General features: G+C 48.4%; 2 pseudogenes; one reads left to right on the forward strand and one right to left on the reverse strand.

Annotated features, from left to right (window-relative positions):
* Window positions 1-13,309: 13,309 nt before the first annotated feature.
* On the forward strand, window positions 13,310-13,930 carry LOC147117589 (uncharacterized; annotated as a pseudogene).
* Window positions 13,931-13,977: 47 nt separating this feature from the next.
* LOC147117590 (uncharacterized) lies at window positions 13,978-86,096 on the reverse strand (annotated as a pseudogene).
* Between the last annotated feature and the right edge of the window lie 51,893 nt (window positions 86,097-137,989).

Consider the following 137,989-nt stretch of genomic DNA (forward strand, 5'->3'; position numbering starts at 1 on the left):
CCTTTACCATTTTTTATGTGCAGAAGGCAGTGCAGCTTTAAGAGCTGAAGAGTGCATTTTTGAATTATTTTTAATGTTTATTTTTTTCAGAAGGCAGTTGAGCTCTAAGGGCTAAAGACTGCCTATTTTTAAATGATTTTTTTTTCATTTTAGAAGGCAATTCCCCTTTAAGAGATCGACACCTCTTTCTAAAATGATAGGCTAGCTTTAAGAGAACGTTGCCTCGCTCCAGGAACGGTATGGCCACGCTACATTGGGCCTCCTGCTGAGACTACCGCCCGTAACAGTTTATTACACGATAGGTTTTGCGCTGTGCTAATTTAAATCAGCAGCAGCACCAAAATACCTGCCTGCACTCTTTTTGCCAGTGGCCATTAACTTCAGCACGCAGTGGCACCGGGCGTTTCCCAGCCTAATTGAATTTCTAGGCCAATTTTGCTTGTAAAGTAGGCAGAAAGCATACACTTTGAAACTAGTTTTCACTGTATAGTTTAAAAAGTGACAATGGGGGGAATTTCAACATGGAAGAGCACGGTGGTTTAGGTGCGGGTGGGGGGGGGTGGATTAAAGTCGGCGAAAATGTGATTGTGCTGACTTCCGGGTTTAACTCAGGCGCATTCAGCTGCGTGTGCATGGCCCCCTTCGGAGAAGCAGTTTATCGATTTGAATATTTAAATCAGGAACTACAGCGATATTTTAACCGGCATTTAAATTTAACGGTGCTTGCATGAGTTTCCCAGGCTTCCTGAAACTCGCCATTGAAACCAAAGTGAAATGAGAATGGCAATTCATGGAGCTCATTAAAAGTCAGGCAAAAACTGCAATAAATACTCAGTGCTCACAGCTTCTTTCTTACCTCCCACTGGGAAAGGATTTGTTGCGAATACTTGTGGTGAGAGGCTAATTTGTGCACTTTGGAGATATTGAAACTCAAGATCAGGATGGGCAGCGCCCTGGCTGCCTTAGATTGGACCTTGGATGAGGAGCAAGGTGACCATCAGCAGCAGTGAAGAGACCTGCAGGTGGTCAGCAGAGAAGGGGGCAGCAGAGTGGGTGAGCTCGCAGGAGGCACTACCCATGTAACAGGCTCAGCAGCCTTGACCTCATGGAAGAGCAGTGCTTCCGGAGGCTGAGGCTGTCATGTCAGGTGCTGGCAGACATCTGCAGCCCTCTAGAAGAAGACCAGCTCCCTGCTGGACCTCGTGGCCACACATTATCAGTGGCTGTGAAAGTGACCACTGCCCTCAACATTTTGGGCTCCAGATCCATCCAGGGCGTGACCTGATACATATCCAGGCTGCAGATAAATGCATAAGGAAGGTCACTTATGGGTTGTTTGCCAGGGATTCCCTTATAGCTGTAAGGTTCAGTTAGTTAGCACCACTAGACCGATGTAACAATCACGTCCAACCGTCACTCTCCTCCCCCCCCGCAGCCCCAATCCCACTGACACAAAACAGTCCTATAACCAACCAACCACCCATTGCACATCCCCCCATTGGCCCCCGTCAATTCCCGTCTTCCCATTCATCAACAAGCAACTGAAAAGGCGAGTTGCCACCCAGCAACCAAGAATGGGCAACAGGATAAAGTGGTGCAAATTAATACATTTTATGTGATTTTACTAAAGAACGGAAACTTCACAACATAACATTTTCTCAAACATACATGTGCATATCCTTGTGCAACTACAAAGCTTTACTCTTCCTTTTCCTACTGCTCCTACGTGATGCTTGAGCAGAGGTAGAGGCTGGCTGCTCAGATCCCTGCTCTGCTTGTTGAGCTGCTCTTAGTTGATGACCTTTGAGTGTTGGAGCCCATGAGGGCCCCACTAAAGACTGCTCCACCTGCAACTGTGCAGGGCAGACCAGGCCATTGGTAGAAGAGGCAGCGGCCTAGAAATTGGATATGACTCAAAAACGGGTGATGTCACGGGCCAGTGCTATTTGCCTGCATTCATTCAAAGTGGTGCAGGCAGCATGTAAAATATGTGCTGCCTGCTCATTATAATGATTGGAGCGCTGATCTCAGTGTTAAATATACTGCTGATCAGCTTCGCGTTGAACGGGTATGCCAACGGGGTTGTGGGAGGAGATTGCTGACTCCGTCACGGCCACCAGTGTGGTCCCAAGGTCCTGGATCCAGTGCCAAAAAATGTTTAATGACCTCACACGGCAGGTCAAGGTGAGTGAAGGCTTCAGCAAATGCCATATCCCACCATCTGCACAACTAGCCTCACACACTGCTCAACATAAGAACATAAGAACATAAGAAATAGGAGCAGGAGTAGGCCATACGGCCCCTCAGGCCTGCTCCGCCATTCAATAGGATCATGGCTGATCTGAATCTAGACTCACGTCCACTTCCCTGCCCTCTCCCCGTAACCCCTAATTCCCTTATCTGCTAGGAAAATGTCTATCTCCATTTTAAATTTATTTAATGTTGCAGCTTCGACAGCTCTCTGGGGTAGCAAATTCCATAGATTTACTACCCTCTGAGTGAAGAAGTTTCTCCTCATCTCAGTTTTGAAAGGGCAGCCCCTTATTCTAAGATTATGCCCCCTAGTTCTAGTCTCACCCATCAGTGGAAACATCCTCACCGCATCCACCCGATCAAGCCCCCTCACAATCTTATATGTTTCGATAAGATCGCCTCTCATTCTTCTGAACTCCAATGAGTAGAGTCCCAACCTACTCAACCTTTCCTCATACGTCAACCCCCTCATCTCTGGAATCAACCGAGTGAACCTTCTCTGAACCGCCTCGAGAGCAAGTATATCTTTTCTTAAATATGGAAACCAAAACTGCACGCAGTATTCCAGGTGTGGCCTCACCAATACCCTGTATAACTGCAGCAAGACTTCCCTGTTTTTATACTCCAACCCCTTGCAATAAAAGCCAAGATTCCATTGGCCTTCCTGATCACCTGCTGCACCTGCATACTAACTTTTTGTGTTTCATGCACCAGGACCCCCAGATCCCTTTGTACTGTAGCACTTTGCAGTTTCTCTCCATTTAGATAATAACTTGCTCTTTGATTTTTTCTGCCAAAGTGCATAACATCACACTTTCCAACATTATATTGCATATGCCAAATCTCTGCCCATTCACTTAGCCTGTCTATGTCCTTTTGCAGGTTTTTTATGTCCTCCTCACTCACTGCTTTCCCTCCCATCTTTGTATCATCGGCAAACTTGGATATGTTGCACTCGATCCCTTCCTCCAAATCGTCAATATAGATTGTAAAAAGTTGGGGTCCCAGCACTGACCCCTGCGGAACACCACTAGTTACTGATTGCCAGCCCAAGAACGAACCATTTATCCCAACTCTTTGTTTTCTGTTAGATAGCCAATCTTCCACCCATGTCAGTATATTACCCCCAATCCCGTGATTTTTTATCTTGCTCAGTAATCTTTTGTGTGGAACCTTGTCAAATGCCTTTTGGAAGTCCAAATACACTACATCCACTGGTTCCCCTTTATCCACCCTGTATGTTACGTCCTCAAAGAATTCGAGCAAATTTGTCAAACATGACTTCCCCTTCGTAAAACCATGCTGACTCTGTCCTATTAAATTATGTTTCTCCAAATGCTCTGTTACTGTTTCCTTAATAATGGACTCCAACATTTTGCCAACCACAGATGTTAGGCTAACTGGTCTATAGTTTCCAGCTTTTTGTCTACTTCCCTTCTTAAATAAGGGTTTAACCGACCTGTATGGCTTATGAGGGTAGCCGCTGTTTTACGAGCTCGTCCACAACTTTCCAGTTTATTTATTATTTTATTGTTATTATTAAACAATTTTGTAAGCACTGTTTCTTCACTTATCTGCTACGACTGTCAATCACTTCTGGACATAAGATCGTCCGGAGATATAGGACCTACCCCCGATTTTTTGAACTGGGATTCTGCTGCTGCTACCATCTACCCTCCCACCTGCTTACCTGACTTCATTCCTGTGATCAGGAAGCGACGATGGCACAAGCGGGGCAGACGAGCAGGTGCATTAGTGAAGTTGAGGCGATGTGAACACCACCCCCCCCCTTCCGAGTATTCTCCTGGCGAATGTGCAGTCACTGGACAATAAGCTGGACGAACTCAGAGGGAGGCTCACCTTCCAGCGAGACATTAAGAACTGCAATGTCTTGATTTTTACTGAGACTTGGTTTGATCCATCGACACCAGCTTTGGCCATTCAACCAGAGGGATTCAACATTCACCAGCTAGACCGAACAAAGGACCCGGGGAAAAATAGAGGGGGTGGAGTATGCTTTATGATCAACAATTCTTGGTGTTCCGACGTGGAACTACTTACATCTTCTTGTTCACCTGATCTTGAACACCTGATGATCAAATGCCGACCCTTCTACCTCCCGAGAGAGTTCTCATCCGTGATCATTACAGCGGTGTATATTCCACCACAGGCCGACGCAAATAGGGCACTAAACGAGCTGTATGGGATCATTAGCAGGCTTGAAACTTCCCATCCAGAGGCTGCACTCATCGTGGCTGGCGATTTCAACAAAGCCAATCTGAAGAAAGTACTGCCTAAATACCATCAGCATATCACCTGCCCAACGCGAGCCAAGAACACACTAGATCACGTTTACACTCCATTCCGGGATGGATACAAGGCCCTCCCCCGCCCTCCCTTCGGCAAATCAGATCACAACTCCATCCTGCTGCTACCCACCTATAGGCAGAAACTGAAACAGGAAAAGCCTGTGATGAGATCTCTACAACGCTGGTCGGATCAATCAGACGCTATGTTACAAGACTGTTTTGATTCCACTGACTGGGATATGTTTCGGAATGCCTCGGACAATGACATCAACACATATACAGATTCAGTCATTAGTTTCATAAACAAGTGCATAGACGACGTTGTTCCGCGGATTGTTGTACGAACATTTCCCAACCAGAAATCATGGGTAAATGGCAATATCCGTGCTATGCTAAACGCACGGTCCATCGCATTCAACTCTGGGGACATGGATGAGTACAAGAAATCAAGGTACGACCTCAGAAAAACCATCAAAAATGCAAAAAGACAATACACAGACAAAGTGGAGTCACACTATCATAGCTCAGATTCGCGAAGGATGTGGAGTGGACTACAATCTATTACAGACTACAAAGGGAAACCCAACTGTGTCATGCCCAGCAATGCCTCTCTCCCGGATGAGCTTAACACTTTTTACGCCCAGTTTGAGGCCAACAACAACTGGCCTGTTACAAGGGCACCCGCGGCTCAGGATGACTGGGTCTTCTCAATCTCCGTGGCTGACGTGAGCAAGACCTTTAAGAGAGTGAACACCCACAAAGCACCCGGTCCAGATGGAATCCCTGGGCGTGTCCTTAGAGCATGCGCTGACCAGCTGGCAGCCGTGTTTACGGATATATTCAACTGTTCACTGTACCAGTCTGTAGTCCCCACCCGCTTCAAGATGACATCGGTTATTCCAGTCCCCAAAAAAACAAAAGTAACCTGTTTAAACGACTACCGCCCCATAGCACTCACTTCTGTCATCATGAAGTGCTTTGAGAGGCTGGTCAAAACCCACATCAACTCGTTACTACCTGACACACTGGACCCACTCCAATTTGCCTACTGCCCAAACAGATCTAGGGATGATGCCATCACCACTGTACTGCACACTGCCTTATCACACCTGGATAAGAGGAACACCTATGTGAGAATGTTGTTCATTGATTATAGTTCAGCATTCAATACCATTATCCCCTCCAAGCTTGTCAACAAGCTCAGTGAGCTAGGACTTAACACCTCCCTATGCAACTGGATCCTGGACTTCCTGACGGGGAGACCCCAGGTGGTGAAAATAGGCAGAAACACCTCCTCCACACTGATCCTGAACACGGGAGCTCCCCAGGGTTGTGTGCTCAGCCCCCTTCTGTACTCCCTGTTTACTCACGACTGCGTGGCCACGCACAACTTCAACTCCATCATCAAGTTTGCTGATGACACTACCGTTGTAGGCCTGATCACAGATGGCGACGAGACAGGCTACAGGGAGGAGGTAAGAGCCCTAGGAGAATGGTGCAAGTACAACAACCTCTCCCTCAACATCAGCAAAACAAAGGAGATGATCGTGGATTACAGGAAGCGGCAGGGGGAGGGACACACCCCAATCTACATCGAAGGGGCTGAGGTGGAGAGGGTCAGCAGCTTCAAATTCCTGGGTGTATTCATTACGGAGGACTTAACGTGGTCCCATCACATCGACGTTGTAACCAAGAAGGCATGCCAACATCTGTTCTTCCTCAGGAGACTGAAGAAATTTGGAATGGCCCCCCAGATTCTCACCAACTTCTACCGGTGCACCATCGAGAGTATCCTGTCCGGCTGCATCACTACCTGGTATGGCAACTGCACTGCCACAGACCGCAAGGCTCTACAGATGGTAGTGAAAGCTGCACAACACACTATAGGAATTAAACTAACTGCTGTGCAGGATATCTACCCCGAGAGGTGCCGGGGGAAGGCCCTGAGAATCATTAAAGACGCGAGTCATCCCAGCCACAACCTCTTCACCCTGCTCCCGTCCGGTAAGAGATACCGAAGCATACGGTCTCGTACCAACAGGTTTCGAAACAGCTTCTACCCCCAGGCCATAAGACTCATGAACGATTAATTTATTATTATTTATTACTGTTGTTTTATTTATTATTACTGTCTTTCTATTAGTATTTCTATTAGTATTTTTATCATTGTTATGCCATATTTATTCCAATGTTGGGAGGACTCATAAAAATCAACATTTCATTGTGCAGTACACACGTCTGCTGCATATATGACAAATAAAATTGAATTGAATTAAGGGTGTTACATTAGCAGTTTTCCAATCTGCCGGGACCTTTCCTGAGTCTACACAATGCACCACACCCCCAGCACTCACCTACCAACAATCTCTACCTATCACCACTCAGACCTCACAATCATAGCTTCACTTCACCCTCACAACCTTACCACTGCTGCAAGACACACACCCACATCTCACACCTTGCACACACTGACAGCTATTCAACTTGGGCAGGCACATCACCCAAACACATTGCACTACACTCACTGATACACTTCCTTTTCTCTTGCAGGCAAAGGTGGCTCATAACGGGAGAGAGCAACAGCAGATAGCAGGTGGCCTGGCCGCAATACAGAACCTCAGCGACCTGGAGGAATCAATGCTTGAAATTATTGGAGGGGCAGTGACGGAGCCCGTGGCCGGCGGAGAAGTTGAAGCCATTGCTGATGATGATGTTATGATCATATCTAACCCTTCTTCTCACATCCCACTTCCCCCTCATCCCACAATCTCTTCTCACTTACAAGTTACTGATGGTGTATGCATGGCTCTCTTGCTTTCCCCACCCCCTCTCACCACAACCCGACCCTTGTGCCTTTCTGCTTTCAGACACCCAGGCTGGCCCTTATGTTGAGAAAACTGAAGAAGGAGACAAACAAGAAGAAGAGACACCAGCGCTGCATTTGATACTCGCAGACACCAGCTCAGAAAATGGCACTGTGTGGAATTTAGAGGGTAGTATAGAGGGGGGATCTACATATGGTGAGTGACCGGGCACAAGTGGGCTGTAGCCAGGCCAGAGGGAAAGGTTAGCTCGGGGGCCAGCTCCCCGGAGGATGAGGCCATGCACAAGTTCTGCTGCACAGGACTCAGATGATGGCCTCGATGGGGCAGCCTATTGAAGAAGGGTGATGGGCATGCACATGGAAATGCTAGGTGACATGCCAAGCCTGCCAGAGAGCCTCTTGTCAGTGTCCAGGAGCATGGAGGAGTCCGGCTCCAACATTGGATGGGGCTTTGCACAGAGCTTGGAGCCCATGATTTCCAGGATGGAAATGATGGACAACTCCAGGAGAGACATTGTGGACACAGCCATGATGCTGCGTGTGATGTCGCAGCTTCCATTGCAGCACAGGCGGAAGCGACCCAACGTCTCAGTGCTGCAATGGAAGTGCAGACTACTCTCCTGCAGACTCAGCTTGCTGCCACGCAAGCTCAGTCTGCTGCCATCGTCACCGGGTTTACGAATCTCAAAAGGGGCTTGCAGTCTGTCGCAGCAGACCAACAATCTGTCCTCTAGCATATTGCTAGGAATGCTGAGGTGTCGCCTGTGGGAGTGGCAGTGGGTCTGTGGAGCAAGAATCAGCTGTCCTCTCTCGGGATGACAGTATTCCTACTCCCACCACTGTCACTCCAGCATTGCCCTTGTGGCTGCCAATCAGCCAGCCAGCCTAGACTGGTGCTGCCCAGCCGAGGTGGTGCAGTCTACAGCCGGGCCTTCTAGGTCCACAGCTGGTCAAGGTCGTTGTGCAAGGCCATCTGTTGTTTCCTCCACTGAAAGTCAGCAGCCTTCCACCAGCCATGCTGCTGCCACTGAGGGAGCACTGCGTAGGAGCACTAGAGTAGGTAAAGGCACACGAACGGCAGACACTAAGGGAATACACACAGGTTAATAGTTGATACTGTCATTTTGATTGCATTCGGATAAATTTATGATTTTTCTTTGGAATGTGTGGTTTGTGGTGGCTCTCATTTCAGCTTTGTGCCCAAGAGGATGCTGTGATGTTCCGTGACAGAGGGATGGTATGAGGGGAAAGTGGTGAGCAACGGGGATCTGGGGTTTCTTTCACTGGAATCAGAGTCTGATGAGGCCTTCACGAACAGCCCATCCGTAAAGGGGATTTGCTTCCTGCCTCCTCCCTCCTCTTCCTCTTCCTCCTTGTCCTCTTACTCTTCCTCTTCCTCCTCTCCCTCTTCCCCCTCCTGAGGTGGTCCCGTAATCCCTAGTGGCAAGAGCTGCGCCCTCATGATGGCCAATTTCTGGAAGGTGCGACAGACCACCACAAAATGGGACACCCGCTCCGACGAGAACTGGAGGGCTCCTCCCAAGGCAGTGGAACTGTTGCTTGAGCACCCCGATGGTCTGCTCGACGATGTTCCTGGTGGCAGCATGGCTGTCATTTTATGAGTGCTGGCCACGAGTGGTGGGGTTGCGGAGGGGAGTCATCAGCCAGATGCATAGAGGATAGTCCTTGTCTCCGACCAACCACCCTTGGGTTTGACGTGGTGGCTGGAAGATTGCTGGCATATCCGACTGTCGCAGGATGAAGGCATCATGACTGTTGCCAGGATAGCAGGCATTCACCATCATGACCCGCTGGGCGTGGTCACACAACAACTGCACATTAAGTGAGTGGCAGCCTTTGCGCTCATCCTGCTTCCCTTTGTTCAGAGAGAAGACAATGAAGTCCTTCTCCTGGAGTACAAGTGGGTAGAAGCGAGTCGGCTGCCAATTTTTCATCAAAACGGGCCTTAACGGCTGGCGCTAAACCCCCGAATTTCTAGGCCAGCATGTCGAATACTGACTGAGGGGCGGTGGGGGAGGACAATGGTTGAGAAGTGGGAGCGCTTTGAGTGGAGTTCCCACTTCAATATCCCCTTTTGCCATCATCCCTCTCATGGGCCAGCGCCACATCACTCTACCACCATCCTACTTAATGCACCAGACATATTGGCATCGAGTCTGCATGGCCGTGGTCAAGGCCGACATGGACTCATTTGATTGTTGTGATTCATGTTCCACAGAGGTGGCCACTCTATCCATGGAAGAAGACATCTTCGCAATGCCCTGTGACATCAACCCACTCCTGCTTGAGGTGGACTCCTCCATTCTCCCTGAAATCATGTACAGTGTGTGTGGAAGGCCTGCCAGTATGTTGCAGATTTTCTGCTGCCCCTCAATGGTTATCCTTTTCATCATTGGCCTCATGGGGTACCACATCTGTGTCCAGCTGAGCAGAGCTTGGAGAGGGCTGCTCCCTCCGACACGGACTCTCCACACCTGTCCCTGCCACCACTCTCTGCTTATGCTCACTTGTGAGTCAACAGGTGAAAACCCAACTATCTGTTTAACTGGACCCAACAAAGTGTGAGTATCTGAGCTGGTGCCTGGTAAGCATGAGTCCTGTGATGATGCACCCTCAGAAGAAATCAGCTCCTCTGAGGATTCGTCTTCCGCAAGGTTCACCGACTGCTGCTGTACATGTGAAGGCCCTGGCGGAGAGAAAAAATATGAATTAGTACTGGCAAAGTAAGAATGTTGCAACTTATCATTATGAAGATGATCATATTTCACTCGCTGCTGAAATCATGCCAACAAAACTGAGTGTTGTATGACATGTGGATTGCTGATATTTAATTCCGTCACCAGGTAGCTGGGAGGTCCCAATCTCCCCATATCCGCTGCTCAGCGACGTCAAAACACCACTGATCTTTAGCACTACCTCCTCTGCAGTTGTTAACTGGGAATTATGTGGAGGACCACCTCTGGTTCTCTCCTTCTCCCTTGTGTTCTGCGCTCTCTTCTGCAACGAGGGAAAGAACAGACCTCTGAGTGAATGTAACGGCATTTGTTCACCCGATGGATGCAGTGCATTTGCTGAGGGTTACTATCTGGGAGAGGCATCAAATTGCATAAGGATCAGGGTGAGTGGCAGTGGTGGATGGATAGATGGGGATGTAAGGAAATGCATAGAAGGAGAACGATGGGTACGCCTTTTTTTTATCATTCACGGGATGTAGACGTCGCTGACAAGACCAGCATTCATTGTCCATCCCTAATTGCGCTTGGGAAGGTGGTGGTTAGCCGCCTTCTTGAACTGCTGCAGTCCGTGTGGTGAAGGTACAAAGACAGTGCTGTTAGGTAGTGATTTCCAGGATTTTGACTCAGCGACGATGAAGGAACGGTGATATATTTCCACATCAGGATGGATTGTGACTTGGAGGGGATCTTGGAGGTTCCCATGTGCCTGCTGCCCTTGTCCTTTTAGGTGGTAGCGATTGTGGGTTTGGGAGGTGCTGCAAGGTAAGTAGGTGTGAAGAGTGATGTGATGGAGTAGGCTTTGAAAAGACAGAGTGAGGTGTTGGGGGGGGGGTAATGTTCACAACAGGAGGTAAATGAATCTGCAACTAAATTGAGACGCAGCTGTGGAGCGTCCTGAATCCATTCTGAGACTCCTAACTCCTCCAAATTCCATCTTTGGATTGGCCCTTTAAATACTCCAGTTGAGCATCATCATGCGGGTCCACATCACTCCCGCTGCCATGCATTCGACACCAAACCAGGGAGTTCTACTCTAATGAGGTGGCTGTGTTAAAATGCCACAGACGTGCTAAAAGTTCTTATGGGTTTCCCTGGAAGCACTGGAAATAACTGGGACAGCAAGAGCTAGCAGCATTGGAGGCGGTGAGGCTGGCAGCTTCTCTGAGCATGGTGACTGCTTCTTACTTGTATCCCTTCATGTAGCATAAGCAATTGAACCTTCACCCAACCTCAAAACCTCAACCAATATCGTCAAGCCTTTCATGTGCTACTGTCCAGCCACTTATTGCCACCCTAACTCTTTTCCCTTTCCTCTTTTCTCCTGGTCCTTCTCAGCAGCAAGAACCTCCTAAAGAAGACAACTTGAAGGAGGACAGCCCTCCTGAGGAAGCACCATCAGGCGCTCCATCCCACCCAAGCACCAGAGCAGAGATTGGCACCTTGGGTGGGATAGACAGAGAGCTAGAGGGGCCTGCACCTGGTGAAACACATAGGGCTGAATTTTAATGGGGAAGGTGGGTTGGGGCGGGGTCCTCCGAGGCGGGCGGAAAACCCGGGAGAACGGGTTTCCCGCCGTCCTGCCGACTTTAACGTCAGAGCTTGATTTGCATGCGAGGCCTCTGTTTCCCACCTGGAGGCAGCCAGATTTAGAGGCTGGCTGGCTCCGGGCAGGTAGGCCCGTGGCACTTACCTCCTGGATGCAGCAGTCCTTGCCTAGCAATAACTGCCGGGTTTTACAAGGTGTGTACCAGCTACAGTTAAACACCATGGCAGTGATTTTATCAATGGAGACAGGTTGAGTGCGGGTCAGCTGGTTTCCGGCTTCCAGTCCCGTCCCCAGCTGCTTCCGCTCCACAGTTGTGATTTTGCCTTTATTGACCTTGTTAAGCCCGCCCTGCGGGCTTGCCGGCCAAGTAACAGAAAGCAGGTCAGATGACGTCATTTGATGACGCGTCATCTGCCGGTTTCCTTAAAGGGACCACACACAATTTTATTATGACAGATGATTTCTCAGTGTTTGACAGCATTGAGGTGCTGAAAACACTGACAATCACTGCACAAAGGTGAACTCTTGCACCCAGGCTCTCCAATGACTCCCTCCATAGGTTGGAATAGATGGCAGCTGCAGTTGAGGTGACAGAAGCGATCTGTCACTAGTGAGAGAGGTTCTCCCAATGAGGTGGCATTGGACATGGATTAAAAAACTTGTAAGCTAAAGAAATCTGTAAATGTATTAAAAATGCAGTACCCAACATTTTGTTTCCTCTGAGACTCACCGTGTGCAACATTGGATCCTTCACACCACTTCTGCAGCTGTCATCAATCCAGAAACATTACAGCAGACTCACAACGTGCCACACTTACCTGGTGTGGTGTCTGGACATCGGGAACCCTGAGCCAGAAGTGGCAAAATCCAAAAATTGGCTAACAACTACTGGCAAGTACCTGTTAATAGGCAGGTAATTGCCTTTAATCCGCTTCCCACCGCTAGGTGTCAGGTCTATTCGCAGATCGGGGACCCGACACTTGGGAAAGCTGTTTGGAGGCGGGTTGATAGCGGGATTGGAATCCACCATCAATCAAAATGAATTTAACCTACGACCTGCCTCCAAATCTGCCCTCTGAGCGCCGGCAAAATCGCAGCCAAAATGTAGGTTCAAGAAGCTTCCAGCCCTATTGTAATATTTAAATTGACATCCCGTGTCCTGGCAGCAGGTTGGCTGCCGACCTCCATCTCGCCTCCGTTAAAACCGGAAGTGGGTGGGTCAGAGGCGGGTTTAGGTCGTGATTCCAATTTTAACACGTTACCTACTCCCCCTGTCCCCACTCCGAACCCACCCGTTTTTTTTAGGTTAAAATTCCCCCCATAGTACAGGTGAGCAGGAGCAGGTTATACAAACATAGAAACATAGAAGATAGGAGCAGGAGTAGGCCATTCGGCCCCTTGAGCCTGCTCCGCCATTCAATGAGATCATGGCTGATCATCCAAATTCAGTACCCTGTCCCTGCCTTCTCCCCATATCCCTTGATCCCTTTAGCCTTAAGAGATATATCCAACTCCTTCTTGAATATATTTAATGAACTGGCCTCCACCGCCATCTGTGGCAGAGAATTCCACAGGTTCACCACTCTCTGGGTGGCAGGGACAGACCAGGGGATGACTTTTGATGTCCATTCCAAGCTCTGCTGAGTGGAAAAGAGATGCAGACCTCCAGGGTCCAGCCATGAAAAGAAAAATGCTTGAGGCAGACCAGCGATTATATGAGGTATTGAGAGACTATGAACATCATATCTGAAAGTAAGTCTACTTCCAGCATGTGTGGAGTTCTGACACATGGCATTTCCACACTACAATCTACCTTGGAGCCTGTGGCTACAAGGGGCACTGCAGCTGGGGCCTCGCAGCGTGCATCACCACCTTTTGCTGCTTTGATGGAAGCTCAGACAGCTGCCAACCAGACTCTGGGCTCCAATGTCTGCTCCACCTTGGAGGGACGAGTGTACCAGATGGATAGACTGGTGGACTGCATGAGCAGTGACTTTCAAGGCATAACTTATCTCCTACAGTCTGGTCTCCCTCAGATCAGTGGAAGTAATGAGCTCCGTCCTCATGGAAGTGACAGTGGTGCTGTGGAACAGGCAAGCCTTGACCTCTCTCAGAATGACAGCATGTCTGCTCCCTCACCACCCCCTCAACCAATACCTGCCATGGTGCCTGAAAGCCAGCTGGGTCAGACTGCCCTGGAGCACCTGAGGAGCTACAGTCTGCAGCCGTACCCTTACTCTAAGAGGTCATCAGCCACGATGACCCTGGAGGTCCGCATCTCTTTTCCACTCAGCAGAGCTTGGAATGGACATCAAAAGTAATCTCCTGGACTGTCCCAAAGTGCATAACCTCCTGTGAAAAAAGGAATGAAGTTCATAATTTATTTTGGAATAATCTGCTATTTATTGTTACAGTCCATTAAGGATATTTTAATGAGCTTTTAGAGAAAGACTCAACAGTTTTCCACTGTGAGAAATGAAAATGACCAGGTAAAAGAACACCCGCCTAGCTGGAAATAATTCAATAAAACAGTAGCTAAACTTTTTTGGCAGAGTATCTGTTTGACATGAATTTTGTTGTGATTATAACATTACTGGATCAGTATTGTTGTTGGTGGTATAGAGCTGCCTGGGAGTGCAGGTTCCACCAGAGAATATTTATCCATTTTGCCAACTACCTTGGGCTTTTAAACAGTTTTCTGTGCTTGCTATATTTTAATCAAATGAGCAGTAAACTGCTTTAAAACCCAGTACATTGCTCAGCCATGCATTTCATACTCACTCATGGGAATTGAAAATTTCAAAGTTTGTTTTCAATAAAGCAATACAGTTCCAAATAAAACTAGAACTAACCAAGAAATTAATTTAAATAATTTTTTTTGATACAAACTAAACAAGCATATAATGTACATACTTTGATTCAGCCACGAAATTCACCCCTGTAGCGTTAGTAGTTCTTTTTTTTTTAAATGGCGTCCACCCACTTCCGGCGCACCATCTTGGTGAGGGCAATAGCATGAGCGATTCGCGCGTGCGCCGGCAGTAGGCAGATCGTGACGCTGGTTTGACGCACGACCACTGTTCCCTTTAAGCTGAGCAGCCGCACAGTGCACTGCAGCTCCCGCGCAGCCGGCTCACCAGCTTTTAAATAGGAAAAACCACGCATGCGCAGTATTTTGAATGGGCCGCGCAGCCCCTTAAAGGGGTGACATACCCAAAAAAACTTTAAAGGGAACATTGCGCACAACCTGCCATTTTCGACGTCACCACTCCATTCAACGCCCTTTCCTAAACACGCACAGCTGAATGTGCATTCAGCTGTATGAGGGACGCTCCCACCAGCGCTCTTAAAGGGATACATCCAACTTGCAGGAAAGTTGCTTATTGCTTTTATACTAGCTCTTGCAGAGTTTGTAGGAGTACTGGGTTGCTGTAAGAGATTTCAAAAGTAGTTAAAGTGTGCAGAGAGTGCTGCTGAACGTTGGGAAGGCGTTGGCTGCTCCTGGAAGGCCTCTGAGTTCACCACTTGCTCACAGTCATGGGGCTGTACTTGCAGTCCCCCTTGCGCTGCAGCATGACAGGGAGATGGAGCAGAGCCAGCAAAGAAGACAAACTGCTTGCAGAGGGAGGGGGAGGGGGGCTCTCAGCAGGAGGCCTTGCCCACCTAGGGTTTTCAGGGAGCACTTCTCCTACCTGCCACTCAGCCAGGAGCAATGAGTTTGTTGGCTCCGCTTCACCAAGCAGATGGTCACAGAACTCTGCCACCTCTTGGAACCAGACCTGCAGCCTCAGAGCAGGGTGACCACGGCTCTCCCAGTGGCCCTTAATGTGACTGTGGCCCTGAATGTTTTGCCAGTGGACCTTCCAGGCTGGAACAGTTGGCATAGCAAACATCTTGCAGTTCGTCGTCCATCGCTGCATCCGGGAGGTCACAGTGGCTTTGTATGCTAGGGGAGGGGACTTCATTGTCTTCTCTCTAAACAGAGAGAAGCAGGAGGACTGCAAATGTAGCTTTGCCAGGATATTGGGCTTCCCCATAGTGCAGGGTGCCATCAACTGCACACACGTGGCTTTGCGAGCGCCACATCTCAATGGTGAGATGTTCCATTACTGCAAAGGCTTTCACTCACTTAATGTACAGTTAGTATGCAACCACGCCTAGCACATCATGCTGGTGAATGCCCACTAACCTGGCAGCAGTCATGATGCCTTCATCCTGCACCAGTGCGCTATGCCAGTAATCTTACAGCCACCACATTAAACACAAGGGTGGCTACTCAGTAATAAGGGCTATCCGCTCTACACCTGGCTGATGACTCCCCTTCGCAACCCCACCACTCGTGGCCAGCACTCATATAATGAGAGCCATGCTGCCACGAGAAACATCATCAAGCAGACCATTGTGGTACTGAAGCAACAGTTCCGCTCCCTTGACCGCTCGGGAGGAGCCCTCCAGTACTTGCCAGATTGGGTGTCCCAATTTGTGGTGGTCAGCCGCATCCTGCACAATTTGGCCATCATGAGGGCCCAGCCCTTGCCATCATGGGTTCCGCAATCACCTCCGGAGGAGGAGAAGGAGGAAGAGGAGGAGGAAGAGGAAAGGTAGAGGCAGCCTGCACATCTACGATCCAGATGCTCTGTCCGTGAGCGCATCATCATACTCCGGTTCCCCTGAATGGAACCTCTGATCTCCAATGCTCAACATTTCCCCACCTTATCATCCCTCTGTCACGGAACATCACAGTGTACTCTTGGCCACAATGCTGAAATGAAAGCCACCACGAAACAAACATTCAAAACCACATTTATAAATCAATCAATCCAATACGACATAACAAAGTCAATTAATCACCCTTGTGCATTCCCTTAGTGCCTGTCTTTCATGTACCTTTGCCTGTCCTAGTGCTCCTATGAAGTGCTACCCCAGTGGCTGCAGCATGGCTAGTGGAAGGCTCCTGACATTCAGTGGGGGAGACTGCAGATGGCCTTGGAGGACAACTTCGAGCAGCTCTGGGCCTAGAAGGCTCAGCTGTAGACTGCACCACTTCAGCATAGAGTGGCAGCAGTCTGGACTGGCTGGCTGACAGGCAATAGCAAGGGCACTGGCAGAGTGGCAGTGGTGGGAGTAGGAATGCTGCCATTCTGAGAGAGTACAGCAGGTTCGTGCTCCACGGAGCCACTGTCACTCCCCCGGGGTGGTGCCTCAGCAATCCTAGTCATCTGTTAGAGGACAGATTGCTGGACTGCTGTGACACTCTGCAAGCCCCTTTGGACACTGGTATCTGCAGCCATGATGGCAGCAGTCCGAGCTTGCATGGCAGCAAGCTGAGACATCGGCCATCAGACCCTGCATCATGGTTGGGTCCACAAATGCGTGAATGGAGTTGCCCATCATTTCCATCCTGGCAATCATGGGCTCCAAGCTCTGTGCAAAGTCCTGTGCAAAGTTGGTGCCAGACTCCTCCATGCTCCTTGACAGTGTCAACAGGCTCTCTGGCCTGCCACTGCACCAAGCATTTCTGTGTGCATGCCCACCACCCTTCTTCTGTAGGCTGCCCCATTGATGCCCTCATCTAAGTCCTCTGCAGAGAACACATGTGTGACCTTGCCCTCCGGGGAGCTGGCACCTGCACTACCCTTTTCCCCTACCCTGGCTGCAGGCCACTCGTGCCCGGTGTCTCATCACGTGCGGATCCTGCCTCTATACTACCCTCGAAAGTACACGCAATGCCAGTTTCTGAGCTGGTGTCCGCGAGTGTCAGATCGAGTGATGGTGTCTCTTTTTCTCCATCACTCTCCGCTTGCTCTTCTTGCACTGGCTGGCCAAGTTGGAGTTCTTGTATATCTGAAAGGAGAAAGGCACAAAGGAAGGGTTGTGGTGAGGAGATGGGAAGAAAGCAAGATGTGCATGCTTACATCATCAGCAGCTTGTAAATGTGAAGAGATTGTGGGATGAGGGGGAAGTGGCATGAAAAAAGGAGGATTAGTTATGTGGATACCCTCATCTTCAATCCCTTCAGCGCCACCAGTGGCCACGGCCTCAGCAATGGCCCCTCCCATAATGGCCACCACTGTCTCCACCATGGCGGTTAAAACATGCAGACGCGCCTCACCCCCCCCTATTAATTCCTGCTGCCTTCTGTTGTGTGCCACCTTCTCCTGCAAGAAAAAGGGAAGTGTGTCAGTGAGTGTTGTGCAATGTGTTTGGGTGATGGGCCTATCATGATTGAATAGCTGGCAGTGTGTACAAGCTGTGAGATGTGGGTGTGAGATTTGCAGCAGTGGCAAGTCTGTGAAGATGAGGTGAAGCTATGAATATAAGGTATGAACCGTGATTGATAGAGATTGTTGGTAGGTGAGTGATGGGGGTGTGGTGCAATAAGCAGTGTGTGAGGCTCGTGGTGCAGTTGGTGGGAGACAGCTTTTGAAGCTGCATTCACTGACCTTGTCTGCGCGTTGTGAGGTCATTGAACTTCTTTCAGCACTGGATCCAGGTCCTCGGCGCAAGACTGCTGGCAGTGACTGCTTCAGCTATCTGCTCCCACTGCCTTCTGACTGTGTGTCCAGAGGGCCTCCAGGCCCCCTGCGGGTAGAGGACCTGTCTCATCCTTTGCTTGTTTCTCACTCTCCAGTTCTAGTTTTTTGACTAGTTAGGTGGCTCCAAGGCTATTTGAGAGGCACACAATGATCAATATTGCAGGTGAATCCTGATTGGCTAGGTTTCTGATCTAAGGCTAATGAATACTATTCAATGAGCCCACCCCTGGACTGTTTAATTATTTAACATTTTTGCCCATTCCCATTAATTATTTTAAAAAAGTGACTAATCCTCTCCCCCGCCACCCCCAACCTCCACCTACCACCGCCCCCCCCCCACCGCACTTCTGAAAGCAGAAAATATAGTCCAGATTAATAACTACAGGCATAAAAAATGTGATCTTGACATTCGATTAGATGAAGAAGTAACAGGATATTTGTATAATGCCATTTGTTGTGTTACAGTAACTGTCACACAATAATGTGCTACTTACTTGTTAACTGTGCTATTTTGCTGTGTGGAAGATAATTGTAGTGTTTGCCAACATAACAACAATGACTGCACTTCAAAATAATTTGTTGTATGTGAAACGCTTTAGTATTCTTCAGAGGGTCATAATAAGGCATTACATAAATACCAGGGCCCCAATATATACTAGAATGGGTTTTTTGAGTGGGGAGGAAGAGTTTTGGTCGACAATGTGCAGTTTTAATATCACAGCGTGCGTCTTTTTCCAGCTGGTTCCCCACCCGGAAGCCAGCCTGGTTGAAAGACTTGGCTCCCTATCGCAGGCCAGGAGCAGGTAGGAAGCCTGCTGCTGGGTTAATGTTTAATGGGGGGGTTTGGGATCTTGGTGGGGGTGGGCAGGAGGAGGTGGTCACTGATCCTGGAGGGGGTCCAATCTCCAATCCCGGGGTGGGGTTGAAATCTGACCTCCGATCCTGGGGTGGGGGCGTGTCGGATAGCAGACAGGGAAGAAGCTAAACTTGGTGGGCTGGGAGGAAGCATCCTGGTCCACAAGCAGTGCTGTAAAGGCACTTAACATTTCCACAAAACTGTCTTCGCCTCCCTTTAGCTTCCGGGTTTCCTGAGGCCCAGAAAACCCGGCCGACCAGGGTTCAACCTGGAAGATAGGTTAAATCTGAGGCACGCAACCACATTATAATATTTAAATGACCAGCCCGCCTCCTGGAAGCAGGTTGCTTGCCCGCACCCCCACCCCCGCCCCACCGTCGTTAAAACTGGAAGTGGGCAGGTTGGAGGTGGGTTTGAGCTTTTTAAAATTTTCACATCTCACATGACCCAAATCCACCCGTTTTTGGGGGTTAAAATTCCCCACAAGGTCTTTTTCTTTCTTTAACTGGTTAAAAAAATGAACCGTTTTTGTAAGGATACCATTTCGCTCCTTGTATTTAATGACAAAAGAGGATGGCTAGTACGGAACTGTATAAGAATATTTTTATCTGAGAACAAATAATTAATACAACAGCAGCTTGAGGATTTTGGAATTTACTTACCAAATGTACAAATTGAGCTTTGCAGATATTGTTAGCAATTTAAGTGCTGAAACTGACACTATAAGGGTTTGTTCAATTTTGTACTGAATTTTCAGCTGCTCCAGATTAAATAAGTGAAAGTTGGGAGCAAAAGCTATTCTGAGATGCATGAGATAAACTGTACTATACAGCCAGGCAGAGAACCAGAAGTGATTCAAACACCATGTACTGAGTAAATGGTGGGGATTTGTTTGCTGTACTCATACTGTGGAGTAAAAAATGTATACCTCCTGCTGCTAGTTCTAAATTGGTTCCAAATCAACATGATTTCCCATTGGTTTGTATGTATAGCGATGCTTGAATCATTTTTTTTTCGCTGCTCTGCTTTACTGTACAGCACAGCCTAGGAACATGCATTTCACGTTAACTTTAAAACTTTTTTATTGACAAACAAGCATGAAGGGCCTAGGTCCAGATTGGAGAACACCAACACTAAGGTTTAAAAGTAGGAAAGAAGATAAGACAAATAAGTATTAGTTAAATTATACCAAATTTGGCTTTCAAAGCCTGAAGACTGTAGCAGAAAGGAAAGACGAAGAAAGATATATTTTGGCCAAAGGGTGAAAACAGACACTAAATGGGTGCAGTGCTAATAAGTCTAGCCTGTTTGAAAGTCTGGATTTAGCACAGAATTTTGGTCCTAATTGCTGATTATCATAATTTGAACTTGCCTGGAGGTGCTGACCAGAAACCTGCAGGTTTAGCACTCAAGTTCTGATTAGACACAATTTTCATGGAGCAGTAGTTGTGGGCTCCTCACACCCATTTCCACTGAAGGTGTGGAGTGCGCTGGCTGGCACACAGTGGCACGTTGCAGAATGGCTCAGGGACTGAGATGAGAGGGCGCACAAGTTTTCGGATACGGTACTGGAGGTCCTGGTGGAGGAGGTCCAAAGGAGGAGGGATTTCCTGTAACCGGGTGGGAGTCGGGTGCGGGGAAGAACTCCACCTTGCTCTCCTGTCCCTCTCTCCTGCAGTAGCTGGTGCTGCTCTGCCTGGCATCATGTCCTCTTCCTATTCCTTCTCCAGGCCAAGGGGGACCCCTAGCAAGATGCCCATGACCAAGCACTCCCTTTCTCCTGTTCTCATATAAGTTGTCCAATAAGATGGAGTAGCACAGCACTTAGGCCACAAAATTTGTGTCCGAAGCGCCCGTTCTTTAGGTGCTATGAGTGCTGTTTAGGTTCCAAAATGGTGTCCGCGTTGCGCACACACACTTCTGGTGTGGCATCTTGGTGAGGGCATTAGCACGTGTGCTGGGAGTGTCCACCGGAACATAAGAACATAAGAACATAAGAAATAGGAGCAGGAGTAGGCCATTCGACCCCTCGAGCTTGCTCTGCCATTCAATAAGATCATGGCTGATCTGATCTTGGTCTCAACTTCACTTCCCTGCCCACTCCCCATAACCCTTGATTCTCCTGTTTTCCAAAAATCTGACTTTCTCCGCCTTGAATATATTCAATGACCCAGCCTCCACCGCTCTCTGGGGTAGAGAATTCCAAAGATTCACGATTCTCTGAGAGAAGAAATTCCTCCTCATCTCCATTTTAAATGGGTGCCCCCTTATTCTGAAACTATGCCCCCAAGTTCTAGAAACCCCCACGAAGGGAAACATCCTCTCTGCATCTACCCTGTAAACCCCCCTCAGAATCTTATGGGCTAAAAATTGAGTAGCGCCCCAATTGAGGCGCTAACTTCGCCGGGCCGGAAAAATTAGCGCCCCCGTGCCGGAAATTGAGTGGTTGCGCCCCAAGAGGGAAGCAGGGCGCTACTGGAAGCGCCCCGCCTCCCTCTTGGGGTGCTGCGAGTGAATATCGTGGCGCTATGTGCCGCAGCACCACATGCTGCGGCACGTCGCACCGCGGTATTGCAGGCCTTCCTCCCCTTCTTAAAGGGGAGGGGCCTTGTGCAGCGTGACCTGAGGGCCCAGCTGGGCCCCTGGGGATCGGGAGTGCAGGCAAAAGAGCCCGGCACCCAAGAGAAGTGCCAGGCTCTTGGAGTGCAGCCGGCACTCCGCGGGGGGGGGGCGGGTGGTTCAGGAGGCCGGGGACGGGAGCGCAGGCACGTGCTGGCAGGCGACCAGCAACAAAAATGGCTGCCCCGCACCTCGCCTTTAAATTGCGCCTCCCCGGCCGCAGGTACGCCCCCCCTGACCCTGTCGGACATAGCATCCGGCGGTAAATCAGGGGGCGCTCCCGAAGATCGTGGCCGGGGCATGAGCGGGGCGCTGCGCACACCAATGACGTCAGTGCAACCACTAACCTGCCGCTGAATTTTGCGGGAGGCATGGGCAGTGCCGCGCCCGGGCGCTAGTTGGTTTGCGCCCCACTTAGTGCCCTCTTAAGGCGCTAATGGGTGGTGCTACCAACTGAATTTTCCCCCCTGTATGTTTCAATAAGATCACCTCTCATTCTTCTAAACTCCAATGAGTATAGGCCCAACCTGCTCAACCTTTCCTCATAAGACAACCCCTTCAACTCAGGAATCAACCAAGTGAACCTTCTCTGAACTGCCTCGAATGCAAGTATATCCTTCCTTAAATAAGGAGACCAAAACTGTACGCAGTACTCCAGGTGTGGTCTCACCAATGCCCTGTACAGTTGTAGCAAGACTTCCCTACTTTTATACTCCATCCCCCTTGCAATTAAAGCCAATATTCTATTTGCCTTCCTAATTGCTCGCTGTACCTGCATGCTAACATTTTGTGTTTCATGTACGAGGACACCCAGATCCCTCTGTACCGCAGCATTCTGTAGTCTCTCTCCATTTAAATAATATTTTGCTTTTTTATTCTTCCTGCCAAAGTGGATAACCTCACATTTTCCCACATTATACTCCATCTGCCAAATTTTGCCCATCTATATCATGCCCATCACTTAACCTATCTATATCCCTTTGCAGACTCTGTGTCCTCCTCACAACTTGCTTTCCCACCTATCTTTGTATCATAAGCAAATTTGGCTACAGTACGCTCGATTCCTTCATCCAAGTCATTAATACTGATTGTAAATAGTTGAAGCCCCAGCACTGATCCCTGTGGCACCCCACTAGTTACAGTTTGCCAACCTGAAAATGACGCATTTATTCCGACTCTCTGTTTTCTGTCAGTTAGCCAATCCTCTATCCAGTCTAATATATTACCCCTAACACTGTAAGCTCTTATCTTGTGCAGTAATCTTTTATGCGTCACCTTATCGATTGCCTTCTGGAAATCCAAATACACTACATCTACTGGTTCTCCCTTATCCACCCTGCTCGTTACATCCTCAAAGAACTCTAGTAAATTTGTCAAACATGATTTCCCTTTCATAAAACCATGTTGAGATTGTATTATGATTTTCTAAATGTCCTGCTATTACTTCCTTAATAATGGATTCCAGCATTTTCCCAATGACAGATGTTAGGCTAACTGGCCTATAGTTTCCTGCTTTCTGTCTCCCCCCTTTCTTGAATAGGGGAGTTACATTTGCGGTTTTCCAATCCGTTGGGACCTCACCAGAATCCAGGGAATTTTGGTAGATTACAACCAACGCATCCACTATCTCTGCAGCCACTTCTTTTAAAACTCTAGGATGCAAGCCATCAGGTCCAGGGGACTTGTCAGTCTTTAGTCCCATTAGTTTGCCAAGTACTTTTTCTCTAGTGATAGTGATTGTTTTAAGTTCCTCCCTCCCTATAGTCCTTTGATTATTAATTATTATTGGAATGCTTTTAGTGTCTTCTACCGTGAAGACTGATACAATATTGGCCCAGAAATTCGGGTCTCCACGGGTGAGTACACATGGGGTACTCACCCATCGGGCCAACGGAAGTGCCGGTTTCGTGCATGTACTGTGCATGTGCGGGAAACCGGAACTTCTGTTCCCTTAAAGGAAGGGGTTCACAGGTCGAACGCGTACGCCGGAGAGGCAGTGCGTGCGCATGGAACTTACGCTTTTTTTGCAGGTTTCTCCGGGAAGGTGAGTCTCCAGGAATTACACATGTAAAAAGCAGGTGCAAGGCCTGCTTTTAACAAGGTAAGTGGTGAATTAATTAAAATTAAAACATTTTTTCCACAGGTTTATTATTTTTAAATACTTTAAAAAAAGGTAAGTTCATTTTTAGCCCCGTTAGAAAATGTAATTAATTTTTTCAAAAATTTAAATTATTGTTTAAAATAGTTATTTTATGTAATATATTGTTATTTTAAAAATGTGATTTAAAAAAAAAATTATTTGAAGTTTTAGTGATGTTTTGGGGCTTATAGTATTTATAGTTTTGACAGCTCTTCCTGTCAATTTTATGAATGGGCATTTCCCTGCTCTCCATGGCCCACGTGATCTCAGGGGACGCTTCGAACTAACTGCGCCCCTGGGATACGCAAACACTGCGCGCCGGCAGTTGGAGGAGGCCCATGATCGGAATCCCACGCGGGCCCACAGCTCAATGGCCGGCGCGCTAGGTAAGTGCAGGTCGGAGGCTTGCACCTGCGGGAAGCCTCCGACCCGAATTTCTGGGCCAATGGGCCAGAAATTCGCGGCCAGAAGCGTGAGTACGGTCGGGGTACTCACACATCTGGCCGTTGGAAATGCCGGCGTTCAGCAGGAACAGCGCATGCGGGGAACGCCGGCATTTCCAGACCCGAGGTCTATTCACAGCGTGTGCGACTGCACAGGCAGTGCTTGCGCAGTGAACTTTGTGGATTTCAATGATGGATTCAGTGAGGGTAAGTCCTTAGAAGTTACACTTGAAAAAAGCAAGTGTAAAGTTGTTCATTGGCTGCGGAGGAAGATATATTTTATCGTGGAGCTTCTGAAATGCAATATTTTTGTTTGGGAAAGGGAGGGAAGTTATTTTAAGAAATTTTAAGTAAGTTTTAAAGTTAAAAGTTTTTTTTTTTTAAAAAGGGTTTTCAGAACGGTAGGTAGAAGGAGCAATTGTGGCTGTGTGAATGGAATGTGAGAATGAGTTATGTATGTATGTCCACATATATTCCTTTACGTATATGTATGTATGTTTTATATTCCTTTACTAATGTGTATGAATGTATGTTTTTAATTATGATTTTCCAATAAGTTACTTTCTCTGAAAGTCATAATTAAATAATACATTCATACACATAAGTAAAGGAATATATACATAACACGCAAAGGAATATATACAGACATACATACTTTCAGAAGCTCCACGATAATAAATATCTTCCTCCGCAGCCTCTGGAGCAACTGTACCCATGCTTTTTTCATGTGTAAGTTGTAATGACTTGACCTCACTGAAAGCATTAATGAAAGCGGCGAATTATACTGCGCACGCGCTGCCTGTGCAGTCGCACGCGTTCTGCCTCTGAACCCCTTTGTTCAGAGGACAGGAAATGCCGGTTTTCCCCACATGCACTGTGCATGCTGAAAACCGGCATTTCATCCAGCCAGATGCGTAAGTACCCCAACCGTACTCGCACATTTGGAAGGGAATTACTGGGCCAACATTTTACATGTCAATAAAATGAAAAATTTAACAATTGCACGACTTGCCCCCTCGCATCTGCGACTGAGGGTCCAAGGAGGTGCATTGCGCAAGAGGTCATCATCGTACGTATCCTCACACTGTTCCCTTTGGGGAACTGTATGAAGTGGTGGAAGGATTTATGGCCGTGATTAACGCTCATTCCATGACCGTAACCATCTTTGAACCAGCCATTAGGGTGGTTAGTCCTATGGCGGGAGGGTTTTACGGGCTCCCACAACCCATCTGAGGGGGGGGGGGGGGCCACCAACACCCACGGACGCAAGTATCCCGCTGGATGTCCACCCAGAATTTAAAGTTGGAGCTCCGACTCCACTTGCCGGGACTGTCTGGAGTGGGGTTCAAAACCCTACTCCTTCTGGCCCAGCGGCGGGGATGCTTACTGCTACGCAAAAGGCCCACTCCGCACAAAAGGTGACACCCATACGTTTCCTGCGCCTTTTCCCTCCCCGTGACTGGAGCCCTATGCTGCCATTTCACGTTGCTAATCGGATTGGGCCTTTGTCATAGCGGTAGGATCCCTGCCGCTGGGCCAGATTAGGGTAGGGTTTCGAACCCCGCTCCAGACAGTCCCGGCAAGTGGAGTCGGAGCTCCGGCTCTAAATTCTGGGTTGACATCCAGTGGGATATTTGCGTCCGTGGGTGTGGGTGGCCCCCCCTCCTTGTATAGCTTGTGGGAGCCCGTAAAACCCTCCCGCCATAGGACTAACCGCCCTAATGGCTGGTTCAAAGATGGTTACGGTCACGGAATGAGCATTAATCATGGCCATAAATCCTTCCACCACTTCATACAGTTCCCCAAAGAGAACAGTGTGAAGACACGTATGACGACGACATTGCTAAATAAATAAATGGAATTTAAAAAATTCTTTTAGGGCTTTTAAAAGTCTTTAAATTGCTTTAATTCTCTTTAAAACTACTTCAGATTACTCAAAATAATGTAAACATTTTAAAAAGTTTATAAAAGTTACCAAAATCTTCAAAAAACTTCCAAAAACCTATTTAAACTGCTGCTTTGCATGTAAAAATGCTTAGCAGCTTGACAGAAACATTGGGGGCGTGTCCAGTGAAACTGAGACCTCAAGGGGCGTGTCTCACTTGCACTGCACGCTCCTGGCTTCGCGCTGGCTGCACTCCTGGGCGGCGTGACGTCATACGCTGCCCGGGATTCTTCTTTCTGTTTCAGCAAGTGCAGGCGTCCCTGGAGCTGATCGGCAGTAGCACGGGGTAAGTGCAAAAACGGGGCTGCAAGCCCCGTTCAGCAATTTCTGGCCCATTATATTTGTTCAAAGTCTCTGCCATTTCCCTGTTTCCCATTATTAATTCCCCAGTCTCATCCTCGAAGGGACCAACGTTTACTTTAGCTACTCTCTTCCTTTTTATAGACTTGTAGAAGCTCTTACTGTCTGTTTTTATATTTTTAGCTAGTTTAGGATTCGCAAAATTGGACTTTATATTAAAAAGGGTCAAATGGCAGAAGAGGCCATGATTTTAAAGACTGTTTTAAAAGAAGCCCAGAAAAAGGGGCATACAAAATGGCCACCATACCATGTGACCAGCTTATTGGGACACTTTAAAATGGTTTCTGCGCAACCTCAGACAGCTTTGTGGATTCAACCTACAGCAAGTTCTGGAAGCCGTTTCTGAGAGAATGAAACCAGACCCACACGTATGCATATGGATTAGATGCAGATCTAGTCGAGATCGGCCTGGAGACAGAGGCCATCAAAATGTTGACCCAGACAAAAGGGGGCAATTTCATATTCATGAGAACAGCACCCAGGACTAGATAACGAGATCAGCAGGACATTAAAAACAATGAAGGTAATTCCAGACCAGAGATGGGCCTTTACCAGCCGTTTAAGACATTTAAAAATATAATGACTACCCCACTGTGCTCCCAGCCCGCCAAAATTAAAACAAAGACTAACCTGATTTTGGGCAGGAGACGGAAGTTTCTGGAAGAAAAGTATATCTGGAAGACTTTTCGGCAGTTGGGGCAAGCTTGGAGGAAGCTAGAGCTGGCAAGCTTGCAGCTTGAGCTCAGATGGAAGAGACACTCAGAAGAAGAAGCAGGCACTCGCAGGAGGAAGAAGAAAGCCATCATCGAGAAGGCCGTCTCGAAGCCGGCGCCCCGCCCTGGGGAAACACATCGGGAGATCATCAACCATCCTCGGCTGTTGCCGGAACGAGAGGCCATCGACCCAACTTGGGAGAAGAGACAAAAAAATAAAGGTCCCAAGAGAAGAAACCTTCCAGCCACCCCGGCTCGGGAGAAGAGAGAAAAGAAAACTGAAGAAGCGATGGGAGCCAGCCCAAGGCTCCTCTAACCAGGGTCGAGCCGACGATCCTCGACCCCGCCGACATCCAGGCCCGCCGGTGTCCAGCCGCCCCCGACCCCCACCTCAGGAGAGAGGTGTGGCACGGCTCGCAGGGGCTCCACGATCCACGTGGAGACGAAACGCCTGAAAGGACCAAACACAGACTCGATTTCAAAACCTTGCACTTCCTAGTGGGATTGGTGAGCATGTTTCTGGCCCTTCACAATCAGATCTAGATAGGTTTAATAAGGGGGTGGATTTAAGGGTACAATTAACATGAGTTGTCCCTCGATGTTCCGTGTGTTTCCTTATTTCATGATGATCTTTGTAGAGTATAAGATGCCTGTATTTGCCTCAGTTAGTACTGTGTCGTTATGATTTGTTTGTGTGTTTTTCCCTCCCATGTACTCCCTTATCTGCTTGCATTTGATTTGATATTTTTCCTTATGCAATAAAATTTCATTTTGTTTCATCAAACTTGGTCTACAAGAGTTTTCTCTACATTGTAGTTCCTGCGCCTAAGTCCAGAGTATAGAATCTAAGGGGCGAGTGGGTCGAACCACTCAAGGTTTTACTGTGCAAGAGAGAGAGGCCTCTAGAGAGAGAAACCTCAGGGACATCTCTCGAGGAAAACCCCTTACACTAGTTTACTCTCATAATCTATCTTCTCCCTCTTTATTATTTTTTTAGTCATCCTTTGCTGGTTTCTAAAAATTTCCCAATCCTCTGGCCTACCACTAACCTTTGCAACATTGTATGCCTTTCCTTCAATTTGATACCATCCTTAACTTCTTTAGCTAACCACTGATGGTTCATGCCAGGGGGCCATTAACTGCACCCACGTTGATTTGCGGGCACTGCATATCAACTCTGAGATGTACCGCAACCGAGAGGGATTTCACTCCCTCAATGTTCAGCTGGTGTGTGACCATACATAGCATATCATGTAGGTTAATGCTCAGTATCCTGGCAGCAGTCATCATGATGCCTTCATTCTGCAGCAGTCAACTGTGCCATCTGCATTTAAGCCACCACGACAAACCGAAGAGTGGCTATTGGGTGACAAGGGTTACCACTGCCGACATGGCTCATGACTCCGGTGCGCAACCCATGTTCACATGGGTAGCATGCATACAATGTAAGTGATGCTGCCACACAAAATGTGATCAAGCAGAGCATTGGCATGCTGAAACAACGCTTCCGCTGCCTGGACCGCTCTGGAGGAGCCCTGCAGTACTTTGCAGAGTGGGTGTCAAGATTCATGGCTGTCTGCTGCATGCTGCACAACCTCGCCATCATCAGAGTACAGCCTTTGCCACCAGCTATATGGTGAGCAGCTGACGAGCAGGAGGAAGAGGGACAGGAAGAGGAAGGGAGGAGGCAACCTAGAAAGCCCCTTTCTGGCAGGGCTGTCCATGAACAACCAATAAAAACAAACCCAATTCCCCATTCACCAACAGTCCCACACCTTCCCTACTCTCTGTTACTGACCATCACAGCGTCTGCCTGGCCACAATGCAAAAATAAAAGCCAACACAAAATAAACATTCCAAACCACATTTATAAATCAAACCATGCTATATTACATACAAATGTCAACTAATCACCCTTGTTCGTTCCCTTAGTGCCTGTGTTCCATGTGCCTTTGCCTGTCCTAGTGCTCCTATGCAGTGCACCCCAGTGGCTGCAGCCTGGCTGGTGGAAGGCTGCTGACCTTCAGTGGGGGAGATTGCAGATGGCCTTGGAGCACAACCTCAAGTAGCTCTGGGCCTAGTAGGCCCAGCTTCGAGCTGCATCATCTCGGCATGGGCAGCACCAGTCTGGGCTGACTGACTGACAGGCAACAGTAAGGGCACTGGCAGACTGGCAGTGGTGGGAGGACATCTGATGTCACCCTAAGAGAGGACAACATGCTCGTGCTCCATGAAGCCACTGCCACTCCCCTGGGGTGGTGCCTCAGCAATCCTTAATCTGTTGGAGGACAGATTGCTGGACTGCTGTGGCACTCTGCAAGTTCCTTTGGACACTGGTATCCGCAGCCATGATGGCAGCAGTCCGAACTTCCACTGCAGCACCCAGATGTTGGGTGGCTTCTGCTTGTGCTGCAATAGAAGCTGAGACATCGACTATCAGATGCTGTATCATGGTTGGTGACGTAATAAAACACACTACGCACTTGGTTTGAGTATAAAGCAAGGCTTTAATCAACTTGTTTCTGTAATGTATGTACCTTTAAGGGGGAGAACTACTTTTTACAGCTCCTGTATCCTGTAGTACCGGCAGTGACCACACCTGTATATAAACCCTGAGAAGTGATCTGTACAGTCAGTTGCAGTTTGAACCCTCATTCAGTAAACACCTGTTGATCATTCCCTGCACTCTGTTGTCTGATTATTGAAGGACACAACATTAAGATACATGGATATAACATTGGCGACGATGCAGATTCGAGCCTACCTGCAACTCTGCATCACCTCCCAGGTATTCGCTCCTGGAGAACAGCGGAAGGAGGTCGAGTCCAGAAGCATGGGCGTCGACCACGGGCAACCGCCCAGTCATCCAGCGGAGATTTGAGCATCGCAGGGGAGGCTGTCAAGAGCCAGGCTTGACTTTCCAGTCACGGTGGTCCAGCGAAACGGGCTGGCAACAGGTACTGCGCAGACCCATCCCAGACAGCGGCGGCTAGAGCCGACCGAGCGGCACAGAAAAAAGCCGAGCAGCATCGACGGGGGAGAGAGAGAGGGCAGAGCGCACAGGGCGCAGCCGGTGATCAGGACCGAGCGGCGTCAATGGGGAGAGAGACGAGAGAGAGCAGAGCGCAGCCGGTGTTCAAGGGCCGAGCAGCGTCAATGGGGGAGAGAGGCGCGCAGGAAAACGCGAGGCGCTGCCATTGCCACGAGCACCGCAGAGAGCGGCATTGGCAGCAGCGCAGGAGCAGCGCACGAAACCCACAGGGTGTCACCATTTGCCACGAGGACTGCCGAGAGCGGCGTTGGCAGCAGCGGGGGAGAAGCCATTTTAAGCCGCAGCGGGGAAGAAAGGAAAGTGCGGGAGATGCCATTTTAAGCCGCAGCGGGGAAGAAAGGAAAGCGCGGGAGACGCCATTTTAAGCCAGTCTAACCACACCCAAAAATGCCGAAGAGTGGCAGTATCACAGCGTTCGACAATGAAGTCGAAGATTGGACGACATATGTCGAACGCGTAGAAGTATACTGCAAGGTGAATGAAGTGCCAGATGACAAGAAAGCGCTGGTATTGTTGAATTCAATGGGTGCAAAAACGTATGGCTTACTACGAAACCTAGTAACCCCAGAGAAGCCAGTAGAAAAGGATTATGAAAACATAGTGTCAATCCTACAGGACCACTTAAACCCCACACCGCTGCTGATAGCAGAAAGATTTAAGTTTCACAAAAGGAACCAGCATAAAGATGAAAGTAATGCTGAGTATTTAACGGAACTGCGCAAGCTATCGAAACACTGCCAGTTTGGAACGGAACTAGCAGATACTTTAAGGGACAAGTTTGTGTGTGGGCTTCAAAGTGAAGGAACCCAGAAACGGCTTCTATCAGAAAAGGATCTTACGCTGGACAAGGCTTTCAGCATTGCAGTATCACACGAAGCAGCAGCACGGGGCGCTGCAGAGATACAATGGAGACCGCAAGAATATGGCACAAATGAAATGTCATACGGAACAGTGAAGTGCTATCCCTGCAGCAGAACAACACACGACCATAATGATTGCTGGTTCAAGGACAAAGTGTGCAGACAGTGTGGAAAAGTAGGACACATAGCAAGAGTCTGCAGGTCGGGAAAGAAAAACAGCAGCAAGAAATCTCCACAGGAGAAGTACAAGAAGGTACATAAGGTGACAGAGAGTAGATCAGACGAACAGAAAAGTGATACAGGCTCCGGAAGCAAGGAGCTGGGTTGTCTGAAACTACATAATGTGATCAAAACGGAGGATCACCAAACTATCTGGGTCACGCTCAAGATAGCAGGAGTCCAAGTGAAAATGGAATTGGACACAGGATCAGCCCTAACAGTCATAAACCGAAGGGACTACAAGCGGCTATTCTCACATATACCCTTGAGAGATACAAAGATTGTCTTGAAGACGTACACGGGGCAAAAAGTCTACCCCAAAGGAAAAATAAGGGTGAACATTATATATAACAGCAAGGAAACACCAAAAATTGACCTATATGTATTGCCAGATGGAGGACCACCACTGCTAGGACGTGAATGGATCCGGAAGATACAGCTAGATTGGCATTCCATACAAGCACTGACTGTAGATGCCAAAAAGGATGACGACGTCACACCTGGACGACTGTCAAAATGCGAACTGACACACAAGAAGTGTTCCAGCAGGGACTCGGAACGCTAAAAGGCATAACAGCGACGATCAAAATAGAGGAAAATGCAAGCCCAAAGTTTTTTAAGGCCAGACCGGTACCTTATGCGATCCACCCAGCCGTCGAAGCAGAGCTGGAAGGTTTGGAACGTTCAGGAGTACTGTCCAAAGTGGACTGGAGTGAGTGGGCTACACCCATCGTTCCTGTAATGAAGAGGTCGTTGAGTAATACGCCTGGGGAACCAAAGAAGGTTCGCATCTGTGGGGACTTTAAGGTGACAGTGAACCCAGTCCTTCACGCTGTACAATATCCGCTTCCGCGGATTGAAGATATTTTCGCCTCGCTATCTGGAGGGAAACGCTTCACTAAAAATGATCTGGCCCAGGCGTACCTGCAAATGGAGGTAGAAGAAGCCTCGAAACAGTACCTCACGATCAACACTCATAACGGTCTCTAACAATACAACCGGCTGGTGTTCGGGGTAGCATCAGCTCCGGCTATTTGGCAAAGGGCAATGGAACAAGTCCTGCAAGGGATTCCAGGGACCCAGTGTTATTTGGACGACATCCTGGTCACGGGCGAAAATGACAGTGATCACCTCGCCAACCTGGAGCAGGTGCTCACTAGATTGAAGGAATATGGGCTCCGAGCTAATCGCCACAAATGCGAGTTTTTCCAGAAGCAGATCTCGTATTGTGGCCACGTTGTTGATAAAGAGGGGTTACATAAGTCCCCTGAAAAGATTGAGGCAGTAGTCAAGGCTCCAGCACCGGAAAATGTGTCACAACTGAGGTCGTTCCTCGGGCTGGTGAACTACGACCATAAGTTCTTACCAAATTTGTCTACCGTACTACACCCACTGAACACCTACTGAAAACGGGGGTACCATGAAGTGGAGTGACGAATGTAAACGAGCTTTCCAGAAGAGCAAAGCATTGCTCACATCAAAAGAGGTGTTGGCTCATTTCAACCCAGCACTACCAATTTGGTTGGCGTGTGATGCATCACCCTATGGCATTGGAGCGGTGCTGTCGCACAAATTCCCGGACGGCTCGGAGAGGCCAGTAGCCTTTGCGTCTCGGTCACTAACCTCAGCCGAGCGTAACTATGCCCAGATTGACAGGGAGGCCCTCAGCCTAGTGTGGGGAGTGAAAAAGTTCAATTAATATCTGCACAGGCAGAAGTTCACCTTGCTGACTGACCACCAACCACTTGTCTCCATCTTTAATCCAAAGAAGGGCGTTCCGGTGATGACTGCACAACGGCTATAAAGATGGTCCCTTTTTCTAGGGGCGAACCAATATGAAATCGAGTATAAAGGCACGAAACAGCATGGAAACGCTGATGGGCTATCACGCCTGCCACTGCCTACTGTGGAGGAAGCACCAGCAGTGGACCCTGTCAAAATATTTTATTCGACTATAATTGAACGCTTGCCAGTAACTGACGCTGATATAGAGAAGGAGACCCGAAATGACCCAACACTGTCTCGGGTATATGACTTGACGGTGAAGGGATGGCCAACACATGGCCTCTCACTGTTGCCAGCATTCTCATCCAGAAGAGAACAGCTGTCAGTATGCCAGGGGACCTTGATGTGTGGATCCCGAGTGGTAATTCCACCCAAGTTAAGGGAGAGAGTGCTCAATGAGCTTCACGAAGGTCATCTGGGAGGGGTGAAAATGAAAAGCCTTGCTAGGGCTTATGTGTGGTGGCCGGGGATCGATTAGCATATCGAGGACCTGACAAAGAGCTGCTCAGGATGCCAGAAGGTCCAAAATGCACCACCACATGCCCCTCTACACCCATGGGAGTGGCCCTCATCTCCATGGCAATGGGTGCATATTGATTTTGCTGGTCCATTCATGGACTTAATGTTTTTAATAGCCGTGGATGCGCACTCGAAATGGCCTGAGGTGATCAAAATGTCCTCCACCACCACGGAGAAAACTATTGCAGTCCTACGGACCATTTTTGCCAGGAACGGCTTGCCAGAGCAGATTTGCTCTGATAACGGACCACAGTTTGTGTCCGAAGAGTTTCGAGGATTTATGAAAAGGAATGGGGTAAGGCATTACACATCAGCCCTGTATCATCCAGCCACAAATGGATTGGCTGAGAGGTTCGTACAAACCTTTAAAAAAGCAGTGAAGGCCATGTGCGATGACAACATTCCACTGCAGCATAAGGTGGACAATTTCCTGTTAGCCTACAGAAATGCGACACATGCAGTCACCAACCAGGCCCCGGCCATGATGTTCTTTAACCGAAGGTTGAGATCTCGTCTGGATTTGCTCAGACCAAATGTACGAAGAGATGTTGAGAGTAAGCAATTCCAACACATCAATGAGAAGCCGACAAGGAGCTTCAATGTAGGGCAACCAGTCTTGGCCCGCGACTACCGAACAGAGAAATGGCAACCAGGAACGATATGCACACGGCAGGGGCCACTAATGTAAACAGTGGATGTTGGGGAGAACATTGTGAGACGCCATGCTGACCAGATCCTAGAGTCACAGGAATGAGTCAACCCCATGTCTCGGCCATACGTACCTGGTGAGGAACCCGACGTACAGGTCGCATCTACCTCAGAAACAATAGCATTGGAAGCTGATGAATCAACTGACGACAGGGTGTTAGAATCGCCTCCGCACCAAGAGCGAGACACTCGGGAAAGGCGTTATCCAGAAAGAATCAGGAAGCCTCCCCAAAAGGCTGAATTTATAAATAGACTATTTTCAGTTAATGTTGCATGTTAAAAGTGTTAATTGTAATTAGTTTGATATTTAATTGTTAAATGAGTGTTATGGTACTGTTAATCTAAAAGGGGAGGAATTGTAATGTATGTACCTTTAAGGGGGAGAACTACTTTTTACAGCTCCTGTATCCTGTAGTACCGGCAGTAACCACACCTGTATATAAACCCTGAGTAGTGATCTGTACAGTCAGTTGCAGTTTGAACCCTCATTCAGTAAACACCTGTTGATCGTTCCCTGCAGTCTGTTGTCTGATTATTGAAGGACACAACATTAAGATACACGGATATAACAGTTTCAAAACATGGAGGTCTAGTTGTACTTCACTAGTTCCTGTCTTACAAAATGTTCCTGGGCAAGCTGGGCCCACGCCCGAGTATTTATACTCCTTGGACAGCACCACCAGCTGGCCGTCCGGTGTTATTTCATGAGTAGTTTCTTTATGATGATGAGATTTATAACATTCTTCCTGCCTAAAAGATTTGAAAGTCCGACGACTTCCTCCTAACGGATTAGGCGGACCACAAATAGCCGCAGTCTTTTAGATCTTTGTTTATGGCTGGAAGGTATGTCTCCCCGGACCGTGTCTTGGTCCCTGGGCCGCTTGATCCATACCGGTAGATCGACAGGGCCCATGTGGCCCTGATCGACCTGAGGAAGGCTGGGGAGATCGTGACTCTGGGTGCGGGTCCCCACAGGCGCAGAGCTGGCTTCATCTTGTGTGATAGCCAGGGATTGGCCAGCGTCCTGACTTCGGTTGGCCATCCCACGTGGAGCACTCAGCTCCCTGAGTGGATCCGGTGGGGTAGCCGGCGGACCTCTTGATGTCCCAGGTAGGGCGTCATCTTCAAAGGAGCGCAGAGTGTCAGCATCATTACCGTGGGTCCTTCTATCAGTTGGGTCCATGGGATCGGCTGGACAGGGAGCCAGATCTCGGAGTGAAATGGTAGACTCCCGGCCACCAGGGTACCGCACGTGCACGTACGTGGGATTAACGTCCATGAGTTCCACCTCGTCGACGAGGGGATTGTTTTTAGAAGATCGGATGAATCTTCGGAGCAGCACGGGGGCGGGAGCTGCCAACCATGATGGTAGGGACGTCCCATGAGTGGAGCGACGCTGGAACCTGAAGAATCGCTCGTGAGGCGTGATATTGGTGGACGTAGAAAGAAGAGAACTGATGCAATGCAACACGTCAGGGAGCATAGTTTCCCACTGCTGGTCTGGTAGGTTGCGTGACCTCAGTGCAAGACGAACAGCGTTCCAAATGATAGCGTTGTATCTCTCAACCTGTCCATTACCAATGGGATGGTACGGTGTCGTTTTACTTGTGGCGATTCCCCATTGGGAAAGATAACTTTTGAGTTCACTTGACATGAAGGAGGGACCCCGATCAGAGTGGATGAAATTGGCCGTACCGCAAAGGGAAAAGACTTGATCAAGGCATTTGATCACTGTGGAAGTAAGCATATTGGGACAGGGGAAAGCAAAGGGAAAGCGTGAATATTCGTCCACCACAGTAAGTAAGTAGGTGTTTCGCGTTGAGGAAGGCAATGGCCCTTTAAAGTCAATGCTGAGTCGCTGCATGTATGAGCGAGCCATCCGCTGGATGTAAGAATTGCGGTTTAAATTCCGCACAAATTCTACAGGAGGAGCATGTTCTTTTCACATCTTCCGTAGAAAATGGGAGGTTTTTAGATCGCACAAAGTTCAACATACGGGTAACGCCATGATGGCATAAGTCAGTATGAAGATCTGCAAGAGTTGAAGTTGACATAGAAAAGCAGAATGCCCGCGTGAGGGTATCCGGGGCCACATTCTCTTTGCCGGGTCGATAATGTATGGTGTATCCAAAGGCGGCCAATTCCATCCTCCAGAGTTGTATTTTGTTATTCTTGATCTTAGAGCGTTTCCGGTTATCCAGCATGAAGGCCACGGAGCGCTGATTGGTTATAAGTGTGAAATGGCGACGAGCGAGAAAATGACTCCATTTACGTACTGCTTCGATGATGGCCGTAGCCTCATTCTCGACAGGAGGATAATGGAGCTCGCTACCCTGCAAAGTTCTGGACAGAAATGCAACGGGTCGACCACCTTGATTCAAGGTAGCAGAGATCGTCACATCCGATGCATCGCACTCGACCACGAAAGGAAGATTTTCATCAATGGAACGAAGCGTGGCTTTTTCCAGTTGTCGCTTGAGGAGGTTGAAAGCTGAAATAGCCGTTGCCTCCAATGGAAATGACTTTGCGTGAAGCAGGGGCTGGATCTTGTCGGAGAAGTGGGGTATCCATTTCACATAATAGGCGAACATGTCGAGTGCCCGACGAAGAGAGCCGAGATTCGTAGGGGGAGGGAGCTCCTGAAGCGGATGAAGTCGCTCCGGATCTGGTTTGATGACACTGTTGCCCACCCAGTAGCCAAGGATGTTGACTGATGGTACTGATTTCACAGATTTGGACTCATTTAAGGTTAAGTTGCGACGACGGAGAACGTCAAAAAAATTTCTGGAGATTGGCATCATGTTGGTTCTGGTCATGATTAGCAATGGTGATATTATCTAGATATGGAAAAGTGTCCATTAAGTTCTCCTGTTTGACTGGGCTATCCATTGCCCGCTGAAAGACGGCCACCCCATTGGTGACCCCAAATGGAAGGCGACAAAACTGATAAAGCCGACCATTGGCCTCAAAGGCCGTATACTTTTTATCAGAGTCCTTTAACAGTACTTGATGATATGCGCTCTTTAATCAAAAGTTGAAAATACCTTGTAGTTGGCAAGGTTATTGACCATGTCATCGATGTGTGGTAGTGGGTAGGCATCCAGGTCAGTATACTGGTTAATAGTTTGTGAGTAATCGATGCAAAGACGTTTCTTGTGTTGCTTCAGAGGATTTTTAACAATGACGACTTGAGCCCGCCAGGAAGATGAACGCGGCTCAATGATACAGTCAGCTAGAAGGCGGGAGATTTCTGCCTCGATAAAGGATCGATCATCTTGGCTGAAACGTTGTGCTTTAGTGACTATGGGCTTACATCAGGGGGAAAGATTGGCAAACAAGGAGGGCTCGTCGAGCGAAGCCACCAAAAGCGCACAAAACGGTACTTTGGAAATAGTAAGCTCCGGCTTTGACCCTCCAAACTCGAAAGTGAGTCTTTTGTGTTGTTTCTGGAAATCCTGTCCCAGGAGCACATCACTGCATAGGTTTTTGAGCACCCCGAGCCGGGTGGAGAAATAAGTGCAGCCATTGAGAATAAGGTCGACAAGACAAAAGCCGGAAGAATTGGTGGTCAGTGTTGTCAGAGCCATTGCAATTTCCCTGTCCGAGGGGTAAATACGCAGTTTTACATTACTGACAGCCCGCTCACTAATGAAGCTGTCAGAGCTGCATGAGTCGATTAGTGCGCTCAACATGTGTCCATTTACCAAAACCTTCGTGGCTGCATGGGAAAAACTTTGGGGAAAAACAGCTGTGATGGGAGGAGGGGCAGTTTTACCCTTGACAGCTGTAACCTTAGTAGTGGTTCTTGGGGGAGGAGCAGTTTCATAGATCGCAGCTGTAACCTTAGTAGTGGCTCTTGGGGGAGGAGCAGTTTTATAGATAGTCGCTGCAAAGCTAACAGGAGATCTTGACCGGTATACCTTTGAAAAGTGGCCTTCCTTACGAACAGAGGCTCTTGACTGGCATACCTTAGAAAAGTGACCTTTCTTGCTGCAATGATTGCAGGTTGCATTTCGAGCAGGACAAAATTTCCTATAATGGAACGCACCTCCACAGAAGAAACACTTCCTTCCAGATTGCCAAGATGCCACTAGGGCAGGGTTTCATCAGTGAAGGCTTCTAGGGTGGGGTTGTCATCAGCCAGGTTGGAGTCATCATCCGTGAGGGCTTCCGCCTGAGGCCTATCGAAGGAGTCACTAAAAGTGATAGCAGCAGCTCATGCACGTGGTGAAAGATAGGTATCTGCATTCCTCTTTGCTAAGACCAGAGAGCATGCCTGGTCATAGGCAGCCTGTAACTTGAGGGTTTTATTCTCCAACAGATACTGAGGTATGAAGGGAGGCACAATCCCATTAATAAAGGAATTACGAATTAACTCCTCCTGGTACTGCTCAGCTGTAACAACTTTAAGATTACAATCCTTGCTGAGCCTGCGAAATTTCTGAAGGAATTCGTCAAGTGATTCCCCGGGTTGTTGTTGACTTGTGGCCAGTAGATGCTGAGCAAAAATTTTGTTTGGGGACTTGACATATAGCTGCTGTAGTATTTGGATAGCAGCGTCATAGTCTACACAGTCTTCGATATAGTCAAACACATGAGGGGATACATAATTAGCAAGCATTCGTAACTTTTTAGGACCGTTCTCACCACACTCCTCAAGGAAGTTCCTAAAGGTACGATACCAGTGTTTCCATACCTTAGCAGCTGTAAGTGAATTTGGGTCCAGGTCGAGACGGGAGGGTCTGAGTAATTTCTTCATGATGGATCGATTACTTATCTGAGTTCCCTTCTACGGTTCGAGTCGTAGCTGGCTGTTCCCGAAATCACCCAAAGCGTGGAGTCGATATCAAGTTGATTAAATTGACGTAATAAAACTCACTACGCACTTGGTTTGAGTATAAAGCAAGGCTTTAATCAACTTGTTTCAAAACATGGAGGTCTAGTTGTCCTTCACTAGTTCCTGTCTTACAAAATGTCCACGGGCAAGCTGGGCCCACGCCCGAGTATTTATACTCCTTGGACGGCACCACCAGCTGCCCATCCAGTGTTATTTCATGAGTAGCTTCTTCATGATGATGAGATTTATAACAGTTGGGTCCACAAGTGCGCTAATGGAGTTGGCTGCCACTTCCACGCTGGAAAGGATGGGATCCAAGCTCTGCGCAAACCCTTGTGCCAAGTTGGTACTGGACTCCTCCATGCTCCTTGACATTGCATGCAGGTTTTCTGGCAGGCTTGCCAATGCACCAAGCATTTCATTGTGCATACCCATCAGCCTTCTTCTGTAGCCTGCCCCATTGAAGTGCTCATAGAATTTTACTGCACAGAAAGAGACCATTCAGCCCAACATGCCTGTTTTGGTTCTTTGAAGAGCTATCCAATTATTCCCACTCCCCTGCTATTTCCCTATATCCCTGCCCTATACTATGCTCTACCAATACCACCTTGTCTCATATCCTTGCTCCCCAATCCCCAATCCCCAAGGAGAAAGGCACAAGGGTAGGGTTGCGGTGCAGGGAGGGAGGAAAGTAAGAGGTGCATGCTTACACCAACTGCAGCTTTTCAATCAAAAGACATTGTGGGATGAGGGGGAAGTGGCATGTGAGAAGAAGGATTAGGTATGAGGCTACTGTCATCTTCGATGGTTTCAACCCTGCCGCTGGCCAAGGTTTCAGCGATGGCCGCTCTAATGATGGTGACCACCATTTCCTCCATCGGGGTTAAGACATGCAGCTGTGCCTGTCCCCTGCCGGTTAGCTCCTTATGAGAGGCATTTATAATGGCTGGAGCTCACCCGTCATATTTTTATTAAGCTGACCACAACATAAGAACATAAGAAATAGGAGCAGGAGTAGGCCAATCGGCCCCTCGAGCCTGCTGCGCCATTCAATAAGATCATGGCTGATCTGATCCTAACCGCCAATCCACTATCACAGAACCATCTCCTGAATCTAACAGAATTAGACACACGAAATAGGAGCAGGATCAGGCTACACGGCCCCTGGGCCCGCTCCGCTACCCACAGGGCCATGACCGATCCAAACCTAGACTCATGTCCAAATTCCTGCCCGCTCCCCGTAACCCTTAATTCCCTTTACTTCTAGGAAACTGTCTATTTCTGTTTTAAATTTATGTAATGATGTAGCTTCTACAGCTTTTTGGGGCAGCATATTCCATGGACCTACCGCCCTCTGAGTGAAGTAGTTCCTCCTCATCTCAGTTTTGAAAGAGCAGCCCCTTATTCTAAGACTATGCCCCCTAGTTCTAGTTTCACCCATCATCGGGAACATCCTCCCCGCATCCACCCGATCCAACCCCTTCACAATCTTATATGTTTCAATAAGATCGCCTCTCATTCTTCTGAACTCCAATGAGTAGAGTCCCAATCTACTCAACCTCTCCTCATATGTCCATCCCCTCATCCCCGGGATTAACCAAGTGAACCTTCTTTGTACTGACTCGAGAGCAAGTATGTCCTTTCTTAAGTATGGACACCAAAACTGTACGCAGTATTCCAGGTGTGGTCTCACCAATACCTTGTACAACTGAAGCAATACCTCCCTATTTTTATATTCTATCCCCCTAGCAATGAAAGCCAACATTCCATTGGCCTTCTTAATCACTTGCTGCACCTGCATACTAACCTTTTGAGTTTCGTGCACCAGGACCCCCAGATCCCTTTGTACTTCAGTACTTTCCAGTTTCTTGCCATTAAGATAATAACTTGCTCTACGATTTTTCCTGCCAAAGTGCATAACCTCACACTTTCCAGTATTGTATTCCATCTGCCAAATCTCTGCCCACTTACTTAGCCTGTCTATGTCCCCTTGCAGGTTTTTTATGTCCTCCTCACTCACTACTTTCCCTCCCATCTTAGTATCATCTGCAAACTTTGATATGTTACACTCGGTCCCCTCCTCCAAATCGTTAATATAGATTGTAAAGAGTTGGGGACCCAGCACTGACCCCTGCGGAACACCACTAGTTACTGATTGCCAGTCTGAGAATGAACCATTTATCCCAACTCTCTGCCTTCTGTTAGATAGCCAATCCTCTATCCATGCCAGAATATTACCCCCAATCCCGTGATTTTTTATCTTAAGCAATAATCTTTTGTGTGGCACTAGCACAGTCAGGCAGATGGAATTCCCATTCCACCACCCGACCAGCGGGGATTGCAACCTGTTGGAAAATCTTGGCTAATGAGTCTTGACAGGGTGAGAAAGTTGAATTAATATAATCCAGTAAACAGTAAGATAGCTGCAAACCTCAAGCGTTACTAACTAATAATATCAATCTAGCTGTCTCATAACCTCAGACTCAACAGTTCTTCTGAGAATGTTATTAGTACTCGGTATTCAAATCAAAATATTCAAAAATCAAAATATTTAGAAAAACAAATCTTACGGTTAGTAATAATCTTTTGTAACTGCTACATTTTAAAAGAAGCTGATGGTGAGGCCATCTTTCCCTAAAACAGCATTGGCCTAGAAATTGCACATCGCTAAAAACCTGCCAGTGCCACCTTGGGCTGGTGTTAAGGGCCGCTGGCAGGACCGGTAAATTGGTGCTGGTGGCTAATTAATATTAGTCCAGCGCTGAACTCACCATGCACCGCCCTTCTGGCGGCGGCAGGAGGCCCTGATGTAGCGTGGCCGCAGTGTCACTGCAGCTAGATCAGCCTTCTCTTAAAGCAAGGCTGTCATTTCAGAAAGAAGTTTGGTCCCTTATGAAAAAAATAAAAATCATTTAAAAATAGATCGTTTTTGCCCTTAGAGCTCAACTACCTTCTGAAAAAAAAACATTAACATGAATTCCCAAACGGCAGTCTTCAGCTCTTAAAGCTGAATTGCCTTCTGCATTTAAAAAAATGTGGGACCACATCACCGAGGCCGTCAATGCCAGCAATGTCAGCCCAACAACCTGTCTCCAGTGCCCAAAGAAGCTTCATGACTCCAGACCACTGGTCAAAATCAGTGAATGCATCTTCAAAAGCTGTCTCCTACCAACTGCACCACTAGCCTCACACACTGCTCAATACACGATCCCCAATCACTCACTTACCAACAATCTGTACCAAACACGAGGCATACCTATCATTCCTAGCTTCACCTAACCCCCTTGGAGGAGACAGTGCAGGCCATTCTTGGCAGGAACATGGCTGAGCCCTTGGCCAGCAGTGGGGATGAAAGGATGCAAGATGCTGGTATCCTCATATGTTATCCTCCTTCTCGCATGCACCTCTTGTTTTCCGGCCCTCCCCTCACCACAACTCCACCCTTGTACCTTCCTCATTTCACACACCTAAGAAATGCAGCCTGTCCAGCCAGTGGTTGACCAAGAAGAGAAGAGAGAGGGGAGAGAGGGGAGGAAGAAGAAGAAGAAAAATCACCATTACTCGATTTCACACTCCCACCACCAGCTCCTCAATGTTGACCAGCAAGGCCATTTGCAGCATCCCCCACTGAAAGTCAGCACCTTCCACCAGCCATGCTGCAGCCACTGGGGTAGCACTGCGTGACATCAGTAGGGTAGGCAAAGGCGCACACAAGACAGTCACTAAGGGAATGCATAAGGGTGATGAACTGATTTATTGATGTCATATTGGATGTATAAATTTGGATTGGAAAGTTTGCTTTGTGGTGGCTTTTATTTCAGCATTGTGGCCAAGAGGACGCTGTGATGGTCAGTAACAGAGGGAAGGTAAAGTGTGGGACTAATGTTGAAAGGGGAATTGGGGTTGTGTTCACTGGTACCGTATGCGGATGATTCCATCCTGGATATCCCGGTTAGAAAGGGGCTGTGTGGGTTGCATCATTCCTTATGCTTCCTCCTCTTCTGTGACTTCCTCTTCCCTCTGCGACCGGGTGCTGTAAATCTGAAATAATTGCAGAAAATTCTGGAAATACTCAGGTCAGGTCGCATCTCAACCTGAGACGTGAACTCTGTTTCTCTTTCCACGGATGTTGCCTAGCCTGCTGAGTATTTCCAGCATTTTCTGTTTTCTCAGAGACCTTCCTTTACCATCCGAGGGCTTGCAAGCATCCAGCAGCACACCCTGCACACTTAAATAAACTTTTATCATGTATTGCAGCAAGCCACTACTTCAATAAAATCAAAAACATCCAGTCCAAAAGCTTAAATGTAATCTTACTTGAAAGATGTGTGTCCCTTTAAGAAGTGCTGACAGCATTTCTGTCAGTATGCTGCTTTTCAGAGTGAGCTTAGGACCCAGCGCTAAACTCAGCGCTAAGGTAAAAGTTTGCAGAGCGAGACGTTAAGTCGGCATGACGTTGCACGCATGCCGACTGATTTCACGCTCTCCACATTTGCATCTCTAGGGCCAGTGCTGCTATTGGCAGTGTTAATGCCCTCACAAAAATGGTGGCCACTGAGTTCCATGCCAGAGAAGGGTGTTAGCATGGTGCCTGACATTTTTCACCAGGATTGCATCGTTAACCCATGGCCTTAAGGTAGGGAATTTCTGGGCCAATGAGTTAATGAGTAAATCACAGCTTTAATGATGAGGTTACTTTCTTTTTAAAATTGCACTTTTGGAATGGACTTATAAGAAGGGAGGTTGCATCAATATTTCCAGTCAAAACAATGGAAGTACTATTGTAAATGTAAAACTCATGCAGCATGAAGTTCTGCTGCCCAGCTCATGTTTCCGTTCAACTTCGAAGTATTGTAAGTGGGACTGCTCTGAAGTAAAATTGATTTAATGTGAATATTAATAACAGCAGAATCACTGCACGATCACTTAAAGGGCTAAAAATTCGAGTGTGCTGAAAAACTGCCGGTGCCATCGAGGGCCGCAGTTAACGACTGCCAGAATTAGTCGCGCAAGCAGCACCTATTTTAGTGCTGCCTGCTGTTTAACATTATCGCAGCACTAAACTTACCATGTAAGGCTGATTTTCGGGCACTACTCTCAGCAGGAGACCCAAGGTAGTGTGGCCATAGCATCCCTGGAGCAAGAACCGCCTTCTCTTAAAGCAAGGCTGTTATTTTAGAAAGCAGTGTCAGTCTTTTAAAGGGGAACTGCCATCTAAAATGGAAAAAATTTAAATCATTTAAAAATAGGCAGTTTTTAGCCCTTACAGCTCACTGCCTTCTGAAATTTAAAAAAAAAAGAATTGCCAATGGGAATCTTCAGCTCTTAAAGCTGAATTGCCTTCTGCACCTCAAAAATGTTAAAAGTGCTTCAGCACCAACACAAATGGTTCAGCAAGCTAGGGAAGGGGCAACCAGGGTCTCACACACAGCAATCCAGCTTTGTGCAGGAGGTCAACACTGCAAGAGAGCTCCTCTACCTGTAAGATTCGAAATTTTTCATTATATAATCACACGAGACAACAGGATTAATAACACAGCTTTATTGACCAAAAGGAAGCTTGTACAGACAAAACCTTTGATAAAAGGGCACACAAAATGGCCTCCGGACCTCGTGATCAGTTTCTTGGACCATTTGATTTCTGTTACTGCAAGCCAGACAGGCTTGTGGATTGAGAACAGTAAGCCCGCGAAAGCCAGTATCGGGAAACCGAAACTCAGGGAAATGGGCATACATATTCAATTGGATTCTAAGTACAAGACAGTTTCAGGCAAACAGGATGGGGCCCATCAAGATATGGGCGGACAATGCATGAACACTTAAACCCATTTAATGTACAAAGGAAAAACCGTTTAACAGCCATCAAGGGAAATCTCCAGACCGATCAATATGCGAACCGAGTTACGTGACAAAGTAAAAGACATTATCGGCCAGGAAGGCCAGTTAAACCTATCACCGGCTCCCGTTACAAGACAAAGCGCCCCTGCAGAGATTTCTGCCCGCCAAAATTATTACAAAGACTGGACTATGATCTGGCGGGAGATAAGGCTGGCCCAAAAGGGTATAAATATGGATTTTGAAAAGTCCATCAGCCTCTCTTCTACCTCGGTAGCTTCGGAATTCGATCAGGACATTTCGGACGGACATTTCGGAAGGGACAACATGGTCGGTGTTCAGCCAGACAAGGCTCGGCCGCGACGAGAAGACGACGAGGGTGGCCCGGGTACCGTTGTCGGGAGATCATCGATGACCCAGGCCGAAGAAGAAGACACCCTCAGGAAAACCGACGATCCAGGCCGGAGGGAAAGGACATTCCGGGCCTAGCACTTCCGTGCCTCAACATCCCATTCTCGAGGTGTTTTCCTGTTCCATGAATCCAAATCCACAACAGACTTAGTGGATTTCAGCCATGACGAGCGCTCACCGAGGCTGTGTCCACTGCCTCATCGCCTGAGAGAGAGAGAAAAACAAGCTGCGCCAGAAGTTTCCAAATCCACGTGACGACGGAAAGCTGTGCCAGAAAGGCTGCGAACCCCTCCTTTTCGCGAGTTTGAAAGTGGTGAGCATGATCCCGAGTTCCTCAAGTCGAAACTTAGTTTAGGTAAAAGGGGAGGGAGAGGGTAAGGGTAATCGTAATGTGTTTCCCCTTTTTCAATGTGCCGTGTGTTTCCCATTTCCATGGAATCAAGTTTATAGATATGTGCATGCTTGTAGTCGCTTTGATTTGTACTTATGATATGTATTTTATAATGCTGCAAACTGTTTAATAATAAAAGCATCCATTTCGTGCTATTCAACCTGGTCTATTGAGTCTTTCTCTGCACTACAGTTCCCTGCACCTAAGTCCAAGGTCTAGAACCGTAGGGAAGAGTGGGTCGAACCACTCAAGGGTAATTATTGCACGAAGCCTGGTGGGAGACCAGAACGAGCAAGAGAAACCCCCTACAGAAATGGCGACCACGGCAGGACCTTGGCAGCAGGAATGTAGCGTGTTAGATCAAGGTTTAAATAAACGAAATGTGATGGATGAGAGGATAGCGGATTATGTTTTTGGGAAGGTAAACCTTACAAAACAATGGATATCTGACCTATTAAGGGATAGGCGCCCGCTAGACGCAGCCATCAAGTGGACAGAAGGCAAAGAGCACAAAAGATCTGTAGAAAAGGCGGTCTGGCTGATGTGTTACAAGAAGCAAGTCCAGCTTTTGGACCAGGTCGTTGTAGCACAGACAGCCCAGATAAAAGGGCTGCTTACAGAAGTAGAGGAAAAGGTTGCGGGAGGTCAGAAACTGATTCAATCGCTCAACGCGCTGAATCAGGAACGCCAATCCGCAACCCACCGCCATGAGATCCGGATAGAGTATTTGGAATGTCAGGTCATTGAGGCCAAGGCCAGTGAAGGTAGAATGAGAGAGAGATGTTTCCGCCTAGCCAAGCAGGTAGCGACACAGGAGGAAAGTATCTTGGGGGCCAGGGCAGCTTATAAGATGGCCATGCAGGATAGGTCTGAGAACACCGACCAAAGCGCTTGCCACCGGGAGCTAGAGGACCTGAGAACGGCCCTAGCCAAGGCAAACGGATTGGTGTGTCTCATAAACCCGCCAGCGAGCCAGCTACTGTTAGCCAAGGAATCCAAAAGACCGATTCCACCAGAGACAGTTAGGGTACCAACTCCCGAGCCCTCAGCACCTCCTGCCTATGATGAGTCTTGGACTCCGGGGAAGGAAACGGAGGAGTCAGACACAGGGGTTCTTGAGGCAGAGCAACCCCAGGTAGCAGAGTCAGGACCGGCACCGGTGTGTCCCACGCGACACCGGAGGCTCGGTCCGGACCAAGCGAATGGCGATGATGGACCCCTTGTGAATCAGATCATAATGCCCCATAGCGCACGACAGCTAAGGGAAATGATCAGTGACATCCCAAAACTCTCCGAGTCAGGAGATCCCTCAGTGCATTTTCGGGACGTGGAGCAAACCGCAGCAGTTAATGACTGCGACGGGGCCGAAATGTCCAAAATGCTGCTGTTCTCCCTGGACAGCTCACTCCTCCAAAGTCTCCCTGATGAGAGCAAGAGAGGGTGAAAAACGTACGAGGAGATATGGAATGAGATCCTGGAAATTATAGGGGAGGGTGATGGAAGTCCGTTCCTCCGATTGGAAAGGACGATACAGCTAGCAGGAGAACCCCCACGGGTTTTCGCCGGAAGGTTGTGGCCAGTGTACCGGCGCAGCTGCCCGGGAGGACCGGACCGGGACGCGCTAGATGATGACCAAAGGGCTCATTGGCTCCGGTGTCTGGTCGCCAATTGCCTGCCGTCGGTGAGGGAGCAGGCCAAAGCATGGTTTGACCCCACTAACCCCCGCTCCACGGAGGAAATAGTACTTGATCAGCTCACGATAGGTTACAGAAACAACAAGAGTAGGAGTGTGCCTTCCTCAAAGGGAAAGGTGCATGAGGTGAGGCCTGCAGCTCCTGCTAAAAAGGAATGGCATCAGGAGGGGAATCGCGCCCCCCAAGCCAAGAGCAGTTGTTACGGGTGTAGAAAGGAGGGTCATTGGCGCCGGGACTGTAGAAATCCGTGGAAGGATAATAGAGGGAAATTTCCCACAGTCCAAGCCCAAGCCCAGACCGCTGCCCCAGCACCAGCCCAAAACCAAACTGTAGCTCCTGCCCTAGCACCAGCCCAAAACCAAACCATAGCCCCTGCCCCAGCACCAGGAGCTGGTGCAGTTGTGGATCCCGCCGCGATTGAGTCGATTTTACAGACAATGCGGTCCCTAATGACCTTGCAGGGGAAGGTGGCAGTTGTCAACAACCCTGTTGCTCCCCCAGCCCCAACCGCAGCGCCCCAATGACTGAAGCCCGTGCAGCCCGTCTACCTGTGTCCGCTCCGTTATGACGCGTGGAGAAGACCCGTTGTGGAGATGGAGGTGGAGAAGGAAAAGGGTAGTTACCTGTTGGATACGGGAGCATCATGCACCGTGATCCACACAGCTAAGCCTTTAGCCTCACCTCTATCTACCCAGGCTCCATTCTCAGTAGCGGGGTTCACAGGCAGAGAACAGGCTGGCGCGTACTCCATCCCGCTCTCCATTCATTTGGGAGCACTCCACACCACATGGACATGCATCCTATTGAAGTGGAATGAGGGGGGTGGGAAAGGCATCCTCGGGGCTGACTTCTTGGTGGAACACGGGATCCTCGTGGACCTTAGAAATCACTGTCTCTGGGGAGCCGAGAATGGATTAGGTAAGGTAGTTGTGATCCCAGGGAAGGGAGAAAAAGGGACCCTGTGCACCATGAAGCCGTCAGGAGGTTACGACCTCGAGCTTCTGGTCGCGGACGTCCCAACGGACTTGCAAGCGTTTGTGTCGGACAATCTGACCACGTTTGCCACCCACAAGCACGACTGTGGGAGGGTCACCGGGTTTGAGGTCAGCGTAGACGGGGACCCCATGATCCGGCCCCAAAAGCAGTATAACTTCCCCAAGGAGGCAGAACCCGACATGGAGACAGCAATATCTTCCTTGGTGCAGCAGGGCGTACTGAGACAAATAGCCACTCACGTGAACTCCCCATTATGGCCGGTAAAGAAGCCGGTCAATTCATGGAGGGCCACGGTGGACTATAGAGTCCTCAACAGTAACATCCCAGCCTGCGCACCCACGGTAGCAGCAGTTGCCGACCTAATAGGGAGTATTCCAGCCTCTGCGACCACATTCACAGTGCTGGATATCTCGAACGGTTTTTGGTCCATTCCGCTGCGGCGGGAGGATCAGTACAAGTTTGCCTTTACTTTTAAAGGGCAACAGTACACTTGGAACTGCTTGCCGCAGGGTTTTCACAACAGCCCCAGCATTTTCCATCAATGCATGGCGGGAAGCTTGAAAGAATTTAGCCAGCCCAATCAGATAGTGCAGTATGTGGACGACCTACTCCTGTTCACGGACTCAAGGGAGGAGCACGGCCCACTATTAGCCGAATTATTGGAACTGCTGGAAAGGAAGGGTTTCAAGGTAAACCCAAAGAAGGCACAGATCGGCCAGCAAGAGGTGAAATTCCTGGGTCTGGCCATCCACGCCGGGGAAAGGGCCATAGATAAGGCTAGACGGGAATCGGTGCAAGATCTACCGATCCCTAACACAGTAACGGGTGTAAGGTCCTTTTTGGGGTTGACCGGGTACTGCAGGGATTTCATCGAGGACTATGCAGCCACAGCAGCCCCGCTACTCCGACTCTTACACAAGGGAGTCGAGTGGTCTTGGGATGAGGGGTGTCAGGCAGCATTCGAGAAGTTGAAAAGGGATCTGCAGACCGCGCCAGCCTTAGGGGCCATAGATGGGGGAGAGGAGTTCTTCCTGGAAGTAGCCGCTAGTGGGGACAGCCTGAGCGCCGTGCTGCTCCAGGAGCGACACGGCAAGCTGAGACGAGTGGTCTATTCCTCCAGGGTACTCACGGATGTGGAGAGGAGTTTTTCCAATTGCGAACGGCATCTCCTGGCCACGCATTGGGCTGTGAACAGATCAGTGATCTTCACAGGAACCTCTCCCATCACCCTCTTCACCCATCACACCCCCACAAAGATGCTTCTGGATGGAAGGATTAAGGATGGGACTGTAAGCAGCGCCCGGATTGCGCGCTGGACCCTCCTCCTTTCCCAGATGGATCTCAAAGTTAAAGGTCTCTGCGAGCCGAAGCTCGCAGCCAACATGGTATATCCCGGAACAGCCCATCGGTGTTCCGTCGAAGGGGTCTGGGAGGTCAACATAGGTTTACGGGCCGGGATACACCCCACAGGCCACGAGATCTACGTAGATGGTTCCAGCACGGTATCTGCTGGCGAACGACTCACAGGGTGTGGAGTTTATGACCCTGCGGCAAACATTGCCTTGGCAATTAAGCTCCCCAGCACGATGAGCGCACAGCAAGCTGAACTGTCCGCGGTGGCGTACGTGGTCACCCACCCCGAAATCTTTCCGACCCCATACACTATTTGCTCGGACAGCATGTTCACGTGCAATTCGTGTACGGAATACCTCGCCATCTGGTCCCGCCGTGGATATACCTCCGCGGACGGGCGGCCTTTAACAGTTAAGCCCTTGCTGGAAAAGATCCTGGCAGCTGTGGGGGAGGAAGGGGAGGTGTTCATCCATAAGGTGAAGGCTCATTCCACCACAGAACCCCGCAGTCAGGGCAACCAGCAGGCGGATGCGCTAGCCAGGGAGGGTGCCTGCAACGGCATTCTCTGGGACCCCTATGGACCCGGACCCGTGGCAGCGATCCGAGGCAGGGAGGGGACTCCAGGGAACACAGGGGTGACAACGCCCCTAGACCTAAAAACCGTCCAAACCCTGGATCCCGCCCTCAAAACGGTCCTAAAAGCCATTGTTGAGGGCAAGCAGGTAGAGGGTCCGTACAGTACGGCAGCCCTCTCAGTCAAGGAAGGCATGCTGTTCCGAGAGGAGCAGTGGGTTGTACCGCAGCAGCACCGGAGGGAATTCCTTCAACTGGCCCACGAGGGTCCAGGGGCAGGACACCCCGGGCCTGAGGTTACTTGGCAACGGGTAGAGCAGGCGGGATGGTGGCCGGGACTTAGAGACGATGTCCGCAAGTTCTGTGCGAGCTGTCTTGTGTGTGCTGCAAACAACCCAGACCCCCAGAAAAGGAAGGTGCCCATGGGACACATCAGGAGGGTAGAGGGACCGTGGCAGTCGATTCAGGTCGACTACATAGGGCCCCTGCCCGCCGCCCAGGGCGGGTATAAGTATTGCCTTGTTCTGGTGGACGTGTTCACCAAATGGGTAGAAGCTTTCCCGTGCAGAACAGCTACGGCACTGGGTACTGCCAAGATCTTGATCCGGGAAGTGTTCTCACGGTGGGGACTCCCCCGTTTTGTTGAGTCCGATCAAGGGAGTCAGTTCACCGGTCAAGTGATGCAGAACACCCTCATGCTCTTGGGCATTGAAGGGAAGTGGCACGTAGCTTACAATCCCCAGTCAACCGGGATTGTTGAGCGCATGAACCGGACCCTCAAGGAAAAGCTGAGGAAAGAGACAATGGTCTCGCCCCAGAAATGGGCGGAGGTCCTGCTTTTAGTCCTCATGGGGATCCGAGCCAACCAGTCCAAAAGTACGGGATACTCCCCGCACGAATTAATGACTGGGAGGATCATGCGAACACCCACCCATGTACTAGCCCCAGTGCTCACTGAGGGCCAACTCCAAGAGGTGAAACGAGACAAGTTCATCCAGACCCTTTTGGAGCGCCTGAAACAGATTTATGGGCAGGCGGCTGGGAACATAGGGAGACAGCATCAGGGCAATCGACTGTTGCTGGAACCTCGTAAGCAACAAGAGTGGGAAGTCGGAGACCAGGTCATGGTTAGGAACTATGCCCGGGTGGGGAGTTTTGAACCACTGTACATGGGGCCTTACAGCATTGTAGACAAGGCCAGCCCCATGGTTTATGCAGTGAAGGTGCCCCGACGTACAAAATGGTTTCACATTAACCAGTGCAAACTGTTTAAGGCGGGTGCACAAGGGCCAACAGCAGTGACCAGGTCTGAGGACGAAAATCCTCAGCCTGCGACAGAGTCACAGACCACACAGGCTGGAACAGTGGCCTGCGTGAAGGGAGGAGTCATCCCATTGGAGTGGGACATCTCCCCCCTGATTTGGGATTCGGACGGGGAGGAGGCCGAACAGCTCGACCCCGCCCTTGACCCGATCACGGAGGAGGATGAGTCAGAGGACGAAGATTCCGCCCTCGACTCAAGCTCAGGGGAGGTAGGGATTGGGGGAGGAGACTCACAACCTGTAGGGACAGATGAGGTAGAGTCGGATACCACAAATCCCGGCCCCGGGGGGGCGGAGCCAGAGGGAAGGGAGCCGGAGCCGGCAGCTGTGGTGGGACCACAGGCTGTGACGGTGAAAGTCCCAACCCCCGGTCCGTCAGCCCTGGGAGCCTCACCCAAGGCAGCCCCTCGTAGGTCGACTCGAAAGCCCCAGCCCAGAAAGCAATGGTCCAACTCTCCCTATTTTCCCCAACCTCGATACAGAGCAGCCCGAGAGAGGCACGATTCCCATTCAGCAGAGACAGGCTGCGGGGGATCAAAGCCAAAGGCCAGTGCAGCCCCGCCACAGGAAGCGGCGCGCTGCAGCCCTCACAGGAATTAGGTAGGCCGCCCGAAGGAGGGCGGCGCTGTGTATAGGTTTAGGTGATGATGTCAAGTATAAGTCATTTTAATGTCAGTTTAAGATGGGAAAAGTTTGAAATGACGAAATGTTTAAAGAATAGTTTTCAAAGTCTGCCCAGTATGTGTGGTTGTTTGGAAGCAGGGTCAAGGGACCCGCGCATCCGTTTAATTAAGCCAGCACCTGTTGGGAGCCTGGCTACATCATCTTGTCGATTACAGGAACCAGGGATACAATGGAAAGGATTCTCGTAGGGATCGCGGTGATCGGGTGCGGGCTGGCCTACCGGGGCCGCACCAAGGACGTCATCGTGTTCGGGTGTTCCGGGGACACAGCCCCCATCGCGACGGATGGGACGGGGAAGCGAGAGGTTGAGGAAACCGCCACCTACTTCCACCAAGGGAGATGGCCAGGATGGCTGAGGACAAATTCTACGGAATACTCCAGCAATTTCGGTTTCGCCTACCAAGAGACTTCATTAATGTGCCCTCGGGTGAGGATCCTTGCACCCAGAGTCAGCGTTACCGTGGGAAAGAAGATCTGTTTGGTGTGTAACGGGAACGTACCACTAAGTCGATGGTGGTGGTTACGAAAGCTGGGAAAGGACATGAAAAACTCTACTATCGAGTGGGAGCGACTGGGTAACAATACCCATCGGACAATTACGGGGACTCACGGACAGTTACGTGTGTGTTGGGACAAATGGTGGGAACCAGATGAAGGAATATATGTCTGTATGTGGGGTTCGAAACGCGTCTGCCCCAAGGGCGTATCCATCTTTTTCCAGAGGCAGTGGCAGGACGAAGGAAAGGGGATGAGATGGGATGTCAGCACTCGGGCGTGCGGAGCCCCATACTCCCCGATTCCGGTAAACGCCACTGAACTCATCACCCGCCCACGCAAGCCCCTGCCCACAATCCCGGTAGCACTAGCCCAGAAGGAAGGGTGCCCCACCACTACAAAGGGACCCGGGAACGGGTTAGTATTGGTACCCACCGGTCAGGTGCTGTACCAAGGGGTACACTACGCGGTGGCCTCAGTGATTTTAAACCTCACTGAGGTATGATTGCCGGAGTGGTGTCCCAGAGAGACGGAACAGTTGTACCAGGTACTGTTAACCCGAATGTTCAGACAATTTTACGAGTTTGACTTTGCCGACATCGACAAGGCCAAGTTATACACCACACCACAGGAAGTTTTGGATCGGGTAGGGAGGCAAAGAAGGGGTACTGTAAATGACATTTTCACTGCTTTTAACACCGGAACGTCTGTTGTCAACGCTCTAGACAACGTGGAGCTGCAGACACAGATCAATGGTTTAAAAACCCAGTTGAGGAACATACTGACAAGCGAAAATAAGGTAGTGGGTTCTGAGCTGCATGAAGACCAAGCCATGACACTACACTTAAAGGAAATAATTGCCGAGCTGGAGAAGCACGCCAGGACAGTAAATGCGCTCATTAAGGAGGATCGGAATGCGTCCGATCAGGCTGCGCAGAACGAGGCTTGTGTGCTATACGGGGCGTGGTTACTGGGCGAGGGCCGCAGTAATCTGGAGGATTTAAAACAAGGTTTGGTCCCGTCCTGGATCAGCAACAAGCACTTGCAAGCGCTCCACCCTTTCGAGAACGCATTAAGTCCGTGCCAGCTCAGACTAGCCGCAGAGGCGTACCCAGTCCCAGTGGACTGCGGACGCTCGAATCACACTATCATGGGAATCGTAATAAGGATGCCGGTGTTGGGTCTCGCAGCAAGGCCCGCCCCGGTATACAGGGTGGAGAACATTGGAGTCATTCAGGGGGGTGCGCACATTCGTTACGCAGTGGTCCCGCCTTATGTCATCAGATAGGAGCGTACGATGACAGGCACCGACCTCTCGGGGTGTCGTAGCCGGGGAGCACACATCATCCTGTGCCCCCAGCATTTGAATGCCTTTTTGAAACCACAGTGCGGGTTCAGAGCCACTAGCGCGAAGCCGATAAATTGCACCATGGAGGCAATGGCAAAGGACCATGTGCCCCCGCAGGTGGCATACATCGGAGGTGGGACATACTGTGTCACCACTGCAGCGCCTCACTACCGCCATGGACAGCACGAGGGGTGTCCGGTCAGTGACAGCAGTTTCTGTTTCAAACCCAGGGCTGAAGTTCAAGTGGCACAACAACGGATTGTCCCCATTCCTGCACCCTCCACCGTTCATCTCACTGTAAAAGAGAATTTCACGGACTTGCAGTGATTCATCGCGCATTTTGGTTATGTCATTCCCCCTCTCCCCGAACACCTCACCAAGATTTTAAAAGCCGTTATAGTTTCACAGAAGCATTTCTACACACTGGAGCAGAAGACAATAGAGATAGGGAAAGACATATTGGACATAGTCACCCCACCATGGTGGGACCTGTTCACCAATATAGAAATCCTGGCCTGGATTAGAATAGCATCCCACATCCTAGTAGTGTGTCAGGTTTTAATTGTAATATTTTTATTGTTCGTGCATTGCAAGAGAGGCAAACGCCTCCAGAGGCACGAGAACACAGGAGAATGGAGAGAACGCTATGTACGAGTGGGGGAGGAGGACACCCCTGTGTAAACAGCTAGCGTTAAAAGTTATAAGCGTCCCTCCATTTTTAGATTTTCAGATACTGCAGGGTTTAAGTGTGTGAATATTGTAATGTTATAGCCATTTGGTGAAGTTTATTTTTTGATTAATAAAAGGTGTATACAGGTGGTGCAAGGAGCATTGGGCCCTTCACATCTGAAAAGATTTAGTGTGTTATAGTTTAAGGTAATATTGCCTATGATTGTCCAATTGTACACAAGGTAATTTTCTGAAATGGGAACTGCATGTGTCATGGGGGTCATGGATAGTTAATTACCGGGAATGTTTGGACGTGAGGAATCGGGAAAAATTTGCTCACCAAGGATTATTGATACTGTAAGCAAGCTATCAGTATCACAGGGGGGACTGTAAGATTTGAAATTTTTCATTATATAATCACACGAGACAACAGGATTAATAACACAGCTTTATTGACCAAAAGGAAGCTTGTACAGACAAAACCTTTGATAAAAGGGCACACAAAATGGCCGCCGGACCTCGTGATCAGTTTCTTGGACCATTTGATTTCTGTTACTGCAAGCCAGACAGGCTTGTGGATTGAGAACAGTAAGCCCGCGAAAGCCAGTATCGGGAAACCGAAACTCAGGGAAATGGGCATACATATTCAATTGGATTCTAAGTACAAGACAGTTTCAGGCAAACAGGATGGGGCCCATCAAGATATGGGCGGACAATGCATGAACACTTAAACCCATTTAATGTACAAAGGAAAAACGGTTTAACAGCCATCAAGGGAAATCTCCAGACCGATCAATATGCGAACCGAGTTACGGTGATAAAGTAAAAGACATTATCGGCCAGGAAGGCCAGTTAAAGCTATCACCGGCTCCCGTTACAAGACAAAGCGCCCCTGCAGAGATTTCTGCCCGCCAAAATATTACAAAGACTGGACTATGATCTGGCGGGAGATAAGGCTGGCCCAAAAGGGTATAAATATGGATTTTGAAAAGTCCATCAGCCTCTCTTCTACCTCGGTAGCTTCGGAATTCGATCAGGACGTTTCGGACGGACATTTCGGAAGGGACAACGTGGTCGGTGTTCAGCCAGACAAGGCTCGGCCGCGACGAGAAGACGACGAGGGTGGCCCGGGTACCGTTGTCGGGAGATCATCGACGACCCAGGCCGAAGAAGAAGACACCCTCAGGAAAACCGACGATCCAGGCCGGAGGGAAAGGACATTCCGGGCCTAGCACTTCCGTGCCTCAATATCCCATTCTCGGGGTGTTTTCCTGCTCCATGAATCCAAATCCACAACAGACTTAGTGAATTTCAGCCATGACGAGCGCTCACCGAGGCTGTGTCCACTGCCTCATCGCCTGAGAGAGAGAGAAAAGCAAGCTGCACCAGAAGTTTCCAAATCCACGTGACGACAGAAAGCTGTGCCAGAAAGGCTGCGAACCCCTCCTTTTCGCGAGTTTGAAAGTGGTGAGCATGATCCCGAGTTCCTCAAGTCGAAACTTAGTTTAGGTATAAGGGGAGGGAGAGGGTAAGGGTAATCGTAATGTGTTTCCCCTTTTTCGATGTGCCGTGTGTTTCCCATTTCCTTGGAACCAAGTTTATAGATATGTGCATGCTTGTAGTCGCTTTGATTTGTGCTTATGATATGTATTTTATAATGCTGCAAACTGTTTAATAATAAAAGCATCCATTTCGTGCTATTCAACCTGGTCTATTGAGTCTTTCTCTGCACTACAGTTCCCTGCACCTAAGTCCAAGGTCTAGAACCGTAGGGAAGAGTGGGTCGAACCACTCAAGGGTAATTATTGCACGAAGCCTGGTGGGAGACCAGAACGAGCAAGAGAAACCCCCTACATACCCACAGGGGCCAGGAGGCCCTCCAGAAAGAAGGATGCCAAACCGGAGCACCGAGGCCGTCACTGTGTCGCCCCCATGACCTGGCTCCAGTGTCCAAGGAAGCTTCATGACCTCAGACCACTGGTCAAGGTCAGTGAATGCATCTTCAAAAGCCGTCTCCTACCAACTTCACCACTAGCCTCACACACTGCTAAATGCACGACCCCGCCCCTCCCCACCCCCACCACAATCACTCACCTACCAACAATCTGTACCAATCACAAGGAACACCTCCCATTCCTAGCTTCACCTCACCCCCTTGGAGGAGACGGTGCTGGCCATTCTTGGTAGGGGCATGGCAGAGCCTATGGCCAGTGCTGGGGTTGAAAGGATACAAGATGCATCTTCCTCTTCTGCATCTTCCTCCTCTGCTGCATCTTCCTCTGCTGCGTCTTCCTTTTCGCTCTGCGAGCGGATGCTGGAAATCTGATATAAAAGCGGAAAATGCTGGAAATACTCAGCAGATCAGCCAGCATCTCAACCTGAGACATGAACTCTGTTTCTCTCTCTCCACGGATGCTGCCTGGCCTGCTGAATATTTCCAGCATTTTATGTCTTCTCAGTGGCCTTCCTTTACCATCCGAGGCCTTGCAAGCACCCAGCAGCACTCCCTGCACACTTTAAAAACTTTTAACATCTATTGCACCAAGCAACTACTTCAATAAAATATAAAAAATCCAGTCTAAAGCTTAAATGCAAACTTACCTGAAAGATGTGTGTGTCCCTTTAAGTAGCATTGACTGCATCTCTGTAAGTCTGCTCCCACTTGCTTTTCTTAGTGAGCTTAGGATCCAGTGTTAAACTCAGCGCTAAGGTCCAAGTTTGCATGGCGTGGCATCAAGTCAGCGTTGAATGACAACGGATGTCACGCTCTGCAGATTTGCATGTCTAGGGTCAGTGCTGCTAACAGCACTATGGCCCTCACCAAAATGGTGGCTGCCAAGTTCCGCACCAGAGGCAGGCGAAAATGAGGCGGCTGCCATTTTCTTTCACGAAACGGGCCTTACTGGGTAGCGGTAAGTACACAAATTTCTAGCCCAAATTGTCCATTTTATTTTGCAAACTGGATCATTATTCAGTCTGAGTTGCCTACCAACCAGATGGCAATAATTTGTGTTTACCTATCAGTCAGATTTATCTGCCTGAATTTGATCTGTTTTGTTTTCAAAAATAAATTACTTTTTTTTCAGTATATAAGCTCAATCCAGTTTAACGTGACTGCCCAACAAGGACCTGCTCCACTACATAGGAAGACATACATAATTCAACCTGCATGCTTTTTATCACATTAAGTTGCATACTACTCTTTCCTCTTGCAGTCTGCTCACCCTCCTCCCAACTGCAGTAAAGGAGCTGTCCTCACAATGCCTCTGGTGTCCCCATTCTACATACGCTCTCCGCCCAAGTGCAATGGTACAGCTTCATTCCTTATAGTACTCCTGATTTAAATACTTTTTCTTTCTTAGGCAGACCCTCGGAACCGAGGATGACTTGCTTCCACATTAAAAATGAGCTCGCAGGTGACTGATTAGTCCAATGTGGGACCTACAGTCTCTGTCACAGGTGGGGCAGACGGTGGTTGAAGGGGCGGGTGGTGTAACGATCAATAACATGTCATTCTATAGTGGACACTAGGTGGAGCCGTAGAGCTGTATATAGCTGTATGTATAAGACTACACTACCCAGCTGTATATATATTAAGACTACATTACCCATGAGGCACTAGGCTACCCACAAGGCAACAGTCAAGATGGCAGCCTACACACAGGAGCACACATGCAGCACCTCTACAGATACTGTACCTAGAGAACGTGTACTGAATAAATGACTAGCTAGAAGCTAGCTGTGTTCATAATAAGAATGTCTAGTTATTAATGAACATAACATGGTACCAGAGTGGTGAAGATCTGCTGAAAATTGTGAAAAGCGACATGGAGAATTTGAAGCCACCAGAGCGTTTGAATCTCACAGAAAAAATCGACTACAATTGGCAGACTTTTAAACAGCAATTCGAACTCTACATTGCAGCCATCGGATTCGGTACGAAGCCAGACACAAGGAAGATAGCGTTGCTGCTTACGGTTGCAGGCCCACAGGCGATAGAGGTATTTAATACATTTGTATTTAATCCAGCGGAGAACAGAGAAAAATTAGAAGATGTGCTAAAAAAATTTGATGCACATTGCTCTCCCAAAAAGAATGAGACGTATGAAAGATACATCTTCCATTCTCGGACACAGCAACAAAATGAGACTTTTGTTTGCTTTATAACTGATCTGAAACTGAAAGTACAGACATGTAATTTCTCTGAGCTGAAATCATCCATGATTCGTGACCAGATTGTGTTTGGTATTCATGATAAAAAAGTCAGGGAACGTCTGTTGAGAGAAACCGAACTAAATTTGGAAAATGCAGTGAAAATATGCCAAGCCAGTGATCTAGCTCGAAAGCACGCAAAGACTTTCAGTGAAATCAATAATGATGCGATTGTAATGAGTGATAATGCTGCTGTCGGTGCTGTGTCCTACAAGGGGAAGAAATGTGGGCAGAACAGAAATGAAAAGCAATTGGAGGATGACATTTTAAATTGTAAATGCTGTGGTTACAAACACCAGTTAAGACAATGCCCAGCGTTTGGAAAAATGTGCACAAAGTGTAATGGAAAGAATCACTTTGCCAAACAATGCTTTTCAAAAGTAAAAACTAAGAAAGGGCAACGAGTTAATGTAATTGAGGACACTGATTTAAGTGAGACATTTTTTGTATGAATGGTGTCATGTGACAATATCAAAAAGGATACAGAAAATGTGCAGCCCTCAGAAATGGACAATGCTGAACATAAAATTAATGCAGTAAAAGAGGACAAATGGATGATCCCACTGCAGGTAAATGGAGCATTAGTTACCTTGAAACTAGACACTGGGGCAAAAGGAAACTTAATCAGTATGAGTGACAACAACAATATGAAAGAAAAGCCCAAAATACAGAAAAAGTCAGTACTACTGCAGGACTATAATGGACAGAAAATAGATAGCTTAGGTGTATGCAGACTTAAAGTGACAGTCAAAGACAAAGTGCATCATCTCATGTTTTCTGTTGTGGCTGAAAGACTTGATTCACTATTAGGTGACAAAGCTTGTGAAGACTTAGAACTGGTCAAGAGAGTCTACCGTATAAACTGTGCCATAAGCAGACCAGATGACTCAGGTGATGAAGCAGAGAGCCCATCAAGGATGAAAAGGCCAAAGGGTATCCATGTCTTCAAAAAGCTTAGTTTCTCCAAGAAGAAAGAAAAATACTTTAAGGTCAAAGAGAAGCCAAAGGAAGAAAAGCACAAAGAGGAAAAACACAAGGAGAAAAAGTCCAAAGATATAACCGCAGCAGATGTTGTTAAGCAGTGGAAAGAGAAAAAGAAAAAGAAGAAGCCTGCACCAGAGCAGGAAGCAGTTCCGGTGGATACTCCATCTTTCCTCAGGCCAATCTTTGGTGTTCCATTAGCCGAGGCTGCTGAGAGGACTATGCTGTATGATGGGATCCAGCTGCCAGCAGTTTTTTGAGAGTGCGTTGACTACATTGAGAGTTATGGCATGAAGAGTGAAGGAAACACCGAAACCCTCTCCAAGCAAAGATCGCAAGGAGACCTCGATCTATACAAGAGCAGATTGATGACAATGCCGCAACTGCATCTTGTCATTCACCGCCAGAACAATCTCATGAAGACACATCAGACTTACCCGTGTTGAGAAGATCCACACGTGAAGTAAAAGAGCCTGATAGACTTAATCTTTGAGTACAATGTAAAGCTTTGAAAATGTGTTGACTGTTTTGAAAATGTTTATGTTTATAGAGCACTAACAAAAGTGTTACTGATATTATCTTTATTGTTTTCTTGAAAGTTGATTGATATTGATTTTGTTCAACCTCAAAGAAAGGGGGATGTAATGATCAATAACATGTCATTCTATAGTGGACACTAGGTGGAGCCGTAGAGCTGTATATAGCTGTATGTATAAGACTACACTACCCAGCTGTATATATATTAAGACTACATTACCCATGAGGCACTAGGCTACCCACAAGGCAACAGTCAAGATGGCAGCCTACACACAGGAGCACACATGCAGCATCTCTACAGATACTGTACCTAGAGAACGTGTACTGAATAAATGACTAGCTAGAAGCTAGCTGTGTTCATAATAAGAATGTCTAGTTATTAATGAACATAACAGGTGGGTGGGGTGCTTGGGTTGACGTGCGCTCCTTGCGGTGTCTGCACTTGGCTTCCGCTTGCTCCCAGCAAAGAGACTCGAGGTGTTCAGCACCTTCCCGGATGCTTCTCCTCCACTTTGTGCGGTCTTGAGCCAGGGATTCCCAGGTGTCGGTGGGGATGTTACACTTTTTCAAGGAGGCTTTGAGGGTGTCCTTGAAGTGTTTCCTCTGCCCACCTGGGGCTCTCTTGCTGTGCCGGAGCTCCGAGTAGAGCGCTTGTTTTGGGAGTCTCGTATCGGGCATGCGGACAATGTGACCCGTCCATCGGAGCTAATTGAGCGTGGTCAGAGCTTCGATGCAGGGGATTTTGGCCTGAGCAAGAACACTGACGTTGGTGCGCCTATCCTGCCAATGGATTTACAGGATCTTGCAGAGGCAGCATTGGTGGTACCTCTCCAGTGCTTTGAGGTACCTGCTATACATGGTCCATGTCTCTGAGGCATACAGCAGGGCAGGTATCACTGCTGCCCTGTAGACCATGAGCTTAGTGCCGGGTTTGAGGTCCTGGTCTTCAAACACTCTCTTCCTCAGGCGATCGAAGGCTGCACTGGCACACTGAAGGCGGTGTTGGACTTCATCGTCGATGTCTGCCCTTGTTGACAGTAGGCTCCCGAGGTATGAAAAGTGGTCCACGTTGTCCAAGGCCTTGTCGTGGATTTTGATAATCGGGGGGCAGCAATGTGTGGCGGGGGCAGGTTGGTAGAGGACCTTTGTCTTACGGATGTTTAGTGTAAGGCCCATGCTCTCGTATGCTTCGGTGAAGGTGTTTACGATGGTTTGGAGTTCGACCTCCGAGTGAGTGCAGACGCAAGCATTGTCTGCATACTGTAATTCGATGACAGAGAATGGGACGACCTTGGATCTGGACTGGAGTCGACGGAGGTTGAACAGTTTCCCGTTTGTTCTGTAAATTAGCTCCACTCCAGTGGGGAGCTTACTGAGGGTGAGATGGAGCATTGCAGCAAGGAAGGTTGAGAAGAGCGTTGGTGCGATGACACAGCCTTGCTTGACCCTGGTTCGTACGTGAATTGGGTCTGTGGTGGAACCGTTGGTCAGGATCACGGCTTGCATGTCGTCGTGAAGCAGGCGGAGGATGGTGACAAACTTTTGAGGGCAGCCGAATTTGAGGAGGACACTCCATAATCCCTCATGGTTGACGGTGTCGAAGGCCTTTGTGAGGTCAAAGAAGGCCATGTACAGTGGTTGGTGCTGTTCCCTGCATTTCTCTTGTAATTGATGTGCGGTGAAGATCATGTCCATTGTGCCCCTTAGTGGGCGGAATCCGCATTGTGACTCTGGGAGGAGCTCTTCGGCCACTGGGAGAAGGCGATTGAGGAGGATTCTTGCGATGACTTTCCCTGTGGCAGATAGCAGGGAAACTCCTCTGTAATTACCACAATCAGACTTGTCACTTTTCTTGAAAATGGTCACAATTACGGCATCTCGGAGATCCCCTGGCATGCTCTCCTCCTTCATGATAAGAGAAATGAGTTCATGAATTCGCGCCAGTAGTGCTTCTCTGCCATGCTTTAGTGCCTCGGTGGGGATTCCATCTGCTCCTGAGGCCTTGTTGTTCTTCAGTTGTCGGATGGCCTTTTCAACCTCATGCCGGGCTGGGGTTGTGCTGAGATGGTGGCTGTGGGATGGAGTTGAGGACACTCGTGTCGAAGACAGAGTCGTGGTTAAGGAGATCTTCGAAGTGCTCGTTCCAGCGGGCACTGACTGCTTCCCTGTCCTTGATGAGTACCTCTCCATTCTTGGCCCACAGTGGGGAAGGGCCTTGGTTTCTTGGGCCGTAGATGGTCTTGACTGCGCTAAAGAATCCACGCACGTCGTGATTGTCGGCTAGCTGCTGGATCTCCTGCGCGTTCTCCACCCACCATCTGTTCTTTAGGTCGCGAGTTTTTTGTTGGACCTCGGCCTTCAGGCTTCTGTAGAGCCACTTTCTTGCTCTCAAGTTCTGTTGCTGTTTCCAGATCAGAAATGCCTTGCGCTTGCAGCTTATTAGCTCCTGGATCTCCTGGTCATTCTCGTCAAACCAGTCTTCGTGTTTCCTGGTTGAGTGACCGAGCGTCTCTTCAAAGGTGCTGATTATGGAGGCCTTGAGTGCAGACCAGACGCTGTGGGCACTCTGTGTCTCTGCATCACTGGGAGTCGTCAGGTTGTTTGTGAGGTGCAGGCTGAATAGGGCTTTATAGCGGGGTCTTTGAGTGCTCCAGCATTAATTTTCCTGCGGCATTGTTTCTGTTGCCGCCGCTGTTTTGGGGCTACATTGATGGAGATGACAGAGCGTATTAGGCGGTGGTCTGTCCAGCAGTCATCAGCTCCTGTCATAGCGCGGGTGATGCGGACATCCTTGCGGTCCCTCACTCGGACGATGACGTAGTCCAGCAGAAGCCAGTGCTTGGAACGAGGGTGCTGCCATGAAGCCTTGTACTTGTCTCTCTGACGGAACAAGGTGTTGGTTATGACAAGGCCATGTTCTAAGCATTTCGACAGGAGGAGGGTACCATTGGAGTTGGCTTTCCCTACCCCCTCTCTGCCGATCACACCTCCCCAGAGGTCTGTGTCCTTTCCAACTCTGGCTTTGAAGTCGCCAAGGAGGATCAGCTTGTCGCCCGTTGGGACTCGGGACAGGGATTGTTTGAGGCTGGAGTAGAATTCCTCTTTGGTCTCGTCTGTGGCTTCCAGTGTTGGGGCGTACGCACTGATGACCGTAGCGCTCTGGTTTCGGGCTAGGGTGAGTCGAAGAGTCATGAGGCGCTCGTTTATACCACTAGGGGAGTCTCTGAGACGCCCGACCAGTTCATTTTTTATGGCGAAGCCTACCCCATGGAGGCGACGTTCTTCTTCGGGTTTGCCTTTCCAGAAGAAGGTGTAACCACCGCCTTGCTCCTTGAGCTGGCCTTCCCCGGCCCGCTGGGTCTCACTTAGGGCGGCGATGTCAATGTTGAAACGTCTGAGCTCCCGGGCAACGATAGCAGTACGGCGTTCCGGTCTGTCACTGTTGGGGTTGTCCATGAGGGCCCTGACATTCCAGGTCCCGAACTTCATTTTAAAGGGTGGAAGATGCCTGTGTGTGAATTCTTTTAATGTGGGGTGGCCGTTGCACACCAGCTACCACACGGACTTGACAGAGCAAGGTCTTGGTCCAATGGCAAGGGGATCCAAGACGATTGGAGACTAGGCTCTGCTACAACGGCCTAGCACACACACACATGTAGGAATCAACGGATTCCTATCTAAATCACTGAGGTCGAGGCAGTTCAGTAAATTAACCGAATTTAATTAAACTGGTGAACAAAACAAAAACATGCAGGAGCAACAGCAAACAGGTCTACACAGTAACTAGTTCCACGAGGTCTGAACTCAGAACCTCCCACCTCTGACGTCATGACGTCATCACGTTTCCCGCCACTCGGGGCACCACGTGACCAACGTGATGACGTCATCGTGTTGTTTCAGGGTTTTTACAGAAAGCTTGCTTACACTCAGCAAACGGACATAGGTGCTGTAACATTGCTTTAAAGACAGTTATTCATTTGTACAGGAGTTCATTGGTGGTTTTACCACATGCGCCCCCCCAGAAGTGTCTTTAATCATCAAAGTCAATCGCTGAGGCGGTCGGACAATCCTGTCGGAGCGACTCCGATATTCCCGGAGAGGAATGGATGGTGCAGGAGAGGAGCTGGGCCGCGGGGCCGATGGGCCAGGTGTAGCGGCCGCGGGCGGTCGTCCACGACGCGGCGGTTGCGCTGTTTCGACTGGCTGGCCGAGGTCCAGGTGTGCAGCCTTGAGGCGGTCCACGGAAATGTAGTCGGGCGTCCCGCCGACGTCTACCAGAAAACTCTTGGCGCCCGCCTTCAGTACCCGGAAGGGGCCCGTGTATGGAGGCATGAGGGAACTACGGTGGGCATCGTGCCGTACAAAAACGAATTTAGCCCTCATGAGCATTGGCGGAACGTGTGACGCAGGCAGTCCATGCTGTGAAGTCGGAATGGGCCGGAAAGCATGCGCCGCGGCTCGGTGAGCCTTCAGCTGTTCAGTGGCGGACCACGGACGCGTCGGCGACGGGAGAAACTCGCCGGGGACCCTGAGCGGCTGGCCGTAGACCAATTCGGTGGCCGACGCCTGCAGGTCCTCTTTAGGTGCCGTGCGCAACCCGAGCATTACCCATGGCAACTTATCCATCCACGCGGTCCCTTGGAGGGTGGCCCGCAGCGATGCCTTCAGAGAACGATGGAAGCGTTTACATAACCCATTGGCCTGCGGGTGGTAAGCCGTGGTGCGATGGAGCTTGGCGCCCAATTCTGAAGCCACGGCGTTCCACAGAGCAGAGGAGAACTGCGGCCCACGGTCCAATGAAATGTCCGACGGCACGCCGAAACGGGCAACCCAGGATGAAAGAAAAGCCCGGGCGACGTCCGCGGAGGTGGTGGACATCAATGGAATGGCCTCCGGCCATCTGGTGGTACAGTCGACGATTGTCAGCAGATGCGTGAACCCTTGTGACGGTGGTAGTGGGCCCACGAGGTCGATATGAACATGATCAAATTGCCGCTCTGGTACCTCGAAAATGGCGACAGGAGCTTTAACGTGGCGCTGCACCTTCGCTCTCTGGCACACGACACAGGTGTTGGCCCAGTCGCGCACATCTTTTCGCATTCGCCTCCAGACAAACTTGGATGCTAACAACTTCTGTGACACCCACACACCCGGGTGGGCGAGGTTGTGCATGATATCGAAAACTTTCCTGCGCCAGGATGACGAAACGATCGGGCGTGGGTCGACATCGCAGAGCAAGGATGTGCCGTCTGAGTGGAAAAGTACGTCCACTGGCCGCAGGCCGGACGAATCGGAACGGAAAGCGTGCGTCTCCGGGTCAGCCGCTTGGTCGACCGCCATTAGTGAATAGTCGAGACCCAGTTGGACGGCCTGGACGGCCGCACGCGAAAGGCAGTCGGCAACCACGTTGTCCTTGCTGGCCACAATACGGATGTCGGTGGTAAACTCGGAGATGAACATGAGTTGCCGTTGCTGTTGGGCCGACCACGGCTCAGTTGTCTTGGCCATGGCAAACGTCAGGGGCTTGTGATCCACGAAAGCGACGAATTGGCGTCCTTCTAATAAAAAACGAAAGTGGCGGATGGCCAGGAACAACGCCAACAGCTCTCGGTCAAATGTGCTATAGCTACGTTCATTACTACGTAACTGGCGGCTAAAAAACGGCAGCGGTTGCCATGCCCCATCGACCCATTGCTCTTGCACGGCGCCGACAGCGTAGTCCGACGCATCTGTCATGAGCGCGATGGTGGTGCCGGGCAGTGGGTGCGCTAACATCGTTGCATTGGCGAGGGCCTCCTTCGTGTCCCCAAATGCGCGGTCCATGACCGACGACCAGATCACTGGTTCTTTCCCCGGTTTCCTTCGGAGTGCCTCGTAGAGCGGCCGCATGAGCTGGGCGGCCCGGGGGACAAAGCAATGGTAAAAGTTTACCATGCCGAGGAATTCTTGGAGCGCCTTGACGGATTGCGGCCGTGGGAACGCCGCGATGGCTGCCACTTTCGCCCTGAGTGGCAGTGCCCCTTCCGCGGTTATGCGGTGGCCCAGAAAATCGATCTGCCTCAGACCAAATTGGCACTTGTTTGGGTTAACTATAAGGCCGTGCTCCTGGAGATGACGGAAAAGGACACGCAGGTGACGTAGGTGTTCTTCCTTTGACGCGCTGGTGACAAGGATGTCATCGAGGTATACGAAAAGGAATTTGAGGTCCCGGAGCACCGAATCCATGAGGCGTTGGAACGCCTGCGCCGCATTTTTAAGCCCGAAAGGCATCCGTAAAAATTCAAAGAGTCCAAATGGGGTAATGACCGCCGTTTTCTGGACGTCCTGAGGGTGGACGGGCACCTGGTGGTATCCGCGGATGAGGTCGATCTTGGAGAACCACGACGTGCCGGCCAAATGGGTAGAAAAATCTTGAATATACGGTATCGGGTACCGGTCTGGAGTTGTGACCTCGTTGAGGCGCCGATAATCACCACAGGGCCGCCACCCGCCGCCGGGCTTTGGCACGATGTGTAGCGGGGACGACCAGGGACTGTCAGATCGGCGAACGATGCCCAACCGCTCCATAGTGGTGAATTCCGCCTTCGCAGCCTCGAGTTTACTGGCCTCTAATCGCCGAGCCCGGGCGTAAACCGGGAGGCCGGTTATCGCGATGTGGTGTTCAACACCATGTTTGGCGGTCGTCGCAGAGAAAGTGGGTTGAGCGAGCTCCGGAAATTCCTTGAGCAGGCGGGCGAACTCGTTGGGCGGCGACTCGGTGCGGGCAACCGCGTGGGTCGCGCCGAGGCCCCGAAAACCGGGGATGGGGGCTCGTGAGGCGACATGGATCAGGCGGCGATTACGTACGTCAACCAGTAGGTAATGCGTGCAGAAAAAATCGGCACCGAGGATTGCCAGTGGTATCGTGGCGGTGATAAACTCCCAGTGGAAGAGTTGGCCGCCGAGACACAATCGGATACGCCGCTTCCCGTACGTATGGATGGCGCTGCCATTGGCGGCCTGTAGTGGAGGACCGCGCCGCCCAGATCGGACGTCGAGAACCGAAGTGGGGAGGATGCTGCACTGAGCCCCCGTGTCGCATAAGAAACGCCGGCCCGAAATGGAGTCAGTGATGTACAACAATTTCCCGGAATCACCAACTGTCATTGTGGAGGCGAAACCGAACTTGGGGCTTCCCTTCCGGTCGCGCAATCGGTGTTGCTGCTTTCTCGGTGCTGGTGGCACGAATTTACACGGGGGTCGGCCACATCTGGCTTTCTGACCGAAACGGGCGTGGTAGTAGCAAAAGCCGGTCTGTGGAGGTGCCGAGGCGGGGTTCTTGGAGGCGGGGCGCGTCGAGGTGGTGCAATACTGTTGCATCACCGCGTAAATGGTGTCGGCTTTGGCCGCGAGCGCCACACCGTCCGTAGCCGTCGACCTGGCCAGGGCTGCTTGTACCTGCTCAGGGAGCTGGCTGAGGAACAGTTCACGAAATATAAAACACTGCGGCTCAGACCCGAGGAGGGTGAGCATGTGGCTCATCAACTCGGAAGGCTTAGCATCGCCTAACCCGGGGAGAGCGAGCAAGCGTCGTGCGCGCTCCGCCTTTGTGAGACCGAATACCTGCAGGAGGCGCGCCTTGAGCGTTTCGTACTTGTTTTCCGCGGGCGGGGTCTCCAGCAGGCTGATAATGCAGGAAGCCGTCGAGCTGTCCAGTGCGGAGACCACATACAGGTAACGGGTCTGATCCAGCACTATGTTTCGCAGTTGGAACTGAGCCTCCGCTTGAACGAACCAGGAGGCTGCCTGTTGTTCCCAAAATTGAGGGAGCTTCAAACTCGCTGCATTTACATCCATCTTGTTCTCGAGCTTGTCTCCGCGAAAATCGTCCGCGAAGCTTCGGGGTCACCAATGTAGGAATCAACGGATTCCTATCAAAATCACTGAGGTCGAGACAGTTCAGTAAATTAACCGAATTTAATTAAACTGGTGAACAAAACAAAAACATGCAGGAGCAACAGCAAACAGGTCTAAACAGTAACTAGTTCCACGAGGTCTGAACTCAGAACCTCCCACCTCTGACGTCATGACGTCATCACGTTTCCCGCCACTCGGGGCACCACGTGACCAACGTGATGACGTCATCGCGTTGTTTCAGGGTTTTTACAGAAAGCTTGTTTACACTCTCTGGCCACAGGGGATGTACCAGAGGACTGGAGAACAGCTAATGTAGTACCATTATTCAAGGAGGGTAGCAGGGATAAACCAGGGAATTACAGGCCAGTGAGCCTAACATCTGTGGTAGGGAAATTATTGGAAAAAATTCTGAGGGACAAAATTAGTCTCCACTTGGAGAGGCAAGGATTAATCGGGGATAGTCAGCATGGCTTTGTCAAGGGTAAATCATGTCTGACAAATCTGATTGAATTTTTCGAGGGGGTGACTAGGGGGGTGGATGAGGGAAATGCTGTGGATGTGGTTTACATGGACTTCAGTAAAGCCTTTGACAAAGTCCCGCATAGGAGACTGGTCAAGAAGGTAAGAGCCCATGGGATCCAGGGTGCCTTGGCGCGTTGGATCCTAAACTGGCTGAGTGGCAGGAGGCAGAGGGTGATGGTCGAAGGTTGCTTTTGTGACTGGAAGCCTGTGTCCAGTGGGGTACCTCAGGGATCGGTGCTGGGTCCCTTGTTGTTTGTGATCTACATAAATGATTTGGATGAGAATGTAAAAGGTATGATCAGCAAGTTCGCAGATGACACGAAAATTGGTGGGGTGGTCAATTGCGAGGAGGAAAGCCTCAGGCTACAGGACGATATAAACGGGTTGGTCAGATGGGCGGAAAAGTGGCAAATGGAATTTAACCCTGAAAAGTGCGAGGTGATGCATTTTGGACGGACAAATAAGGCAAGGGAATACGCAATGAGTGGTAGGACCCTAGGAAGTACAGAGGGTCAGAGGGACCTTGGTGTACATGTACATAGATCCCTGAAGGCAGCGGAACAGGTAGATAAGGTGGTTAAAAAGGCATATGGGATACTTGCCTTCATTAGCCGAGGCATAGAATATAAGAGCAGGGAGGTTATGATGGAGCTGTACAAAACGCTGGTGAGGCCACAGCTGGAGTACTGTGTGCAGTTCTGGTCGCCTCACTATAGGAAGGATGTGATTGCTTTGGAGAGGGTGCAGAGAAGATTCACCAGGATGTTACCTGGGATGGAGCGCCTCAGCTATGAAGAGAGACTAAACAGGCTGGGGTTGTTTTCCTTGGAGCAAAGAAGGCTGAGGGGGGACCTGATTGAGGTATACAAAATGATGAGGGGCATAGATAGGGTAGACAAAGAGGAACTTTTCCCCTTAGTAGGGGGGTCAATAACAAGGGGGCATAGATTCAGGGTAAGGGGCAGGAGATTTAGAGGGGATTTGAGGAGGAACTTTTTCACCCAGAGGGTGGTTGGAATGTGGAACTCAATGCCCAAAAGGGTGGTAGAGGCAGGAACCCTCACAACATTCAAGAAGCATTTGGATGAGCACTTGGAATGCCAATGCATACAAGGCTATGGACCAAATGCTGGAAAATGGGATTAGACTGGACAGGGATGGATGGGCGGCGCAGACACGATGGGCCGAAGGGCCTCTTTCTGTGCTGTAAAACTCTATGACTCTATGACTCAGCAAACGGACATAGGTACTGTAACATTGTTTTAAAGACAGTTATTCATTTGTACAGGAGTTCATTGGTGGTTTTACCACACACAAACATATTCCTACTGTCCTCCTCCCTCCTTCCCGCAGGTCCTCTTTGCTTGGGTTTCGTAGGATGCATTGTGGTCCTCCCGACCTCACTGTTGGCCCGTGCCACACCTTCCCTGGGCCCCGACACTGCTGTTGGTCCATGCTGCACCACTCCAGCGCCTTGACCTCGCTGCTGGGCTCGTCCTCCTTCCTGGGTCCCGGCCTCGGACATGAATGATGTTGTCTCTCACAGGATCAAATTAGCATTGATATTCTCGCTTTGGGAGCTAAGTTTAAGTGACGAGCCAGTGCTCACTGAGAACAAAGGACAGGCATGGTCGGGGGATGGGCAGTTGGCTCAGATAACTTTAACCTTGCAGCTTGAACTTGCAGTTAGGGATAAAAATGCACCCACTATTAGAGCCAGGGGAGCTTAAACAGCAGAACAGAGGAGACTGGGGGGAAAGAGAGCAAAGGATGGCAATGGATTGTCAAGGATGGCAAAGGAGCTCCCTAGGGAGCTGCCAGCACAGGAGCCATCTTGTCCGAATGATTTAAATAAGAGATATACTGGCCAATTGTCTCGAGTTTTGAGTGGATGAATTCTCATACTTATCTGAATCCAAAAATGGAATTTTGGTTTTAGGTTCCAACTGATTCTGCTGCAGTATTTACAGATATAATGATGTCTGGGCGGATCTTCAAAATGACAATTATATATTAGAGAGAATACAGTGAAAAACAACAAACAGGAGTCTGGGAGTTCGACTTTAAGTTTTGAAGGAAGACTCATGGATGTATGATCCAGATTTTTAGAATGCAAGAAGGAATGCATAATATAGATCCAAGCAGATTATTTAACTTGCACTGAGCATCTAATGAGAAGATATAAGTATAAAATTAATAACCCCCAGGTGATATTTGAGGTAAAAATTATTTTCCCCATAGATATTGGATATATGAAATGGTCTCCCAGGTAAAGAACCTCTCTAAAGAAATGGGCAAATATCTGGTATGAATTGGGAGTTATAGAAGTAAGTAAATCAAGTGCAGTGTGAACCATAATAGTCCCTGAACTGCTGACTATGAAACTGCCAGGCCGTCGAAGGCCAAAAAGCCTGGAATGCATAATGTTTGATGTAAGATTGGATAGTTATTCTGGAATTTTGTACTGTGGACTTACATTGAAACTGTCCAAATTAGTATCATTTAGAACCTCTATGAAACCAAGGTCCCAAAAGGTTCTAACGCAGTTTATCATTTGATTGCTAGATTTATCACTTTTTAATATTAGAATCCCCTGCTAATTCTGTTAATAATGCCACAATTTGCATAATCATAATATTGTGGAGCCATCCAACATAAATTGAAGTGTGCTTTGAAACACCATTAATCCCAAGCCAAAATGAAGAATTTGGATTGTGTACAAATTGAGGTCTGATCCACATATTGCACATGGCTAAAGATGTCCTTTCCAAGAAGATGGGACAGTAGTACGCCAACCTCATTTGCTTATTACTGGTGAGCTGTAGGCGGCAGTCGCGGCCCCAGAGGCAGCAAGATTGTTAGGCTCGGACACCAGCCAAGGTTGTAAGGAGAGTCCAGGGTGAGGGAGGGGGAATGCTGGTAGTTGTCCGCACATTTAATATGAAGCTGGGAGGGGTACTCCTGCCACCCCCGGCTCCACAATATGGTAAGTAAAAAAAATAAAACTTACCTTTCTGATGACAGCCTCCGGCTGTCCACTTAATTTAATTTATCTGCCAAGCGCCTGAAGAAACTAACTGCAGCATGCACGCTGCCCGCCATATTGGAGCCTTAGGCGCCCGTTTTATGCCTGTAAAGTGGACACAGCGCAGTCCATTTTCTAAGCCCACATCTCCTCTGTGATCTTAAATTTAATACATTTATTGATTGTGAAATAGATAGGAGCACAAAACAACAGAAAGCAAATAGTGAAATGGAATGTATTCAAGACATTTATCAATCAGGCAATACACAATCTCATACATCTTTTAAAAAATGAAAATGAACTTAAATTAAAAGAATACATCTGCCACCTCAGCGGCCTGGCAATTCTCAATCAATTAACAGCCCTCAAATACCAGTTCAATAACGTAATTAGCTCTAGAATATAATTTGCACTATTTTGGTGCCATTTTACTGTAATGGTGGAAGAATTTAGTGAAGGTAAGTTCCAGCTTATATTTACAAAGAAAGTAAGCCAATGTGCATATGCCAACCATTATACAGACCAATGGGAATATCAGTTATTTCTCAGAAATAATAAGAGCTGAATTTCTAGTTTTATTATAATAATACTCTTTGGAGAGTAGCACGCTTCAGTAAAATTATAAGTAGCTTCCTGGCTGAATTTAGACAATTAAAACTCACTTTGGATAATTAGTTGAGCAGAAAATTCCTCTTCTTTAGAGGGAGACAGATAGTTCAATAACAGTGATGACAAGAATTTCACTTGGGAGGGAAAGAATGACTAATACCGATAGAATTATTTTTGAAAGCGTTATTAGTCTGGCTGTAAACACACCAGCGCGAAGTTCCTTTTTACTTTGTTTTATGTATTCTATTTGGTTGCACAAATGTTTGCACACGTTTTAATTTTCTTACTATATTGATATCTGATATGCTTATTGAGTTGGCATTGTCTCCTCTCTAATAGGTAGGTGGGTAATGTCAGGGGTAGAACATTGTTATTTCTGGCACCTGGATGACTGGATGACAGCATCCTCCCTCTGCTAATCATAAGACTTTTAAGTGAAATGAGTTTTGACAATCTCAACCTAGTTCCTAGTAGGCATGGATTCACAACTCAAAGCTGACGTTAATTCCTAAGATAGTAACACTGACAATGTTACTCAGAATGGCCACAAAAATTAGCTGATGTGGAAAGTGGAAAAATTCACACTGCTGTAATAGGAAGTGCTCTCCTGAATTTGGGGGATTAAGACACACAATTATTGCAACAGTTTTCCATTATAACAGGAAAATTAAATAGAAACATTAGACATCAGAATAAAAGAAATAATCATATCAAACACCAATTTTGTTTTATCAGCAGAATAAAATCTAATGAAAAATCTTGTATTTTATAAGTTAGTGCCCCAACAAATGCCATATAAAGCAATAATAAAGTGAACAATTTAATCTATCTTCCAGATGAAAATAGTTGTGCTAAAGGTATTCAATCATCTCACCTTCAAAATAGAGTTCTTTTCAGGTAAATAATATCTCACAACTTTAATAGCTTGCAAATAACAACAATTTGCAGTGTATTGTATATTAGCATTGTTGTGTATGTACCTTTAAGGGAATAACTGGTTTTAGACTGCAGTACCAGCAGTGACCACCCCTGTATAAAAGGCCCTAGCAGGCTTCTGTAGTTTCAGTTTCAAGCTGCCTCTTGTTCAGTAAAGTACCTGTTAAACTGTTCTCCCGAAGTCTGTGTATTATTGAGGCGCGGACTTTAGAGTGGTGACGAGTAAGTTCGAACTCACCTGCAGTGTGGCATCATCTCACGGGGATCTCGCCTGAAAGGAAGGTCCTGGAAGGTCGTAGTCTGAGCAACGGGCGTCGACCAAGGGCAACTGCCCAAAGAATCCATTGGTGTTTGGAGAATTGCGGGAGAGACTGTGGTTCCAGCGAATCGTGCTGGTAGCAGGTAGCGCGCTGACCCTTCCGGACTGCGGCGGGCTCAAGCTCGATCGAGCGGCTCTACAAATCGGGCCGCGCAGCATCGCCGGGAAAAGAAAACAAGAGAGAGAGGGTGGAGCGCACAGGGCGCGATCGGTGCTCGAGAACAGGACAGCGGAGAGAAAATAAACAGGGGGGAAGGAAAGCGAGACGCGCCGAAGCTGCGGGTCACCGCCATTACCCCGTAGAACGCTAGGAGCAGCGTGGCAGTAAGGGGAACAAGCAAAAGCGCGGGAGGCGCCATTTTATCCCATTGGGGAAGAAGCAAAAGTGCGGGAGGCGCCATTTTATTCCATTGGGGAAGAAGCAAAAGCACGGGAGGCGCCATTTTAAATCACTCAAGATGCCGAAAAGTGGCAGTACCACTGCTTTCGACAACGAGGTAGAAGACTGGACCACGTATGTGGAAAGAATTGAAGTGTACTGCAAGGCAAATGAGGTGGCTGATGGAAAGAGGGCGTCGGTATTATTAAATCTGATGGGTGCGAGTACGTACGGCCTATTGCGGAATTTAATTACCCCAGCTAAACCAATGGAGAAAAGTTTTGAGGAGATTGTTCATATCTTACAGGAACATTTAAGCCCTATACCACTGCTGATAGCAGAAAGATTCAAGTTCCATAAAAGAAACCAGCACAAAGATGAGAGCAATGCTGACTATCTTACGGAACTACGCAAGTTATCGAAGCACTGCCAGTTCGCAGCAGGACTGGCAGACACCTTTCGGGATACGTTTGTCTGCGGGCTCCAGAGTGAAGGAACCCAGAAACGGCTACTTTCAAAAAAGGACCTGACGCTAGAACAGGCTTTCAGCGTGGCAGTATCCTACGAAGCAGCAGCACGGGGAGCTGCGGAAATACAACAGAAACCACAAGAATACAGCGCTAACGAAATGGCGTATGGAGCCGAAAAGTGCTATCGCTGCGGCAGAACAACCCATGAGCAGAAGGACTGCTGGTTTAAAGACAAAATATGCAGGCAATGCGGGAAAATGGGACATATAGCAAGAGTCTGCAGGTCGGGAAAGAAGACCAACACGACAAGAACTACTAAGGAACAGTACAGGAAAGTAAAGAAACTGACAGATAGTAGTTCAGAAGATCAGGAGAGTGATAAGGACTCCGGGAGCAGGCGACTAAGTTGTTTAAAGTTACACAACGTGATCGCAAAAGAAGATCACCGAACCATTTGGGTCACCCTCATGATAGCAGGGTCCCCAGTGAAGATGGAATTGGACACAGGATCAGCCCTAACTGTCATGAATCAACGAGACTATGAGCGGCTATTCTCACACATACCCTTAAAGAACACGTCCATTGTATTGAAGACATACACGGGGCAAAAGGTCTACCCCAGAGGAAAAATAAGGGTGCCAGTTGAATATAACGGAAAGGAAACACAGAAACTATACATGTATATACTACGAGATGGAGGACCACCATTATTGGGACGTGAATGGATCCAAAGACTACAATTGGATTGGCATTCCATTCTGGCACTAACTGTGACTGACAAAAAAGATGATGACGTCGCACCTGGACGTCTGTCACAAATTCTATCTGACGCGGAAGAGGGGTTCCAACAAGGACTTGGGACTCTAAAAGGAGTAAAGGCAACCATAAAGATTGAGGATAGCGCAACCCCAAAATTTTTCAAGGCCAGACCGGTGCCATACACGATACGCCCACCTGTGGAAGCTGAACTGGAGAGTCTGGAGCATTCGGGGGTGCTGTCTAAGGTGGACTGGAGCGAGTGGGCCACACCCATCGTTCCTGTAATGAAGAAAGCATTGAGCAGCACGCCTGCGGAGCCAAGGAAGGTTCGCATCTGTGGGGACTTCAAGGTGACTGTGAACCCAATCCTGCACACAGTACAGTATCCGCTTCCGCGGATAGAAGATATTTTCACCTCACTATCTGGAGGGAAACGTTTTACAAAGATTGACCTGGCTCAAGCATATCTACAAATGGAGGTGGAAGAAGCATCTAGGAAATACCTCACGATAAACACTCACAAAGGCCTTTACCAGTACAATCGACTGGTATTTGCGGTAGCATCGGCCCCGGCTATGTGGCAGAGGGCAATGGAACAAGTCCTGCAAGGGATCCCGGGGACCCAGTGTTATTTGGACGACATCCTGGTTACGGGCGAAAATGACAATGAACACCTTGCCAACCTGGAACAGGTGCTCACGAGATTGCAGGAATATGGGCTACGAGCCAACCGTCCCAAATGCGAGTTCTTCAGGAGACAAATCTCGTATTGTGGCCACATGATTGATGAGGAAGGGTTGCATAAGTCGCCGGACAAGATTGAGGCTGTAGTCAAGGCCCCAGCACCAGAAAATGTGTCGCAACTGAGGTCGTTCCTCGGGTTGGTGAACTACTACCATAAGTTCTTGCCGAATTTATCTACAATTCTGCACCCACTGAACGCCCTCCTTCAAACTGGTGTAACATGGAAATGGAATGATGAGTGTAAGCGTGCCTTTCAGGAATGTAAATGCCAAATCACTTCAAAAGAAGTATTGGCCCACTACAATCCAACACTACCGATTCGGTTGGCATGTGATGCGTCACCTTACGGCATTGGAGCGGTGCTGTCACACAAATTCCGTGATGGTTCAGAGAGGCCAATAGCCTTTGCATCGCGCTCGCTAACCTCAGCCAAGCGTAACTACACCCAGATTGACAGGGAGGCCCTCAGCCTGGTGTGGGGGGTGAAGAAGTTCAATCCCTATCTGCACGGGCAGAAATTCACCCTACTGACTGATCATCAACCCCTGGTCTCAATTTTTAACCCAAAGAAGGGCGTTCCGGTGATGACGGCGCAACGGCTGCAAAGATGGTCACTTTTTCTAGGGGCACATCAGCATGACATAGAGTACAAAGGTACGAAACAACATGGAAACACTGATGGGCTGTCGCGCCTACCGTTGCCTACGGCGGAAGAAGCACCTGCAGTGGACCCGGTGGAGATATTCCATGCGACCATAGTCGAATGTTTGCCTGTTACAAACGCAAGTATTGAGAAGGAAACCCGAAATGACCCGACACTCTCTCGGGTCTATGATTTGACGGTGAAGGGATGGCCAGCATATGGCGACTCACTGTTGCCAGCATTCTCGCCAAGGAGGGAACAGCTGTCAGTGTGACGGGGAACCTTGATGTGTGGATCCCGAGTGGTAATTCCACCCAAGTTGAGAGATAGAGTACTCAATGAGCTTCATGAGGGTCATCTGGGAGGGGTAAAAATGAAGAGCCTAGCCAGGGCGTTTGTGTGGTGGCCGGGAATCGATAAAGAAATCGAGGATATGACCAAGCGATGCATAGGATGCCAGAAGGTCCAAAACACTCCACCACAGGCCCCACTACATCCATGGGAGTGGCCCTCATCTCCATGGCAATGGGTACACATTGATTTCGCTGGTCCATTTATGGACTCAATGTTTCTAATCGCTGTGGACGCCCATTCAAAATGGCCAGAGGTCATTAAAATGTCCTCCACCGCCACGGAGAAAACTATTGCAGTCCTAAGGACCATCTTCGCCAGGAATGGGTTGCCAGAACAGATCTGTTCCGACAATGGCCCACAGTTTGTGTCTGAAGATTTCCGGAGGTTCCTGAAGAATAATGGGGTGAAACATTACACATCTGCCCCATATCATCCAGCCACAAATGGATTGGCTGAGAGGTTTGTTCAGACCTTTAAAAAGGCCATAAAGGCAATGTATAATGATGACATGCCACTGCAACACAAGGTGGATAACTTCCTGTTTGCTTACTGGAATGCGACACATGCAGTAACCAACCAAACTCCAGCCGTACTGTTTTTCAACCGGAGACTAAGATGTCGCTTGGATTTGCTCAAACCAAACATAAGACGAGATGTTGAGGATAAGCAGTTCCAGCACGTAAATGAGAAGCCAACCAGGAGCTTCAAGATGGGGCAACCAGTCTTGGCCCGCGATTACCGAACAGAAAAATGGCAGCCAGGCACGATATGCACACAGCAGGGACCACTAATGTACACAGTGGATGTTGGAGAGAGCATCGTGAGGCGCCATGCTGACCAGATTCTAGAGTCACAGGAACAAGCCAAACCTGTACCACAAGCATGTGCACCTGGTAATGAGCCCGAAGTACAGATTGCGTCTACCTCAGAAGCAGGGGTATTGGAAGCTGATGAACCAACCAATGACAATGAGCCAGAATTGACTCCACCGCCAGAACAGGATACTCGAGAAAGGCGCTATCTAGTCCGGATCAGGAAGCCTCCTCAAAGACTGAACTTATAAATGACTATTTCAGTTGATGTATATATTACTGAGAAAATTGTAATTGTAATTAGTTATTATTTAGTTGTTAAATGAATGTTATGTACTGTTTATCTAAAAGGGGAGGAATTGTTGTGTATGTACCTTTAAGGGAATAACTGGTCTTAGACTGCAGTACCGGCAGTGACCACCCCTGTATAAAAGGCCCTAGCAGGCTTCTGTAGTTTCAGTTTCAAGCTGCCTCTTGTTCAATAAAGTACCTGTTAAACTGTTCACCCGAAGTCCGTGTATTATTGAGGCGCGGACTTTACAAGCATAATAAACTTCCAAAGGCACTTTACAGAAGCGAGAGTAGGTGCCAAGTAGTACTAGAGGATCTCATGGAAATGTCCATGGGTTTGGTCAGAGGTAAGTTTTGAGGAGGCAGGGAGACTGGCAAAGAGATCTGGCAGAGAGTTACAGAGCATAGAGAGAGAGATTGTTGGACTCTAGGGGAATCAAGGGATATGGAGATCAGGCAGGAAAGTAGAGTTGAGGTCGAAGATCAGCTATGATCTTACTAAATGATGGAGCAGGCTTGAGGGGCCGTATAGCCGACTCCAGCTCCTAATTCTTATGTTCTTATAGGGCCAAGACAATTGAAGGCTATGCCACTGAACATTGAGTGGAGGGAGGGAATGACGGAAAAAAGAGGTCAAAGAGCAGATGGCATGGGTCAGTACATAAACAGAAGGAGATTGCAGGGCTAGGATGGGGCATATGGAGAGATTTGTAAATAAGAACAAGGATATTAAATTCCCTGCATTGGCCAGGGCTGGGTGATGGGGAGTAGTATTTCATGCAGAATAGGTTGCAAGGGGAGGAGTTTTGGACAATTTGGAGTTTGTGTAGGATGGTGCTTGGGATGCTGGTGAGCAGAACATTGGAGAAGATGAGTCTGGAGGTGACAAAATCTTAGGTGAGGGTTTAGGTAACAGTGAGAGTAAGGTAAGATGAAAAATGTTACAGAGGTGGAAATAGGTGGCCTTGGTGATAGAAAGGATAAAGGGTTTGAAGCACAACTCAGAATGAGACAGGATACCTTGGTTGCATACTGACAAGTTCAGCCCAAGCTAACAGCCACACGCCTATTTGCATGGTCTCAGGCAGCACATTAAAGTCATGCTGGGAGCTCAATATAATGATTCCGGTGTGCAGCCAGTGCTACCCATGGACAGGAGGATGGAGATCCTGTTACCCCCAGGGGGCAGAAAGCCTTCCAGGAAACACCTGCACCACCAGTGGGAAGAGGTTACAGAGGAGGTCAATGTGAAGAGCTTAGCTCCAAATTTGTGGCTGTAATACTGAAATAAGTTCAACGACCTCACCAGAGTTGTCAAGGCAAGAATACTGCTTTCTTACTCTCTACTCACACCTCCACCACCTCTAGCTTCACTATTCACAATACTCCTCGCTCCCATTTCCTTTCACTCTCCTACAAATTACTGTGCCACACTTTACTACACCTTCTTCTCCGCATACTAACACACTCACCAATATTCTGACCCTCACTTCACCACACCTCACATCTTACACATTGCATACCAATTATTCAGCCATGACATACACATTCTATAAGCACCTCACAAGACTGTCACTAATACTCTGCCTTCTTTCTTGCAGGAGAAGGTCGCGCACAACTCCAGACAGTAGGCTTCCACTGGAGCAGGCCAAGCCAGCCTGCACACCTTCTCCTCCCTCGAAGAAAACATGTTGGTCTATATGGGCAGGGGCAGTCAAGGGCATGGCGACTGGCAATGTTGGAGGAGTCGTGGTTTCTTCACACCTTACCCTCTTTTTCTCTTCTTACTTTTACCTTACCCTAGACACTCTGCATGACAAACTGCAGATACTTTCACCAGACACTTATCTCTCATTGCTCTCCCTTCACATTAAAAGCTAACCCTTGTTCCTCTCTTTCATTTCAGGTGCTGAATATGTGGAGATCCATCTGCTACTTGAGGAAGAGGATAGCCTTTCTGATGATGCGCCATCATTTGATCTGATCCTCGCAAGCACCAGCTCAGACATCGGCATCACATGTACATTAGCGGCTAGGCTACAGGGCGGGTCTTCACGTGGTGAATCATCGGGCACAAGTGTATAGGAGCTAGGGCAGGGGAATATGCTGCCACTGATGTCAGCTCGGCAGAAGGCAAGATTGCATACTAGCTCTGCTACAGAGGACTCAGCTGACTTTGAGGGTTCAGACTACTGAAAAAGGCTGATGGGCATACACCGGGAAATGCTAGGTGCCTGCCAGCAATCTGGTGCACAATGTTGCATAGCATGGAAGGATCCAACTCCAACTTGTGTCAAGATTTCACACAGAGCATGGAGACCATTCTGCCCAGCATGGATGGAGTGGTCAGCTCATTCAACATGACAGTATTGCCTGCCATCATGGCGCCTCTCCAGACAGCTGCCATGAAAGCTCAGATGGCTGCTGTCTTGCCTGTGGGGACCAGTGTTTACAGGGGTTTCCAGACTGTCAAATCACTCTTGCATTCTATTCTTGTGTAAAGCTGTAGGAGTGATGAGGCGCAGTGCCAAGAGATTGGCCTTGGCTCCATGGCATAGTCACCTGTTGTCCTCTCTCAGGACAACAGGATGCCTGCTCCCCTGACACCCACTCTACCAGTACCCTTGTTAGTGCCACATTGCCAGCTGGACCAGACTGCACTGGCCCACGCCAAGGTGCTGCATCTGCAGCCGGGCCCTCAAGGCCCACAGCTGCTCAAGGTCATCCACACAGCCATCTGAAGTGTCCTTAATGGAAGCTCAGCTGCCTTGCAACTCCCAAGCTGTACCCACTGGAGAAACACATTGTAGGTGTACTAGGATAGGTCAACAAGCACACAAGACAGGCATTAAGGGGTTGCACAAGGGTGATTCATAATTATTTTTGTAAACAGTTAGATACAGATAGAATAGCTGATAAATTTGTTTTTTGTTCTGGATTTGGCTTTGTGTTTATATTTGTGGTGAAGTGAAGGAAATAAGGCTGGACTGAAGGAAAGCAATTGGATGGCGGTAGTAAGGACTGTGGTAAAGATTGTGGCAATGTAGATGAATTTGGGATGGGAGGGTTGGTTCAGGGTAGCGCTCTTTGACGGCTCTAGCAGCTAGGGGCATTGGTGGTTGATGTCGCCCCTGCTCTTCCTCCTCTTGCTGCTCCTCCTCCTCCTCCTGCTGCACTTGTTGCTGGTAAGGGCTGATCCCTCATGATGGTAAAGTTATGGAGCAAGCAGCAGACGATCACAAATCTGGATACCCGTTTAAGACTGTACTACGAAGCTCCTTCCGAATAGAATGTGCTGACAAGGCAATGCGGGTGCAGTCTATGGCACCTTGCTTCCTGGAAAAGCCTGTCATGCAGGCACACCCTAGTGCTCTTCTCGCCCTGCTTCACTCTGTCCATAGGGAAAGTAATGTAGCTGCTCCTTTTGGTGTAGAGAGCCTCCTGATACAGTGATACACTGCAAACTATGAGATGTCACTGATGTCACTTACTGCAGCCTGGAAGGAGCCTGTGACATAAAAGCTAAGGCTGTCCATGCCCTGGTGTGAGGCTTGAGTTGTGGTTGCAGCAGGTGACATAGATGGTGACAGCCTTCTTTGTGAAGCAAAAGCGCCACATACATTGTTCTTCTGAAAAGTTTATACAAGAAAAATGCTCCTTGAATTCCTGCTGTGGCCTCCAGTGTAGTGCCCTCCTATTTAAGTCATAGAATCATAGAATAATACAGCAGAGAAAGAGGCCTTTCAGCTCACTGCCAGTGCTGGCTCTTTGAAAGAGCTATCCAATTAGTCTCACTCCCTTGCTCATTCTCCATAGCCCTGAACATTTTTCCCCTTCACTATTTTTCCAGTTCCCTTTTGAAAGTTACTATTGAATCTGCTTCCCCATCCTTTCAGGCAGTCGATTCAAGATCATGAAAACACACTATGTAAAACATATTTTTCCTCATGTCGCCTCTGGTTCTTTTGCCAATTATCTTAAATCTGTGTCCTCTCATTACCCACCCTTCTGCCACTGGAAACAGTTTCTCCTTTACTCTACCAAAACTGTTAGGATTTTGAACAGCTCTATCAAATCTCCCCTTAACCTTCTCTGCTTTAAGGAGAACAATCCCAGCTTCTCTAATCTCTCCACATAACGGCAGTCCCGCATCCCTGGTACCATTCAAGTAAATCTCCTCTGCACTCTCTCCAAGGTCTTGACTAAAGTATGATGCCCAGAATTAGCCCCAATATTCCAGCTGGAGCATAATCAGTGTTTTATAAAGTTTAACATAACTTCTCTATGGGGAGAAATTGGGCTCTGTAGCGCTCGGTTTTTAGGCGCTATGTGGCCTCCTAATGATCGGAAATTGCATCCGAGATGCGTGCGCACACTTCTGACAAGAAGTGTGCCAGCTGCCATCTTGGTAAAGGGGTTTGCATGCACGCACCTAACAAAGGCGACAGCATTCAGAGCAAGCAGATTATGAAGTCAAACAGTGTGCAATGCTGCTTTGATGTCAACGCTGCCATTTTCGAACACCACACTCCAGCCTATGTCCTGTCTTAACCCTGCACAGCTGAACACAGTGTTGAATGGCATGAAGGACGCCCCACCAGGTCTACTTCCAGGTTAGTTGCTGGATTATTTCTTCTAGCTGCTGGTGCAATTGTATGCATTTTTGCAGCTTTCCTATACTTGCTTAAAGTTTCAGTAGTGTGCAGGGAATGGTCTGGCTTGGTGCTGAAGTACTTGTTTGGTCATTTAAAAGCTTGTGCTGAATCAAGTTGCTTCCAGGGTGGCCTGGGAGGTCTTCCTCTTGGAATTGAGCATGACTAGGAGAATCCACGCAGAGTGGGACAAGCTACTAGAGGAGTGAGGAGGAGATGAATGGCTCTCAGCAGGACGCCACATCCGCAGAGGGGCTTTAGGGAGCAATTCTTTTACCTCAACTTCAGTGAGGACCAATGCTTGAGATGTCTTTGCTTCACAAAAGAGGTTGTGACTGAAATCTGCCAACTGCTGCAGCCACAACTGCCACCTCAAAGCAGGGCAAGGACAGCATTGCCTGTGGCTGTCTAGGTGACTGACTCTGAACTTTTATGGATCTGGCACCATCCAGGCTGCTGCTGGAGATATAAGCAACATCTCGCAGTTTGCAGTACACTGCTGCACAACGGAGGTCACTGAGGCTCTCTATACAGAGAGACAGTTTCATCTCATTCCCTCTTTCCAGACACAAGCAGGGAGAGCAAGCATGAGGGTTTGCATGGATTGCAGGTTTCCCTATAGTGCAGGGTGCCGTTGACTGCCATGCACAATGCCTTGCATGTACCTCATGTGAATTTGGCCATTTTCATGAACCGAAAGGGATTCCACTCCCTTAATGTGCACCTGGTGTGTGACCACAGGTAGCACATCATGCAGGTGAATGCCCATTATCCTGGCAGTAGTCACGATTCCTTCATTCTACAGCAGTTCTCTGTGCCACCTCTATTTGAACCACCACAGCAAATCAGAGGCTGGCTACTGGGTGAGAAGGGTTATCTACTCGTGGCATGGCTCATGACTCCAGTCTGGAACCCATGCACATGTGCACAGCAGGCCTACAAAGAGAGCTATGCTGCCACAAGGAACATTATATAGCATACCATCGACATCCTCAAGCAACGCTTCCGCTGCCTGGACATAGAAACATAGAAGATAGGAGCAGGAGTAGGCCATTCGGCCCTTCGAGCCTGCTCCGCCATTCAATGTGATCATGGCTGATCATCCAAATTCAGTACCCTGTCCCTGCCTTTTCCCCATATCCCTTGATCCCTTTAGCCTCAAGAAATATATCCAACTCTTTCTTGAATATATTTAATGAACTAGCCTCCACCGCCCTCTGTGGCAGAGAATTCCACAGGTTCACCACTCTCTGGGTGAAGAAATTCCTCCTCATTTCAGTCCTAAATGGCTTACCCCTTATCCTTAGACTATGACCCCTGGTTCTGGACTCCCCGGCCATCAGAAACATCCTTCCTGCATCTAGTCTGTCCAGACCTGACAGAATTTTATAGGTTTCGATGAGATCCCCTCTCAATCTTCTAAACTCCAGTGAGTATAAGCCCAATCGACACAATCTCTCCTCATACGTCATTCCTGCCATCCCAGGTATCAGCCTGGTGAATCTTCGCTGCACTCCCTCCATGGCAAGAACGTCCTTCCTCAGGTAAGGTGACCAAAACTGCACACAATACTCAAGGTGCGGTCTCACCAAGGCCCTGTACAACTGTAGCAAGACATCCTTGTTCCTATACTCGAGCCCTCTTGCTACGAAGGCCAACATACCATTTGCCTTCTTAACCGCCTGCTGCACCTGCATGCTTACCTTCAGCGACTGGTGCACAAGGACACCCAGGTCTCTTTGCTCTGGAGGAGCCCTGCAGTACTCAGCTGAGTGGGTATCAAGATTTGTAGTAGTATGCTGCATACTGCACTACCTGGGCATTATTAAGGAACAGCCCTTGCCACCAACTATCAGGCGAGAAGCTGAGGAGCAGGAGCATGAGGAAGAGGAAGTGGAGGAACAGGAAGAGGAAGGGAGGCTATAACATAGACAGCCCCTTTCTGCCCGGGCTCAACGTGATGAAATAATTAATGAGCGATGCCAGTAACTTCAACCACACCTCCCCATTCACCAACAATCCCACGCTCTTTATCTTTCCTCTATCAGTGACAATCACATCATCCTCTTTCTGACAGCACAAAAATAAAAACCACCAGAAAATGCACATTCCAATCCAAATTTATAAATTCACTCATGACATAATGCATACAAAAATAAACGAAACACCCTTGTTCATTACCTTAGTGCTTGTCTACTGTGTGCCTTTGAATCTCCTAGTGCTCCTACGAGGTGCTTCTCCAGTGGCTGCAGCATGGCTGGTGGAAGGCAGTTGACCGCCAATTCTGGAGACTGCAGATGGCCTTGGAGGACGACCTTGAACAGTTCTGGGCCTAAAAAGCCCGGCTTCAGACTGCACCATTTCAGCCTGGGCTGCAGTAGTCTGGGCTGGCTGACTGATGGGCAACAGCAAGGGCACTGGCGGAGTGGTAGGGGTGGGAGCACGAATGCTGTCAACCTGAGAGAGGAAAGCAGGTTCGTGCTCCATGGAACCACTGCCGGGGCATGTCTCAGCAATCCTACTGATCTGTTTGAAAACAGATTGATGGACTGCTGTGATGCCCTGGAAGACCTTTTGAACAGTGGTATCCAGACCCATGATGACAGCAGTCTGAGCTTGCAAGGCAGCAGTCTGAGCTTCCACTACAGCGCTCAGACCTTTGATGGAAGCTGTTTGTGCTGCAATGGAAGTTGTGACATTGGCCATCAGATGCTGCATCATGGTGGGTTCCACAGGTGTGCTGATGGAGGTGATCACCCTTTCCATGTTGGAAAGCATGGGCTCCAAGGTATGTGCTAAGCCCTGTGCCAATTTGGTGCTGGACTCCTCCATGCTCGTTGACATTGAGCACAGGCTTTCTGGCAGGCTTTCCAGTGCACCAAGCATTTGGTTATGTACACCCATCAGCCACCTTCTGTAGCCTGGCCATTGAAGTCCTTATTGTTCCGTGGTTCAGTGGATATGCTGTTATTAAATAATCACACGGATGCTGTACATTAACAATAAACAGGTCTTTACTGGAGGAGGGTAGTCTCAAGACTGGGGGTACAGAGGCATGTGCAAAGCTTATATACAGGTGTGGTCACTGCCGGTACTACAGTATACAGGAGCTGTAAAAGTAGTTCTGACTTAAAGGCACATACACTACAATTCCTCCCCTTTTAGATTAGTAGTACCCCTAATATTCAAATAACAATTGACATTTCAACATGTACATTAAACAACAAAGTCCATTTATAGATTCAGTCTTTGGGGCGGCTTCCTGACCCTTTCGGGATAGCGCCTTTCCGGAGGTTCTTGTTCTTGGTGCAGAGGCGATTCTGACCCCTTTTCATCGGGTAGTTCATCGGGTTCCACTGCTACTGGGTCTGAGGTAGATGCTACCGGTATGTCGGATTCATCCCCAGGTACTCGAGACATGGGGTTGACGCGTTCCTGTGACGCTAAGATCTGATCGACGTGGTGTCTCACAATATTCTCCCTGACATCCACTGTGGACATTAATGGCCCCTGCCTTGTACATATCGTTCCGGGTTGCCATTTCTCTGTTCGATAGTCACGGGCCAAGACTGGTTGCCCCACATTGAAGCTCCTTGTCGGCTTCTCATTGATGTGCTGGAATTGTTTGTCCTCAACATTTCTTCGCACATTTGGTCTGAGCGAGTTCAGACGAGATCTCAACCTTCGGTTAAAGAACATCATGGCCGGGGTCTGGTTGGTAACTGCATGTGTCGCGTTTCGGTAGGCTAATAAGAAAATGTCCATCTTATGCTGTAGTGGAATTTCATCGTCGCACATGGCCTTTATCGCCTTCTCAAAGGTTTGTACGAACCTCTCAGCCAATCCATTTGTGGCTGGATGATACGGGGCGGATGTGTAATGCCTTACCCCATTCCTTCTCATAAATTTTTGGAACTCGTCGGACACAAACTGTGGTCCATTATCAGAGCAAATCTGCTCTGGCAAACCGTTTCTGGCAAATATGGTCCGTAGGACTGCAATCGTTTTCTCTGTAGTGGTTGAAGACATTTTTATCACCTCAGGCCACTTTGAATGAGCATCCACTGCTATTACGAACATTGAGTCCATGAATGGACCAGCGAAATCAAAATGCACCCGTTGCCATGGAGAGGAGGGCCACTCCCATGGGTGTAGAGGGGCATGTGGTGGTGCATTTTGGACCTTCTGGCATCCTAAGCAGCTCTTAGTTAGGTCCTCGATTTGTTGATCGATTCCCGGCCACCACACATAAGCCCTAGCAAGGCTTTTCATTTTCACTCCCCCAAGATGACCTTCATGTAGCTCATTTAGCACTCTCTCCCTTAACTTGGGTGGAATCACCACTCTGGATCCACACATCACTGTCCCCTGGCATACTGACAGCTGTTCTCTTCTGGGTGAGAATGCTGGCAACAGTGAGTCACCATGAGTTGGCCATCCCCTCACCGTCAATTCATATACCCGAGACAGCATCGGATCATTGCGGGTCTCCTTCTCTATATCCGCGTTCGTTACTGGCAATCGTTCAATTATCGACGAATAAAATATCTCGATAGGGTCCACTGCTGGTGCTTCTTCCACAGTAGGCAGTGGCAGGCGCGATAGCCCATCAGCGTTCCCATGCTGTTTCGTGCCTTTATATTCTATTTCATATTGATTTGCCCCTAGAAACAGGGACCATCTTTGTAACCGCTGTGCAGTCATCACTGGAACGCCCTTCTTAGGATTAAAGATGGAGACAAGTGGTTGGTGATCAGTCAGCAAGGTGAACTTCTGTCCATGCAGATAGTGGTTGAATTTTTTTACTCCCCATACTAGGCTGAGGGCCTCCCTGTCAATCTGGGCATAGTTGTGCTCGGCTGAGGTTAGTGACCGAGACGCAAAGGCTACTGGCCTCTGCGACCCGTCAGGGAATTTGTGCGACAGCACCGCTCCAATACCATAGGGTGATGCATCACATGCCAAACGAATTGGTAGTGCTGGGTTGAAATGGGCGACACCTCTTTTGATGTAATCAATTCTTTACACTTCTGGAAAGCTCATCTACGTTCGTCATCCCACTTCCATGGTACCCCTGTTTGCAGCAGGGTGTTCAGTGGGTGTAGTACCGTAGACAAATTTGGTAAGAACTTGTGGTAGTAGGTTACCAGCCCGAGGAACGACCTCAGTTGTGACACATTTTCCGGTGCTGGAGCCTTGACTACTGCCTCAATCTTGTCAGGGGACTTATGTAACCCCTCTTCGTCGATGACGTGGCCACAATACGAGATCTGTTTCTGGAAAAACTTGCACTTGTGGCGATTAGCTCGTAGCCCATACTCCTTTAATCTGGTGAGCACCTTCTCCAAGTTGGCGAGGTGATCACCGTCATTTTCGCCCGTGACCAAGATGTCGTCCAAATAACACTGGGTCCCTGGAATCCCTTGCAGGACCTGATCCATCGCCCTTTGCCAGATAGCCAGAGCCGAGGCTACTCCAAACAACAGCCGGTTCTATTGATAGAGACGTTTATGAGTGTTGATCGGAAGGTTGCTTCGAAGCTTCTTCTACCTCCATTTGCAAGTATGCCTGGGCTAGATCAATTTTGGTGAAGCGTTTACCTCCAGATAGCGAGGCGAAAATATCCTCAATTCGTGGAAGTGGATATTGTACCGTGTGAAGGACTGGGTTCACTGTCACCTTAAAATCCCCACAGATGCGGACCTTCTTTGGTTCCCCAGGCGTATTACTCAATGACCTCTTCATTACAGGAACGATGGGTGTAGCCCACTCGCTCCAGTCCACTTTGGACAGTACTCCTGAACGTTCCAACCCTTCCAGCTCTGCTTCAACCACTGGTCTGATCGCATAAGGCACTGGTCTGGCCTTCAGAAACTTTGGGCTTGCATTATCCTCTATTTTAATCATTGCTGTTATTCCTTTTAGTGTTCCTAGTCCCTCCTGGAACACTTCTTTTGCGTCAGTTAGCATTTTTGACAGTCGTCCAGGTGTGACGTCATCATCCTTTTTGGCCTCAACCTTCAGTGCCTGTATGGAATGCCAATTAATTGTATCTTCCGGATCAATTCACATCCTAGCAGTGGTGGTCCTCCATCTGGCAATACATATATATCCATTTTAGGTATTTCCTGGCCTTTATATGTCACTTTCACCCTTATTTTTCCTTTGGGGTAGACTTTTTGCCCCGTATACATAAGAACATAAGAACATAAGAAATAGGAGCAGGAGTAGGCCAATCGGCCCCTTGAGCCTGCTCCGCCATTCAATAAGATCATGGCTGATCTGATCCTAACTGCCAATCCAATATCACAGAACCATCTCCTGCATCTAACAGAATTAGACACACGAAATAGGAGCAGGATCAGGCTACACGGCCTCTGGGCCCGCTCCGCTACCCACAGGGCCATGACCGATCCGAACCTAGACTCATGTCCAAATTCCTGCCCGTTCCCCGTAACCCTTAATTCCCTTTACTTCTAGGAAACTGTCTATTTCTGTTTTAAATTTATGTAATGATGTAGCTTCTACAGTTTTTTGGGGCAGCATATTCCATGGACCTACCACCCTCTGAGTGAAGTAGTTCCTCCTCATCTCAGTTTTGAAAGAGCAGCCCCTTATTCTAAGACTATACCCCCTAGTTCTAGTTTCACCCATCATCGGGAACATCTTCCCTGCATCCACCCGATCCAACCCCTTCACAATCTTATATGTTTCAATAAGATCGCCTCTCATTCTTCTGAACTCCAATGAGTAGAGTCCCAATCTACTCAACCTCTCCTCATATGTCCATCCCCTCATCCCCGGGATTAACCGAGTGAACCTTCTTTGTACTGACTCGAGAGCAAGTATGTCCTTTCTTAAGTATGGACACCAAAACTGTACGTAGTATTCCAGGTGCGGTCTCACCAATACCTTGTACAACTGAAGCAATACCTCCCTATTTTTATATTCTATCCCCCTAGCAATGAAAGCCAACATTCCATTGGCCTTCTTAATCACTTGCTGCACCTGCATACTAACCTTTTGAGTTTCGTGCACCAGGACCCCCAGATCCCTTTGTACTTCAGTACTTTCCAGTTTCTTGCCATTAAGATAATAACTTGCTCTACGATTTTTCCTGCCAAAGTGCATAACCTCACACTTTCCAGTATTGTATTCCATCTGCCAAATCTCTGCCCACTTACTTAGCCTGTCTATGTCCCCTTGAAGGTTTTTTATGTCCTCCTCACTCACTACTTTGCCCCCCATCTTAGTATCATCTGCAAACTTTGATATGTTACACTCGGTCCCCTCCTCCAAATCGTTAATATAGATTGTAAAGAGTTGGGGACCCAGCACTGACCCCTGCAGAACACCACTAGTTACTGATTGCCAGTCTGAGAATGAACCATTTATCCCAACTCTCTGCCTTCTGTTAGATAGCCAATCCTCTATCCATGCCAGAATATTACCCCCAATCCCGTGATTTTTTATCTTAAGCAATAATCTTTTGTGTGGCACCTTGTCAAATGCCTTTTGGAAGTCTAAATACACTACGTCCACTGGTTCCCCTTTATCCACCCTATATGTTACTTCCTCAAAGGACGCCAGCAAATTTGTCAAACATGACTTCCCCTTCATAAAACCATGCTGACTTTGTCCTATTAAATTATGATTATCCAAATGTCCTGTTACTGTCTCCTTAATAATGGACTCCAAACTTTTACCTACCACAGATGTTAGGCTAATCGGTCTATAGTTTCCAGCCTTCTGTCTACTGCCCTTTTTAAATAAGGGTGTTACATTAGCAGTTTTCCAGTCTGCCGGGACCATTGCCGAGTCCAGGGAGTTTTGGAAAATTATTACCAATGCATCCACAATCCCTGCCGCCACTTCCCTCAAGACCCTAGGATGTAAGCCACCAGGTCCAGGTGATTTATCCGCCTTGAGTCCCATTATTTTACCGAGTACCACTTCCTTAGTGATTTTGATCGTGTTTAGCTCCTCCCCCCCTTTAGCCCCCTGTTTGTCCAGTGTTGGGATATTCTTAGTGTCTTCTACTGTAAAGACTGATGTAAAATATTCATTCAGTGTTTTTGCCATCTCCATATTTCCCACCATTAATTTCCTGGTCTCATCCTCTAAGGGACCAACATTTACTTTAGCCACCCTTTTTCTTTTTATATAACTATAAAAACTCTTACTATCTGTTTTTATATATTTTTTGCTAATTTACTTTCATAATCTATCTTCCCTTTCTTAATCAATCTTTTTGTTATTTTTTGCTGTCTTTTAAAGTTTTCCCAATCCTCTATCCTCCCACTAGATTTGGCTACCTTATATGCCCTTGTTTTTAGTCGAATACTATCCTTAATTTCTTTACTTAGCCACGGATGGCTGTCTTTTCTTTTACACCCTTTTCTTCTCAGTGGAATATATATTTTTTGGAAGTTGTAAAATAACTCCTTAAATGTACACCACTGATCATGTATCGTCTTACCCTTTAATCTATTTTCTCAATCCACTCTACTCAATTCCGCTCTCATACCTTCATAGTCTCCTTTTTTCAAGCTTAGCACGCTTGTTTGAGATCCAACCTTCTCACCCTCTAATTGAATATGGAATTCAACCATTTTATGGTCACTCATTCCAAGGGGATCCTTTACTAGGACATTTTTAATTAATCCTGTCTCGTTACACAGGACCAGATCTAAGGTTGCCTGCCCCCGAGTCGGTTCAGTTACATACTGCTCAAGAAACCCATCCCTAATACACTCAATGAACTCATCCTCAAGGCAGCCCTGCCCAATTTGATTTGTCCAATTAATATGATAGTTAAAATCCCCCATAATTATAGATGTTCCCTTATTACAAGCCTCAACTATTTCCTGATTGATACTCCGTCCAACAGAGTTGCCACAGTTCGGAGGCCTATAGACTACGCCCACTAGTGTTTTTTTCCCCTTATTATTCCTTACCTCCACCCAAACTGTTTCATTGTCCTGATCTTTTGACCCAATATCATTTCTCTGTATTACAGTGATTCCTTCATTTATTAACATAGCCACCCCACCTCCCCTTCCTTCCTGCCTGTCCTTCCTGATCGTTAAATAACCTGGTATGTTTAATTCCCAGGCATTGTCACCCTGCAGCCATGTTTCTGTAATGGCCACAAGATCATACCCATATGTAGTTAGTTGTGCCATTAACTCATCTATTTTGTTACGAATGCTACGTGTATTCAGATAGAGAAGTTTCAAAGATGTTTTGTGACACTTAGTTCCTGCTTTTGCCCTTTTTATTACTTTACCTTTTACTCCATACCTTCTGCCCCTTCCTAACATGCTCTGGTTTTTAATTTCCCCACTGCTACCTAAGTCTATGACCTTCTCTGTTGTCATTTGTATTATTTGCTCTCTAGGAACCTCCCCCCCACTAGTTAGTTTAAAGCCCTCTCTACAGCCCTAGTTATATGATCCGCCAGGACTCTAGTCCCAGCACTGGCCAAGTGAAGCCCGTCCCAACGGAACAGCTCCCTCCTGCCCCAGTACTGGTGCCAGTGTCCCAGGAAACAAAACCCATTTCTCCCACACCAGTCTTTGAGCCACGCATTTAACTCTCTAATTTTATTTGTCCTAGCCAAATTCGCTCGTGGCTCACCTTGTGGTTCTGCTCTTTAATTTGGCCCCTAGCTGCTCAAACTCCCTCAGCAGAACCTCCTTCCTTGTCCTATCTATGTCATTGGTACCAACATGGACCACGACAACTGGATCCTCCCCCTCCCACTCCAAGTTTCTCTCCAGTCCAGAGGAGATGTCCTTAACCCTGGCACCAGGCAGGCAACACAGCCTTCGGGACTCTCGCTCTCGGCTGCAGAGAACTCTATCTATCCCCCTAACGATACTATCCCCTACCACTACAACATTTCTTTTAACTCCCCCCACTTGAATGGCCCCCCGCTCCACGGTGCTGTGGCCAGGTTGCTCATCCTCCCCGCAGTCCCTGTTCCCATCCTCACAGGGAGTAAGAGCCTCGAACCTGTTGGACAAGTGCAAGGGCTGCGGCTCCTCCAACACTACATCCTGGATCCCCGTACCTGCCTCACTTCTAGTCACACCATCCTGACCCTGGCCACGGACTACATCTGAATTAATTAATCTAATTGGTGTGACTACCTCCTGATACACAGAGTCCAGGTAACTCTCCCCCTCCCTGATGTGTCTCAGTGTTTGAAGCTCGGACTCCAGCTCTTCAACACGGAGCCGGAATTCCTCGAGCAGCCAACACTTACTGCAAATGTGATCACCGTGAGCATCAATGGTGTCCACCAGCTCCCACATATTGCAGCAGCAACACATCGCCTGATCCTCCATTCTATGTAATTAATTAAATTTATTAATATTATTCTTAAATACCCTCTGCCTCGATTCTAGATGGTGAATATCACACCTTAGAAACTATAAACCAAGGAGATTTAAGCTTAAAAAGGGAGAAATACTTACCAACCAATCACTTACCCGCTTTGTGGTGACGTCACACCTTGAATACTTTTTACCTCTCTCCTTCCCTGAGATTGGAGATTCGTGGGGCCTACCTGAGCCTCTGGGGCCTCTTGTAGTCGCTCTGCCGCTCAGCTCCGCCTCCGCCCGCTGCTGATGCCGCACTGGGGCCTACCTGAGCCTCTGGGGCCTCTTGTAGTCGCTCTGCCGCTCAGCTCCGCCTCCACCCGCTGCCAATGCTGCACTGGGGCCTACCTGAGCCTCTGGGGCCTCTTGTAGTCGCTCTGCCGCTCAGCTCCGCCTCCGCCCGCTGCTGATGCCGCACTGGGGCCTACCTGAGCCTCTGGGGCCTCTTGTAGTCGCTCTGCCGCTCAGCTCCGCCTCCACCCGCTGCCAATGCTGCACTGGGGCCTACCTGAGCCTCTGGGGCCTCTTGTAGTCGCTCTGCCGCTCAGCTCCGCCTCCGCCCGCTGTTGATGCCGCACTGGGGCCTACCTGAGCCTCTGGGGCCTCTTGTAGTCGCTCTGCCGCTCAGCTCCACCTCCGCCCGCTGCTGATGCCGCACTGGGGCCTACCTGAGCCTCTCGGGCCTCTTGTAGTCGCTCTGCCGCTCAGCTCCACCTCCACCCGCTGCTGATGCCGCACTGGGGCCTACCTGAGCCTCTGGGGCCTCTTGTAGTCGCTCTGCCGCTCAGCTCCGCCTCCACCCGCTGCCGATGCCGCACTGGGGCATACCTGAGCATCTGGGGCCTCTTGTAGTCGCTCTGCCGCTCAGCTCCGCCTCCACCCGCTGCCGATGCCACACTGAGGCCTACCTGAGCCTCTGGGGCCTCTTGTAGTCGCTCTGCCGCTCAGCTCCGCCTCCACCCGCTGCCAATGCTGCACTGGGGCCTACCTGAGCCTCTGGGGCCTCTTGTAGTCGCTCTGCCGCTCAGCTCCGCCTCCGCCCACTGCTGATGCCGCACTGGGGCCTACCTGAGCCTCTGGGGCCTCTTGTAGTCGCTCTGCCGCTCAGCTCCGCCTCCACCCGCTGCCAATGCTGCACTGGGGCCTACCTGAGCCTCTGGGGCCTCTTGTAGTCGCTCTGCCGCTCAGCTCCGCCTCCGCCCGCTGCTGATGCCGCACTGGGGCCTACCTGAGCCTCTGGGGCCTCTTGTAGTCGCTCTGCCGCTCAGCTCCACCTCCGCCCGCTGCTGATGCCGCACTGGGGCCTACCTGAGCCTCTCGGGCCTCTTGTAGTCGCTCTGCCGCTCAGCTCCACCTCCACCCGCTGCTGATGCCGCACTGGGGCCTACCTGAGCCTCTGGGGCCTCTTGTAGTCGCTCTGCCGCTCAGCTCCGCCTCCACCCGCTGCCGATGCCGCACTGGGGCATACCTGAGCATCTGGGGCCTCTTGTAGTCGCTCTGCCGCTCAGCTCCGCCTCCACCCGCTGCCGATGCCACACTGAGGCCTACCTGAGCCTCTGGGGCCTCTTGTAGTCGCTCTGCCGCTCAGCTCCGCCTCCACCCGCTGCCGATGCCGCACTGGGGCCTACCTGAGCCTCTGGGGCCTCTTGTAGTCGCTCTGCCGCTCAGCTCCGCCTCCACCCGCTGCCGATGCCGCACTGAAGACAATCTCTGTAGCTTTCAAGGGTATGTGTGAAAATAGCCGCTTGTAGTCTCTTTGATTTATGACTGTTAGAGCTGACCCTGTGTCCAATTCCATTTTCATATGGACTCCGTCTATCTTGAGTGTAGCCCAGATAATCTGGTGATCCTCCATTTCTGTTACCTTATGTAGTTTCAGACAACCCAGCTCCTTGATTCCGGAGTCTGTGTCACTTTTCTGTTCGTCTGAACCACTGTCCATCACCTGGTGTACCTTTTTGTACTTCTCCTGTGGAGATTTCTTACTGTTGGTTTTCTTCCCAGACCTGCAGACTCTTGCTATGTGTCCTGCTTTCCCACACTGTCTGCACACTTGGTCCTTGAACCAACAATCTTTCTGGTCATGTGTTGTTCTGCCACAGCGATAGCACTTCCCTGTTCCATAGAACATTTCATTGGTGCCATATTCTTGCGGTTTCCGTTGTATCTCTGCAGCGCCCCTTGCAGCTGCTTCGTGTGATACTGCCATACTGAAAGCTTTGTCCAGCGTAGGGTCCTTTTCTGATAGAAGCAGTTTCTGGGTTCCTTCACTTTGTAGCCCACACACAAACTTGTCCCTTAATGTATCTGCTAGTCCCGCTCCAAACTGGCAGTGTTTCGATAGCTTGCGCAGTTCCGTTAGGTACTCAGTATTGCTTTCGTCTTTGTGTTGGTTCCTTTTATGGAACTTAAATCGTTCTGCTATCAGCAGCGGTGTGGGGTTTAAGTGGTCCTGTAGGATTTCTACTATGCTTTCAAAATTCTTGTTTACCGGCTTCTCTGGGGTTATTAGATTTCGCAGTAACCCATAAGTTTTTGCACCCATGGAATTTAACAGAACCAGTGCTTTATTAGCATCTGGCACTTCATTCACCCTGCAGTACACCTCAATACGTTCCACATGTCGCCCAATCTTCGACTTCATTGTCGAACGTAGAGATACTGCCACTCTTCGGCATCCTTGGGTGTGAGTTAACTGTCAAAAATGGCGCCTCCCGCGCTTCCCCTTCTTCTCCGCTGGCACAAAATGGCGTCTCCCGCGCTCTTTCTTCTTCTCCGCGGCTCAATGGCGTCTCCCGCACTCCCCTTTCTTCGCCCCGCGGACCCTGTTCAGCCCGTGAGCCCTGGCTGTGCTCTGCGCGTTCTTCTTTTTATATTTTTCGACGCCGCTCAGTCTCGAACCCGGCTGTTTCTCTACCCTCTCTCTCTCCGGTTTGTTTTCTTTTTCTCGACGCCACTCAGTGTTCAACCCCCGGCTGCGCCCTGCGCTCTTCACCCTCTGTCTTACCCCGTCGACGCTGCTCGGCTTTCTCTCCGCCGTCGGTCGGCTCCAGCCGCCACTGCTCGGGAAGGGTCTGCGCTGGACCTGTCATCGGTCTCTTGCTGCTCGTCGTGGCTGGGGAACGAAGCCCGGCTCTCCACTGCCTCCCCTGCGAAGTTCAATCTCTGCCTGACTGCTGGGCGGTTGCTCGTGGTCGACGCCCGTGTTCCTGGCCTCGACTTTTTTTTTATGTTGCAGGTAGATTCGAATCAACACTCGTCGCCACTGTTGGATCCGTGGTTCAGTGGATATGCTGTTATTAAATAATCACACGGATGCTGTACATTAACAATAAACAGGTCTTTACTGGAGGAGGGCAGTCTCAAGACTGGGGGTACAGAGGCATGCGCAAAGCTTATATACAGGTGTGGTCACTGCTGGTACTACAGTATACAGGAGCTGTAAAAGTAGTTCTGACTTAAAGGCACATACGCTACACTTATCTGACTTCTCTGCAACCGAACTAGTGTGTGCCCTCGCCCTCCAGCGAACTGGCACCTGCGCTATCCTTTCCCCCGCCCAGACTCCTGCGCACTTGTGCTCGGTGTCTCACCATGTGCAGATCCCTCCTCTATCCTAGCTTCAAAATATGTGCAGTTTCAGTATCTGAGCTGGTGGCTTCAACTGAAGATCGAGTAATGGTGTCTCTTTATCTTACTGGCAGTCTTTCAAGTGCTCCAAGCATTTGGCTACATACACCCATCTGTAGCCTGGCCCATTGAAGTCCTCAACTGAGTCCTCTGCAGCAGAAGTAGTGTGCAACATCGCCCTCTGGTGAGCTGGCACCTGTGCTATCCTTCACCACCCCCCCCCCCAACCGCCCTGCGCACTTGTGTCTGTTGTCTCACCACGTACAGATCCCTTCTCTATCCTAGCCTCTAAAATACATGCAGCTTCAGTATCTGAGCTGGTGGCTGTGACTGTGATCAAGTGACGGTGTCTCTTCATCTTCACCTTCTTCTTCCACCAACTGGGAAGGTTCCAGTTTCTAAGTCAGAAGAGACTGAGGGATGAGGGAGAAGTGGGATGAGATCAACTATCCTAATATAGACTGGTATCGTAATAGTGTTAAGGCAGAGAAGGGGAAGAATTTCTGAAGTGTGTTCAGGAGAACTTTCTTGATCAGTATGTTTCCAGCCCGACGAGGGAGGAGGCATTGCTGGATCTGGTTTTGGGGAATGAGGTAGGTCAAGTGGAACAAGTGTCAGTAGGTGAACATTTAGGAACACCAGGTTATAGTCCAACAGCTTTATTTGAAATCACAAGCTTTCGGAGCGCTGCTCCTTCTTCAGGTGAAGTGGAGAAATGCATAAAGACACGGCTTATATAGTCAGAGAATCATGTCAGATGTTTACAGGTAACCTTTCCAACTGCCATTTATCACACCTCGGCAGAGAGATAATCACAGCAGTCAAAGATGTGAATGGTGTCCAAACAGGTCAGTCAGGGAAACATTACATCAAAGAACAATGAGGTGGGGTCACAAGGGGTCAAATATTGCAGATGCTGGGGTCTGTATGAAAAACAAAAAAACAGACAAAAAACATTTTTTTGGGCTGGAAATCACAGCAGGTCCAGCCGCATCTGTATAGAGAGAACAAGCCAATGTCGACTCGAGTCTGGATGACCCTGCATCAGGTGGGGTTACATGTAGCGTGACATGAACCCAAGATCTCGGCATCACCAGCAGCAGCAACCAAGCCTCCCCCGGTACCACGGTTGAAACCACAGGGAAATCCATCGTCAACTTGTCCGACCACACCCTTCAACCAGACGAAATTGAAGTTCTCAGCCGAGGTCTCAATTTCTGCCCCACCACCAAAATGGACCCCATCGGTCTCGCGGCAGACACAGAGGAATTCATCAGGAGAATGAGGCTCCGGGAATTCTTCCACAAATCCCAAGATGTCAGCAGCGAACCCAATGAGACAATCAATGATCCGGAACAGCAGACAGAGGGATCCGCAGTGCAGCGACCGAAGAAGAAAGAGTCAAATTGGACCCCTCCGGAGGGTCGCTGCCCTAAGCTTGACATGTATGCTCAAGCTGTCAGGAGATGCATCAATGCCAGATTCATCAGCCGCACTCACAAGACAGTCCAGAATGTCACCCGAGCACAACGCAACGCCATCCACGCTCTCAAGACCAACCGCAACATCGTCATCAAACCAGCAGACAAAGGAGGTGCCATCGTCATACAGAACAGAACGGACTATTGCAAAGAAGTATACCGACAACTGGACAACCAGGAACACTACAGACAGTTACCCGCAGATCCGACCAAAGAACACACCCGCCAACTCAACAGACTGATCAAAACCTTCGATCCAGACCTTCAAAGCATCCTACATGCTCTCATCCCACGTACTCCCCGCGTGGGTGACTTCTACTGCCTCCCAAAGATACACAAAGCCAACACACCTGGACGTCCTATCGCATCAGGCAACGGAACCCTGTGTGAGAACCTCTCTGGATATGTCGAGGGCATCCTGAAACCCATCGTACAGGGAACCCCCAGCTTCTGTCGCGACACTACAGACTTCTTACAGAAGCTCAGCACCCACGGACCAGTTGAACCAGGAACACTCCTCGCCACGATGGACGTCTCGGCACTCTACACCAGTATCCCCCACGATGACGGCATCGCTGCGACAGCCTCAGTACTCAACACCAACAACAGCCAATCTCCAGATGCCATCCTACAACTCATCCGCTTCATCCTTGACCACAATGTCTTCACCTTCGACAACCAGTGCTTTACCCAAACACACGGAACAGCCATGGGGACCAAATTCGCACCCCAATACGCAAACATCTTCATGCACAAGTTCGAGCAAGACTTCTTCGCTGCACAGGATCTCCAACCAATGCTATACACCAGATACATCGACGACATTTTCTTCCTATGGACCCACGGCGAAGAATCACTGAAAAGACTACACGATAACATCAACAAGTTCCATCCCACCATCAAACTCACCATGGACTACTCCTCAGAATCAGTCTCATTCCTGGACACACGAATCTCCATCAAAGACGGACACCTCAGCACTTCACTCTACCGCAAGCCCACGGACAACCTCACGATGCTTCACTTCTCCAGCTTCCACCCTAACCACGTTAAAGAAGCCATCCCCTATGGACAAGCCCTGCGAATACACAGGATCTGCTCAGACGAGGAGGAACACGATGGACACCTACAGACACTGAAAGACACCCTTGTAAGAACGGGATATGACGCTCGACTCGTCGATCGACAGTTCCGACGGGCCACAGCGAAAAATCGCATAGACCTCCTCAGAAGACAAACACGGGACACAACCAACAGAGTACCCTTCGTCGTCCAGTACTTCCCCGGAGCGGAGAAACTACGCCATGTTCTTCGCAGCCTTCAACATGTCATCGATGACGATGAACACCTCGCTAAGGCCATCCCCACGCCTCCACTACTCGCTTTCAAACAGCCGCCTAACCTCAAACAGACCATCGTTCGCAGCAAATTACCCAGCTTCCAGGAGAACAGCGACCACGACACCACACAACCCTGCCACAGCAACCTCTGCAAGACATGCCAGATCATCAACACAGATCCCATCATCACACGTGAGGACACCACCCACCAGGTACATGGTACATACTCATGTGACTCGGCCAACGTTGTCTACCTCATACGTTGCAGGAAAGAATGCCCCGGAGCATGGTACATCGGCGAGACCATGCAGACACTGCGACAACGGATGAACGGACACCGCACAACAATCACCAGGCAGGAGTGTTCCCTCCCAGTCGGGGAACACTTCAGCAGTCAAGGACATTCAGCCTCCGATCTTCGGGTAAGCATTCTCCAAGGTGGCCTTCGAGACACACGACAACGCAAAATCGTCGAGCAGAAACTGATAGCCAAGTTCCGCACCCATGAGGACGGCCTTAACCGAGATCTTGGGTTCATGTCACGCTACATGTAACCCCACCTGATGCAGGGTCATCCAGACTCGAGTCGACATTGGCTTGTTCTCTCTACACAGATGCGGCTGGACCTGCTGTGATTTCCAGCCAAAAAAAATGTTTTTTGTCTGTTTTTTTGTTTTTCATACAGACCCCAGCATCTGCAATATTTGACCCCTTGTGACCCCACCTCATTGTTCTTTGATGTAATGTTTCCCTGACTGACCTGTTTGGACAAAATTCACACCTTTGACTGCTGTGATTATCTCTCTGCCGAGGTGCGATAAATGGCAGTTGGAAAGGTTACCTGTAAACATCTGACATGATTCTCTGACTATATAAGCCGTGTCTTTATGCATTTCTCCACTTCACCTGAAGAAGGAGCAGCGCTCCGAAAGCTTGTGATTTCAAATAAAGCTGTTGGACTATAACCTGGTGTTGTGTGATTTCTTAGATTAGCTATGATAAAGGACAGGGAGCAATCTAGAGTAAAAATGTTTAACTGAGGGAAGGCCAATTTCAGTGGGATGAGAACGGATCTGGCTTGGGTAAATTGGAATCAAAGATTGGCAAGCAAAACTGTAATGGAACAATGGGCTGCCTTTAAAGAGGAAATAGATCAGGTACAGTTGAGGTACATTCCCACTAGGGGGAAAGGCAGGGCAACTAAAGTCTGGGCTTCCTGGGTGACGAAAGAGATAGAGAATATGAGGAAGCAGAAAAAGTGTGCACATGACAGATGTCAGTTTGAAAATACATCTGAGATTCAGGCTATATATAGAAAGGTCAGAGGAGAAGTGAAAAAGAAAATAAGAGGGGCAAAGAGAGCGTATAAGAATAGAATGGCAGCCAACATAAAAGGTAATCCAAAAGTCTTCTATAGGCATATAAATAGTAAACAGGTAGTAAGAGGAGGGGTGGGGCCGATTAGGGACCAAAAAGGAGACCTATGCATGGAGGCAGAGGGCATGGCTGAGGTACTAAATGAATACTTTGCATCTGTCTTCACCAAGGAAGAGGATTGTGATGAAATATTCCATTCATCACTGCCTGTGACTGTGGTTGGTTTCAGGTTCCCCCTTACCATTGTATTGCCTGTGGCTGTGGTTGGTTTCAGGTTTCTCCTCACCATTGTATTGTGTATTGGAATGTATGGAATGTGTTGTGTGTAGGGCTCCGCCCATACCTGGCCTCTATGTAAGCCAGCTCAGTCTGGCCTCACAGCCAGTACTGCAGACCTCCAGGGAAGATATCTCTCTCCACTGCGTGTGATCTTCTAAGTTAATAAAAGCCTTGTTTTGTTTCGCTAACATCGAGTCTTGGGATTATTGAGGCACATCAATTTTATTAACTTATTTTTCAACTCAATGGATCAACTCCTGAAACCCGAACGTTTGGATTTGGATCAGCATGCTCCGGACGCATCAGCACGCTTTGGACACTGGTTTATGTGTATGGAATTCTTCCTGGACAATTCCGCAGCCGTCAAAGACGCTACGGACGCTGCGAGTATGAAACTCGGAATTCTGCGGAATTGGGTAAGCCACCGGGTTTACCCCCTCATCCAAGACGCCGACACGTACCTGGCCGCCTGCGACATCTTAAAGGTGCATTACCAGCAGCCTACGAATGAGGTGTATGCTAGGCATCTGCTCGCCACTCGCGCACAGCGACCTGGGGAATCGGTGGAGGAGTTCCTAGGCACCCTGAAAATGCTTGGCAAAGACTGCAAGTGCCGAGATGTAAAAGCCGCAGTGTACACCGACGAGCTTGTTCGCGATGCCTTTATCACAGGCCTCAGCTCCACTTACATCCGGCAAAGACTGCTGGAAAAAACAGGATTGGACCTGAAACAGGCTGCGGACACCGCGCGATCCCTGGATGTGGCCCAGAGAAACTCGGACGCCTACTCTTCAGCCCGCGCCGTCCACGCCGCCACGTGTGCACCAAGGGCGCCGCCATCTTGGAAGGCATCATCCCTGCCCGGCAGCCCGACACCGTCGGGGCCCCGCTCTCCCCCCAGAAGCCCTACGACAGCCGCGACGCGTCGGGGACCCAACTGCTACTTCTGCGGGCAGCCAAAGCACACCAGAAACCTGTGCCCGGCGAAAGGCACCACCTGCTTTAAGTGCGGTAAGAAGGGGCACTTTGGGAAGGTGTGCAGAGGGAACCCCGCTGGAAAACCAAAACCCGCCACCGCCGCGTGTGCGCCGTGGGAGCGGCCATCTTGGACGCCATCTTGCCCGACCTCGTGGGGTCCGCCATCTTGTGAGCAGACAGCGCGGACGCCATCTTGTCTCGATCAGGGCCCTACAGTGGCATCGGTCACAGTGGACCAGACCAGGCCCCACCCGCTATCCAAATCAATGGTGGACATCGAGGTAAACGGGTGCGGGGTTAAATGTTTAATTGACAGTGGAAGCACGGAGAGTTTTATCCACCCGGAACTGGCACGACAACTCTCCCTAAAGGTGGTCCCTACTCGGGGTACCATCTCTATGGCTGATAAAACCCAGACATCGACCATTCTGGGTTACTGCACGGTACAATTGTCCGTTAACGGGACTGTATACCATAATTTTAAAGTATTAATCATGAAGAATCTATGCGCGAGCGTGATCTTGGGCCTGGATTTCCAGTGCAACCACCAAAGCATCACGCTCAAGTACGGTGGGTCCCAGCCGCCCCTCACAGTGTGCGGCCTGGCTACCCTGAAGGTAAAGCCGCCTTCGCTATTCGCGAACCTTACCCCTAACTGCCGGCCAATAGCGACCAAAAGCAGGAGGTACAGCTGGGAGGACAGGCGGTTTATCGCAACCGAGGTAGACAGGCTCCTGAAAGAGCGCATTATTGAATGCAGCAATAGCCCGTGGCACGCCCAAGTGGTGGTGGTAAGGGGTAGCGAGAAGAAACGGATGGTGATCGACTATAGCCAAACGATCAACAGGTACACCCAACTAGACGCCTACCCGCTACCCCGCATATCAGAAATGGTGAACCAAATCGCCCAATACCGGGTGTTCTCCACTATCGACCTCAAGTCAGCGTACCACCAGCTCCCTATCAGACCAGAGGACCGCCCGTACACCGCCTTCGAGGCGAACGGACGCCTCTACCAATTCCTCAGAGTCCCCTTTGGGGTGACGAATGGGGTCTCGGTCTTCCAGAGGGAGATGGACCGCATGGTCGATGACCACCACTTGCAGGCAACCTTCCCCTACCTCGACAACGTCACCATCTGCGGTCACAACCAGCAGGATCACGACTCGAACCTCGAGAGGTTCCTGAAAACCGCACAAAAACTCAACTTCACCTACAACGAGGACAAGTGCGTTTTCAACACCACGCGCCTCTGCATACTAGGCAGCGTGGTGGAGAATGGGGAAATCGGACCAGACCCCGACCGATTGCGCCCCCTACGGGAGCTGCCCCTGCCCAACACTCCCAAAGCCCTGAAAAGGTGCCTGGGGTTATTTTCTTATTATTCCCAATGGGTCCCCAACTACTCCGACAAAGCCCGCCCCCTCTTGAAAGCATCCTCTTTTCCGCTCTCTGCTGAGGCCCACGCTGCCTTCAAAAGCATTAAGCAGGATATTGAGCAGGCCACGCTACAGGCAGTGGACGAGAACACTCCATTCCAAGTGGAAAGTGATGCGTCTGACTTTGCCTTGGCGGCCACCCTCAACCAGGCGGGGCGGCCCGTAGCTTTCTTCTCGAGGACCCTCCAAGGGCCCGAGATCAGACACTCCTCCGTGGAAAAGGAGGCCCAAGCCATCGTGGAGGCAGTGCGCCACTGGCGCCACTACCTAGCCAGCAAACGCTTCACCCTACTTACCGACCAGCGGTCGGTAGCGTTTATGTTCAATAATAAACAGAGGGGGAAGATCAAAAATGATAAGATTCTTAGGTGGCGGATCGAGCTCTCCACCTTCGAGTATGACATCATTTACCAGCCAGGGGCCCTTAACGAATCCCCAGATGCCCTCTCACGAGGGATGTGTGCCAGCGCCACCGGGGATCGGCTACAGACCCTCCACAATGACCTCTGCCACCCAGGGGTCACGTGGCTGTTCCACTTCATAAAGTCCCGCAACTTACCCTACTCGATTGAGGAAGTTCGGTCTCTGACCAGGAACTGCCGCACTTGCGCTGAGTGCAAGCCTCGGTTCTACCACCCTGATAGAGACCACTTAATCAAAGCTACACGGCCCTTTGAGCGGCTCAGCTTAGATTTCAAGGGCCCCCTCCCATCCGTCGACCGCAATGTTTACTTCCTGAACATTGTGGACGAATACTCCCGGTTCCCATTCGCCTTCCCCTGCCCAGACATGACCAGCGCCATGGTCATTAAATGCCTCAACAGCCTGTTCTGCCTGTTCGGTATGCCGAGCTACATCCACACGGATAGGGGGGCGTCCTTCATGAGTGAAGAGCTACGCCAGTACATGCTGTCCAGGGGTATCGCCACGAGCCGTACCACCAGCTACAACCCCCGGGGTAACGGTCAAGTGGAGCGAGAGAACGGGACAGTATGGAAAGCAGTCACTCTAGCTCTAAGGACCAAGGGCCTCCCTATCTCCCGCTGGCAGGAAGTCCTCTCAGATGTGCTCCATTCGATACGGTCGCTATTGTGTACTGCCACTAATGCCACGCCTCATGAACGAATGTTTAGCTTCCCCCGGAAATCCACCTCAGGCGTATCCATGCCGTCATGGCTCTCCACCCCGGGTCCGGTATTCGTGCGAAGGCATGTGAGGGGCCATAAGACGGACCCTCTCGTGGAGCCAGTGCACCTACTCCACGCCAACCCCCAATACGCGTATGTCCGGCACGCCGACGGAAGGGAGGACACCGTGTCAATAAAAGACGTCGCCCCAGCCGGTAACGACAACAACCACGGCAATAGCAGCAACAACGACCACAGCAACTCTTACCCACCCACTACTCTTTCATCACCCCCGGAAGAACATCGACCAACGGCACCCCCACCAACTACCCCTTCAACAACCCTGGCGGCACCCCCGGCAGAGACCCAGGAGGCCACCGGGGACACCCAGCCGACACCCGCGACACCACAACAGCCACGTCGGTCGCAGAGGACTACCAAACCCCCGAACAGACTAAATCTATAGAAGGGGTGAATGTGATGAAATATTCCATTCATCACTGCCTGTGACTGTGGTTGGTTTCAGGTTCCCCCTTACCATTGTATTGCCTGTGACTGTGGTTGGTTTCAGGTTTCTCCTCACCATTGTATTGTGTATTGGAATGTATGGAATGTGTTGTGTGTAGGGCTCCGCCCATACCTGGCCTCTATGTAAGCCAGCTCAGTCTGGCCTCACAGCCAGTACTGCAGACCTCCAGGGAAGATATCTCTCTCCACTGCGTGTGATCTTCTAAGTTAATAAAAGCCTTGTTTTGTTTCGCTAACATCGAGTCTTGGGATTATTGAGGCACACCAAGGATGCTGCCATAGACATAGTAAAGGAGGAGGTAGTGGAGATACTTGATAGGATAAAAATTGATAAAGAGGAGGTATTGGAAAGGCTGGCTGTATTTAAAAGTAAATAAATCACCAGGAGCAGATGGGATGCATCCTAGGATGCTGAAGGAATTGAGGGAGGAAATCACGGAGGTACTGGCCATAATATTCCAATCTTCCTTAGATCCGGGGGTGGTGCCAGAGGACCGGAGATTTGCAAATGTTACACCATTGTTCAAAAAAGGGTGTTAAGATAAACCCAGCAACTACAGACCAGTCAGTTTAACCTCATTAGTGGAGAAGCTTTTAGAAACAATAATCAGGGACAAAATTAACAGTCACTGGGACAAGTGTGGATTAATTAAGGAAAGCCAACATGGATTTGTTAAAGGCAAATCGTGTTTAGCTAACTTGATTGAGTTCTTTGATGAGGTAACAGAGGGTTGATGAGGGTAATGCAGGTGACGTAGTGTACATAAATTTCCAAAAGGAGTTCGACAAAGTGCCACATAATAGGCTTGCCAGCAAAGTTGAAGCCCATGGAATAAAAGGGACAGTGGCAGCATGGATACAGAATTGGCTAAGTGACAGGAAACAGAGAGTAGCGGTGAATGGTTGTTTTTCGAACTGGAGGAAGGTATACTGTGGTGTTCCCCAGGGGTCGGTTCTAGGACCACTGCTTTTCTTGATATATATTAATGACTCGGATGTGGGAATGCAGGGCGCAATTTCAAAATTTGCAGATGACACAAAACTTGGAAGTATCGTGAACAGTGAGGAGAAAAGTGATAGACTTCAGGAAGACATAGGCTGGTGAAATGGGCGGACACGTGGCAGATGAAATTTTATGCAGAAAAGTGTGAAGTGATATATTTTGTTAGAAAGAATGAGGAGAGGATATATAAATTAAATGGTACAATCCTAAAGGGGGTGCATGAACAGAGAGACCTAGGGGTATGTGTGCACAAATCGTTGAAGGTGGCAGGGCAGGTTGAGAAAGCAGTTAAAAAGGCTTACAGGATCCTGGGCTTCATAAATAGAGGTATAGAGTACAGAAGTATGGAAATTATGATGAACCTGTATAAAACACTGGTTCGGTCACAACTGGAGCACTGTCCAATTCTGGGCATCACACTTTGGGAAGGATGTGAAGGCCTTAGAGAGGGTGCAGAAAAGATTTACAAGAATGATTCCAGGAATGAGGGACTTCAGTTACGTTGATAGACTGGAGAAGTTGGGGTCATTCTTGTAGTGTCCGTGTGTTGATAAAGACACTGAAGACAGGAGTTGGTTCATAGGTGTTTACTAAGCAAGGTCTGGGGGGGGTTCTAATGGATATATAGCCCGAGTGGCCATTACCGGCATTACAGCACACCTGGGGCTCTTAAAGGCACATACACTACAATTCCTCCCCTTTTAGCTAACCAGTACATCATATTTTAAGTAATTATTAATTACATGTTATAAGAAAAATAATATACACATTGCTGTAGTTAATTAATTATAAGTCAGTCTCTCAGGAGGCTTCCTGACTCAGTCCGGATAACGCCTCGGGGGTGCAGTAGTTTCTGGTGGTGTAGTAGGTTCTTTTGGCAAGGCTGATTCGGCTTGAATGCCAGTGTCGGGTTCATCGGGTTCCAGTATCACCGGATCGGAGGTAGATATGGGTATCTCTACTTCATCATTAGACGTATAGAGTTGTGGTGTAGGTTGTCCCTTTTCAGATGACTTTATGATTTGGTCAGCATGGCGCCTTATTATGCTTTCTCCGATGTCCACGGTATACATTAGTGGTCCTAGTCGTGTGCAGATAGTTCCAGGCTGCCATTTCTCGGTACGGTAGTCCCGGGCCAAAACTTGTTGACCTATCTGGAAGGTTCTAGTTGGCCTTTCATTCATGCCTTGAAACTGCCGGTTCTTCACGTCCCTTCTGATGTTGGGCTTGACCAAATCCAGCCAGCATCTTAGGTTTTTATTGAAGAACATCATGGCGGGAGTTTGGTTGGTAACCATATGTGTTGCATTCCTGTATGCAAATAAGAAGTTATCCACCTTGTGCTGAAGTTTTATGTCTTCATTACCCATGGCCTTTATGGCCTTCTTGAAGGTCTGGACAAACCTTTCAGCCAATCCATTGGTGGCGGGATGGTATGGGGCGGACGTGTAGTGCTTAACCCCATTGTTTTTTAAGAACTTCCTGAATTCTTCGGACACAAATTGCGGTCCATTATCAGAACATATCTGTTCCGGCAGCCCATTCCTGGCAAATATGGTCCTCAATACTGTGATGGTTTTTTCCGTGGTGGTGGAGGACATCTTTATTACCTCCGGCCACTTAGAGTGTGCATCAACCACGATTAAGAACATTGAGTCCATAAATGGACCAGCAAAGTCGATGTGCACCCTTTGCCAGGGAGATGAGGGCCACTCCCATGGATGTAGAGGGGCTTGTGGTGGAGCGTTTTGGACCTTCTGGCATCCTAGGCAGCTCTTGGTCATTTCTTCGATGGCTCCATCGATACCTGGCCACCATACAAACGCCCTAGCTAGGTTCTTCATTTTCACTCCACCCAGATGCCCCTCGTGAAGCTCCTTTAGCACTTTATCCTGGAGTTTGGGTGGAATCACCACTCTGGATCCACACATCAAGGTTCCTCGGCACACTGACAGCTGTTCTCTTCTTTGCGAGAATGCTGGCAACAGTGGTTCGCCATGTGCTGGCCATCCCTTCACTGTTAAATCGTAGACCTGTGAGAGAGTCGGGTCATTTCTCGTCTCCCTTTCAATGGCAGAATTTGTTACTGGTAGACATTCCACTATGGTAGAGTGGAACATCTCTACTGGGTCTACTGTAGGTGTCTCTTCTACCGTTGGCAACAGTAGGCGCGATAAACCGTCAGCATTCCCATGCTGTTTTGATCCTTTGTATTCTATGTTGTATTGGTGTGCCCCTAGAAAAAGGGACCACCTCTGTAGCCTTTGCGCTGTCATAATGGGAACACCCTTTTTAGGGTTGAATATGGAGATGAGGGGTTGATGGTCAGTCAACAAGGTAAATTTTTGTCCGTGTATTTATTTTGTCCAGATCGGCATACCCGTGCAATGTGTCCAATTTTTCCGCATTGCCTACATGCTTTGTCCTTGAACCAGCAGTCCTTCTGGTTATGGGTGGATCTGCCGCAGCGATAACATCTTTCAAAACCCTGTGTCATTTCATGGGTGCCGAAGTCCTGTGTCTTTTGTTGTATCTCTACAGCTCCTCTTGCTGCTGCTTTGTATGATACAGCCATACTGAAAGCTTTGTCCAATGTTAAATCTTTTTCAGAAAGCAGCCTTTTTTGTGTTCCTTCACTTAAGAGACTGCAAACGAATTTGTCTCGAAGATAATCTGCTAGTCCTGCCCCGAATTGGCAGTACTTTGATAGCTTTCTTAATTCGGTTAGGTAATCAGCGTTACTTTCATTCTTGTGTTGATTTCTCTTGAAGAATTTGAATCGTTCTGCTATCAGCAGCGGTGTTGGGTTTAAGTGCTCCTGCAGGGTATCAACAATTTCTTTAAAATTCTTGTCCTTTGGTTTGGCTGGAGTGATTAAATTTCGTAACAGCCCGTATGCCTTTGCGCCCATTAGGTTCAGCAGTACTGAAGCTTTTTTTTCATCTTCTATTCCATTTGCAGTGCAATATACCTCTACTCTTTCCACGTATTTGGTCCAATCCTCTATTTCGCTATCAAAAGCATCAATATTGCCAGACTTAGGCATTTCAGAAAAGATATGGCGCTTCCCGTGCTTTTCTTTCTTTTCTGCAGCAAAGATATGGCGCTTCCCGCGCTTTCCCGCCGCTGCTGCCGATGACAACGCTGTTTCCCGCGGTTCCCGTTGTTTTTTTATTTTTTATTTATTTACAGTTGGAGACTCGTTCCCGCGGAACTTTCTCTCCAGGTCTGAACGCTGACCTGCTTGCCGCGCCGGCCATCTCCCGAGTGCTCCCTCCCTGTCCGTTATTGCTTGCCTCCGATTTCGCTGCCTGTCTCAGCTGTAGAGCCAGCCGCTGGAGCCCCAGCCTGACGCCCAGGAAGGATTAGCGCAGTACCTGACACCAGCTTGGTCCGCTGGTGAAACCACAGCTTCTCTCACTTTCTTGAGTCTTCTGGATGCCCGAGGAATCGATGTCCTTGAGGTGCTGCCGAATTGCAGGTAAGTCCGTTTCCACTTCGTCGCCACTGTAGTGTCCGTGTGTTGATAAAGACACTGAAGACAGGAGTTGGTTCATAGGTGTTTACTAAGCAAGGTCTGGGGGGGGGGGTTCTAACATATATACATAATATACAGGCTTATATAGCCCGAGTGGCCATTACCGGCATTACAGCACACCTGGGGCTCTTAAAGGCACATACACTACAGTTCTCCTTGGAGCAGAGAAGATTGAGAGGAGATTTGATAGATGTGTTCCAAATCATGAGGGGTCTGGACACAGTAGATAGAGGGAAACTGTTCCCATTGGCAGAAGCGTCAAGAACCAGAGGAAACAGATTTAAGGTGATTGGCAAAAGAACCAAAGGCGCATAAGAAAAAACTATTTTACACAGCAAGTGGTTAGGATCTGGAATGCACTGCCTGAAAGGGTGGCGGAGGCAGATTTAATCATGGCTTTCAAAAGGGAGTTGGACAAGTATCTGAAGGAAATAAATTTGCAGGGCTATGGGGAAAGGATGGGGGAGTGGGACTAACTGAAGTGCTCTTGCAGAGAGCCAGCACGGGCTCGATGGGACAAATGGCCTTCTTCCGTGCTGTAACCATTCTATGATTCTATGATGTGAGGAGGATTAGATATGCAGGTACACTCATCATCGATCGCTTCAGTGCTGCCAGTGGCCACAGCCTCATGATGGCCATCAGTGACCTCCTTTATGCAGCAGTGTACTGCAAACTGTGAGATGTTGCTTATATCTCCAGCAGCAGCCTGGAAGGAGCCAGATGCATAAAAGTTCATGGCCATGTTCACCTTTACAGCCGCTGGCAATACGTTCTTGCCCTGCTCTGAGGTTGGAGTTGTGGCTGCAGCAGTTGACAGATTTCAGTCATGACCTCTTTAGTGAAGCAAAGACATCTCAAGCATTGGTCATCGCTGAAGTTGAGGTAAGAGAATTGCTCCCTAAAGACCCTCTGCAGATATGGCCTCCTGCTGAGAGGCCTTCTCCCCCTCCTCCTCCCCCCTCTTCCAGCAGCATGTCCTGCTTTGTGTGGCCTCTGCAAATTCTCCCAGTTATGCTCAATACCAAAAGCCCTACTAAGCCACCCATGTCTGGAAGCAACTGGTTTGTGCACAAGCCTTTAAGTCATCAAAATGTACTTCAGCATCAGCCAAACCATTCCATGTAGATGACTGAAACTTTGAACAAGTATGGAAAAGCGCCCAAATTGCAGCAACAGCCAGAAAAAATAATCCAGTAACTAACCTGCAAATAATTGATGATCCCTTTGTAAAGTGCTGGTGGGGATCCATCATGCCGTTTAACGTCATGTTCAGCTGTACAAGGTTAAGAGAGGCTGGAGCGTGGAGCTCCAAATGGCAGCGCTGGCATCAAATCAGTATGTATGTCATGATCTGCCTGTTCTGCATGCTGCCAGCAGTTGTTAGGTGAACATAAGAATTAGGAGCAGGAGTAGGTCATACAGCCCCCTCGAGCCTGCTCCACCATTCAATAAGATCATTGCTGATCTTTGACCTCAACTCCACTTTCACGCGTTTCTTGATTCCCCTAGAGTCCAAAAATATATCTATCTCAGCCTTGAATTTACTCAACGATTTAGCATCCACAGCCCTTTGGGGTAGAGAATTCCAAAGATTCACAACCCTCTGAGTGAAGAAATTCCTCCTCATCTCAGTCTTAAATAGCCGACCCCTTATCCTGAGACTATGCCCCCTAGTTCTAGAATCTTCAGCGGGGGGGACCACCTTTCAGTATTTACCCTGTCAGTCCCCCTCAGAATCTTATGTTTCAATGAGATCACCTCTCATTCTTCTAAACTCCAGAGTGTATAGACCCAATCTACTCAATCTCTCCTCACAGGACAACCTTCTCATCCCAGGCATCCATCTGGTGAACCTTCATTGCAGCACCTCTAAGGCAAGTTTATCCTTCCTCAGATAAGGAGACCAAAACTGTGCACAGTACTCCAGGTGTGGTCACAACAAAGCCCTGTACAATTGTAGCAAGACTTCCTTACATTTGTACTCCAACCCCCTTGCAATAAAGGCCAACATGCCATTTGCCTTCCTAACTGCTTGCTGTACCTGCATGGTAACTCTGTGTTTCCTGTAGGAGGACACTTAAATCTCTCTGAACACCAACATTTAATAGTTCCACACCATTTAAAAAAATATTCTGTTTTTCTATTCTTCCTGTGAATAACCTCACATTTCTCCACATTATACTCCATCTGCCAACTTATTGCTCACTCACTTAATCTGTCTATATCCCTTTGCAGGCTCTTTGTGTCCTCCTCACAGCTTACTTTCCCACCTAGCTTTGTATCATCAGCAAACTTGGATACATTGCACTCGTTCCCTTCAGCTAAGTCATTAATATAGATTGTAAATAGCTGAGGCCCAAGCACTGATCCTTGCGGCACCCCACTAGTTGCCAACTGGAAAATGACCCATTTATCCCACTCTCTGTTTTCTGTCCACTAACCAATCCTCTATCCATGCTAATGTATTACCCCCAACCCAGTGAACGCTTATCTTATGTAGCAACTTTTTATGTGGCACCTTATTGAATGCCCTTTTGGAAATCCAAATATACTACATGTCCTTTGTTGAATCCTAAACTGCTCCCAACCCTCAGGTTTACTCATGAAGAAATGACTCATGAAGTAACACTGGGCGGCCAGCTGATGGCGCCGTCCAAGGAGTATAAATACTCGGGCGTGGGCCCAGCTTGCTCAGGATGTTTCTGTAACCAGGAGCTAGTTATGTAACTAGAAATCTCATGGTTGTGAAACAGTTGATTATAGCCTTGTTTTATACTCAAACCAAGTGCTCAGTAGTCTTTTTACATCAATTTAATCAACTGACCTGCTCCACGCTCGGAGTGGTCTTGTGAACAGCCAGCTACGACTCAAACCGTAGAAGGGAACTAGGACGAAGTAATCGATCCATCATGGAGAAACTACTCAGACCCACCCGTCTTGACCTGGACCCGAATTCACTTACAGCTGCTAAGGTATGGAAACACTGGTATCGTACCTTTAGCAACTTCCTTGAGAAGTGTGGTGAGAATGTTCCTAATAAGTTACGAATGCTTGCCAACTATGCATCCCCTCATGTGTTTGACTATATTGAAGACTGTGTAGACTATGACGCCGCTATCCAAATACTACAGCAACTATATGTTAAGTCCCCAAACTAAATTTTGCTCAGCATCTACTGGCCACAACTCGACAACAACCCAGGGAATCACTTGACGAATTCCTTCAGAAACTTCGCAGGCTCAACAAGGATTGTAATCTTAAAGCTGTCACAGCTGAGCAGTACCAGGAGTTAATTTGTGATTCCTTTATTAATGGGATTGTGTCTCCCTTCATACGTCAGCATCTGTTGGAGAATAAAACCCTTAAGTTACAGGCTGCCTATGACCAGGCATGCTCTTTGGACTTAGCAAAGAGGAATGCAGATACCTATCTTTCACCACATGTACGGGCTGCTGCTATCACTTTTAGTGACTCCTTCAACAGGCCTCAGGCGGAAGCCCTCACTGATGATGACTCCCACCTGGCTGATGACAACCCTGCCCTAGAAGCCTTCATTGATGACAACCCTGCTCTAGCGGCATCTTGGCAATCTGGAAGGAAGTGTTTCTTCTGTGGAGGTACATTCCACTATAGGAAATTTTGTCCTGCTCGTAACGCAGTCTACAATCATTGCAGTAAGAAAGGTCACTTTTCTATGGTATGCCAGTCAAGAGCCTCTGTTCGTAAGGAAGGCCACTTTTCTAAGGTATACCGGTCAAGAGTGTAAGGGGTGGTGTGTGGGTTGTTTGTCAGCTTCACCTCTGACTCATTTGAATGGTTTGAATCGCTCCCACTCCCTTTTGTTCTAGACTTTGGACTTATTTGGTGGTTGCAATGAACTTGCAACAGACACCTGGGTTGGTCAAAAGAATTCAGATCTTTATTTTGAGACAGGAAAATATACAATACAATAAAACTTATACTCTAAAAGGGTGGGGAACACTCAGAATAAGCGAGGGAGAATTACAATACACAAGATCCCTTACCCTCCCAACCCCACTATCCTAACTAGGTTGAAATCCAGAGGACCAGGAAATGCTCACCAAACGACTTTCTTGGCAGATTGTAGAGGTTCGCGATTTCGGGGTTCTCCTTAGTTGCAGCGGTTGGGGCCTGCCATACCCCGAATGTGGTAGAAGACTGCACCTGCATTGGGTCTTCAGTTTGGGTTTGTCCGCTGATGCGGTTAGTCGCGCTGTTGGATGTATCGGGTAAGTACCCAATTTTCTTTGGTTAGGGCAAGTTTTAGGGTCTTTTGTGTCCAAATCTTACCCAGGGGTAAGTCAGACTAGCCCATAGAGTGGAAACTAGTCTTTGGTTTGCGAATTTTCAGCGGTTGGTTTCTTGTTGGTTGTAGTGGCCCAATATTACCTGGTTGGTGGTAATATTGGTAGTTGTTGGTTTTAGGTCTTCGGTTGCCGCAACTTTCATTCTCCTTCTGTTCCTTCAGGTCTCCGATGATGATCTCTCTGTACTGGCTGTTGAACTTGAACTGCTTCTGATGATGATCTCTCTCTTGAGCTGACTGTACTGAGCTGACTGAACACTTAAAAGGCAGGCCTCAATCATACTGGTTTGAGGCCTGGCTTATCTGACCGCCAAATCTCGGGTTCCTTTGTTAAATTTGGCGGGCTCATTATTTTTAATAGGTTTAAAAACTTTAGCGAGCTTCGGGGATGGTCCATCTAACCTTAATTGGCCATGAACTGGTTTCGGGATTGCCCTGAAACTAGTTTAAAAATGCAAAACGTTTGTAAATCTCCTTGATTGGTTTTGGACTGCTGTTTGATTATTGGTTCCTGTTGGGCTATGTTCATTCCTTTGTGTTGCTGTGGGCATGTACTGTTTTATTCATGTACTTTGGTTCTGCGATTTTCGGCGGGAACAAGTTTTATTGTCTTTATGTAAAGGCTGAGGTGGCCTAGGACATTCCCAGACTGTCCAATATCCAAACTCGGGGGGCCCACCCCACCTCCCCTGTGTCACAGCCTTTTGCAAGTCTGAACATGCCGTTTAAACCAGCCAAATCTTCCTAGGGTTTTAGTTTTTAAAATCCCTTTGGCCCAATATTCCTTCAAACAGTCCAATATCTCTCCTTTCTTCCTTTGGGGGAAAAATGTGTAATTTTGGAATCCTTACAAAAGCCCCTGTTAGTTTTGCAGCGACTATCTATAAAACTGCTCCTCCCCCAAGAGCCACTACTAAGGTTACAGCTGCAATCTATAAAACTGCTCCTCCCCCAAGAACCACTACTAAGGTTACAGCTGTCAAGGGTAAAACTGCCCCTCCTCCCATCACAGCTGTTTTTCCCCAAAGTCTGTCCCATGCAGCCATGAAGGTTTCGGTAAATGGACACATTTTGAGTGCACTAATCGACTCATGCAGCTCTGACAGCTTCATTAGTGAGCGGGCTGTCAATAAGTTAAAACTGCATATTTACCTCTCGGACAGGGAAATTGCAATGGCTCTGCGACACTGACCACCAACTATTCCGGCTTTTGTCTTGTTGACCTTATTCTCAATGGCCGCATTTATTTCTCCACCCGGCCCGGGGTTCTCAAAAACCTATGCAGTGATGTGCTCCTGGGACAGGATTTCCAGAAACTACACAAAAGACTCACTTTCGAGTTTGGAGGGTCAAAGCTGGAGCTTACTATTTCCAAAATACTGTTTTGTGCGCTTGCGGTGGCTTCGCTCGATGAGCCCTCCTTGCTTTCCAATCTTTCCCCCCAATGTAAGCCCATAGTCACTAAATCACGACATTTCAGCCAAGATGATCGATCCTTTATCGAGGCAGAAATCTCTCGCCTTCTAGCTGACGGTATCATTGAGCCATGTTCATCTTCCTGGCGGGCTCAAGTCATAGTTGTTAAAAATCCTCTGAAGCAACACAAGAAACGGCTTTGCATCGATTACTCACAAACTATTAACCAGTATACTGACCTGGATGCCTACCTGCTACCACACATTGATGACATGGTCAATAACCTTGCCAACTACAAGGTATTTTCAACTTTTGATTTAAAGAGCGCATATCATCAAATACCGTTAAAGGACTCTGACAAAAAGTATACGGCCTTTGAGGCCAATGGTCGGCTTTATCAGTTTTGTCGCCTTCCATTTGGGATCACCAATGGGGTGGCCGTCTTTCAACAGGCAATGGATAGCCTAGTCAAACAGGAGAAATTAACGGACACTTTTCCATATCTGGATAATATCACCATTGCTTGTCATGACCAGAAGGAGCATGATGCCAACCTCCAGAAATTTTTGGACGTTCTCCGTCGTCAAAACTTAACCTTAAATATGAGTCCAAATCTGTAAAATCAGTACCATCAGTCAACATCCTTGGCTATTGGGTGGGCAAGGGTGTCATCAAACCGGATCCGGAGTGACTTCGTCCGCTTGAGGAGCTCCCTCCCCCTACGAATCTCCGCACTCTTCGTCGGGCACTCGGCATGTTCGCCTATTATGCGACATGGATACCCCACTTCTCCGACAAGATCCAGCCCCTGCTTCACGCGAAGTCGTTTCCGTTGGAGGCAATTGCTATTTCAGCTTTCAACCTCCTCAAGCGACAACTGGAAAAAGCTATGCTTCACTCCATTGATGAAAATCTTCCTTTCGTGGCCGAGCGCGATGCATCGGAGGTGGCGATCTCGGCTACCTTGAATCAAGGTGGTCGACCCGTGGCATTTCTGTCCAGAACTTTACAGGGTAGTGAGCTCCATTATCCTCCTGTCGAGAAGGAGGCTACGGCCATCATCGAAGCAATACGTAAATGGAGTCATTTTCTCGCTCGTCGCCATTTCACGCTTATAACCGATCAGTGCTCCGTGGCCTTTATGCTGGATAACCGGAAACGCACTAAGATCAAGAATAACAAAATACAACTCTGGAGGATGGAATTGGCCGCATTTGGATACACCATACATTGTCGACCCGGCAAAGAGAATGTAGTCCCGGATACCCTCACCCATGCATTCTGCTCTTCTATGTCAACTTCGACTCTTGCGGATCTTCATACTGACTTATGCCATCCTGGCATTATCCGTATGTTGCACTTTGTGCGATCTAAAAATCTCCCATTTTCTACGGAAGATGTGAAAAGAACATGCTCCACCTGTAGAATTTGTGCGGAATTAAAACCGTAATTCTTCCATCCGTCGGATGGCTCGCTCGTACATGCTATTTAGCCTATGCAGCGACTCAGCATTGACTTTAAAGGGCCATTGCCTTCCTCAATGCGAAACACCTACTTGCTTACTATGGTGGATGAATATTCACACTTTCCCTTTGCTTTCCCCTGTCCCAATATGCTTACTTCCACAGTGATCAAATGCCTCGATCAAGTCTTTTCCCTTTGCGGTACGACCAATGTCATCCACTCTGATCGGGGTCCCTCCTTCATGTCAAGTGAACTCAAAAGTTATCTTTCCCAACGGGGAATCGCCACAAGTAAAACAACACCATATCATCCCATCACTAACGGACAGGTTGAGAGATACAATGCTATCATTTGGAACGCTGTTCATCTTGCACTGAGGTCACGCAACCTACCAGACCAGCAGTGGGAAACTATGCTCCCTGACGTGTTGCATTCCATCGGGTCTCTTCTTTCTATGTCCACCAATGTCATTCCTCACAAGTGATTCTTCAGGTTCCAGCGTTGTTCCATCATGGGATGTCCCTACTGTCATGGTTGGCAGCTCCCGGCCCCGTGCTGCTCTGAAGATTCGGCCGATCTTCCAAAAATGATCCCCTCGTCGACAAGGTGGAACTAACGGACGTTAATCCCATTTACGCGCACGTGCGGTACCCTGATGGCCGGGAGTCCACCATTTCACTCTGAGATCTGGCTCCCTGTCCAATCAGTCCCACGGACCCAACTGCTAGAGGGACCCATGGTAATGATGCCGATGCTCTGTGCGCCTTTGAGGATGATGCCCTATCTGGGACATCAAGGGACCTGCCAGCTACTCCACCGGATCAACTCGGGGAGCCGAGCGCTTCCCATGGGATGGCCACCCGAAGCCACGATGCTGGTCAATCCCCAGCTACCAACCAAGACGACGCCAGCTCTGCGCCTGTGGGTACCCGCACCCGGAGTCACGATCTCCCCAGTCTTCCGCAGGTCGATCAAGGCGACACGGGCCCCATCGATCTACCAGTACGGACCAAGTAACACAGGGACCAAGACACGGTCCGAGGAGACGTGCCTTCCAGCCACAAGCGAAGATCTAAAAGACTGCACCTATTCGTGGTCCGCCTAATCCACTAGAAGGAAGTCATCGGACTTCCAAAACTTTCAGCCGGGAAGGATGTCATGAATCTTATCATGACTCATGAAGAAATGACTCATGAAGTAACACTGGGTGGCCAGCTGATGGCGCCGTCCAAGGAGTATAAATACTTGGGCGTGGGCCCAGCTTGCTCAGGATGTTTCTGTAACCAGGAGCTAGTGATGTAACTAGAAATCTCATGGTTTTGAAACAGTTGATTAAAGCCTTGTTTTATACTCAAACCAAGCACTCAGTAGTCTTTTTACATCACTACATCCACTAGTTTCCCTTTATCATCCACCTAGCTGATTTATTTAATAACGAAATACGCCTGTCCTGTTCTGTATACAAGTAATGTAAAAACAGATCTATATTCTTACACAACCCTCTCCATTGCTTCATCTAAGGACTCAATCAAGTTAATCAAACACGATTTGACTTTTATCAAATCCATGCTGGCTTTCATTTATTAACTCATATTTTTCCAAGTGGCAATTATTTTTGTCTCAGATTATTGTCCCTAAAAGTTTCCCCACCACTGCCATCAAGCTGTTGCTGCTAGGTTTATCCCTCTCTCCTTTTTTGAACAGGGACGTAACATTTGCAATCCTCCAGTCCTCTGGCACCTCTTCCATATCTTAGGAGGATTGGAAGATTGTGGCCAGAGCCTCTGCAATTTCCAACCTTACTTCCCTCAATAACCTATGATGCATCCCATCTGGACCGGGTGACTTTTCTACTTTGAGCACTGACAACCTTCGAAGCACCACCCCTTTATCTATTTTTATCCTATCCAATTTCTCAGCTACCTCCTCCTTTACTATGACATTGCATCTTCAATAAAGACGAGGATGCTGCCAAAGTACTCATACCTCAGCCATGCCCTCTGCCTCCACAAGAAGATCCTATTTTTGGTCCCTAATTGGCCGCATCCTTCCTTTGACTACCCTCTTAACAGTTATATTTTTATATGCAAGTAGTGAATGATCCCCTTAAATAGCACTGTTGAAGGGTAGCTAAATGTGTTGATCACATGGCGAGTCACGTGCTGGGACAGGCCAGTTTCAGAAAGGGGTTTGTCAAAGCGTGGGATCCTTCTTTCAAATATTTTATTAGTTCTGAAATGCACCCTAGACACGTACGGAGAAGCCTAGTCCAATATGGAGAGCGACGAACTTCTGGCTCGTAATAAGTGAACGCCCCACCCCACCCCCCACATTTTGGATGGTTGACATCCAGTTTGTGCCTAAAAAATGGGTGCGGCACTATTGAATTTATAGACCATTTATTCTGAGATCTTGCCGTGTAATTCTGTGCAAGGTGGTCACTTTTTATTGCATAGTTTCCTCTTTAGCTATTTTCTCTATTTGAATGTTTGCTCTACATGAGTCACTAGACTGAAGTCATTCACTCTGTTCCAGGAGAACACTTCCAACTGCTGTCTTGTGGGCAGTTGAGCTGTTTTCAAACATGCCTCAGGACTGAGATAACTTCCTTGCTCCACCGACATATCACCTCTCTGCTACTTACATTCAAGGAACCCTAAAATCAGTTTTCCTATCTGTAAAACTTTACTTTGGAGAAAAATGTAGTTGGAATTCATGTTATTCATTCTTGGACTTCAATACTAAAATTATCTTGCATACATCAAGTCTCCTGCCTACATTGTAATCATTGATTAATGTCAATTTTCTTCTTTCTCACTCATAAAGTGTTTAAGTCTTTAAGGGTTGAATTTCTGCAGGGGTTATCCTGATCCTGCACTGTAACCTCGGTGGAAGGTCCACAGTTATGCTGTCTCTCCGGATTTACTACTGAAATTACGGCAGGTGATCAGGAGAACCCCGCAGAAATTCAACCCCGCTGTGTTTTCCTCCCTTCTGATAAGTATAACAATACAAAATAGAAAGTAACCTGTTATTCACCAATTACGCTAAACCTTTCTCTTTCCACCAAAAACCTTTTGAAATACAGCCACCCTGCCTACCCATAAAAAATTGATCAAATAACAAATTAAAAAGCAAAAGAATCAGAAACTTTCCCATAAACCTCCCCCTTCCACACACTCATAGAGTCACAGAGTTATACAGCACAGAAAGAGGCCCTTCGGCCCATCGTGTCCGCACCGACCATCAAGCCCTGTCTAATCTAATCCCATTTCCCAGCATTTGGTCCGTAGCCTTGTATGCTATGGCATTTCAAGTGCTCATCCAAATGCTTCTTGAATGTTGTGAGGGTTCCTGCCTCTACCACCCTTTCAGGCAGTGAGTTCCAGATTCCAACCACCCTCGGGGTGAAAAAGTTTTTCCTCAAATCCCCTCTAAACCTCCTGCCCCTTACCTTGAATCTATGCCCCCTTGTTTTTGACCCCTCTACTAAGGGGAAAAGTTCCTTTCTATCTACCCTATCTATGCCCCTCATAATTTTGTACACCTCAATCAGGTCCCACCTCAGCCTTCTCTGCTCCAAGGAAAACAACCCCAGCCTGTCCAGTCTTTCTGCAAAGCTGAAGCGCTCCAGCCCAGGTAACATCCTGGTAAATCTCCTCTGCACCCTCTCCAAAGCAATCACATCCTTCCTATAGTGTGGTGACCAGAACTGCACACAGTACTCCAGCTGTGACCTTACCAGCGTTTTGCACAGCTCCATCATAACCTCCCTGCTCTTATATTCTATGCCTCGGCTAATGAAGGCAAGTATCCCATATGCCTTTTAAACCACCTTATCCACCTGTTCTGCTGCCTTCAGGGATCTATGTACATGCACACCAAGGTCCCTCTGATCCTCTGTCTTTCCTAGGGTCTTACCATTCATTGTGTATTCCCTTGCCTTGTTAGTCCCTCCAAAATGCATCACCTCACACTTTTCAGGGTTAAATTCCATTTGCCACTGTTCCGCCCATCTGACCAACCCATCTATATCATCCTGTAGCCTGAGGCTTCCCTCCTCGCTATTTACCACCCCACCAATTTTCGTGTCATCTGCGAACTTACTGATCATACCTTTTACATTCACATCCAAATCATTAATGTAGACCACAAACAGCAAGGGACCCAGCACCGATCCCTGCGGTACCCCACTGGACACAGGCTTCCAGTCACAAAAACAACCTTCGACCATCACCCTCTGCCTTCTGCCACTAAGCCAGTTTTGGATCCAATGTGCCAAGGCACCCTGGATCCCATGGGCTCTTACCTTCCTGACCAGTCTCCTATGCGGGACTTTATCAAAAGCCTTACTGAAATCCATGTAAACCACATCCACTGCACTACCCTCATCCACACACCTAGTCACCCCCTCGAAAAAATTCAATCAAATTGGTCAGACATGATCTTCCCTTGACAAAGCCATGCTGGCTATCCCTAATTAATCCTTGCCTCTCCAAGTGGAGACTAATTCTGTCCCTCAGAATTTTTTCCAATAATTTCCCTACCACTGATGTTAGGCTCACTGGCCTGTAATTCCCTGGTTTATCCCTACTACCCCTCTTGAATAATGGTACTACATTAGTTGTTTTCCAGTCCTCTGGCACATCCCCTGTGGCCAGAGAGGTTCTGAAAATTTGTGTCAGTGCCCCTGCAATCTCCTCCTTTGCCTCACATAGCAGCCTGGGGTACATCTCGTCTGGGCCTGGGGATTTATCCACTTTTAAGCCTGCTAAAACCGCTAGTACCTCCTCCTTCGCGATGCTAATATGTTCAAGTATATCACAGTCCCCCTGCCCGATTTCTATGTCCACATCGTCCTTCTCCATAGTGAACACAGATGCAAAAAATTCATTTAAAACCCCACCTACATCTTCTGGCTCTACCCACAGCTGGCCACTTTGGTCCCTAATGGGCCCTACTCTTTCCCTAGTTATCCTCTTGCCCTTAATATACTTATAAAATACCTTAGGATTTTCCTTTATTTTGCTCGCCAGTGTTATTTCATGGCCCCTCCTCGCTCTCCTAATTTCTTTTTTAAGTATCCCCCTGCACTTTTTATACTCCTCTAGGGCTTCCTCTGTCTTTAGTCCTTTGTATCTGCCAAAAGCCCCCCTTTTTTTCCTAATCCATTCTCGTATATCCCTTGACATCCAAGGTTCCCTGGGCTTGTTGGTCCCACCCTTGACCTTTACGGGAACATGTTGCCATTGTACTCTCTCAATTTCCTTTCTGAAAGACTCGCATTGCTCCGATGTGGATTTTCCTTCAAGCAGCTGATCCCAGTCCACATTGGCCAGATCCTGCCTTATCATATTAAAATCGGCCTTCCCCCAATTTAGAACCTTTATTTCTGGTCCATCCTTGTCCTTTTCCATGACTACCTTAAATCTCACTGAATTATGGTCACTGTCACCAAAGTGCTCACCTATTAACACTTCTACCACTTGCCCGGCCACATTACCCAGAATTAGGTCAAGTACCGCCCCCTCTTGTAGGACTTTCTACATGCTGGCTCAAAAAGCTCTCCTGGATGCACTTTAAGAATTCTGCTTCTTCAGGTTTCTGAACATCCAGATACAATATCAACCTCAAATCCATTTACCCATCTTTGATCGATCTCCCTCGCCTGGTTCCATTCCTATCTATTCAGTCGTAGCCAGAGAATCATCTGCAATGACTTCTCTTCCCACTCCTGCACTATTACCTCTGGAGCACCACCCACTCCCCCCACCCCTTCCCCCATGGATCTATCCTTGGTTCCCCACTATTTCTCATCTACATGCTGCCCCTCGGCAACATCATCTGAAAATGTCTGGTTCCACAAGTTTGGTGACAACACCAAGCTCTACCTCATCACCACCTCTCTTGATCCCTCCACTGCCTCTGATTTGTCACATCACCACCTCTCTTGACCCCTCCACTGCCTCGGATTTGTCACGCTGCTTGTCCGGCATCCAGGCTTGGATGAGCAGAAATTTCCTCCAACTAAATGTTGGGAAGACTTCGGTCCCCATCACAAACTCTGTTTTCCAGCCACTGACTCCATCCCTCTCCCTGGACACTGAACCAGGCAATTCACAACCTTGCCGTTCTATTTGACCCAGAGATGAGCACCGTACCCACTCCATCACTAAGACTGTCTACTTCCACCTCCGTAACATTGCCTATCTCTGCCTCTGCCTCAGCTCATCTGCTGCTGAAACACTCATCCATGCCTTTGTTACTTCTAGACTGGACTATTTCAAATGCTGTCAAAGCCAGCCTCCCACCATAAACTTGAGCTCATCCAAAACTCTGCTGCCCATATCCTAACTCACACCAAGTCCTGTTCACCAATCACTAGGGTTGCGAAGAGGTGGAAAGTTTCCGGTAAATTTCCGGAAATTTTCCACGGGAAGTTTAGCTTGGGAATTTTGCCCAAAAAAGCACATGCTAGCATAATATTGTTTTTTTTTTGTATTTCTTTCATTTTTTTTCCACAGGTCCTCTCTTAAAATTACTAACAGAAATGGAATCTTAATTATTAAGGAATTTCTTAATCAATATATGTTTATCTTCTTACTTGGCTTGTTTTAATAATTACAAGTTTTGTGTGTGACTGTGAACAAATGTGTCCTGATTGGTTGGATGAGTGGATGAGCGATTAGCTCCCTCTATTGGTGATGTAGCATTGTGCGTGCACAGGTCATGCTTCCATCACATGGAGCATCAGGAAAAAGTTACTCACCCTGTTGCAATCGTGCTGATCGACCGCAGTTTGACACAGAGATGAATGCCCTTTATTTCTCTGCATAGAACAATGCCACATTTACCGTCGGATGTGTGGAAGCATTTTACCTTAGGCATTAAAGATGGAAAGACTGTGTACACGTGCAAACACTGTACAAAGCCATATGTAAAGAATGCCATAAAAATGCAGCAGCATTTATCCAAATGCAACAACTTCACTCAAAGCTCACAGCAGTCAGCCCAGAGTTCCTCTGCTTCCATTCAAGAAGATGATGGTTCACATTCAGCATCAGGTTCCTTATCATCAGCAACTCCTGGCCCACTTGGAAGGTTCTTTGACACAATGGATAACCATAGCCAGAAGAATGCAGATGAGTATAGCCAGATGAGTGCCTTGCTCGAGCTGTATATGCGACAGGCTCACCCCTCACAGCCAATGTGTACTGGAAGAGATTTTTCAATGTTATTCACCCTGCATACTGTCCTCCCTCCAGACATGCTTTGTCTACTTATTTGCTGGAGGCTGAATATAACAGAGTCCAAGGAAAGCTCAAAGAAACGATAGAGATGGCAGACTGTGTTGCAGTTATCTCAGATGGGTGGTCAAATGTACAAGGGGAGGGCATCATAAACTACATCATCTCCACTCCTCTCCCAGTGTTCTTCAAGAGCACAGACATGAAGGACAGCACATAGGCACATACATTGCTGATGAGCTGAAAGCGGTCATCAATGATCTTGGATCACAAAAGGTCTTTGCAGTAGTTACTGACAATGCTGCGAATATGAAGGCTGCTTGGGCTCAAGTGGAGGAGGCCTACCCTCATATTACATCTATTGGGTGCACAGCTCATGTGCTCAGCCTGCTCCTCAAGGACATCATGAGTTTGAGAACCATGGAAACACTGTACAAAAGAGCCAAGCAAGTTGTTAAGTTCTGTAGAAGGGTTTCAACCCAAAACGTTGACTCTATTTCTCTCTCCACGGATTTTGCCTGGCCTGCTGAGTTTTTCCAGCATTTTCTGTTGTTATTTTGGATTTCCAGCATCCGCAGTATTTTGCTATCGTAAGTTGTTAAGTATGTCAGGGGAAAACAGGTAGTTGCAGCAACCTACAACTCCAAGCAAACGACAAAGAACAAGAACACCACACTGAAGCTGCCCAGCAACACTAGATGGGGTGGCGTTGTCATAATGTACAACAGCCTTCTGGCGGGTAAGGAGTGACTGCAAGAAATGGCAATATCCCAGTCTGGGGATATGGAAACCGCCATCAAGAAAATACTGCTGGATGATGTGTTTTGGGAGAGAATGGTGAGCAGCCTTAAACTACTCTCACCAGTAGCATCTGCAATTGCTCAGATTGAAGGAGATGACACTGTCTTGTCTGATGTTCTCAGGCATTTTGCTGATTTAAAAGAACAAATCAGCATTGCCCTACCCACATCCCTGCTGCTCAAAGCAGAGGAGAAAGCAATTGTTCAATTCATACAGACGCGTCAAGAATTTTGTCGAGCCGATTCATGCTGCAGCATACATGCTGGACCCAAAGCATGTTGGGAAACCAATAATTTCTGGAGAACAGATCAACAGCGCTTACAGTGTGATTTCTACCCTCTCACTGCCACCTCAATCTGGACGTGGGCAAAGTTCTGAGAAGTCTGGCAAAGTTCTCTACCAAGCAAGGTCTTTGGAATGGGGATGGGATATGGGAATCATGCAAGCATATCAGTGCACATACCTGGTGGAAGGGACTTTGTGCATCTGAGGCCCTGTCACCCATTGCATCGGTGATACTCCAAATCCCACCTTCATCAGCGGCCTCTGATCGAAACTGGTCACTTTTTGGGAATACGCATACAAAGGTGCGCAACAGGCTGACTAACAAGAGAGTGGAGAAACTGGTGGCTATCCGGGCGAACCTGTAGTGTATGTGCCTTTAAGAGAGAACTACTTTTACAGCTCCTGTATACTGTAGTACCGGCAGTGACCACACCTGTATATAAGCCTTGAGCATGCCTCTGTACTCCCAGTCTTGAGACTACCCTATTCCAGTAAACACCTGTTGATTGTTAAGTTACAGCATCCGTGTAGTTATTGGAAAACATCATACTCTCAGAATCACGGATCTAACAGTGGCGACGAGGTCGATTCGAATCTACCTGCAACTCTGCATTTCCCTTCAAGGATTCGCTCCGGGAGGGCGGTGGAAGACAGTCGAGGCCAGAAGCACGGGTGTCAACCACGAGCAACCGCCCAGTCATCCGGCAGAGAGTGAACATTGCAGGGAAGGCTGTTGAGAGCCGGGCTTGGTTCCCCAGCCACGACGATCCAGCAACAGACTGGCGACAGGTACAGCGCAGACCCTTCCCGGACAGTGGCGGCTGGAGCCGACCGACGGCAGAGAAAAAGCCGAGCAGCGTTGACGGGGTAAGAGAGAGGGTGAAGCGCACAGGGTGCAGCCGGGGGTTGAAAACCGAGCGGCGTCGAGGAAAAACAAAATAGAGAGAGAGAGGGTAAAGCAGCAGCCGGGTTCAGGGCCGAGCGGCGGAAACGGGAAAGGTGCACAGGAAAACGCGCAGAGCACAGCCAGGACTCAAGGGCTGAACAGTGTCCGCAGGGAGAAGAAGGGAGAGCGTGGGAGATGCCATTGAGCCACGGAGAAGGAAGAGCGCGGGAGACGCCATTTTTAGAAGCCGCAGTGGAGAAGAAGGGCGAGCGCGGGAAGAAAGGAAAGCGCGGGAGACGCCATTTTGTGCCAGCGGAGAAGAAGGGAGAGCGCAGGAGACGCCATTTTTGACAGTTAAATCACACCCAGGAATGCCGAAGAGTGGCAGTATCTCTACGTTCGACAATGAAGTCGAAGATTGGGCGACATATGTGGAACACATTGAGGTGTACTGCAGGGCGAATGAAGTGCCAGATGCTAGGAAAGCACTGGTTTTGTTAAATTCCATGGGTGCAAAAACTTATGGCTTACTGCGAAACCTAATAACCCCAGAGAAGCCCGTGGATAAGAATTTCGAAAGCATAGTAGAAATCCTACAGGACCACTTAAACCCCACACCGCTGCTGATAGCAGAAAGATTTAAGTTCCACAAAAGGAACCAGCATAAAGACGAAAGTAATGCTGAGTACTTAACGGAACTGCACAAGCTATCGAAACACTGCCAGTTTGGAGTGGGACTAGCAGATACGTTAAGGGACAAGTTTGTGTGTGGGCTTCAAAGTGAAGGAACCCAGAAACGGCTTCTATCAGAAAAGGATCTTACACTGGACAAGGCTTTCAGCATGGCAGTATCACACGAAGCAGCCGCAAGGGGCGCTGCAGAGATACAACGGAGACCGCAAGAATATGGCACCAATGAAATGTCATATGGAACAGGGAAGTGTTATCACTGTGGCAGAACAACACACGACCAGAAGGATTGTTGGTTCAAGGACCAAGTGTGCAGACAGGGTGGAAAAGCAGGACACATAGCAAGAGTCTGCAGGTCAGGGAAGAAAACCAACAGCAAGAAATCTCCACAGGAGAAGTACAAAAAGGTACATAAGTTGATGGACAGTAGTTCAGACAAACAGAAAAGTGATACAGACTCCGGAAGCAAGGAGCTGGGTTGTCTGAAACTACATAAGGTAACCAAAATGGAGGATCACCAGACTATCTGGGTCACACTCAAGATGGACGGAGTCCAAGTGAAAATGGAATTGGACACAGGATCAGCCCTAACAGTCATAAACCAAAGGGACTACAAGCGGCTATTTTCACATATACCCTTGAAAGCTACAGAGATTGTCTTGAAGACGTACACGGGGCAAAATGTCTACCCCAAAGGAAAAATAAGGGTGAAAGTGATATGCAAAGGCCAGGAAATACCTAAAATGGACCTATATGTATTGCCAGATGGAGGACCACCAATGCTAGGACGTGAATGGATCCGGAAGATACAATTAGATTGGCATTCCATACAGGCACTGAAGGTTGAGGCCAAAAAGGATGACGACGTCACACCTGGATGACTGTCAAAAATGCGAAATGAAACTTAAGTGTTCCAGGAGGGACTCGGAACACTAAAAGGCATAACGGCAACAATTAAAATAGAGGAAAATGCAAGCCCAAAGTTCCTTAAGGCCAGACCAGTGCCTTATGCGATCCGGCCAGCCGTCGAAGCAGAGCTGGAAGGGTTGGAACATTCAGGAGTACTGTCCAAAGTGGACTGGAGCGAGTGGGCTACACCCATCATTCCTGTACTGAAGAGGTCGTTAAGTAATACGCCTGGAGAACCAAAGAAGGTCCGCACCTGTGGGGATTTTAAGGTGACAGTGAACCCAGTCCTTCACACGGTACAATATCCGCTTCCACGAATTGAGGATATTTTCGCCTCGCTATCTGGAGGTAAACGCTTCACCAAAATTGATCTAGCCCAGGCGTACCTGCAAATGGAGGTAGAAGAAGCCTCGAAACAATACCTCACGATCAACACTCATAAAGGTCTCTACTAATACAACCAGCTGGTGTTCAGGGTAGCATCGGCTCCGGCAATTTGGCAAAGGGCAATGGATCAAGTCCTGCAAGGGATTCCAGGGACCCAGTGTTATTTGGACGACATCCTGGTCACGGGCGAAAATGACAGTGATCACCTCGCCAACCTGGAGAAGGTGCTCACTGGATTAAAGGAATATGTGCTACGAGCTAATCGCCACAAGTGCGAGTTTTTCCAGAAGCAGATCTCGTATTGTGGCCACGTTATTGATGAAGAGGGGTTACATAAGTCCCCTGAGAAGATTGAGGCAGTAGTCAAGGCTCCAGCACCGGAAAATGTGTCACAACTGAGGTCGTTCCTCGGGCTGGTGAACTACTACCATAAGTTCTTACCAAATTTGTCTACAGTATTACACCCACTGAACACCTTACTGCAAACGGGGGTACCATGGAAGTGGAATGACGAATGTAAACGAGCTCTCCAGAAGTGCAAAGAATTGATCACATCAAAAGAGGTGTTGGTCCATTTCAACCCAGCACTACCAATTCGTTTGGCATGTGATGCATCACTCTATGGTATTGGAGCGGTGCTGTCGCACAAATTCCCAGACGGGTTGGAGAGGCCAGTAGCCTTTGCGTCTCGGTCACTAACCTCAGCTGAGCGCAACTACACCCAGATTGACAGGGAGGCCCTCAGCCTAGTATGGGGAGTAAAAAAATTCAACCACTATCTGCATGGGCAGAAGTTCACCTTGCTGACTGACCACCAACCACTTGTCTCCATCTTTAATCCAAAGAAGGGCGTTCCGGTGATGGCTGCACAACGGTTACAAAGATGGTCCCTTTTTCTAGGGGCGAACCAATATGAAATAGAATATAAAGGCATGAAACAGCAGGGAAACGCTGATGGGCTATCACGCCTGCCACTGCCTACTGTGGAGGAAGCACCAGCAGTGGACCCTATCGAGATATTTTATTCGTCAATAATTGAACGATTGCCAGTAACTAACGCGGATATAGAGAAGGAGACCCGCAATGATCCAACACTGTCTCGGGTATATGATTTGACGGCGAGGGGATGGCCAACACATGGCGACTCACTGTTGCCAGCATTCTCATCCAGAAGGGAACAGCAGTCAGTATGCCAGGGGACAGTGATGTGTGGATCCCGAGTGGTGATTCCACCCAAGTTGAGGGAGAGAGTGCTAAATGAGCTTCATGAAGGTCATCTGGGAGGGTTGAAAATGAAAAGCCTTGCTAGGGCTTATGTGTGGTGGCCGGGGATCGATCAACAAATCGAGGACCTAACCAAGAGCTGCTCAGGATGCCAGAAGGTCCAAAATGCACCACCACATGCCCCTCTACACCCATGGGACTGGCCCTCCTCTCCATGGCAATGGGTGCATATTGATTTTGCTGGTCCATTCATGGACTCAATGTTCTTAATAGCTGTGGATGCTCACTCGAAATGGTTGAGGTGATAAAAATGTCCTCAACCACTACAGAGAAAACGATTGCAGTCCTACGGACCATATTTACCAGGAACGGCTTGCCAGAGCAGATTTGCTCTGATAATGGACCACAGTTTGTGTCCGAAGAGTTTCGGAAATTTATGAGAAGGAATGGGGTAAGGCATTACACATCCGCCTCGTATCATCCAGCCACAAATGGATTGGCTGAGAGGTTCGTGCAAACCTTTAAAAAGGCGATAAAGGCCATGTGTGATGATGAAATTCCACTACAGCATAAGGTGGAAAATTTCCTGTTAGCCTACAGAAATGCGACACATACAGTTACCAATCAGACCCCGGCCATGATGTTCTTTAACCGAAGGTTGAGATCTCGTCTGGATTTGCTCAGACCAAATGTGCGAAGAAATGTTGAGGATAAACAATTCCAGCACATCAATAAGAAGCCGACAAGGAGCTTCAATGTAGGACAACCAGTCTTGGCCCATGACTACCGAACAGAGAAATGGCAACCCGGAACGGTATGCACACAGCAGGGGCCATTAATGTCCACAGTGGATGTCGGGGAGAACATTGTGAGATGCCACATCGATCAGATCTTAGCGTCACAGGAACGAGTCAACTCCATGTCTCGCGTACCTGGGGATGAACCCGACATACCGGTAGCATCTACCTCAGAAACAGTAGCAGTGGAACCTGATGAACTAACCGACGAAAGGGGGCCAGAATTGCCTCCACACCAAGAACAAGAACCTCAGGAAAGGAGCTATCCAGAAAGGATCAGGAAGCCGCCCCAAAGACTGAATCTATAAATGGACTATTTCTGTTTAATGTGCATGTTAAAGTGTTAATTGTTATTTGAATATTATGGGTACTGCTAATCTAAAAGGGGAGGAATTGTAGTGTATGTACCTTTAAGAGAGAACTACTTTTACAGCTCCTGTATACTGTAGTACCTGCAGTGACCACACCTTTATGTAAGCCTTGAGCATGCCTCTGTACTCCCAGTCTTGAGACTACCCTACTCCAGTGAGCACCTGTTGATTGTTAAGTTACAGCATCCGTGTAGTTATTGGAAAACATCATACTCTCAGAATCACGGATCTAACAGAACCTACAACTTATTGAGCCAGATACAGAAGTGTCCACCACACAGCTAGACAGTGACAAAGAGGAGGAAATTGACACGCCAGAGTCAGAGAATCAGGAGGAGCAATGATGAGTAGAAGACTCAGAAGACTCATGAGTAGAAGACTCAGAGGGGCAAAATAAGGACAAATTACAAGCTAAATAAGCTGACGCTCTTTTTATTTTTTTTTAGATGGGTCTTTTTTGTGGGGGTTCAATAAAGTTCAAAATTATAACCTAAAGTAAGTTTTGAAAGCCTGTTTTTATTTGTATGGAACAGTATGTCTATTTTGATGACAAAGATAATGGCCCAGAAATTCGGGTCGGGGGCTTCCCGCAGGTGTAAGCCCCCGACCTGCACTTACTTAGCGTGCCGACCGTTGAGCTGTGGGCTCGCGTGGGATTCCGATCCTGGGCCTGCTCCAACTGCCAGCGCGCAGTGCTTGCGTATCCCAGGGGCGCATACAAAGGTGCGTCCCCTGGGATCACGTGGGCCATGGGGAGCCAATCGGAGCAGGGAAATGCCCATTCATAAGTTTGACAGGAAGAGCTGTCAAAACTTATAAATACTACGGGCCCCAAAACATCACTAAATCTTCAAATAAATTTTTAAAAAACATCACATTATTTAAATAAACTATAAATGACATGAAATAACTATTTTAAACAATCATTTAAATTTTTGAAAAAAATAATTTTATTTTCTAACAGGGCTAAAAATAAACTTACCTTTCTTTAAAGTATTTAAAAATAATAAACCGGCGGAAAAAATGTTTTAATTTTAATTAATTCACCACTTACCTTGTAAAAAACAGGCCTTACGATTGCTTTTTAAATGCGTAACTTCTGGAGACTTACCCTCCCGGGAAAACCTGCAAAAAAAACCTAAGTTCGATGCGCACGCGCTGCCTCTCCCGCGCACGCGTTCGAACTCTGAACCCCTTCTTTCAGGGGAACGGAAGTGCCGGTTTCCCACGCATGCAGGAAACCGGCACTTCCATTGGGCCTGCGGGTGAGTACCCCGTGTGTACTCACCCGTGGAGACCCGAAGTTCTGGGCCATTATAAGGGTCAGAGACAAAAACCATTAGTGTGCAAAAAAAATCAAAATTCCCATAAATTCCTGAAAATTCCCATGGAAAGTTTCCACTTTTAAAAATTCCCAGAGTTTTGCAACTCTACCAATCACCCATGCTCGCTGGGCTACATTAGCTCCCGGTCTGGTACCACCTCAATTTTAAAATTCTCATCCTTATTTTCAAATCTCTCCATGGCCTCGCCCCTCCCTACCTGTGTAATCTCCTCCAGCCCTCCAAGATCTCTGCGCTCCTCCATTTCTGGCCTCTTATGCATCCCCAATTTTAATCACGCCACCATCGGCGGCTGTGCCTTCAGCTGCCTAGGCCGTAAGCTCTGGAATTCCCTCCCAAAACCTCTTCTGCCTCTCTCTCCTCCTTTAAGATAATCCTTAAAACTTACCTTTTTTCACCAGGCTTTTGGTCACCTGTCCTAATATCTCCTTATGTGGCTGCCAAATTTTGTTTGATAATGCTCCTGTGAAGCGCCTTGGGATGATCATTAATGAACATCAAAAGATCACTGGTTACAGGAGATCGCAGCTCTTTGCTTTGCCGATTTTAAAGGCACTATGTAAATTCAAGCTGTTGTTGATACCATTGCCTCATAAAATCTGTTGATTCAGCACTGTGTCCAGGGAAAGAAACACAGTATTAAGTTGAAGTTGGTAGAGAGGTAACTTATTTTGAGTAGGAAACATTTAGCTTCAACTGTGCATCCAGCTGTCAGAGGAGTCCAGGATGAAACTGATACTGTTCGGTTGCATGTATGAGGTCCACACTTTGGATCATTCACTGGAAGGAATTCAACTGTGCCATTACTGCTTACAAAATTGAAAAGTTGACCATGTGCTTTAAATCTGTATCTGATTTTGAAAAACATTTGTTTATCTTTTCATTGTGTCATGAAGGGTAAAACCTCACATCAATCACTTATTGTCCACATATATTTTGCGGCAAGATGATCTATGACTGTGATTCTTCATTCCTGATAAAATATTTTTTTTTAAGTCAATTATATTGATTTCTCTGCAGTGCAAGTATCCTGTTGACTTGCAGTACAAGAAGGTAACAAATGAGAACTGGTAATAGACTGGTTTCTGAGGTGTAAAGTGTAAATGTGTCGATATGTAAAATTGGATAGGGATTATTGCCATCTGGTGGTTGGAAAAACATAGCAGTTTGTAATCAGGGAGGAAGCTTGACTTCGACCTGAAAGTATCAAGAGAGGGCGTGAATATGGCAGGAAAGTTTTTGTAATAATAAAAAGCCTAATTTTTCCAGAGTTACTGTTGTGGGCGGGCCTGATGTGATTTAGCCCACACAATTATTACCAAGATATTTTAGTGAAAACAAGGATAAAAAGAGTTGTGTAGAATGCTGGTGAATTTATTGTTTTTGCAGATTATTAGGCCAAAGATAATGTCACCCATTGGGGAAACTGCTGAGTATAGAAGAATCATCGAAATTTACAGCACAGAAGGAGGCCATTAGGCCCATTGTGTCTGTGCCGGCCAAAAAAGAGCTATCCAGCCTATCCCACTTTCCAGCTCTTGTAGGTTACGGCACTTCAAGTGCATATCCAAGTACTTCTTAAATGCGATGAGAGTTTCTGCCTCTACCACCATTTCAGGCATGGAGTTCCAGACCCTCATCACCCTCTGGGTGAAAAAGGTTCTCCTCAACTCCCCTCTAATCCTTCTACCAATTACTTTAAATCTATGCCCCCTGGTTATTGACTTCTGATGCAGATAAAGGATCTTGAATTGTGTTTGGAATGGCTAGAGCACTGGATGGTTGCAAATGAGGGAAAGAAGGTCAGTATTTTCTTATGGTTATCGACCTCCGTGTTTATGGCCTATTAAATATAACTTAAAGACCCCCTGAATAACCCTCAAAAAATCTTTTGAACAACTGATTCAGATTTTAGTCACTGACCTCATCTCCTCTGGAGATCTTCCCTCCATGGCTGTCAACCTCAGTCCCCAAACCCCGCACAGCCCGCTTTTACCTCCTTCCCAAGATCCACAAACAGGGCTGCCCTGGTAGACCCACCGTTTCAGCCTGTTCTTGCCCCATGGAACTGATTTTTTCCTATCTCAACTCTATTTTTTTCTCCCCTTGTCCAGTCTCTTCCCACCTACATTCGCAACTCTTCCGACGCCCTCCGCCACTTTAAGTTTCCTGGCCCCAACCGTCTCCTTTTCACTATGGACATCCAAACCTTCTACACCTCCATCCCCCAGCAGGATGGCCTGAGGGCACTCCGCTTCTTCCTTGAACAGAGGCCCAACCAGTCCCCATCCACCACCACCCTCCTCCGCCTGGCTGAGCTTGTTCTCACATTGAACAACTTCTCCTTTGATTCCACTCACTTCCTCCAAATTAAAGGTGTTGCTATGGGTTCCCGCATGGGTCCTAACTATGCCTGCCTTTTCGTGGGATATGTGGAACATTCTTTGTTCCAGTCCTACTCAGGTCCCCTCCCTCACCTCTTTTTCTGGTACATTGATGACTGTGTTGGTGCCGTTTCCTGCTCTCACCCTGAACTAGAAAATTTCATTCACTTTGTTTCCAATTTCCACCCCTCCCTCACATGGTCCATCTCCGACTCTTCTCTTCCCTTCCTTGACTTCTCTGTCTCCATTTCTGGTGATAGGCTATCGACAAACATCCACTACAAGTCCACTGACTCCCACAGCTACCTGGACTACACTTCCTCCCACCCCGCTTCCTGTAAGGACACTATTCCAATCTCCCAGTTTCTCCGTCTCCGCTGCATCTGTTCTAACGATGCTACCTTCCATACCTGTGTTTCTGATATGTCTTCCTTTTTCCTCAACCGAGGATTCGCCGCTACCGTGGTTGGCATGGCCCTCGACCGTGTCCGTTCCATTTTCCGCACTTCTGCTCTCACCCCTTCTCCCTCCCAGAACGACGATAGGGTTCCCCTTGTCCTCACCTTTCACCCCACCAGCCTCCGCATTCAACAGATCATCCTCCGCCATTTCTGCCACCTCCAATGTGATTCCCACCACCAAATGCATCTTCCCCTCCCCTCCCCTTTCAGCATTCTGAAGGGACCGCTCCCTCCGCAACACCCTGGTCCACTCCTCAATCACCCTCAACAGCCCCTCCCCTCCCCATGGCACCTTCCCGTGCAAGCGCAGGAGATGCAACACCTGTCCTTTTACCTCCTCCGTTCCCACTGTCCAGGGCCCCAAACACCCCTTCCAGGTGAAACAGCGATTTACGTGTACTTCTTGAAAGTTAGTATATTTGCTGCTCACGATGTGGTCTCCTCTACATTGGGGAGGCCAAATGCAGATTCGGTGACCGCTTTGCGGAACACCTCCATCAGTCCGTAATGTTGACCCCGAGATTCCGGCCGCCTGTCACTTTAATTCTCTGCTCCACTCCCACTCTGATCTCTCTGTCCTTGGCCTCTTGTACTGTTCCAATGAAGCTCAACGCAAGCTCGAGGAACAGCACCTCATCTTTTGATTAGGCACTTCACAGCCTTCTGGACTCAACACTGAGTTCAGCAATTTCAGACTATAACCCCATCATTTTTTCAGGCAGCAGCTGTTGATGATTCTGCCATCCCCATTTGCAACATTTAATCTCTCCTGCCTTGCATTCTAGCACAGACCTCCCCTCCCCTCCCCCCCACCTTTCCCTGCCTCTGCACCTGCTTAAAACCTGTTACATCTCCAACTTTTTCCAGTTCTGACGAAGGGTCACAGACCTGAAATGTTAACTCTGTTTCTCTCTCCATGGATGCTGCCTGGCCTGCTGAGTGTTTCCAGCATTTTCGGTTGTTATTTCAGATTTTAGTGATGCATTACAGGCTGAAACCCTCACGATTGCAGATGGTTCACAAATGCAACCAAAATGAAGGGAAAACTATTTCCATTTACATTATTGCTTTAAAACAGCTAAACGCCGATAGCCATTTAAAAAAATGTGCTTCTGCAAGATTGTTTTGATTGTGGGCTGAGGAGTGAATCCGTTCAAAAGAAGCTTCTGTCAGAAAAAGATGTGACTTTTAGGTCTACTTATGAGCTTGCCCTAGCTATGGAAATGACAAAAAATATACGTGGATTGTCAGCAAAAAAAATTCACCTGCCATTAGCGTAAATATAATTAAATTACTGCCCATAGAAAAAAAATGGATGCAGAGGTATCCTCCGCTGCAACTTCCATTAAGAAAGAAAAAATGTGTGGATTGAACAGAGTAGCTGTTGTCATAGTTGGGAAAATACTTCCTTAATTGGTACAAATTTAAGGATGTAAAATAGCAAACATGCTCAAAAGTTGGATATATAGTACAAATATGCAGAAATAAAAAGCCCCCATTGACAACTCAATATGTAGCTGATGGCACTTATTTTGGTACCTCGGTAGATGAAGATTTCCAGGAGTCGGCAGCATAGTCAGTGGTAGTGTGGTGATAGGGTATTAACATAGAATTACAGTGGGAAGGACCATGGTGGACTTCAATTTTGCCAGAATCTTTTTATCGACATTGCTTATCACATAAATAGCTTGAAGTGGAACCGGGAAGAGCAGGAGGAAACTAATCCTCTGGAAATGGGTGTGCTCCCTCAGGAGGCGCAACAGGTGCTGGCAGTTCTTCCTAAGTATTCAAATGAGGCCTGAAGTCCAACTTAGGGTCTCCAAGTTGTGATGTGAGCTTTGTTTGCAAAAACAGACCATAACCAATTTCTTCCTCAAGAACCTTTAATGTTGTGGTGTAGAATTTGGAATTCATTGGTAACAATCGAGGCTATTCTCTGCAATACATTGGGCTGGATTTTGCTCTGAGTGGCGAATGAAGCCGTTATAGGGCAGGATTTTCATTGGGCCGTGGAGGTGGGATTGGAGGCGTGTGGGAGGTTAAAATCCCGAAATCAGGGGTCCCGACCCCATCCCGCACCCAAACCCGCCTCCATGCCAGTTTCAAAGGAGGAGGGTACCCGTCCCGCACTGGGACCCGCCTACCCGAGGCGGGAAGGGATTAGTGCCAATTAACTGCCTGTTAACAGGTAGTTAACAGGCAGTTTTTAGCCTAATCTCTATTTTTAAGGTTGAAGTGTGGGATTCCCGACGGCGCCAAACCACGGCAAGTTAGAGGAGGTGGGCCGTCGGGTTGAAGGACTTGGAGGGTTCGAGATGTCGGTGTTCAGGTGAGTGATGTGTGCATGAGTGCAAAGGTAAGTGTGTTTAGTGTGTCTAAAGTGATTAAAGAAGTTTAAATGACCTTTTCTTACCTTTTCAGCCTTCCTTCCTTTAGGTCTCAGGAGTCTCTCATCTCACTGGCACAGAAAGCAGAATGGCTGCGAACTGTCAAAAGTGACAGCCTTCAGCTTTCTGTGCAGGAGAGATTTCTAACTAAGTCTGTGGAGAAGGACTCAGGTTAGAAGTAAGACTGTCAGTGTTTGACAGCTTTCAAACACTGATATTTCATCTGTCAAAAGGTCTTGACAGATGAAATTTCAGTCTGTGATGTCACCTGTTGCCGGGTAGCCCTTAATTGGCCTGCTGAGCCCTCTGG

Source organism: Somniosus microcephalus, chromosome 5 (assembly GCF_052327205.1).
Source record: "Somniosus microcephalus isolate GS21.2 chromosome 5, FLI_Smic_1.0, whole genome shotgun sequence".
In the NCBI taxonomy this organism is placed as follows: domain Eukaryota; kingdom Metazoa; phylum Chordata; class Chondrichthyes; order Squaliformes; family Somniosidae; genus Somniosus; species Somniosus microcephalus.